Source organism: Canis lupus, chromosome 17 (assembly GCF_003254725.2).
Source record: "Canis lupus dingo isolate Sandy chromosome 17, ASM325472v2, whole genome shotgun sequence".
Taxonomy (NCBI): Eukaryota; Metazoa; Chordata; class Mammalia; order Carnivora; family Canidae; genus Canis; species Canis lupus.
The window spans coordinates 57,656,398-57,800,576 of NC_064259.1; the positions used below are offsets into that span (position 1 = coordinate 57,656,398).

The 144,179-nt window shown below is 38.3% G+C and overlaps 1 protein-coding gene and 1 pseudogene across 7 annotated transcripts; both read left to right on the top strand.

Annotated features, from left to right (window-relative positions):
• Positions 1-11,065: 11,065 nt before the first annotated feature.
• CHD1L (chromodomain helicase DNA binding protein 1 like) lies at positions 11,066-93,544 on the top strand. Of its 7 annotated transcripts, XM_049095504.1 has the most exons (23): positions 11,067-11,255; positions 32,665-32,777; positions 35,563-35,669; positions 36,212-36,326; positions 36,923-36,954; positions 47,817-47,898; positions 50,805-50,971; positions 52,511-52,662; positions 53,338-53,430; positions 54,955-55,051; positions 57,949-58,022; positions 66,232-66,342; positions 69,068-69,182; positions 69,703-69,856; positions 71,924-72,089; positions 75,867-76,015; positions 77,020-77,183; positions 77,735-77,940; positions 78,990-79,088; positions 89,177-89,247; positions 91,217-91,331; positions 92,234-92,342; positions 93,231-93,544. In XM_049095504.1, exons 1-23 carry the CDS (start codon positions 11,123-11,125, stop codon positions 93,304-93,306), a joined length of 2,700 nt encoding a protein of 899 aa, XP_048951461.1. In that variant the 5' UTR covers positions 11,067-11,122; the 3' UTR covers positions 93,307-93,544. The 7 variants fall into 7 exon arrangements, with proteins under 7 accessions (XP_048951465.1, XP_048951461.1, XP_048951462.1 ...); XM_049095505.1 differs by lacking the exon at positions 47,817-47,898 and having other exon boundaries at positions 50,882-50,971; XM_049095508.1 differs by lacking the exons at positions 92,234-92,342; positions 93,231-93,544 and having other exon boundaries at positions 11,066-11,255; positions 89,119-89,247.
• A 12,567-nt stretch (positions 93,545-106,111) lies between these two features.
• LOC125752750 (glyceraldehyde-3-phosphate dehydrogenase-like) lies at positions 106,112-112,434 on the top strand (annotated as a pseudogene).
• The last annotated feature ends 31,745 nt before the right edge of the window (positions 112,435-144,179 follow it).

Sequence of the window (144,179 nt, forward strand, 5' to 3'; positions counted from 1 at the left end):
CTCCCCTCAGATTCATTTCTGTGCACCTCCTACCTTGCAAAAAGCGGTTGCTCTTCTATTTGTAGAATTCCAGTAATTTTTTTTTTACACATCTCAGGTTGGATTCACAGGTGTTCAGAATTATTTGATAGATATCTAGCTAAAATTCAAGGGACCAAATGAAAGGAGATCCCCTACTCTTCTGCCGTCTTGACTTCCTCCTCAATTACTTATGTTAAGGTTTGTTTTTTTTTGTAGGTAGGATATTGTTCAGTCTTTTTTTTTAAATAATCTTACAATCTTTTCTTTTTTATTCTTTAAAGACTTATTTATTTTTTTATAAGTAAGCTGTAAACCCAATGTGGGCTTGAACTCATGACCCCACGATCAAGAGCTTTATACTTACCAACTAAGCCAGCCAGGCACCCCAAGGATCTTTTTCTTTAAAGAGTAATTAATCCTTTTGAATTTTTGTGATTACTGATATGGTTACTGAAAATTGATTTATTTTTAAAATAAAATTTAAAACACATAAAAGTGTTTTCTGTTGTTCCTGCTTTCCTTCAGCTTAATCAAGTTATATTCTAGTTCTTCATTTTTCCTTTATTATCTTTTTAGATCAATTTCTTATATTCTTAATGGTCATTCTAATCATTATAATATGCATTCTTATTTTATTACTATCTTGAATTATTTAACTGCTCCATAATGTAAGAGTCTAATGGTATACTTATATTTTTATCTCCCTTGGATTTTGTATTATTATCATATATTTTACTTTAACATGTTATGAACCCTAAATACATCAACAGTTTTGTTTTACATGGCAGATAGTCTTTTTAAAAGAGTTTGAAATGAAAATTTTAAAAATATCAGTAATATCACATCAAAATATCAAATTACTGAGGGTAAACCTAACAGAAGTGGGGAAAAGTGGGGAAAGAAAGAGAAAATGTGGGGAAAAATATAGGAAAAATTAAAGAAACCTAAATTAATGGAGTGAGATACCATGTTATGAGTTATAAGAGTAAATATTGTAATGATGTCAGTTCACTGCAATTTACTCTTCAAATTCAATGCAATGCCAATCAAAATCTCAATATGTAGGAGTGTGTGTGCATATGCATGTGAGGCTGGTTTCAAAATCTTGTCCAAGACACCTGAAGAAGAACAAGGCTCACCAAAGATGTGCAGATGGCAAAGAAACATTTGAAAATATTTTCCACATCATATGCCATCAGGTAAATTCAGATTAAACTGAAAGTGAGATCATACTAAATTTTATATATATATATATATGATTACCACATTTATTTAAAACATCTATGTTTTAATTATTAACTATAAGCTATGTCTTATAGTTACTGTGTATGTGTGTGTGTCTGTGTGTGTGGTGGGAATGCTTAAGATTTATTCCATTAGCAGATTTAATGTATATAACATAGTATTTTTAACTATAGTCACCACTCTGTACATTAGTTCCTTAGAACTTCCTCATCTTAAAACTAAAATTTCATATCCTTTGACCAATATCTCCTCAATTTTCTCCACCTGGTGGCCCTTGATAACCACTATTCTACCCTCTGTTTCTCTAAGTTCAACTCTTTTTTTCAAGATTCCACATATATGTGATACCATACAATTTTTGTCTTTCTCTACTAGGCTTATTTCACTTAGCATAATGCATTTAGGTTCACTGTGTTTTAAAGAATGACAGGGTTTCCTTTTCTTATGACTGAATAATATTCCGTGTGTATGAGTGATATATATATACACATATACATATATATACACACACATACACACACACACACACACATATATACACACACACACACACACACACACACATATATATCACAGTTTCTTTATCCATTCACCTGTTGATGGCTGATGGCTAACAACAACTAATGTTATTTCCCTATCTAATTATTGTGAATAAACATGGGAGTGAAGGTATTTCTTTGAGATACTGATTTTGCTTCCTTCGGATATATACCCAGAAGTGGGATTTTTGGATCATAATGTAGTTCTATTAATTTCTTGAGGAACATCCATGTTGTTTTCTATAATGGCTCTACCAATTTACATTCATTTTTTTTTTTAGAAAAAGATTTTATTTATTCATGAGAGATGGAGAGAGAGAGAGAGAGAGAGAGAGGCAGAGACACAGAGAGAGAAGAAGGCTCCCTGAAGGGAGCCCGATGTGGAACTCGATCCTGGGACTCCAGGATCACGCCCTGGGCTGAAGGCAGGCGCACCAAACCTCTAAGCCACCCAGGGATTCCCCCAATTTACATTCTTACCAACAGTGTCAAGAATTCCCTTTTTCTTATGTCCTAACGAACATTTTTTATCTCTTATCTTTTGATAATAGTCATTCTAACTGGTGTGAGATGATATGTCATTGTGGTTTTGATTTGCATTTCCCTGATGATTATTGATGCTGAGTACCTTTTCCATTTACCTGTTGTAGAGAATACATTTGTCCAGGTAGAATCTTCCAATGAATTCACACAAGAAGCTACTAGAACTAATATGTGATTTAACCAGGTCATAGTGTACAAGGTCAACATAAAAAAATCAGCTTGCATTCCTGTATATCTGCAGTAAAAAATTAGAATCCAAAAGTTAAGAACAGTTCCATTTATAATCGCTCTTCATAAATGAAATAATAGGTATCATTCTAATAGTATATGCAGGATTTGTGTTTTGGAAATTTAAAAATTCTGATGAAAGAAATTAGAGAAGACCTAAATAAATAGTGACATATCCTTTTCATGGATTGGAAAACTCAATATGGCTAAGATGTCACTTTCCCCTAAATTGGCATAAAGATTTAATGCAATCCCAGTTATCATCCTAGCAGAATTCTTTGCAGATATAGATAAGCTAATTCTAAAAGTCTTATGGAAATGCAAAGAAACAAAAGTAGCTAAAACAATTTTGTAAAACCAGAATAAAGTTGAAGGACTTATTACATGTTTTTTTTTTTCATTACATGTTTTTAAGACCTATCATCAAACTACAGTAAAGGAGACTACATTATTGGCAAAAGATCAAGTACATAGATCATGGAACAGAAAAGACTTCAGATATAGACCTTCATAAATTCAACTAATTTTTTAAAAATGAAGGTACAAAGGCAATTCAATAGAGAAAAGACAGTTTTTTCAACAAATGATCCTGGAAAATTAGACCTCTAGACACAAAAAATGAATATTGACCTATATCTGATGTCACATATAAAATTAATTAAAAATGGATAATAGGCCTAAGTGTGAAATGTGAAACTGTAAAACTCTGAGAAGAAAATGTAGAAAATCTTCATGATCTTGAGTAGGGCAAAGATTTCCTGGATATAAAACCAAAAATATTATCCATAAAAACATTGATAAATTAGACTTTGTTGAAAGTTAACACTTCTCAAAATACATTAAGAGAATTAATAGATAAGCCATATACTTGGGAAAAAGTTTACTGATTATATATCTGATAATGAACTTATATGTAGAATATAAGAATTGGGAAAAAAAAGCCCAATTCAAAAAAATTGGGCAAAAGATTTCAATAGGCACATCACCAAAGAAGTTATGTGGATGGCAAAAACTACTAATGAGCTTGTTAGTCATTAGGGAAATAAAAATTAAAACCAAATAGATCAAGTGATTGATTCTTGATCTCAGTTCAGGTCTTGATCAAGAGCCATGCTAGGCATGGGGCCTATTTAAAAACAAACAAACAAAAAAACAGGGGCACCTGGGTGGCTCAGTGGTTGAGTGTCTACCTTGGGCTCAGGTCATGATCCCAGGGTCCTGGGATCAAGTCCTGCATCGGGCTCCCCATAAGGAGCTTGCTTCTCCCTCTGCCTAAGTCTCTGCCTTTCTCTCATGAATAAATAAATAAAATCTTTTAAAAAACCCACAAAAACAAATAGGAAACTATTACACACCTATTAGAATAGCTAAAATGAAAAATACTGACAATACCCAGTGCTGGTAAGGATCTAGAGCAACAGGAATTCTCATACATTCCTGATGAGAATCCAAAATGGAATAGTCATTCTGAAAACCATTTGGTAGGTTTATATTATATAAAGTTAAACACTTACCATATGATCTGGCAATTCTACTTCTACATACTTAGTCTGGAAAAATGAAAACATGTCCACACAAAAATTTGTACATGAAGGTTTTAGCAGTATTATTCACAACTGTTCAAAACTAAAAATAACCAAAATATCCTTCCACATATGAATGGACAAGCAACATGGTGTATCTGTACAACTCAGCAATAAGAAGGAGTGAACTATTTATATACAAACAACATGGACAAATCTGAAATGCATTATGCTAAGGGAAAGAAGCTAGTTTCAAATGGTTACATTCAGTGTATTTCCATTTAGGTGACATTCTGGAAAAGATAAAATTATAGTGATGAACGGATCACTATAGGGGTTAGAGATGGACGGAGAGGGAGAGACTGATGAAGGAATGTTAGAATTGTTCTGTATCCTGTCTGTGGTGTTGATTATAAGAATCTATTCACTAAGACTCACGGAACAGTAAACAACAACAACAACAACAACAAAAACAAGAAACAAACAAACAAACAAAAAACCCAAAATGAATTTGCTATATATAAGTTTTAAAACCATAAATTATGGTTGAAATATATTAGAGGTTGGACTCATCATCTTGGGTCAAACTGAAAGTCCACACATTCCACAATACAATGGATAGCAGTGCCATAAAATAGGGTGGTTGCTATTTATCCTCTCTGGTCACATGTACACAAGAATTTTTTTAATGTTATCATGTGGTTCTATTTATCATGGAGTCCTTCTCACTCTGAAAACACATTTGTTTTACCTTTTAAACCACACATTAAACACATAATGTGTAGTAACATTTTTTTGTAAGTGGAAATTTTGAAAATCCAAAAGAATCAACTGAATAACTACTTGTACTAAAAAGAGTTCAGTAAAGAGGCAAAATTTAAGATCAACATAAAAAATCAATTTCTTTCCTATATGCCAATTAGAAAAAGCAATAGGATAAAGGAGCCCATTAGGAGTAGCATGAACAACTAAACATTTTCTAAATAAGAAAGTAACATGTGGGTACCTGGGTGGCTCAGTGGTTGAGCATCTGCCTTCAGCTCTGGTCATATCCTGAGGTCCTGGCATCCTGCATCGGGCTCCCCACAGGGAGCTTCTTCCTCTGCCTATGTCTCTACCTCTCTCTGCGTTTCTCATAAATAAATAAAATCTGTAAAAAAAAAAAAAAAAAAAAGGAAGAAAGAAAGTAATATGCAAGACCTATGTGAGGAAAACAATAAAACCTGACTGAAAGACACAAAATATGACTTGATAAATGTTCCCAGGCAGAGAATCTTAGTATTGCAAAGATTATTAAATTTCCCAGCCTCCCAACATTAACTGGTAATGTCATGGCAATCTAAATAATTCCAGTTGAATTGTTTATGGACTGTGATAAGTTGATTCTCAAATTTATTTTCAATACTGGAAAAGAAAATATACAAAAAATGAAAAAGAACACAAAAATTGAAAAGAAATATTTCAAAACAAACTGCAACATTATAATGATTGAAATAGTGTGGTATTGCTGTAGACAGAGATAGTCTCATGTATGCAAAGGAATTAGTTTGCAGTAAAGATGGTATTTCAAATTATTGGAGGAAAGTACGAATTATCATCTATTCAGGGAAAAAGTTAAAGTAAGGTCCTGATTTTCCAATGTATAAAAAATAAACTCCAGAGATAAATATAAAAACAAAGTTAGAGAAATACTAGGAGAAAATACAGGAAAATATTTTATAATCTGGGAGAAAAGGGAAGCTTTTCTTTAAGAACAGTGAAGGAAAAATTTTACATGTGGACATTCAAAACTTCTGTACACAAATAACACTGAACAAAGGATAAAGAAAAGCTATAAGCAGTAAAATATATTGCAACCTTTTAAACAAAAGATTAAAATTTAAAATGTGTGAAAAGCTTCCATACAACTATAAGGAAAAATAATACATTAAGGAAACAAGCAGAGGATATGAACAGTTCATTCAAGAGAAGAACTTAAAAATGGCCAGTTTCTAAAATAATCTTCAATCATGTGTAAACAAAGATTTAGACTGAGATAGCTGTTTTCCTCATTGCGCTGGAAAACAAAATAAAAAGACTGGTCATATTGAGTATGGGAAAAGTGATGGAAATGCCAACCATATTCATCCACCGTGAGTGGAAGATAAATTGATCAAGCTTTCATATAGAATAGTTTTATCAAAATTGTAAGTGCCCTCTACCCACTGATTCTCTTGCAGAATTTCCTCCAGAAATAGTTGCACATGTGTATAAACAAAAATGTTTATTGCAGCATTGTTTAGGGTATAGCTAAGGTGCTGGAAGCAGATTATATGTGAACTCCACCACTAACTCATTTTCAGACCTTAGGCAAGTTAACATGTTTGTATCTCTGTTTTCTCATTTGTAAAGTGAAGAATAGGCTATTACAAACCGCAGAAGTTTGCTCTGATGTATGAAGAAGATAACATATGTAAAGTGCTTAGCATATGGCTGGCACAGAGAGTTCAACAAATAGTAGGTGGCATGAATAGTGAAAAATTTGAAATAACTTATATATTAAATATTAAATATTTATATATTGGAACAATCTCAGCAAACACATTTAAAGCTTCAACTCATGTACCAGATTACCTCACATCCATTTGGCATTCCAGTGGCCAAAGCAAGTTACACAGAGTCCACCTATCAGAAGGCACTGAAGTCACATGGAAAAGGGCATAGATGTATAATCATTTTATAGGATATGAATAGCCACATGTGAATAGTTTGGAACAGTAATACAATCTACTAAAGCTGGCTATCCATAACCCCACCACTGAGTATAAAGCCACATTGTGTGTGTTTGTGTGCTCTATTTACCTTTAGAACTTGTATCGTGGACCACACTCATGAGAAAAACACCATGGACCACTTTCTGGTGGATTTGCCAAGCAAATGAGGTTACAATGGGACCTCAACAATGAGGGATGATTTCTAATTTCCTGAGTCTCCACCCCTGAGATGTAGATACTTGAGTGATCACCAGGCTCATTCCCAACTTAAGTTTTTTGGTCCTTCACAATGCCCTGGACATTTAAATTTGTGTTTAGTTCCTTATTAAAAATTATTCAATTTTAATTTCATTTTCAGAACATCACTATAGGGTAGCTGTTATTATCCTTATTATAAATCACATCCTCAGCCTTTCAGAAGCACTTTCTGATTGTTAAAACTCTGATTATGAAGATTAATTTTACAGGCCAATTTTGAGCAGTTTTAGGGGATGGAAGTATGACAACTCCCTTGCATCAATGTTACAACAGTGCATTTCTGAGAAATGCAGATATGTGTGCAATGGGTGTGCTCATTTTTGAAACCTAAGACTCAGGTTTTATGGGGTTAGGGCACAACATAGCTTTGGGCTCTTGTCAACAAGAGCAGGAGAGAATTTTTAGGATTGTATCTTTTGCAAGCAAGATCACACTGTTGAAAGATATTTTTATGTAGGCTGAGTCACGAGAAACATTTTGCTTCATGGTTGTTATAGAAATGTCCTGTTCCTTCTGTGGAAATATGTCACAGAAGTTAAATTCCAGAGTTGGCAAACTCAAAAGCTTTCTGTGGCCAGGGTACGTGGATTGCACAACGTTATATGTTGTGCTTGATGAAGAAAAGAGTGTGAAACTGCACGTGGTAAATTTAATGGCAAGGCATGAGAGCTGAAAGGCATTCAAATAAAAAGAAAAAAAAAAAACAAACCCCAGCTCTGTAATCCAAAACACCTGTGGGAAAATTTTGACCCATGGCTAGTTTATAATCTTTGTCCTCAGAGATTAATTTGATAATATTCCAGTATTATACCCTCACCTTTGGTATTAAAGAGTAGTGGCAACTTTCTAAGCTGACTGGGTAAAGTAAATAAATAAATCTGTAAACCAGATTTATTTTGTTGATATACTTAAATGTGTACTCTCTATATACATTCCCCTGGATTTCTAGCTTTTAAATTTATTATGTGATATTTGATCTGAAAGATGGATAATCATATCAAAAGTCAAGATGAAGTTGTTTTCTCTTTTCTTGGGAGAGAGAAAACTCTTCTATCCTCCCAGTAGAATGATCTTTCCACTTTAGGGCCCTGACCTCAGCCTGGCCTGAGCCCAAAGGTCTAAGTCTACGTACCTAAGAAGAGGTTTGTACAAATTTTCATCTGTGGTCAAAGCTTTTACTCAGGCTTTATTACTAATTCACTGGATGCTGCTAGCCAGTATCCTGCTGTTACCCAACAGGAACATAATGGTCAACAAATAGCTTGTTTGCTAACCTGTGTGTGATCACGCTTGTTTTCATAGGGTGGGCAGATGCTAAGACCCATCAAGCGCATAATCTAGTTACATTAATCTTACTGAATGGCTCTTGCCAGAGGATTTACCTTCTCTGTAGAGTACTAAAACAAATAATTACTATGGTTTCATATTAATTATTTCTTATCTGTTCCAAAAATTAATATGAAACCATACTAATTATTTGTTCATAACCTAAGCAATGAATTTTAAAAGGAGTTGGGGTTAGATTTTATTCTGGCTGTTAGCAATGACTTCTTAGAAACAATGTTGCCTAAGTTTGCCCATCTGGGAAATGTCTTCTCTTGTGCTTCAGGGTTATAATGATCATGGCTCCTGGACTTTAGAATTGTTCTCTAGGCACCTCATTCAAACATCCGGTAATTCTACTTATTGAGTGCATTTATATGCTGACCACTGTTCTATGTACAGATTCAACATATCCCTAAAGTGAAATCCTTATCTTCCTTTCCTCAAACCAGCTGTTATCTCATGTATTCTCTATCTCAGCACTGGTATCAATATCCACCTAGTAATCCAAGGCCGAAGCCCCCAGCATCAATATAATTTCTTTCTTCCTCAGCCCTATATCCAGTCAATGACAGAGTCTCCTGCTGTACCCTTAACAACCTAAAGAATCTTTGCTAACCTTGCCTCAGTGCCTTTGTCCTGTGGTCTATCTTGAACAGTCTTCTTCCTGACTTCACACCACAGGTTCTCATCATTCAGATCTTAGCTCAAATGTCATCTTCTTGATGATATGCTCTTCAATCCACCCTACCTGATTTTTATTTGCTTATTGCCTGTATCTTCCTTTTAAAATATACACTTAATTTAAAATGTAAGTCTAATATAAGTATGTTTTACTTAAATGTCTTGAAAATGAGACTAGTGGGATCCCTGAGTGGCTCAGCGGTTGAGCATCTGCCTTTGGCCTGGTGTGTGATCCTGGGGTCCTGGGATCGAGTCCCATGTCGGGCTCTCTGCATGGAGCCTGCTTCTCCTTCCGCCTTTGTCTCTGCCTCTAGCTCTTTCTGTCTCTCATGAATGAATAAATAAAATCTTAAAAAAAAGAAAGAAAATGAGACTAGTGGCCTCTGTTTCCAGTGCCAAGAGTGTTTGACACATGGTAGGTACTCAGTATTTACAGAATGACTCCACACAAGATTAGCTTCACAAAACAGTGCTTTGGGTTTTTATGAATAAATCAACCCGAAGTTGTCTTTTTTGTAGCTCAGAACTAATCTCTCCCTTTTATTTTAAGGGTAGATGAGAACTGGGAGGGGAGTGGTGGTGGGTGCAATTTTAATTTGAGTTTCCTCAAGATAGAAGCACCAAGGTTAACCTAAATGGGACTAGTATTCTGATGGCATTACCCGGAGAATAATATGGTTCCTATTCTAGCTTTCCTCATCTAATGTGGGGACAATTCTAGTACCTATTTATAGGGTTACTGAGAGGGTCAAATGAGAAAATAAATCCTTGTAAAACTCTTAAGGCAGCACCTCTAACTGCATCATTAACTGCAGTTGTTTGGTTATTATAATTTTATAACCGTACACTACTAATTATAAATTACTGCATCATTAATCCACTCAAAGCTGATGTTGTGATGGTGACCCCTAACCTAACACATTGCTTCAATTTGCTCCCCATAATTCACTTGAGAAATGTGGTGGTGATGACGGTTTTCATGATTTTAATCTCCTACCATTCAGAAGTTCCTAATAGTGGTCTATAGCCAACGGGTAAGAGGATTTCAGGGCCCAAACCAGTTTATCACCTGTGCAAACTGAACTGAGCACACCGTCCTTTACATTCTTGCTGTGACTCGCTCGCTGGAGGACTGGGTCCATGTCTTGCTCAATTCTCTAACCCCAGAGTATATATGCACCTGGAGCATAGTTAGTGTTGCTAGTAAGTGAATGGCGAGCATAGTCCGACCTCCCGACCGGCCGAATGTAGGCAGTGTTCAACCGCTACGACCGTGAAAATGAGAGCCTAAGGGTTAACTGGGAGCAAAGCCGGCGCGCAGAACTCTGCGCAGGATACCTCCTCCCGCGGCGGCGGCGGCGGCGGAGGCTGCGCGCTGGGGTCGACCGGGTGGCTCGGGAAGGGAGCGCGCGGGCGCCGCGGGGCGGAGCCTCTATGGGCTGGGCGGGGCGGGGCGCGCGGGGGCCACGGGGCGGAGCCTCTGCGGCCGGGATGGAGCGCGCGGGCGCCGCGGGGCGGAGCCTCTATGGTCTGGGCGGGGCGCGCGGGCGCTGGGGGGCGGAGCCTCTGCAGCTTGGATGGAGTGCGCGGGCGCCGCGGGGCGGAGCCTGTGCGCGCTGGGCGGAGCGCGCGGGTGCTGGGGGGCGGAGCCTCTGCTGCTTGGATGAGCACGCGGGCGCCGCGGGGCGGAGCCTGTGCGCGCTGGACGGAGCGCGCGGGCGCTGGGGGGCGGAGCCTTTATGGGCTGGGCGGGGCGGGGCGCGCGGGGGCCACAGGGCGGAGCCTCTGCGGCTTGGATGGAGCGCGCGGGCGCCGCGGGGCGGAGCCTGTGCGCGCTGGGCGGAGCGCGCGGGCGCTGGGGGGCGGAGCCTCTGCGGCCGGGATGGAGCGCGCGGGCGCCGCGGGGCGGAGCTTGTGCGCGCTGGGCGGAGCGCGCGGGCGCTGGGGGGCGGAGCCTCTGCGGCTTGGATGGAGCACGCGGGCGCCGCGAGACTCTGCGGCCGGTATGGAGCGCGCGGGCGCTGGGAGGAGCGGAGGCGACATGCCGGGCTTCCTACTTGCGGTTCAGAGCCGGAGCCGAGGCGAGGCGGCGCGGACACGGGTGGAGGAGCAGGACCTACAGCAGTGGGGCCTGACAGGTTAGTGGCCCGCGGCCAGCTTCCTCCGGAGCCTGCCAACTCGGTGGGACTCGCTTCTGCTGGGCCGGGGGACCCCGCGCCGGGAACGGGCCTTCGGCGCCTTAGGCGCGCCGTCCTGTGGGATTTTTCCCTGCGGACTCCGGGCAGGGCCGTTCTTCCCCCTCACTGCGGAGGTGCTGGGTAGCCCTTGCCCTCGCCTGCGCCGCGCGGGGTGGAGGAGATTCCGGGTCCGCGGCCCGGCACACCCGCGCCAGAGCCGAGGAACTCGGGAGGGGGAGACCCTCCCCCAAGGTGAAACCTTTGTTTCTGAGGATGCAGAGGACGTCCTGGAGCCCCAAGGATATGAGTTTAAAGTTTCTGTACCGGCAGATTTGGAGGCCTGGCCTGGGGGATTTCGTGAGTTGTCCTATAAGACTGTCAGAACTCGCCTACTTCAGCTTTCTTCTTCATTCACCGTGCACGTACAAGCTCTTACATCATTTCCCATTGATTCATTCTCCCCCAGGACTCTATTTTCCACTATGCAGCTGACAAACAGTTATTAGTCCTTATCGCAGATCGTGTTTTATTTATACCAGTTCTTCCCTTGAAACTTTGAAGCTGGAAAATTGTGCACAGACAGCGACGGTGACACCATTTCCTGTGGATGGAAAAAGTCAGGCCCTATTTTATTTCCTGGCTCGGCCTTCGCCCGACTCACCACCTAACCTCTCCAATCCTCGATTTTTTTGAATTACAAAGTGGGGAATGCAGTGCAGGCTTTAACTGTATTATAGAAACTTGGATCAATAATAATCAGTGGTGTAGTCGTTAAATTCATTATTTATTCACTGCTACTGAGAGCCACATACAGTGAGATGTTAGGTACCGAGATGAGCAAATCAAATCAACACCGGGCCCTGCCCTCCTGGAGTTTCTACATTGGGGACTGTGAGTGCTTCCAGAAGTATAAACTAGTATTTATTGAACTCTTGTTAGGTACTAAATGCCAAGGAAGTGTGAGGTTTTGTTCATTCTCAGAATGAAACAGAAGATGCATTTCTCTGTCCACCTTAGAAGAGGAATGAAGAAGAATGGGTAGGATACAGACAGGAAAGAGAAAGACCTCTCCTTTCCTGTGTCTCTGAGGCTTTGTGAATGATTGCATCTGTGTCTGTAAGGACTGTGTATCCAATCTAAATAGGAATTTATGGACTGGTGTTTGTGTGGGTATCTTAACATATTTGTGTCTGTTTCTTTGCATGTGTTTTTAGGTATGATGCTTTGAGAACATTTGTGGGGGAAGACTAAATGAAGTGTGCACGTTGATACAGACTGCAAATAATACATTCTTTGTAGTCAGATCTTTCAGCCTTTTTCTAAATGATTTTTGCCTTTAGTATTTTGCATTGGCGGGACTTTACTACTCTAAGCTTATTGTTGTTGGCTTAATTTTTTTCTTTTTTAAAAAATTTTCATTATTTAAGGATTTTATTTATGTATTTGACAGAGAGAGCGAGCAGGTGCAGAGGTAGGCAGAGCGGCAAGCAGAGGGAGAGGGAGAATTAGTCTCTGAGTAGAAAGCCCAATGCAAGGCTTGATCCCAAGACCCTGGGATCACAACCTGAGCAGAAGGCAAATGCTTAACTGACTGAGCCACCCAGGCACCCCTTAATATTTTTCTTCTAGTACAGTAATGATCGCTTTATATTTAAATTTTTATTTCCATGGAGATATATTAGGAAGAAATTTGACAGTCTTTTTTTCTCTCAAATATGTAATGATTTACCCATTTTTTGAAAAGTGCTAAAGCAAGTATTTTGTTCTGCAGTATCCTTTCTAGTTATTAAAAAACTTTTAGTTGATCTTCTTCCCCTGAAGAGTGTCACAGATACATTCCATACATTCTAGTGAACTTCAGAAACCCAAAATACATTGGATCATAAAGGTATGTTAGGACCGCTTTGTTTTTGGAATAAACAGACTTATTACTTCTTGGTGTTTTTGCCTGCTTTTCCATGAGAGGCATACCTCAGAAATACTGCAAGTTGGTTTGATTAAAGACTACTGCAATAAACTGAATATTGTCATAAAGCAAGTCAAGTGAATTTTTTTCCCAGTGCATATAAATGTTATGTTTATACTATATTATAAACATAACATAGTTTATACTTATACTGTATTAAGTGTGCAGTAGCAATGTCAGAAAAACCCAATGTGCATACTTTAATTTAAAAAATCTTTACTGCTGAAAAATGCTTACTCATCATCTAAGCTTTCAGTAGGTTGTAATCACTGATCACAGATCATCATAACCAATACAGCAATGAGAAAGTTTGAAATATTGTGAGAATTACCGAAATATGACACACAGACCCAAAGTGAGCAAATGCTATTGGAAAAATGACACAGACTTGCTTAACTCAGTATTACACACCTTTAATTTATAAAAACAAAACAAAAACGACACAGCATCTGTGAAGAGCAGTAAAGTGAAGCACAATAATATGAGGTATGCCTGTACTCATCCTCCTGAGAAGTGGGCAAGAGAATTCAAACAGCTCTGTGATAGATATAGCTGATGGGCACCCTCACATTTATTGTTTCCCCAAACCCTAAGCCTGCCTTACCACATCCTAGAGGCTATAAAACAAAAGACTACATTTCCCAGACTCCCTTGTAGTTCTGTTGTGCATGATGACTGTGGGAGATTTGGAAGGGGAAATGAAGGAAAAACCACAGTCTGGGAGGGATTTCGGTTTTCTACATTTCCCTTGGAGACTAGACCTAACTTCAGGGAGATTAGGTGGATACTGAACATCCATTTTACTGGCACAGATTGTGGATGAGGTGGGTACAGTCCTGGAGCTGACGGAGTAATGATCTTGTGACATAATGGAAAATACGTATTGGCTCTGCCTTCTGGTTCCCAGAATAGGATGCCCAAAATCCTTGTGATTTCCTGGGTGAGAGGAGTATTTTTTGTTCTGTTGAGGTGTTTGAGTATGTTCCTGGATGGCTTTTGGGTGGGGGCTAGTCACAATAAAGAACAAGCCGAAATTAGAAGCTTGGAATTTGCAGCTCTGTCCCCCATTCTCTTGAGATGGGAAAAGGGCTGAAAATGAAGTTAAATGATCGATGATGCCTACATAATAATGCTTCCATGATAAATCTGAAAAGGGTTGGGAGAGGATAAAATGGGATTGTTTTCTTAGTTTTAATGATAGTTTGTTATAAGTGTGTAGAAATGCAACAAATTTCTGTGCATTTTGCATCCTGCAAATTCACTGAATTAATTTGTTCTAATAGTTTTTTGGTGGCATATTTAAGGTTTTCTGTGTATAGTATCATGTCATCTGCAAATAATGACAATTTTACTTCTTCCTTTCTGATTTGGATTCCTTTTTTTCCCCCTTGCCTAATTGCTGTGGCTAGGACTTCCAATACTATGTTGAATAAAAGTGACAAAAATAGGCATCTTTGTCTTATTCCTGATCTTAGAAGAAAAGCTTTCAGTTTTTCATCATTGAATATTGATGTTTGCTGTGGGCTTATCATATATGGCCTCTATTATGGTTTTTTAAAAATTTTTATTTATTTATGATAGTCACACACACACAGAGAAAGAGAGAGAGAGAGAGAGAGAGAGAGGCAGAGACACAGGCAGAAGCAAGCTCCATGCACCGGGAGCCCGATGTGGGATTCGATCCTGGGTCTCCAGGATCGCGCCCTGGGCCAAAGGCAGGTGCTAAACCGCTGCGCCACCCAGGGATCCCGGCCTCTATTATGTTGAAGTCAATTCCTTCTATACCTACTTTGTATAGAATTTTTATCATAAATGTGTGTTGATTTTGTCAGATGCTTTTTCTGCATCTATGAGATGGTTGCATGATTTTTATCCTTCATTTTGTTAATATGGTATATCAAATTGGTGGATGCTTATCCTTATTCCTGGAGTAAATCTACTTGATCATGATGTGGGATACTTTTAATGTATTACTGAATTCAGTTTTCTTTCTTTCTTTTCTTTTTTTAAAGATTTTATTTATTTACTCGTGAGAGACAGAGAGAGAGAGAGGCAGAGACACAGGCAGAGGGAGAAGCAGGCATCATACAGAGAGCCTGATGTGGGACTCGATCCAGGGTCTCCAGGATCACGCCCTGGGCTGCAGGTGGCACTAAACCGCTGCGCCACCAGGGCTGCCCCTGAATTCAGTTTTCTAATACTTTGTTGAGGTTGTTGCATTCATGTTCTTCAGGTACATTGACCTATAATTTTCTTGTTTGGATTTGGTATCAGGGCAATATCAAACTTGTAAAAATAATTTGGAAGAGTTCCTCCCTCCTCTTTTTTTGGAAAATTTTGAAAAGAATTGGTATCAATTCTTCTTTGAGTGTTTAGTAGAATCTATCAGTGAAGCCATCTGGTCCTGGACTTTTGTTTTTCAGGAGGATTTTATTTTATTTTTATTTTAAAAAATATTTTATTTATTTATTTATTTATTCATTCATTCATTCATTCATTCATGAGAGACACAGAGAAAGTCCTGGGCGGGGGGAGGCAGAGACACAGACAAAGGGAGAAGCAGGCTCCATGTAGGGAGCCTGACGTGGGACTTGATCCTGGGTCTCCAGGATCAGGCCCTGGGCCAAAGGTGGCGCTAAACCTCTGAGCCACCTGGGCTGCCCTTCAGGAGGATTTTGATTACTGATTCAATCTCTTTACTAGTAATTGGTCAATTCAGATTTTCTGTTTTTTCAAGTCTTGGAAGGTTGTATGTTTTATTTATTTTTTTTAATTTGAGAGAGAACGAAGGGGAGGGACAGAGGGAGAATCAGACTCCCTGCTGAGCAGGGAGCCCAATGTGAGGATCCATCCAGGACCCCAGGATCATGACCTGAGCCAAAGGCAGATGCTTAACCAAGTGAGCCACCCAGGTGTCCCAGGTTGTATGTTTCTAAAAATGTATTTACTTAGGTTGTCCAGTTTATTACTGTGTAATTGTTCATTGTAGTTTCTTATGCTCATTCGTATTTCCGTGGTTTCAATTGTAATGTCTCCTTTCGTTTTTTTTATTTTTTTATTTTTAATTTGTTATAGAGAGAGAGCAAGTGACCTTGCACACAAGGGGAGGGGCAGAAGGAGAGGGAGAGCGTCTCAAGCAGTGTCCATACTGAGCATTGAGTCAATGTGGAGATTGATTTCATGACCCTGAAATCATGACCTGAGCCAAAATGGAGAGTTGGACACTTAACCAACTGAGCCACCCAGGTGCCCCTCCTCTTTCATGTCTGATTCTGTTTATTTGAATCCTTTTTTTTTTCTTGGTGGATCTAGCTAAAGGGTTGCCAGTACTGTTTATCTCTTCAAAGAACTAACTCTTGGTTTCAATGATCTTTTCTTTGTCTTTTTAGTCTCTTTTTCATTTATATCTGCTCTGATCTTTGTTATTTTGTTCTGTCTGCTAACTTAGGCTTTATTTGTTTTTCCTTTTTCTGGTTCCTTGTAGTGTAAAGTTAGGTTGTTAATATGAGATTTTTCTTGTTTCTTGAGGTAGGCATTTTTCTCTGTGAACTTCCATGTTAGAACTGCTCTTGCTGCATCCCATAAGTTTTGGTATGTTGTATTTACATTTTCATTTGTCTCAAGGTGTTTTTTAATTTTGCTTTTGATTTTTTTCATTGACCCATTATTTGTTCAGTAGCATGTTGTTTAATCATATTTGAGAATTTTCCAGTTTTCTTCTTGCAATTGATTTTAGTTTCACACCATTATCATCAGAAAAGATGCTTGATATTTCAGGCTTATTTTGTGGCTTAACATATGATCAATCCTGGGAAATGTTCCATGTGCACTTGAGAAGACTACATTCTGGTGATTTTGGGTGGAATGTTCTATATATATCTATTAAGTCCATTTAGTCTAAAGTGTCACTTAAGGCTGATGTTTTACTGATTTTTTGTCTGGGTGATCTAACCATTGTTGTAAATTGGGGTATTAGAATCTCTTACTATTCTTGTATTGCTGTGTCTTATTATTATTGTATTTCTTACTATTGTATTTTCCTTTTAGGACTGTTGACATTTGCTTTATATATTTAGATGTTCCTATTTTGGGGTGCATAAATATTTACAAATGATATATCATCTTGTTGAGTTGACCCCTTTATGATTATGAAATTCCCTTTTTTGTGTCTTATTACAGTTTTTGTTTCAAAGTCTATTTTGTCTGTTATAGGTATAGCTATCCCTATTTTTTTTTTGTTTCCATTTGCATGGTATATCTTTTTCCATTCTTTTACTTTCACTTTGTTTATATACTTATGTCTGATGTGAGTCTCTTGTAGGCAGCATATAGATGGGTCTTGTTTTTTTATCGAGTTAGCCACTCTGTGTCTTTTAACTGGAGAATTTAGTCCATTAATATCTAAAGTGATTATTAGAATGTGTATTTATTGCCACTTTGTTAATTGTTTTCTGGTGGTTTTGTAGTTCTTTTGTTCCTTTCTTTCTTCTTTTGTGGTTTGATGACTTTCTATAGCGAGTGTGCTTGGATGCTTTTCTTACTATTTTTGTGTATCTACTATAGGTTTTTGCTTTGTGGTTACCATGAAGTTTATGTATAAAACTTATAACTGTCTACTTTAATTGATGGTAACTTAGTTTTGAACTCATTGTAAAGCTCTACATTTTTACTCTTCCCTCACTAGCATATTTTGTGTACCTTATCTAATTATTGTAGTTATGTTTATTTTTACTACTTTTGTCTTTTAATTTTCATCCTATTTTTATAAGTGCTTAATCTACTCCCTTTACTTTTTCCAGTGAGATTTATATTTTTATATTTTTTGTTACTAATTCCTTTCTTTTCAGGCCAAAGAAATCCCTTTAACATTTTTATAAGGCTGGTTTGTGGGTGATGAAGCCCATTAAGTTTTGCATCTCTGGAAAACTCGTTTTTTTTTCTTCAATTTTGAATGGTAACATTGTTGGGTAGAATACTCTTATTTGGAAATTTTTTTCTTTCAGCATTTTGAAAATATTGTGCCACTGTTCTGGCCTGCAAAGTTTCTGCTGATAAATCTGCTGATTGTCTTAAAGGAGGTCCCATATACATATCAAGTTGTTTTTCTCTTGCTACCTTTAATATTTCCTCTCTGCCTTTGACTTTTGACATGTTAATTAGAATGTACTTGTGGGTCTCTTTGGATTTATCTTTTTTTGGAACTTGTTGGACTTCCTGGATGTGAATTTTTTTTCCCCCTTTCTTAGGTTAGGGAAGTTTGCTTGTTTTCTTTTTTTCTTTCTTTAAAAATTAATTTTTTAAAATTCAGTTAATCAGCATATAGTGGCATTAGTATTAGAGGTAGAGTTTAGCGATTTATCAGTTGTATGTAACACTGAGTACTTAGTATATATCACATGCACTCTCTAATGTTCATCACCCAGTTTCCACATCATCCCACACTTCTTCTAGTAACCCTCAGTTTGTATCCTATGGTTAAGACTCTCTTATGCATTGACTCCCTCTCAGGTTTCATCTTGTTTTATTTTTTCCTGTCTTCCCCAGTGGTCCTTTGTTTTGTTTCTTAAATCCCACATATGGGTGAGATCATATGAAAATTGTCTTTCTCTGATTGACTTATTTTGCTGAGCATGATGCCCTCTAGTTCATCCATGTCGTTGCAGATAGCAAGATTTCATTTCTTTTTTGATGGCCGAGTAGTATTTCATTGTGTATATATAGCACATGTATTTTATTTATCTATCAACAGACATCTGGGCTTTTTCCATAGTTTGTTGTGGACATTTTTGCTATAAACGTTGGGGTGCAGGTGCCCCTTTGGATCACTACATTTTTATTGTTGGGGTAAATACCTACTAGTACAATTGCTGGGTTGTAGAGTAGTTCTATTTTCAAATTTTGATGGACATCCATACTATTGTATAGAGTGGCTGTACCAGCTTGCATTCCCATTAACAGTGTAAGAGGGTTCCCCTTCCTCTGCATTCTTGCTAACATCTGTTGATTCCTGACTCGTTAATTTTAGTCATTCTGACTGGTGTGAGGTAGGATCTCATTGTGGTTTTGATTTGCATTTCCCTGATGCCAAGTGATGTGGAACATTTTTTTCATGTGTCTGTTGGCCATTTGTTTTCTTTGGAGAAATGTCTGTTCATGTCTTCTGCCCATTTCTTGACTGGATTATTTTTTTCTTTGGCTGTTGAGTTTAATAAGTTCTTTATAGCTTTTGGATACCAGCCCTTTATCTGGTAAGACATTTACAAGTGTCTTCTCCTGTTCTGTCAGTTGTCTTTTAGTTTTGCTGACTGTTTCCTTGCTGTGAAGAAGCTTTTTATCTTGATGAAGTCCCAGTAGTTCATTTTTGCCTGTTTACCTTGTTTTTGCAGATGTATCTACCAAGATGTCACTGTGGCCAAGGTCACAGAGATTGCTGCCTGTATTTTCTTCTAGGATTTTGATGGATTCTTGTCTCACATTTAGGTCTTCCAACCATTTTGAGTTTATCTTTGTGTATGTTATAAGAAAATGGTCCAGTCTCATTCCCACCAACAGCTCAAGAGGGTTTCCCTTTCTCCGTATCTTTTCCAACATTTGTTTCCTGTCTTGTTAATTTTCACCATTCTCACTGGTATGAGGTAGTATCTCATTGTGGTTTTGATTTGTATTTCCCTGATAGCAAATGATGTGGACCATTTCTTCATGTGTTTATTGGTTGGCCATGTATATGACTTTTTTGGAGAAATATCTGTTCTTCTGCCCATTTCATGATTGGATTTTTTGTTTTTTGGGTGTTGAGTCTAATAAGTTATTTATAGATCTTGGATACTAGCCCTTTATCTGATATATCATTTATAAATATCTTCTCCCATTCTGTAGGTTGTCTTTTAGTTTTGTTGACTGTTTCTTTTGCTGTGCAGAAGCTTTTTATCCTTTTTGTCCCAATAGTTCCTTTTTGCTTTTGTTTCCCTTGCCTTCATAGATCTATCTTGCAAGAAGTTCCTGTGGACAAGTTCAAAAAGGGTGTTGCCTGTGTTCTTCTCTAGGATTTTGATGGATTTTTCTCTCACACTTAGATCTTTCAGTCATTTTGAGTTTATCTTTGTGTATGATAAAGAGAAAGGTCCAGTTTCATTCTTCTGCATGTGGCTGTCCAATTTTCCCAACACCATTTATTGAAGAGATTGTTCTTTTCCCAGTGGATAGTCTTTCCTGCTTTGTTGAATATTAGTTCACCATAGAGTTGAGGGTCCATTTCTGGGTTCTCTATTCTGTTCCATTGATCTATGTGTCTGTTTTTGTGCTGGTACCATACTTTCTTGATAGTTACAGCTTTATAATAGACCTTAAAGTCTGGAATTGTGATGCCACCAGTTTTGGTTTTCTTTTCAACATTCCATTGGCTATTTTGGGTCTTTTTTTATTCATACAAATTTTAGGATTATTTGTTCCAGCTCTGTGAAATAAGTTGATAGCACTTTGATAGAGATTGCATTGAAAGTGTAGATTGCTTTGAAAGCATAGGCATTTTCACAATATTTGTTTTTCCAATCCATGAGCATGGGTTTTTCCATTTCTTTGTGTCTTCTTCAATTTCTTTCATGAGTGTTATATAATTTTCAAAGTACAGATCCTTTACCTCTTTGGTTAGATTAATTTGTAAATATCTTACGGGTTTTGGTGCAGTTGTAAATGGTATCGATTCCTTCATTTCTCTTTCTTCTATCTCATTATTAGTGTATAGAAAAGCAACTGATTTCTGTGCATTGATTTTAGATCCTGCCATGTTGCTGAATTGCTGTGTGAGTTCTAGCAATCTTAGGGTGGAGTCTTTTCAGTTTTCCACATAGAGTATCTTGTCATCTGCGAAGAGTGAGAATTTAATTTCTTTGCTGATTCGGATGCCTTTTATTTCTTTTTGTTCTCTGATCGCTGAGGCTAGAATTTCTAGTACTATATTGACAACATTGGTGAGATTGGGCATCCTTGTCATGTTCCTGACTTCAGGGGAAAAGCTCTGAACTTTTCTCTCATTGAGAATGATCTTTGCTGTGGGCTTTTCATAGATGGCTTTTTTTTCTTAAATAAATTTATTTTTTATTGGTGTTCAATTTGCCAACATATAGAATAACACCCAGTGCTCATCCCATCAAGTGCCACCCTCAGTGCCTGTCACCCAGTCACCCCCACCCCCCGCCCTCCTACCCGCCCACCACCCCTAGTTGGTTTCCCAGAGTAAGGAGTCTCTCATGTTCTGTCTCCCTTTCTGATATTTCCCACTCATTTTTTTCTCTTTTCCCCTTCATTCCCTTTCACTATTTTTTATATTCCCCAAATGAATGAGACCATATAATGTTTGTCCTTCTTCGATTGACTTATTTCACTCAGCATAATACCCTCCAGTTCTATCCACGTTGAAGCAAATGGTGGGTATTTGTTGTTTCTAATGGCTGAGTAATATTCCATTGTATACATAAACCACATTTTCTTTATCCATTCATCTTTCGATGGACACCGAGGCTCCTTCCACAGTTTGGCTATTGTGGACATTGCTGCTAGAAACATCGGGGTGCAGGTGTCCCGGCGTTTCATTGCATCTGTATCTTTGGGGTAAATCCCCAGCAGTGCAATTGCTGGGTCGTAGGGCATTTCTATTTTTAACTCTTTGAGGAACCTCCACACAGTTTCCAGAGTGGCTGCACCAGTTCACATTCCCACCAACAGTGCAGGAGGGTTCCCTTTCTCCACATCCTCTCCAACATTTGTGATTTCCTGCTTTGTTAATTTTCCCCATTGTTACTGGTGTGAGGTGGTATCTCATTGTAGTTTTGATTTGTATTTCTCTGATGGCAAGTGATGTGGAGCATTGTCTCATGTGCTTGTTGGCCATGTCTATGTCTTCCTCTGAAATTTCTGTTCATGTCTTTTGCCCATTTCATGATTGGATTGTTTGTTTCTTTGCTGTTGAGTTTAGTAAGTTCTTTACAGATTTTGGATACTAGGCCTTTATCTGATACGTCATTTGCAAATATCTTCTCCCATTTTGTAGGTTGTCTTTGAGTTTTGTTGACTATCTTTTGCTGTGCAAAAGCTTCTTATCTTGATGAAGTCCCAATAGTTCATTTTTGCTTTTGTTTCTCTTGCCTTCATGGATGTATCTTGCAAGAAGTTACTGTGGCTGAGTTCAAAAAGGGTATTGTCTGAGTTCTCCTCTAGGATTTTGATGGAATCTTGTCTCACATTTAGATCTTTCATCCATTTTGAGTTTATCTTTGTGTATGGTGTAAGAGAGTGGTCTAGTTTCATTCTTCTGCATGTGACTGTCCAATTTTCCCAACACCATTTATTGAAGAGATTGTTCTTTTCCCAGTGGATAGTCTTTCCTGCTTTGCCAAATATTAGTTGACCATAAAGTTGAGGGTCCACTTCTGGATTCTCTATTCTGTTCCATTGATCTATGTGTCTGCTTTTGGGCCAGTACCACACTGTCTTGATGACCACAGCTTTGTAGTACAATCTGAAATCTTACATTGTGATGCCCCCATCTATGGGGCATATTCCCCTGGCTATTTCAGGGTCTTTTCTGATTCCACACAAATCTTAAGATAATTTCTTCCAACTCTCTGATGAAAGTCCATGGTATTTTGATAGGGATTGCATTAAACGTGTAAATTGCCCTGGTAACATTGCCATTTTCACAATATTAATTCTTCCAATCCACGAGCATGGAATATTTTTCCATCTCTTTGTGTCTTCCTCAATTTCTTTCAGAAGTGTTCTGTAGTTTTTAGGGTATAGATATTTTACCTCTTTGGTTAGATTTATTCCTAGGTATCTTATGCTTTTGGGTGCAATTGTAAATGGGATTGACTCCTTACTTTCTCTTTCCTCAGTGTCATTGTTAGTGTATAGAAATTCCACTGACTTCTAGGCATAGATTTTGTATCCTGCCACACTGCCAAATTGCTGTATGAGTTCTAGCGATCTTGGGGTGGAGTCTTTGGGTTTTCTATTGAGATGATACCATGTCATCGGCGAAGAGGGAGAGTTTGATTTCTTTGCCAATTTGAAAACCTTTTATTTCTTTTTGTTGTCTGATTGCTGAGGCTAGGACTTCTAGTACTGATGAATAGCAGTGGTGAGAGTGGACATCCCTGTCTTGTTCCTGATCTTAGGGGAAAGGCTCTCAGTGCTTCCCCATTGAGAATAATATTTGCCCTGGGCTTTTCGTAGATGGCTTTTAAGATGTTGAGGAATGTTCTCTCTATCCCTGCACTCTGAAGAGTTTTGATGAGGAATGGATGCTGTATTTTATCAAATGCTTTCTCTGCATCTGTTGAGAGGATCATATGGTTCTTGCTTTTTCTCTTGCTGATATGATGAATCACATTGATTGTTTTACGAGTGTTGAACCAGCCTTGCATCCTGGGGATAAATCCTACTTGGTTATGGTGAATAATCTTCTTAATGTACTGTTGTATCCTATTGGCTAGTATCTTGTTGAGAATTTTTGCATCTGTGTTCATCAGGGATATTCTCTTTATTGGTGGGTCTTTGTCTGGTTTTGGAATTAAGGTGGTGCCGGCCTCATAGAATGAGATTGCAAGTATTCCATCTCTTTCTGTCTTCTATCTTTCCGAACAGCTTTAGTGTAATAGGTATGGTTTCTTCTTTAAACGTTTAATAGAATTCCCCACGGAAGCCATTCATAGATGGCTTTTATGATACTGAGGTATGTTCCGTTCAGCCCTATCCTGTGGAAAGTTTTAATCAAGAAAGGATGCTGTACTTTGTCAGAATCTTTTTCTGCATATATTGAGAAGATCATATGGTTCTTGTCCTTGCTTTTATTTATTGATTGTTTTAAAGATTTTATTTATTTATTCATGAGATAGGAAGAGACATAGGCAGAAGGAGAAGGAGGATCCCTGTGGGGATCCTGATGTGGGACTTGATCCCAGGACTCCAGGATCACGACCTGAGCCAAAGACAGATGCTCAGGTGCCTTTGTCCTTGCTTTTATTAATGTAGTGTCACATTGATTAATCCGTGGATGTTGAACCATCCTTGCAGTCCAGGAATAAATCGGACTTGGTTGTGGTGAATAATCCTTTTAATGTACTGTTGGATACTATTGCTAGCATCTTGGTGAGAATTTTGGCATCCAAGTTCATCAGGGATATTGGTGTATTATTTTCCTATTTGATGGGGGTATCAAGGTACGCTTGCCCCATAAAATGAGTTTGGAAATTTTCCTTCATTTCTATTTAAAACATCTTCAGAAGACTAGGTATAAATTTCTTTTAAATGTTTGTTAGAATTCCACTGGGAGGCCATCTGGGCCTTGACTCTGGTTTTTTGGGAGGTTTTTGATGACTACTTCAATTTCTTTGCTTGTTATGTGTTCAGGTTTTCTGTTTCTTCCTGTTTCAGTTTTGGCAGCTTCTAAGTTTCTCAGAATTCATCAGTTTCTTCCAGATTGCCTAATTTTTGGCATATAGTTGGTCTTAATGTGTTCTTATGATTGTATTTCTTTCGTGTTGGTTGTGATCTCTCCTCTTTCATTCATGATTTTATTTATTTGAGTTCTTTCTCTTTTCTTTTTTGATAAGTCTGACCAGGGGTTTATCGTTTTGGTTAATTCTTTGAAAGGACCAGCTCCTAGTTTTGTTGATTTTTTCCTAATGTTCTCTGGTTTCTTTTTCATTGATTCCTACTGTAATCTTTATTAATTCTCTTCTGTTGGGTGTAGGCTTTCTTTGCTTTTCTTTCTCCAGCTCTTTTAGGTGTAAGGTTAGGTTGTGTGTTTGAGACTTTTCTTGCTTCTTGACAAAGGCTTGTATTGCTATATCCTTCTGTCTTAGCACCACTTTTGCTGTATCCCAAAGGTTTGAACAGTTGTGTCTTCATTTTCATTGTTTCTATGAGTTTTAAAAATTCTTCTTTAATTTCCTGGTTGACCCATTCGTTCCCTAGTAGGATGCTTTTCAACCTCCAAGTGTCTGACTTCTTTCCCAGTTTTCTCTTGTGACTTAGTTTAAGTTTAAAAGCATTGTGGTCTGAAAATATGCAGGGAATAATCTGTCTTTTGATAACAGTTGAGACCTAATTTGTGATGCAGTATGTGATCTATTCTGGAGAATATTCTCTGTGCACTCAAGAAGGATGTGGATTCTGTTGCCGTAGGATGGAATGCTCTGAAAATCTATGAAGTCCATCTGGTTCAGTGTGTCAAAGTCCTTATTTTATTGTTGATCTTCTACTTAGATTATCTTTCCATTACTGTGAGTGGGGTTTTGAAGTCCTCTATTATGACTGTATTATTATGAATGTTTCTTTAATTTCGTTATTGTTTTCTATATTTGGCTGCTTCCAAGTTAGGAGCATGAATATTTATAATTGTTAGATCTTGTTGGATAGACCCTTCAGTTATGATATAGTGTCCCTCTTATCCCTATCACTACAGTCTTTGGTTTAAAATCTAATTGGTCTGATATGAGGATTGCTATCCCAGTTTTCTTTTGATGTCCATTGGCATGATAAATGGTTCTCCACTCCATCACTTTTATTTTTATTTATTTATTTATTTTTATTTTTTTATTTTTTTTTCCCACTCCATCACTTTTAATCTGGAGATGCCTTTGGGTCTAAAATGAGTCTCTTGTAGATGGCATATGGATAGGTCTTGCTTTTTTATCTAATTTAATACCCTGTGTCTTTTGATTGTAGCATTTCACCCACTTACATTCAGACTAACTATTGAAAGATATAAATTTAGTGCCCTTGTACTACCTGTAAAGTCCCTGTTTCTGTAGATTGTCTCTGTTTCTTTCTGGACTATGTTACTTTTGGACTCTCTCTTCACTTGCAGGATCCCCTTTAATATTTCTTTTAGGGCTGGTTTAGTGATCATAAAGTCTTTTAGTTTCTATTTGTCCTGGAAGCTCTTTTATCTCTTCTATTCTGAATGACAGCCTTGCTGGATAATGTATTCTTGGCTGCATATTTTTCCCATTTAGCACCCTGAATATATCACGCCAGCCCTTTCTGGCCTGCCAGGTCTCTGTGGATAGGTCTACTGTCAGCCTTATGTTTCTGCCATGGTATGTTAAAGATGTCTTGTCCCAAGCTGCTTTCAGGATTTTCTCTTTGTCTCTGAAATTTCTAAAGTTCACTATTATATGTCAAGGTGTTGAGTTGATTTTATTGGTTTTTAGAGAGGATTCTCTGTGCTTCCTAGACATGAATTCCTATCTCCTTCCCCAGATTAGGGAAGTTCTCAGCTATTATTTGGCCAAATATACCTTCTTTCCCTCTTTCTCTCTTTTTCTTTTTCCTTAGGACCCAATTATTTTAATGTTTTGCTTAATGGGTATCACTTACCTTGAATTCTCCACTTATGATCGAGTATTTCTTTATCTTTTTCTTAGTTTATTTTTCATTATTTTGTCTTGTATATCACTGATTCTTTCTGCTGCCTCTTTTAGCATTAGAGCCTCCATTTTTTACTGCATCTCAGTAATAGCCTTTTTTATTTCAACGTGATCAGATTTTAGTTCTTTTATTTCTCCAGAAAGAGATTCTCTAATGTCTTCTAACGCTTTTTACTGATTCAGCTAGTGTCTTACATTTGTTACTCTGAATTGTAGTTCTGACATCTTACTTATATTCATCTTAATTAAATTTCTGGAAGTTAGTACTGCCTCTTGTTTTGTTTTTTGGGGTGAGTTCTTCAGTCTTGTCATTCTGTCCAGAAGAAAATAGGGGAAGGAGATAACAAAATACAAAAATAGCAATGACCCCAGAAAGGTATACATGAAACAAATTGGAAGAGATCAGAAACCAGAAAAGAAAGAAGAAACAAGAGAATGTAATCCAACAGGTGAACAGAATAGAGTGATACACTAGATCATGGGTGTATTTTGGTCTGGTTTTTTTTTATTATTATTTATTTATGATAGGCACACAGTGAGAGAGAGAGGCAGAGACACAGGCAGAGAGAGAAGCAGGCTCCATGCACCGGGAGCCCGACGTGGGATTCGATCCTGGGTCTCCAGGATCGCGCCCTGGGCCAAAGGCAGGAGCTAAACCGCTGCGCCACCCAGAGATCCCTGGTCTGTTTGTTAGAAGAAAGTAGATCCCAAAATTGTAAAGAAAGAAAAAGGTATATATGTATATCTATCTCTCTCTATATATATACTCTTGTATATATCTATATACAAGATGTAAAATTGAATGAAATGAATGAATGAAAGTCAAAAATGAAAAACATATTTAAAAAGTAAATGTAAAAATGGAAATTAGGGATCCCTGGGTGGTGCAGCGGTTTAGTGCCTGCCTTTGGCCCAGGGCACGATCCTGGAGACCCAGGATCGAATCCCACGTTGGGCTCCCGGTGCATGGAGCCTGCTTCTCCCTCTGCCTGTGTCTCTGCCTCTCTCTCTCTCTGTGTGACTGTCAAAAATAAATAAAAATTAAAAAAAAAAAGGAAATTTAAAAGGACTTAAAAAAAGTTGATGAAGTAAGAAATTAGTTCAAAAGGAAAAAATAACTTAAAACTGAATGTCTAAAGAATCATGAGAAGGAAATCCATTAATTCCATATATTGTTTTCCCCTAGTGCTGGAGTTTTGCCGTTTTGTGATCGGCACAAAACTGTGATCAGTGTAGTTGGTATTAGCCAAATGTTTCTGCTGGTCTTCTCCAGGGTGGGGGTGGGGGGACAGGTGTTTTGTGCTGATTTTTAGGTGTCATTGCTCAGGTGGAATTGCATGCCCCTTACCAGGAGGCCAAGCTCAGTGTAAGAGGCTCCAGATTGCTCTATGTGGCTTTTGTTCCTTGAAGTCTTTGTGTACTACTTTCAGAGATAGAAATGAAAATGACAATGGTGTTGCCCTAATCTCTAGCCCTGGAGATGAAAGTTTGTACCCCCTACTCCTCAGTGAGCCCTCACAGAAAAGTAATCACTCTGGTCTCCCTGGTTTCCCTCCACACTCTGTGTTCACGTAGTCTGTACACCAAGCATTTTTATCTCAGGCAGGAGACCCCATTTTGAGTCTCCAAACTTTATAGACTCCTTTTTCACCTTCCAGGAGCCAGCTTATGGAGGCTCCCCTCCCTAGATTCTATCTTCCCATGTATCAATCACCTCAGACTCACTTCTCTGTACCTGCTACCTCTTAAAAAATGGTCACTTTTCTGTTTGTAGAATTGCAGCAATTCTTTCCTTAGATCTCTAGTTGAGTTCACAGGTGTTGAAAATGATTTGATACCTGTCTACCTGAATTCCTGGACCAGATGAAACTAGAGTTCCCTAGTCCTCCACCATCTTCCTTGAAAACTGACATTATTTCTTTAAATAAGTTTTCTCCCTCCTTTTCTCTCATTTCTCCTTCTGGGACTCCTATAATACATCTGTTAGTGTGTTTGATGTTGTCTCAAAGGTCCCTTTAAGGTATCTTCATTTAAAAATTTTTTTTTTTTTTTTGTTCTTTGTGCTGCTCTATTTAGGTGAATTCCTCTGCTTTGTCTTCAGGTTCACAGATATTTTCTTTTGCTTCCTCTAGTCTGCTATTGAACTCCTCTGTTGTTGGTTTTTTAAATACTTTTTTTTTTTTTTTTTTTTTTTTTGCTTTTCAGTTCAGTTAATGTGTTCTTTAGCTGTTTGAATTCTGTTTGGAACTCATATTTTTGGTCTCTGTGTTGAAGTTCTCATGTAGTTCATCTGTTTTTCTCCTGAATTAGATAAACATCTTTATGACCATTACTTTGAACTCTTTTATCAGGTAAATTATTTAACTCAGTTTCTTTGAAGTTTTTTCCCCAGGAGTTTATTTGTTCTTTCATTTGGAACATATTCCTATGTTCCCTCATTGTGCTTATCTCTCTGTATTGATTTCTATGCATAAAATGATAGTCCTGGAGTGCCTGGGTGGCTGAGTCAGTTAAGTGTCTGACTGTAGCTTAGGTTATGATCTCAGAGTCCTGAGATAGAGCCCCATGTCAGGCACCATATTCAGTGGGGAGTCTGCTTGTCCCTCTGCCCCTCCCCTCACCTGTGTGTGTTCTCTTCGAAATAAATAAAATCTTAAAAAAAAAAAAAAGAATGCAAATATATACAGTTCTGTTGGACTGCAAGCAGAAACCCCACTTCCCTGAGAGCCAGGCAATTTTAAGGTATTAGCTGGGCAGCAGTGACAAAATTCGGGTTTTAGACAAGTATGTAAGCACCTTTTTGGGAGATTTCAGTGAGCTATAGCCGGGAGGCAGAGAGTGCAAAGATGGTACCATCCAGGCTATGTTCCCTGAGAGCACCTTTGTAGCCTCTAGATCGAGCAAAGGTAAAGACCACCCCAAGGCTGTAGTTCCAGGACTAGTAAGAAGGTCTTTTCAGATGTTTCAGTCTCTTGTCTGTTCACTGCTCTGGGGGTGGCAGCATCCCATGTCATTGTTATAGACCTGTGGGACCCCAGAACATAAATCCCCCTAGCCATCAGGCCAGGCAGCCACAGGAAATCCCTTGGGTGGCAGTCACAAAAACCAGTGCACCAGACATGTATAAGAGCTCCCCTGTAGAGGTGTTGGCACTCTGGAGTCACAGAGCGAGAGTGTGAACATAGTGCCTGTCTTCCTAGGTCTCAGGAAAGCTTTATAGTTAGTCAGCCTTAGAGGTGTGTCTGATAAGCTATCCCTCAGGACATAGATATGATAAACTAATAGACCTCTTTCATAGAAAGATTGAGCCCTTGGGCTTGCTGCCTCTTGCCGTGCCCTGGGGGTGGTAGCTGTTTAAGAACTCTCTCTTCATTAGTTAGGAGTCCTCTAAATCCGTGGCTGTAAACCCTGCCAGTCACCAGAGCTAGACAATGTAGAGATGTATCCGGGTAATAGCTGCAAAAATCATGGCCTGCCGGAGAAGGATATGATCTTCTTTTTGGAAGGATTTGTGAATTGGATGAGACTAAGGAAAAGTGCAAAGATTGCATCTACCATATTCTGTTCCCTGAGATCAACTCTGTAGGCCCCTGTAAGTGTGCCAAACCAGAAGCCTGCCTCTCTGGCCAAGTTCATGGACAGGCAAAGAGGCTTTCTCAGAATGACTGGGGGCATGTTTCTGTCTGTTGGCTGTTCAGTGCCCTGAGGGTGGTAGTCTGGCAAGAACAGAATCTATTACTGTCCCATGGGACCCAGCAACACAAGCCCTCCTAGCCTCCAGAGCCAGTCACTCAAGGAGTATCCTCTGGGTAGCACTTGTAGAAACCAGGTCACCAGGAGTAAAAACTAGGGCATGAAATGTGTGTAGAAGCTCCCTTCTGGGAGATATTGGTGTTCTAGAGTATGCAAAGGGATAACGTGAAGATGACATCCACTGAAGAAAGAAAAAGAAGCTGGGGGAGAAAAAGAAAAAGAAAAAAAAACAACAACGAGATAATGCCTGCTTGTTTTAGCAAGGCAGAAAGAGTGCAAGAAGATGGTGCCCACCAGCCTTCATCCCTGGAGAGTACCCCAGCAGGCCCCTGCCCCTCACACAATACTCTACAGTTAAGAAGTGAGTCTTTTTCATAGAAAGGCTGAGCACTTTTCAGAGAGCTGCTGCTTTTCTGGGCCCTGGGGCCGGTGAGTCTGTATGCAGGTCCTTTTAGAGTCGTTCTTCAGTTTACCACAGCCTTATGGGTCTTGCAGATGCCATTGCCCATGGTCTTTAAAGCCAGGTGTTTGGGGGACTCCTCTCAGGTGCTGGTCTTTTTTTTTTTTAAGGTTTATTTATTTATTTGAGAGAGAGAGGAGAGCGTGAACGCTCATGTATGTGAGCAGAAGGTGTGAGAGAGGAGCAGACTTCCTGCTGAGCAGGTAGCCCAATTCAAGGCTGTATCTCATCGCCCTGAAATCACAACCTGAGCTGAAATTGGGAGTTGGCCACTCAACCAATTGAGACACTCAGGCACTCCACTCTCAGGTGCTGGTCTTAAGAGTTGGATGCCCAATGTGAGGTGTGAACCCTTCACTCCCTCCTGACTGTGGTTCAGATCACTGGGGGTGGGGTTTATTGTGAGATTGTGTCTCAGCCTTTCCTGCCTTCTGCAATGTGGCTTCCCTCTCTTTTGCCTATGGTGAAGAAGTCCTTCGGCCAGTTTTTAAGTTTTAGGTTTTTTTCCCTACCCTGCAACACAGTTTTTAAGTTCTTTTCAGAGGAAATTGTTCCATATGTAGCTGTAGATTGGTGTATCTTGGGAGGAAGTAAGTTTGGGATCTTCCTATGTTCCAGTATTTTTAAAACGTTATTTAATTCTTAATTACTTTTATTTGTTTACTTTTAATTAGAGTATAGTTGGACACACAATGTTACATTAGTTTCAGGTGTAGAATATAGTGATTCAACTCTATATGTTGTGCTCTCTATATGCTCATTACAAACGCAGCTGCCATCTGGCAGAAGCCTCTATCTCCCATTTCTCTTCACCCATTTTGCCCATCCCCTCAGCACCACCCCTACACTGCCATCTTGAACTGGAATCTCAGTTATCTGAATTTTCTTACCTAGGAATGGGGACAATACCTAGTACATGAGATTGTGATAAGTATCAAACGAGACAATTTTTGTAAAGTATTTGCTGTGCTCTTCCTTGATTTAGCAAGTGCTTAATAAAAATAACTTGTTCATTTTTTTAATGTTCTATACAGTTATATATACACACACACACACACACAGACGCATACATACACACTTACACACTGTCTGGTTTCTTTTTTAAAGGTCATGAGTTCATGAGTTTTTGTTAAAGTATGTTTGGGATCTTCCTTTTCCCCCAGAAAGGGTTGTTCTCGGAAATTGGGTTATTTTTTCCCAAAGGAGAGAAAAAAGAGCAGAAGCTCCATGTGGATTTTTCAGATATTTTCTGCTCTTATGCATTGTTAAATGTACTCTATGCAACATCATTTCAGTTCTTAGCGGGGCTGCTCCTCTATTGAAACAATTTAATCTAGTCCTCTCTTGATTTTTTTTCCTTTAGCACCCCTGGCACACTTAAATGGTTACAGTTAAGCAGCCAGGTGCATATAACCTCCAAGTGTTGCTGTTTGTGGTTATGTTGCATTAGTAATGCCTCTTTCCTAGAATGGAGGAGAGCCAGGCAATGTAGAGGCCAAATCCCAGGTTGACTTTCTTATCTGTCAAGTGGATCCTGTGACATGGAGAGGCTGTTTTAGAGCTTCAAATATAACGATGACTAAAGCTGTTCAAAAAGTCATTTTGGAAGGAAAAAAAAGTCATTTGGAAGTCAGCACATGTTTACATCTGGAAGTTCCTAGCAAAGGATACAGCTGTGTGTTCTTTAGTTGAAGTGTTAAAAGATAGGTTGTGTGTGCTGAGATGGCTGCTTTTCAGATTTGCCATATTTTTTGTTTCTAGGGATTCGTCTACGCTCTTATCAACTGGAGGGAGTCAACTGGCTCGCCCGGTGCTTCCATTGTCAGAATGGCTGTATCCTGGGGGATGAGATGGGCCTGGGTAAGACATGCCAGGTATGTTACTGTGGAGTGACCACTGTTCACGTCCATTGAAATACCTCTTCACAACTCATTACTATCTCCAGCTGCTAGCTACTAGTATGGGTTTTTATCCTAGGAGGTGAAATGCCTGAACCTTTGTTATAAGATCATGGCCTTGGAATTGACTTTTCTAGGTATTGGGATGGTTTTGAACTGTGTCACTTGACATAGGATTGCAATTAATGGGCAGGGTTTTTCTCTATGTAAATATACCTGTCCCCTGGGATCAAATGGACTCTGCCCTCCTTAGCAGTACTTCTGTTTAAATAACTGGATCACTTCTAATATTTATCTCCCTTCTTCAGTAGTTGGTAGGACTACTTCCCATTTCTCTGGCATGCTAGTAAATAAGTGCAGAGGAAGAATCCTGTCTTCTAAAATGCCTCGGCCATCTGGTGGGAGGACCCAGTCTAGAGACCTAGAGGATCAGATGTGGCTTCCTTGGGCATTGATAAGCAGGTGATGTGTTTAGATTGATTATTCTGGTAGGATGATCACCAACACAACCCTGTGTTGACAGATGTCAGTGGTAGGGTTGGATTAAAGTCTAGACACAGACATCTCTTGGGCTAGTCACACAAGGTTTACTCATTTATAGGATACTAAAGGAAGTCAGTACAGTCCAGATATACAGTAGAGGTCACTTGATCAGAAACCATGGACTTAAAAGTTTATACATACCAAAAAGGTTTTACCAGAAACACCTAGAATGAGTGAAGGTGTAATTGGTTCCTTTAGAAGGTCAACTGCCCCTTGTAAGTCTGACCTCACATACATAAAGATCTAGTTGGAGCAGTTCTGCACAAAGTTCTACACATTCTGTCTGACTACATGTTGGAGACTACTACTTTATCTAAACCAGATATAACTCATTGATCTTGGGGTTATTCAGAATACAAAATGACTTCTGAGTATGGTATCCTCAAGGGCCTCATTTGTCACCTTTAGGTTTCTCAGGCAAATAAATCTGGTTCTAGTACATTGCTAACATGAGAGCTATGGAGCTAGAACAAAGGTAAGGTTACTGGATGTCTCTGGGAGCCAAGCTATGAGACTACGTGGATCGTGTACATAGCCCTCCCTGCCGTCTCCTTTGCTTTGCACATGGGAATCCCTCGGACTTCGTTTGGAGCCAGCAAATTCCACTTGTCCTTTACCTTTCTCCAGAGTGTTCATATAGCTCTACTTTAAGTGTCCTCTAAAAATAATATACCACCAAATTCTTGTTACTAAAATTTTGTTTAGAATTTTTACATCTGTCTTCATGAAAAATATTTGTAGTTCCTTTTCTTAAAATGTCTTTGGTTTTGGTGTTGTGGTAAAGATAGACTCATAGAATGAATTGAGAAGTTTTGTCCTCTTGGTTTTCTAAAAGAATTTGTGTAGAATTGGCATTGTTTCTTCTATAAATGTTTAGTAGAATTCACTAGTGAATCCAAATTAATTTTGTAGATACATCTGGTTTATGGTTAACAAAAGATAAATTTTCTCCCAATAGTATCCTCAGCAAAAGCTAAACAGAATGATTTTATTCCAGGAAGTACTTATTGGGTGATTGCTCTGGTACAACCTGGGCTGAGAAGCAATGGATAGTTAAAAAAGGAGTTTTTTTTTTAAAAAGGAAATTATTTCCATTATAAAATAAATGTAATCTCAGTTAAAAAGTAACTGTCACCCTACAGCCACAACACTCTACCATTAAGTATGAATAGCAGTGTTTTAAAAGGTAGTTTGTATTTTTTAATCCCACATTGTCATTGTGATTATCTATTTTATATTCTTCAGTCATCTTCTGCTAATATTCCATTAAGAGAATTCATCATTAATTTAAATATTCTATAGAAGAAAAATGGCCGGTGTCCCCTCATTTTGTGCTATATTAACCTTGTGTGAACATCTTTGGATATATAGCTTTTTCAGGATTTTGGATTGTAGTTTTAGGATAGATTTTCTCAGAATGGTTCAGCATTTGGGGATGGGGGCTCCTCAAACATTTTTTTATAAAGTGCTATTTTTCTCTGTATATCACAGCAACCTCTTAAAAAAACTCCTAGTTGAAAATATGTATAGCCATGTCCTAAAATATGCCTGTTTGGCTTTATAAAGATTTTTGTTTTCTATGCCTACTTAAGTTTACGAGGTATTATTTATTGTTTGTTTTCCTCATAGAATGTGTGCTCCATGAGAGCTAGGAGTTTTGTCTGTTTTATTCACTGTTATATACTTGAACTTGGAATAGTGCTTAACAAATAGAAGGCGCTCTATAAATGCAGGCAGAAGGAAGGAAAACATTAGGGAAATGGGGGAGGAAGTTAGGAAGGAGAACATCTTCCCTCAGGAGAAAGTGGCAAGCAGCAGAGGCCACCACGTGGGAGTCACATCTTGGACATTCTTGCCTCATGTTTTCAGAGTATTCTTGATTTTGTGCATTATTTGCATTGTTTTTATTTATTTCTGTATCTTTCCTGATTTTTTCCTTTTGCATTACAGGGTTCAATTACATAAATACTGAGCACCACTGTTTGTTAACTATTGATGTAATTGAGTACCATAAATTCCTTTGGCAATTATATATTTAGGCTTATATGATTTCATGTTAGAAATGGAGGACTCTCTCTATGTGTGGAAGATTGTACATTATTTTTTTATACACTAAATCTTCTGTATGAGTTTGTGTTCCCTTCAAGGTCATGGGAACTTTGTGGTTGTTTCGCATGTTGAAATGTGATAAAAACTGCCTTCTTTTTGTGTGTTCCAGACTATTGCTCTCTTCATTTACTTGGCAGGAAGATTAAATGATGAAGGACCATTTCTGATTCTTTGCCCCTTGTCTGTTTTGAGCAATTGGACAGAAGAGATGGAGAGGTACAGAGCAAATGTTGCTGAAATTTTGTTTTTTACATTGATTAAGATTTTTTTTCTGGGTAGTATGTGAAATATACTACCAGCATATTGTCCCAACTAGTGATTTTATTTCTTCCAGAAAACTCAGACCTGAGACATTGTAGGTAGAGAAAAAAATCTGATGGTGGGGAGGGTTCAGTGGATGTTTTTGTTACTGTTTGGCAATTTGAAGATCAGTACTCAGTAAATTTTGCTGAACTAAAGGAGAAACCATCTTTTTCACAGTGACTTGGGAAATAACCAACATGGAAAAAATAATTTTCTCTTTAGAATTAGTACAGTGCCCTTATAGATACTCATCCAGCCCTTCACCTATTCACACAGGAACTTACCTATAGGTTTAATGTTACCCTAGATAAGATTCCAGATCCTAGTACTCTTTCTGCTTGTAGGACATCATGAAGACTTCATGTCCATAATCCTTGAAGGAAATGTAATTTTCCGGATATGTCCTCCCCTTTGGCCCTGCGTTGGTGTTCATCTACCTCTTTTCTTGGATTCAGATTTGCTCCAGGGCTTTCCTGTGTAATGTATGCAGGTGACAAGGAGGAAAGAGCCCGCCTACAGCAAGACCTAAAACAAGAGTCACGTTTTCATGTGCTGCTAACTACCTATGAGGTATCCATTTATTTCTCTATAGCAAGATCTCTTACCTTGGGACCACAGAAGTTGTAGAATCCACTGGAATTAAATTTCACTTTTTTTCGAGACCATACATTTTTCTGGGAGAAAAGTCTACTTCCATTAGATTCTTAGAGAGGGACCATGACCAAAGAAAGTGAAGGATGACCATTGTGTTCTGGATTAGTTGGCTATCTCTCCCTCTTTCCTTGTGCATCAAGGGTGGCACTTGGCCAGTGAATAGAAGGAGCAAGCAGGTGGGAGAAAGGGTTTTGTAGGCTGAGGCATTTCTGTTATTGCAGGATGGAAGTGGAGGACACTCCGTTCCAGTTTCATTTTAAGCTGCTATTCTCTAAGTGAAGACTGAGTCACCATAAGCAAGACCTTTCACTTATTTGTGCCCATATTTTGTTTTCCTTTGAGATAATGCTACTTAAAAATTATGCTCCGAACTTTTTTAACTCGGTGAATGAATCAGACTTAAAACTCTCTTAAACTGCAGGATTTAGCTAAAACAAAAAACAAAAAACAAAAACTAGTTTATAGTATCAGTTAATACTAGTTATACTGTGTCTTTTCTCTTAATTTTTCAGATTTGCTTGAAAGATTCATCATTTCTAAAATCGTGAGTATGTTGCAATGCCTCAGAAACTTAAATATATCATGAGAGTCATGTCTTTCCTTTACGTTTTAGTACTTTGTCTCTTTCATGGTATGTCTGGTATGTCTTCCTGGTTTGTCTTCCACAAGTTTTATTTGCAGGCAAATGACATAACAGGGATCCAGCTCTATAGCCCCTTGCTTATTAGCTGTGTGTCCTTGGGTTATTTAACCTTAGTGAACCTCAGCTTCTTCATCTGTGAAATGAGGATAATTAAATCTCACTTCAGATGGCTTTGTGAGGATTAAATAAGATGTACATGGTATGTGGTTAATAAATAGATTTTTTTTAATTTTTTAATTTATTTTTATTATTATTTTTAAAGATTTTATTTATTCATGAGAGACACAGAGAGAGAGAGAGAGAGAGAGGCAGAGACACAGGCAGAGGGAGAAGCAGACTCCATGTGGGGAGCCCGATGTGGGCCTTGATCCCAGGACCCAGGATCACGCCCTGGGCTGAAGGCGGTGCTAAACTGCTGAGCCACTTGGGCTGCCCAATACTAGATTCTTTACATTGCAAATCGCATATCTTCTGTGGACTGCTATTTGGAGATTTTACTATAATATAGGAAGTGAATTATTTGGAATGTCCAAATAATTCCTAAAAATTTTTCCTAGAAATGTCCTAAAGCAGTTTGTGCTATAAAATTCGATTTTAAGGAAGTTTTAAATATACTTTTAAGTGATTAGCTTTCAGGCTTTCATATCAGCTCATAAAGTATAGTAAACTTAGATTTAATTCTTCATACCATCTGATACTTGGGGCAATAATGTTGCAGTATAAAGTCAAGAGTACAGGTTCCAATGTAAATTTTAAACATTAGCCATACTTCAGGTGGATAAGAAAAGATTTATTGACAAGATTTCATTCTCTATTGCATGCGTAGTTATGATGTGGTTAGGTGGGGATTTGCATCTTTATTATTCAGAAACTTTTGTCTTTAAAGTGCTTTATCAGTATTTTAAATGTTAATTCTCATCCAAGTTCTTTGGAGTTGGATTTCTATTTTCATCTTATTTTGAGATACTAAAGGCCCAGTCGTAGATTTCATGATTTCCGCCCTGTATTTTGGTTCACTTAAGTTTTATTTAAGTAAGCACATTGTCTTACTTTTCTTAAGAAGAAAATAGGCTTTCCCTCTTTTTTTCCTTTTTTATTTTATTTTTTTATTTTTATTTTTCAAAATATTTTATTTATTTATTCATGATATACAGAGAGAGAAGAGAGAGAGGGAGATAGGCAGAGGCACAGGCAGAGGGAGAAGCAGGCTCCAGGCAGGGAGCCCTACGTGGGACCCGATCCCGGGTCTCCAGGATCATGCCGTGGGCTGAAGGCGACGCTAAACTGCTGAGCCACCCAGGCTGCCCTCCTTTTTTATTTTAATATCCAACTTAATACTTGTTGAAGATCTATTCTTTGGAAAGATGCTGTTTGGGAGTTGCCAGCAGTGCCAGGAAAGTAAATTATAGAGCTCCCTAACAGGACATGGATTCCACTAGAGGGAGAGGCAGTATTTGGATATCCATAATACAAGGCAAGATGTGGAAGTCTCAAAAGGCTAGAAGATGGGGACATAAATGTTTTGGGGTTCTTAAATTATCCTATATAATCTTCATGAAAACCCTAGTAGTTAGATATTATGTATTGTCCACATTATAGATGAAGAAAGTAAGAGATTAGGTCACCCAGCCAGGGCTACATTGCTAATAATGGCAAATTAGACATCCAAATGCAGCATGCAGTGCTAAGGAGACTTTTAAAGAGATCTTCTGAAAAAAAAAAAAATAAACATCTGATACTGATTCCAGAAAAAAACAAACAAAACCCCCAGGTACACCTTCTCAAATTATCTAGGTGCACTGGAGTTTCACGTTACTCATCAGAAATACAATCTTTTTATATTAGATCATCCATCTTAAATCCATTCCACATGAATTTAAGAACCTAAGTAATAAAGAGGCATTTATAATGTTGCTAACAGTATGAACCCCAGAGACACAGATTTATTCTTTTGATATACTTGACCAGGTTATTTTGTATATTACTATATCACACACTGAGAAGAGCCAGAAAGTGTAATGTAATATCTGCCCTAAAGAGATTTAATGAGGAATTAAGATTGTGCACATACCAATATGAAAAATATGAAATTTTTTGGATAATAGAACTATGAAATTCTCAGGTCAAGAAGATTAGAAATTCCCTCACCCCACTGTACATTCAGGGCTAGAATTCACTCCACCTCTTCCCCTTCAGGGAGTATCCTTTAGTGTACTTTGGTGTTCTTCCCTCCTTACTTTCACTGAACCCACATCCACCTTCCCTAGAGGCTATTTCATTGAATAAGCTTTTACTGCATGCTTACCAAGTATAAAATTTAAATACCCAATTCTTCACAAGGAAATAGGATCTAAATAGTTTTGAATGCTAATTCTAACAGGCCAGGTGCTTTATTATGGCCACTTTGCCACCTTATCTCATGACCACTGTCTATCCTTGGTTGGACACTTAACTCCTTGTAATTCTTCAGTGCCTCTCCTCCAAATGATACCCAGCAGGAATGATCCCAGCTCCTACTCTCTTTGGACCTCTCCCGCTGGCCCCCAAAATTCTCCCTCTCACTGTCCTTCTTAATAGATAGACTCAATAGGTTTCTGTTTCTATACCTGTTTTCTGGATTTTCTCTGTAACCTCAGAGGAAAAGGGTTTCTTCTTGTAAGGCCAACATCTACTCAAGATCTTTCTCTGATCTTTGATTTCTAGTTCCATAATTACTATCTTTCCAGTGGTCTTTCCAGTGTTCTGTCTTACTTGTATATACATTTAGTTTTTTAAGTCTAAGAACATTGTAATGAGGGGGTGCCTGGGTGGTTCAGTTGTTGAATGTCTGCCATCGGCTCAGGTCATGATCTCAGGGTCCTAGGGTCAAGCCCCTCATTGGGTTCTCTGCTCAGTAAGGAGTCTGCTTCTCCCTCTCCCCGTCTCTCTGCTAGTGCTCTTTCTCAAATAAATTCTTAAAAAAAAAAAAAGGAACAATGTAATGAGATTATAGAATGTTTACAAACAAAAAAAATTTTTAGATAAAGTAGATTTTATTTTTATTTTTTATTTTTTTGTATATTTTTTTTATTGGAGTTCAATTTGCCAACATATAGCATAACACCCAGTGCTCATCTAGTCAAGTGCCCCCCCTCCGTGCCCATCACCCGATCACCTCGTCCCCCTGCCCACCTCCACTTTCCATTGTTCGTTTCCCAGAGTTAGGAGTTTCTCATGTTCTGTCACCCTCACTGATATTTCCCACTGATTTTCTCTCCTTTCCCCTTTATTCCCTTTCACTATTTTTTATATTCCTTAAATAAATGAGACCATATAATGCTTATCCTTCTCCGACTGACTTACTTCACTCAGCATAATACCCTCCAGTTCCATCCATGTTGAAACAAATGGTGGGTATCTGTCGTTTCTAATGGCTGAGTAATATTCCATTGTATCACATACCACATCTTCTTTATCCATTCATCTTTTTTTTTTTTAAGATTTTATTCATTTATTCATTAGAGACAGAGACAGACACAGAGAGAGAGAGAGGTGGAGACACAGGCAGAGCGAGAAGCAGGCCCCACACAGGAGCACCATGTGGGACTCGATCCCGGTCTCAGGGATCACACCCTGGGCCAAAGGCAGGCGCTAAATTGCTGAGCCACCCAAGGGATCCCCCCTCCATTCATCTTTCGATGGACACCGAGGCTCCTTCCACAGTTTGGCTGTTGTGGACACTGCTGCTATAAACATTGGGGTGCAGGTGTCCCAGCATTTCACTGCATCTGTATCTTTGGGGTAAATCCCCAGCAGTGCAATTGCTGGGTCATAGGGTAGATCTATTTTTAACTCTTTGAGGAACCTCCACACAGTTTTCCAGAGTGGCTGCACCAGTTCACATTCCCAAAAACAGCTCAAGAGGGTTTCCCTGTCTCCACATCCTCTCTGTGTTGTTTCCTGTCTTGTTAATTTTCACCATTCTCACTGGTGTGAGGTGGTATCTCATTGTGGTTTTGATTTGTATTTCCCTGATGGCAAGTGATGTGGAGCATTTCCTCATGTGCTTTTTGGCCATGTCTATGTCTTCCTCTGTGAAATTTCTGTTCATGTCTTTTGCCCATTTCATGATTGGATTGTTTGTTTCTTTGCTGTTGAGTTTAATAAGTTCTTTATGGATCTTGGACACTAGCCCTTTATCTGATATGTCATTTGCAAATATCTTCTCCCGTTCTGTAGGTTGTCTTTGAGTTTTATTGACTGTTTCTTTTGCTGTGAAGAAGCTTCTTATCTTGATGAAGTCCCAATAGTTCATTTTTGCTCTTGTTTCTCTTGCCTTCATGGATTTATCTTGCAAGAAGTTACTGTGGCCAAGTTCAAAAAGGTGTTGCCTTTGCTCTCCTCTAGTATTTTGATGGAATCTTGTCTCACATTTAGATCTTTCATCCATTTTGAGTTTATCTTTGTGTATGGTGTAAGAGAGTGGTCTAGTTTCATTCTTCTGCACGTGGGTGTCCAATTTTCCCAGCACCATTTATTGAAGGGACTGTCCTTTTTCCAGTGGATAGTCATTCCTGCTTTGTCGAATATTAGTTGACAATAAAGTTGAAGGTCCATTTATGGATTCTCTATTCTGTTCCATTGATCTATGTGTCTGCTTTTGGGCCAGTACCACACTGTCTTGATGATAACAGCTTTATAGTACAGCTTGAAATCTGGCATTGTGATGCCCCGGCTCTGGTTTTTTTGTTGTTGTTGTTTTTTGTTTTCAATATTCCCTTGGCTCTTCAGGGTCTTTTCTGATTCCACACAAATCTTAGGATGATTTGTTCCAACTCTGAAGAAAGTCCATGGTATTTTGATAGGGATTGCATTAAATGTGTGCATTGCTCTGGATAGCACTGACATTTTCACAAATGTTAGTTCTTCCAAACCATGAGCATGGAATATTTTTCCATTTCTTTGTGTCTTCCTCAATTTCTTTCAGAAGTGTTCTGTAGTTTTTAGGGTATAGATCCTTTACCTCTTTGGTAAAGGATACAATTGTAAATGGGATTGACTCCTTAATTTCTCTTTCCTCAGTCTCATTGTTAGTGTATAGAAATGCCACTGACTTCTGGGCATTGATTTTATATCCTGCCACACTGCCGAATTGCTGTATGAGTTCTAGCAATCTTGGGGTGGAGTCTTTTGGGTTTTCTATGTAGAGTATCATGTCATCTGCGAAGAGGGAGAGTTTGACTTCTTCTTTGCCAATTTGAATGCCTTTAATGTCTTTTTGTTGTCTGATTGCTGAGGCTAAAACTTCTAGTACTATGTTGAATAGCAGTGGTGAGAGTGGACATCCCTGTTGTGTTCCTGATCTTAGGGGAAAGACTCCCACTGCTTCCCCATTGAGCATGATATTTGCAGTGGGCTTTTCATAGATGACTTTTAAGATGCTGAGGAATGTTCCCCTCTATCCCTACACTCTGAAGAGTTTTGATCAGGAATGGATGCTGTATTTTGTCAAATGCTTTCTCTGCATCTGTTGAGAGGATCATATGGTTCTTGCTTTTTCTCTTGCTGATATGATGAATCACATTGATTGTTTTACGAATGTTGAACCAGCCTTGTGTCTCGGGGATAAATCCTACTTGGTCATGGTGAATAATCTTCTTAATGTATTGTTGTATCCTATTGGCTAGTATCTTGTTGAGAATTTTTGCATCCATGTTCATCAGGGATATTGGTCTATAATTCTCCTTTTTGGTGGGGTCTTTGTCTCGTTTTGGAATTAAGATGATGCTGGCCTCATAGACCGAGTTTGGAAGTATTCCATCCCTTTCTATCTTTTGGAACAGCTTTAGTAGAATAGGTGTGGTTTCTTCTTTAAACGTTTTATAGAATTCCCCTGGGAAGCCATCTGGCCCTGGACTTTTGTCTTGGGAGGTTTTTGATGACTGCCTAATTTCCTCCCTCCCTGGTTATTGGCCTGTTCAGGTTTTCTATTTCTTCCTGTTCCAGTTCTGGTAGTTTGTGGTTTTCCAGAAATGGGTCCATTTCTTCTAGATTGCTTAGTTTATTGGCATATAGCTGCTTATAATATGTTTTTAAAATCGTTTGTATTTCCTTGCTATTGGTTGTGATGTCTCCTTTTCCATTCATGATTTTATTAACTTGAGTCTTTTCTCTTTTGTTTTTTTTTTTTGTTTTTTTTTTTTTCTCTTTTGTTTTTAATAAAGCTGACTAATGGTTTATCTTATTAATTCTTTCAAAGAACCAACTCCTGGTTTTGTTGATCTGTTCTACAGTTCTTCTGGTGTCTATTTCATTGAGTTCTCGAATCTTTATTAACTCTCTTCTTTTGCTCAATGTAGGTTTTATTTGCTGTCCTTTCTCCAGTTCCTTTAGGTGCAAGATTAGCTTGTGTATTTGAGTTTTTTCCAGTTTTTTGAGGGATGCTTGTATTGTGATGTATTTCCCTCCCAGGACTGCTTTTGCCGTATCCTAAAGATTTGGATCGGTTTTATCTTCATTCTCATTAGTTTCCATGAATCTTTTTAATTCTTCTCCTATTTCATCGTTGACCCTTCCATCTTTTAGCAGGATGGTCTTTAACCTCCATGTGTTTGTATTTCTTCCAAATTTCTTTTTGTGATTAAGTTCTAGTTTCAAAGCAGTGTGGTCTGAAAATATGCAGGGGACAATCCCATTCTTTTGGTATTGGTTGAGACCTGATTTGTGACCCAGTATGTGGTCTATTCTGGAGAAAGTTCCATGTGCACTTGAGAAGAATGTATATTCAGTTGCATTTGGATGTAAAGTTCTGTAAATATCTGTGAAATCCATCTGGTCCAGTGTATCATTTAAAGCTCTTGTTTCTTTGGTGATGTTGTGCTTATAATATGTGTCATTTGCAGAAAGTGCTGTATTTAAGTCTTCCAGTGTAAGTGTATTATTATTTAAGGATGTCTTTACTTTGGTTATTAATTGATTGATATACTTGGCAGCTCCCATATTAGGGGCATAAATATTCATGATTGTTAGGTCCTCTTGTTGGATAGATCCCTTAAGTATGATATAGTGTCTTGCTTCTTCTCCTACTAAGGTCCTTAGGAGAAACTTTAATTTATCTGATATGAGGATTGCTATCGCAGCTTTCTTTTGAGGACCATTTGAATGGTAAATGGTTCTCCAACCTTTCATTTTTCAGGCTATAGTTGTCCTTAGGTCTAAAATGAATCTCTTCTTAACAGCAAATAGATGGGTCTTGCTTTTTTTATCCAGTCTGAAACCCTTCGTCTTTTGATGGGATCATTAAGCCCATTCACGTTCAGAGTTACCAATGAAAGATATGAATTTAATGTCATCATAATACCTATTCAGTCTCTGTTTTTGTGGATTATTTCTTTGACATCCTCTTTCTTTTACAGAGTCCCCCTTAATAATTCTTGCAGAGCTGGTTTGGTGGTCACATATTCTTTCAGTTTCTGCCTATCTTGGAAGCTCTTTATCTTTCCTTCTATTCTGAATGAGAGCCTTGCTGGATAGAGTATTCTTGGCTGCATGTTCTTCTCATTTAATACCCTAAATATATCCTGCCAGCCCTTTCTGGCCTGCCAGGTCTCTGTGGAGAGGTCTGCTGTTATCTAATATTTCTCCCCATATAAGTTAGGGATCTCTTGTCTCCTGTTGCTTTAAGGATTTTCTCTTTATCTTTGGAATTTCAAGTTTCACGATTAAATGTCGAGGCTTTGAATGGTTTTTATTGATTTTAGGGCAGGACTCTATCTCCTGGATCTGAATGCCTGTTTCCCTCCCCACATTAGGGAAGTTCTCAGCCAAGGTTTGTTCAAATATGCTTTCTGGCTCTCTGTCCATCTCAGTGCCCTCGGGAACCCCAATTAAACGTAGATTTTTCCTTCTGAGGCTGTCATTTATTTCCCTTAACTTTTCCTTGTGGTCTTTTGTTTTTCTCTCTTTTCCTCAGCTTCCTTCCTTGCTGTCAACTTGTCTTCTATGTCACTCCCTCTTTCTTCTGCCTCATTAACTCTTGTTGTTAGGACCTCCAGTTTGGATTGCATCTCATTTAATTGATTTTTAATTTCGGCCTGATTAGATCTAAATTCTGCAGTCATGAAGTCTCTTGATTCCTTTATACTTTTTTCCAGAGCCACCAGTAGCTTTATAATTGTGCTCCTGAATTGGCTTTCTGACCTCGAATTGTAATCCAAATTCTGTAACTGAGTACTGTTTCTGATTGTTTCTTTTGTGGTGAGTTCTTTCTAGTCATTTTTCTCAGTCAGTGTGGCTAAAAATGAGTTTTAGTGGAAAAAGGAAGAAAAGAAAAGAAAAGAAAAAAGAAAAAAACAGAACAACAACAAAAAAAAAAACAAGGAGGGGTCTTCTCTGGTTCTATATACTGTAAATCCCTTGACTTCCCCTGGAGCTTTCCAGTGCTGCTGGGTCAAGAACTTGTTCCTTCCTCCTCTGTCTTTCCAGGTGGTCTTCTGTGGGAGGGGCCTGCTGTGCTGATTCTCAGGTGTTTGTACCTGGAGGCGCTGCCCCACCCCCTGGGAGGTGCATGGCTCAGGTGGAGCTGTTTACCTCGTGAGGACTCTGTTCCCTGGTGGCCCTGCTTCATCCCAGGCACTGGGTGACACCAGGAGGGGCAACACCACTGGCCGCAGCCAGCTCTCCAGCCCTGGAGTCAGTTCCTACAATAACTACCACAGTCTCCCAGTCTGCACTGGCCTGGATGCTCCCAGGCGCAGGGGGTGCTGACCTGCACAGCTTGGGGGTGCCTGGTGGCAGGAACATCCTTGCTGCCCTGTGCCCTCCCTGCCTCCGCCTGCCCTGGGGGTGGGGGAGTGCAGGATCCTGGGTTGTGTCTCCCCGCACCCTGGGAACTGGGGCCCCTGCTGCTGGAATTGCACACCTGGGCTGTATCTCCCAAAGGCAGCAGGGCACAGCCCCCTCTGCCTGGATCCTCTGCCTGAGCTTCTCCCAAGGCCCCACCGGGCGCACTCTCCAACCCTTTACCAGGATCAGCCTGTGGTCTGGGCATGCTCTCCCCCAGGCACACTTCCTCTGTTAGTGACCCCAGGAGACTGGAGGCTCCACTGCCCCTCCTGCGGTTCTGCCCGAGTTCCCTGCTAGGCGCCTTTCTGTCCAGGAAGAATCCAGTGTGGATTTTTAAAGTTCCTGCTTCTCTGGGACTGAACTTTCCTGTCCCAGGAGGCTTTTGCCTTAGCCCAGCTCCTCGAGGGGCCCCTCTCCCACTTGATTCTTTTTTATTTTATTTATTATTATTATTATTATTTATTTCTTTTTTATTTTATTTTATGTTTTTCCGTCTTCCTACCTTGTTAGAAGTGCAAACTCTTCTCTCTGTAATGTTCCAGTTGTTCTCTCTCTAAATCTCAGGTCGAATATGTAGGGTTTCAGGATGATTTGAAAGTTATCTAGGTAAGTTGGTGGGGACAGGTGACTTGGGGACCCTACTCCTCCGCCATCTTGACAAACTAGATTTTAAACCAAAGACTGTAACAAGAGATGAAGAAGGATACTATATCATAATAAAGGGGTCCAGTCAACAAGAATATCTAATAACTTTAAGTATTTATGTCCCCAACTTGGGAGTACCTAAATATATAAATCCGTTAATAAAAATAAAAACATAAACCTTATGAGGAGCTCCTGCATGGCTCGGTTGGTAAGCATCTGACTCTTCACAAAATAAAAATTTAAAAATCTTATAGCTGTCACTTATCTCTTGCATGGTTTCTCATTTGTGAAAAGGGATACATAATATGTATATATATTTTTTAGTTTATATAGGCCTTTTTATTGCAAGATAATCATAGTATTTAAAACACTAACTAATATTTTGTCACCTATAAGTGGGCTTATTTATTTCCAGCTTTTTGCTATTTTAAATATTGTGGCTTGGAACATATTCATACAAACATATTTTTCCGTATTTTGAATTTTTTTATGCTCTATAGATAGCCACCAGTGACTTCCATAATATATTCAATGGATGTATCTTCTCAAATGTCTGTCTGAAACATTTGATCTTACTCTCTGCTTTTCCATTTTTAAAACCCTTTTTTAGCTACTGTGACATCATTTTTCTTGATTTTTCTTCTGAATTTAAACCTCAGCTCTGCCTGATTTTAGCTTTAGGAGTTTGAGCCAGTTACCTAACCTCTCTGAGCTTTAGTCTCTTTGTTGGTAAAATGAGCAGAATGCCTACTCACCTTATTCTTTTGGAGTAGATAACAGACATAAAGTCCCAACCATGACACTGGGTCTCGCACATAGTAGGTGGTCATAAGAGTTTCCTTTGCTTTCTGTCTCTAGCTCCTTCTTTTCTGCCCCTATGCACAGATCTTTCCTGTCCTAGAAAACAAATTCCCTTAATTTTACTACCTTATGCAGATGTTTTATGTACGTGGCAGGCTTTAGATAAGGCAATTTGAGGAGCACCTGGGTTACATCCAGTTCTTGATTTCGGCTCAGGTCATGATCTTAGGGTCCTGAGATGGAGCTCTGTGTTGGGCTCCATGCACAGTGGGGAGTCTGCTTGAGATTCTTCCTCTCTGCTTCTCCCCTTAATCATGCACATATGCACTGTCTCAAATAAATAAATCTTAAAAAAAAAAAAGGCAGTTTGAATGTGTTTCTAATAGAGTGGGCTTAATACTAGTCTTCCCAATTAGTTACAGTTTTATGGCTTTTGGGTAGGAGATATATATTTGAGTTACACAAAACTGAAAGCTTGGATTTTTCTCTCACAGCTTCCCTTGGAGTGTTCTTGTTGTGGATGAAGCTCACAGGTTGAAAAACCAAAACTCCTTGCTGCATAAGACACTTTTGGAGGTAAACTCACAGGATAGTCTTAGTTTTTATTCAACTCCCTTTAAAGAAAATACTATCTTGGGCCTGTATAGAGTTAGGTAAGTTGAAAGATTTTTTTTAGTCCGATTTCGGTAGGGCTGTATAAACATTTTGTGAGTGACAGGTAGTACTTAATATGGCCTAACTTCTTGCTCTCATCTTTTATGTAAGAGATGACATTTACTGAAATCTGGGTATCAAATAATAAGATACTACCTCAGTAAAATAACGCTGTATTTTTTGAAATGTTTCAACTCTCTTTTGATCTTCTTCAGAGGGGTAATTCTTTAAAAATAATCCTATTATAACTCTTCTGTCTGCAAGAGCAGATAATGCTGACATATTTTGCCCCCCTCCCATTTACCTTTTTTAAGGATTTGACCATTCACATGGAGTAATGAAGAGACCCCAGTGCATGCCATTGACTATTAGCTCCAGTCTCTCTTGTCTTTGTCACACTTTTAAGTCTTGATACCCTTGATCTCATTCCCTTCCCCCGATCTTTGGCACCATTCTGGCCCGGTGAGAAATGAGAAATGTCAGTGTAGCCTTAGATTTGCCCTCTTTTCAGAGGAGCCCGTGGAACAGCTTGTAAGTAACAGGTACCCTTCTTGTTGACCTTATAAATGAGACCACATATGTGAATTCCTGTAACCATTACTGAAGTTTGGTCCCTGTCCTATAACATCATATCCTGTAACAAACAGTTAATAAATTTAAAGGTGATTTGGAGGAAAGTCTTAGGTCTGAATTCTCAATTCATGGTCTAAAAGTTGCAGTTTTTAGCATTTTAATGCAGGTACTGTCACTGTCTATTACTAGTCCACTCTCAGACGTTATTGCTGTTTCCCAGTGGGGCCCCCTCTGCTCTATGATGTCTTTGGCTTCTTTTAGGGACACTTAACAGTATCTTTTTCCCAAGAGGTTTTCATATAGTAGCTCCTAACCCTATAAGAGACTGCTTCATAAACTATCATGGCAGTTTACTAATGTGTAATGGGATAAGAGAAGAGAAGCCAGTATAAAGGAACCCTGGGTTTGGAGTGGGGAAACCAAGTTCTGTTGCATGTCCCAGAGCCTTTCCTTATTATTCATAGGGAAACTAAGTCTCAGAGGGATTATGTGAGGAATTTCTGAGTCATCTACGCATTCTTTTTTAGGTGAGCTTTGAATTGCAGACAACTGGTTGGTTGGAAAGAATTGCATTTATTGATAGGGGGGCTGACAGATGAGGAGAAGGGTAGTGCCCTTTTCCCCCCTTTATAATACTGTTTCCAGCTTGTTTGTAGAAGTTGGAAACACTTTGTAGTGGAATATAGGGAGTTGGTTATATAATTTATGCAGTGTGCCTCATTTACATTTATAAAGTACATTCACAAAGTAAGTACTGTACCTTGACAAAGTAAGGCTGCCATGAAAGATTATGTAGAAAAATATTTAACGACATGAGAATTGTCTGCAAAATACCTTACAAAAAAGCAGTTTTAAAAATACTGTATACAAAGAGATCATCTCTGGATTTTTTTCACCCAGTTAAAAGTTTTGATGCCAAATGGACACTACTGTGAATAAATATATTAACTCATATGACAGTATAAGTTGACTGTAGTGAACACTAACCCTGGTTATCTTTTTGACTTCATATTCTTTCGTCAACCCAGCTTTTTGCTTGGTGACCACATACCATAAAAAGATGAGTTGATTGTTGAAAGCATTTATTTCTGACCAGTTTCTGTACTTAAATTCTAAGAAAACATTGCCCTTACCAACAAAGCAGGCATGAGTGGGTAGACACTGATTAAACAGTTTTAAAAGAAAACAAAAAAAGGAGTTTGAAAAAAAAATAGTAATAACATTTTCAAATCACTTTTAATTGTGTCATTCTATCTGATCTGACATGTTTTCTTAATACAAAATCACTATCTTCTTATGACCCCCTCCCAAATCAAAATACAGAAACATAAGAATTAAAATAAAAACCAACAATAATTATCTTACTCCCTTGCATATGTTAACATTTGGTATATCTGTTGCCTTTACTGTGTGAAAACCCAATCACATAAATATGCATATATATTATTTTAAAAACCAAAACATACTGTATTTTTATATTTATAAGATATGTTTATCTACACATATGTGTATATATTACCTTACTGTATTCCAGTATTTAAAATAGCATAAACAGGATATGGCTTTCCATTTTTGCTGCATTATTTAACTCAAATGGCATAAGTTCTCACTAAATTCAGTTTAGAGGTTGTCCATTGCTTAACCTAATATCTGTTATTGTTTTTCCTAACCTTTTATTTCATTAGTCTCTTATTCTTCGTGTTCTTATCTGTTGCTCAAAATTTAAAGAATATCTTTCATTTTGGCTTATGTAAGGCCCTGGAACATCCAGAAGACTTGATGTTTTGGATGTGCTGTACTGTAAAGTTTTATAGAAGGATATTCTTTTCGTATAGATCTTGCTTGTCATGGTAGGCCTGATGCTATCTATAGCTTTTTCAAACTGCTTGAATATGTACCATGTTCCTCTGATGCCTCACTAGACTCAGCCATGTGAGTAATAAAATACAGCTTGAATCCTCACTAAGATTGAATAACAAGAGCCATATCAAATATTTTTGTAGTACTTCAGAGTTCACACAGCGATTTTACTTACCTTCTTATAACAGTATCTCCTTCACAGGATTATTGTCCCCTCCTTATTTCCTACATCAGATCTCTAGTATACCACTTGAATCTGAATCTTCTTATTTCGTGTCTTCACGGTCATCCCATTAAAATATACCTCTCTTTGTACAGGTGAAGGTTGTGATGGGGAACTCAGTCTTGCTTTTTAAGGTTATGGATTTTTTACTTTATTTATTTATGTATTTGAGTTCTCAGTAGTCTTCAGTCTCCTGTTGACCGGAACTCCCATCCAGAACAGCCTCCAAGAGCTCTACTCTCTCCTCAGTTTTGTGGAGCCTGATCTCTTTCCCAAGGAGCAGGTGGGAGATTTTGTTCAGCGTTACCAGGATATTGAGAAAGAGTCCGACTCAGGCAAGTTCCCTTCTTAGAAATCATGCCAAGAGGTCTGGGCCCAGAAACTGCCCTGATGCATTGTTCATACAGTGTCATAGGTAGAAAAGAAAGAGAATTGATAGCCAGAGGACACCTTCCAGGAAGATAAAGAGCCACACAAAATTCAGGATAAGAGTCCTGATAAGAATCATGTTATATGATTCTACAGTAGGGCTTAATGGATCATTTTTAGAAGAAATAGAAGGTATCTGCTTCCCCCCACCCCCCATATAACTTCTGTAATTTTGTAGTTTGTTAACTTTCTGTGCTCTTTCCTGAGGCAGAAGGGTATGTGGGTGCTGTAGTCCCAAACTACTCTTCAGCATTCCACAGCACTGCTGTTTCTGTTAACAGTGCACTAAAACCAAGTCTAGGATGAGTGGGTGGTGGAAGCAAAGGAGGGGAGCTGCCCTCGTTTATACAGCTGCCAGTTGCAGTCTTCTTCCTCTTGCACCTTTGCCCCTCTGTCTACCCCTGGACTTTTATCTCAGGATGATTGTTCAAAATAAATGCTAGGCATGCCTACTAGTGGGTATCTATGTACTAAATGAGTATGAGTTGGAAGGGCTTCTCATAGCTAAAATGCCCATACCACAAGCTGAAGATTACCTGGGAAACTTCCTCTGATTGCCCCTATGTTTAGAGTTGACAGATAAAATATATGACACCTAGTCAAATATTAGATGGGACGTACTCCTATTTGTTGTTTCTGTGGAATTTACATTTCACTGCATTCTTGTATTTTTATTTGCTCTATCTGGCAACCCAACATGCAGTGAAATTCTAGTTCAACCTAGTTTTTGAAGTTCATAACACCTAGGGAAGGAACAAGGGAGTTGAAGTGAATATAACTAAGTTTGAATAATAACATTAGCATCCAGCCATGTGACTTTGGATAAAGTGTACTTAACTTAGCTATAAAAATGGAAACAATATTACTTGGTCCTAACTTCTAAGCTGTTATGCTGGTAAATCAGATTAAGTGCAGAAGTATCCTAGAAACAGTAAAACTTCATGCAAGATCATTAATAAAAATCAAGTTCTTTATTTCTAGCTCTTGAGTTGAGAGCCAGTAACAATTTCAGGAGTTGGGAAAAAGAACCCAGTGAAGGAAGAAATACAGTTGACTATTCAATCAGAGGGGTTGACGGCCCCCACATGGTGGAAAATCTGTTATAACTTTTGACTTCCCAAACTTAACTATTAATAGCCTGCCGTTGACTGGATGCTTTACTGGTAATGGAAATAGTCAACACATATATTGTGTGTTATATGTGTTATACTGTATTCTTAACAATCAAGTGATCCAGAGAAAGGAAAGTGTTAAGAAAATCCTAAGGAAGAGAAAATACATTTTACAGTACTGTATTGTATTTACTGAAAAAAATCTGTGTTTAAGTCAACCTGAGCAGTTCAAACCATGTTCAAGATTCACCTGTACTATGAAAAATTACCATACTAGTCCAGCCTGAAAATTTCATCCTACTCTTGTGTTGTTGGTTGTTTTTCTTTGCACAGCAAGTGAACTACACAAACTCTTGCAGCCATTTCTATTGAGGCGGGTGAAAGCTGAGGTAGCTACAGAGCTTCCCAAGAAGACAGAGGTAGTGCTATACCACGGCATGTCAGCATTGCAGAAAAAATACTACAAGGCCATTTTGATGAAAGACCTAGGTAATCAGAGGGCATTTGATTTAGAAACTAAATGAAGTTGTAATGTTCATGCAGAGAAATATTTTATTATCACACTGACTTTGTATAGTAATATGGGATAGAATTTTGTATTCTGAATAATGTTCAGGTCAGCCACAGTGAAACCATTATCTTTACCATAATGCAGACTTTATTGGTTGTTGCACTTGTGAAATTTACCCCCCACCACCACTTGTCCTTATTGCTTAGAAGTTAGTTAAGCGAACACTTCTAGGTATGCCAGTCATGGCTTTCATCTTCCTAACCTGTCAGATATTTAACACATTGCAGAGCTTTTTTGTTGGATCAGATTTACTGAGAGGAGTTGGGAGTGGGAACAGAGAGAGAGAGAGAGAGTAAAACAGGCTGTCATTTTGTGAGTTTCTCCCTGAGTTTCACAACAGTAGTTAAGGGAATTTGTGCAAAAGTAACAAAGTACTCCCAAGTTCATTTTATAGTTAGGCTTCCTTAAAACAAAGTGATAGTTAAGTAAACTTCATGTGGATGTGTTGTTAATTCATGTAATTCAGTGAAATTTAGGAGGTTAATACAAGTTTGAGAGATATATTACTGAATAAATAAGGTTAACTTAGAGTTTTCATTTTGTTCTTTTGTTTTTATTCAGTAGTATCTTTCTTTCTGTCTCTCTGTTTTCAGATGCATTTGAAAGTGAGATGGCAAAGAAAGTCAAACTTCAAAATGTCTTATCCCAGCTTCGAAAGTGTGTGGATCACCCATACCTGTTTGAGGGTGAGACAGTGCCCTTTTTTCTCACATTGCTTTTCATGAACATTTTTGTGGCCAACATCATCGCACAGTTCTTCAAAGCAATTACCTGTATTTACCGTCTAGTTTCATCCCATTTTCTTGTTAATGTTTTATGTTGATGTAATCTAATATATTGCTCATATCCAACTTCCACTGTCCTGTTAGTGTCCCTATGGCTTTGATTCCTCTTTTTTTGAAACTCAAAATTGAGTCATAAATTGTGAATTATATTTGTCTGTCTCTTTATTGTCCTATAATCCAAACATTCCTCAGCTTTTTTTTTTTTTTCCTTTTTGATCTTGTCTGAAATAACAGTTTTGAAGAATCTCAAGGCCATCTTGCAGGTTGTCTCATAACCTGGATTTAGGGATCATTTCTTCATGATTAGATGTCCCATTGTCTTTTTTTTTTTTTTTTTTATGTTAGGCTCCACACCCAGCGTGGAACCCAATGCAAGGCTTGACCTCATGACCCTGAGATTAAAACCTGAGCTGAGTGAGATCAAGAGTCAGACGCTCAACCAACCAAGCCACCCAGGCACCCCTAGATGTCCCATTGTCTGAAACCCACTCCACTGTCAGACTTTCACCACCACCCTTGAACTTTGCAAGTTTACCAGTGATCTCCAGTGGTTGTCAGTTCACATTTTAATTAACCTAATCAAAACCTTTCACACGGTTGATCACTTCTTTCTTGAAACACTTTCTTCCTTTGGCTTCTGAAACAATGCCTTCTCTTCTCCATTTGCCTACCTCTGCTGCTTCTCAGCTTCCATTGCTGCTTCCCCTCCATCTTAGAGATGGTCTGCAAATTTCCTTCTAAGTGTTGCAAATTTTCTTCTAAGCTACTTACTGCACATTTGTAGTGTTTTCATTTTTATTCGAACTAGGGCTTTTTTGATTTACTCTGATGAGTAGCCTTTGGGACACTTCTAGGACCTCTGTGGACATGGGGGTGCTCGAACGGATAGGATCAATGTGGAGAGTTTGCTACAGTCATTTTAAGGGAGTATTTGCCAAGTAACACTAGGAATTGTTTTAAATGTCACAGAATCTTAATTAGGTACATTTCACAATTTTTTTTAAAGGCAGAGGTTATTGGGACATGTAGATTTTGAAAGAAGCCCTTTAGATTATTCTGACAGCCACCCTCCACCTTGAGAATTACTAGTTTATACATCTCAGCATTTGTTTTCTTGCGAGTCTCAGATTTTCAGTTCTCTGACCTTTAGCATATCCTTGTGCTTCCCTTTCCTAGAGTGGGCTTGTTCCTTGGATGGACATTTATTAGGCATATTGGGGTTGTTAGGCTCTATGATTGGTGTTAAGCAGCACCAAGATTGTCATGGAAACAATTTTAAAATGTCTCAAAGAGAGATGAGACTTAGGCCCATTATCAATTAGAAGGAACTTGTCCTCTTGCTATAGTCTCACCATCAGCTTCTCTATTTAAGAAGTCTGCCCGGACCAGGAACACATTATTGGGAGGAGGTTCCTTCTTTTATAGGTGTGGAACCAGAGCCTTTTGAAATTGGTGACCACTTGATTGAGGCCAGTGGGAAACTTCATCTACTGGATAAGCTTCTGGCATTCCTGTATTCTAGGTAGGTGGACTGTTCACATTTTCTGCTCTGAGCTGGTGATTTTTAAAACCAAATAATGATTCACTGATTTCTTTGTCTTTTTTCTTTTTTTCTTTTTTTAAATGATTTTATTTATTTATTTGAGAGAGAGAGAGTGAGAGAGAGCATGAGCAGGGGGCAGAGAGAGAGAGAAGCAGGCTCCTTGCTGAGCAAGGAGCCCGATGTGAGACTTGACCCCAGGACCATGACATGAGTCGAAGGCAGATGCTTAACCAACCAAGCCACCTAGGCACCCCAATTCACTGATTTCTTGAGACTGATTCCAATTTTCCTTTCTTTAAAACCCTGATTCTGATTCCTTCTCTGCAACCACACCCGCACCCTGTCCCATCCCACCTCATCCCCTCCATAATCATCCTTCCCTTTCCTGAATTCCTATAGCACCTAGGGTCCTAATTAATCTAGCACTTCACAATGCACTGCCTTAGTCTCCTGTTTGTTTTGTTTGTTTAATACTTTATTTAAATTCAATTTGCCAGCACATAGAATAACACCCATTGCTCATCCCATCTAGTGCCCTCCTTAGTTCCTGTCACCCACTCACCCCATACCCCTATCTTCCCTTCTGCAACCCTTTGTTTCCCAGAGTTAGGAGTCTCACATGGTTTGTCTTCCTCTCTCATTTTTCCCCACTCAGATTCACTCCTTTCCCTTGTAGTCCATTTTGCTATTTCTTATATTCCACATATGAGTGAAACCCTCTCCAATTGACTTATTTCACTCAGCATAATACCCTCTAGTTCCATCCACATTGAAGTAAATGGTGGGTATTCATCCTTTCTGATGGCTGAGTAATATTCCATTATATATATATATACACACACACATATATATATATATCACATTTTATATGTATATATATATATATACCACATCTTCTTTATCCATTCATCTGTGGAAGGACGTTGTGGCTCCTTCCACAGTTTGGCTATTGTGGACATTGTTGCTATGAACATTGGGGTGCAGGTGTCCTGGCCTGCATCTGTATCTTTGGGGTAAATACCCACTAGTACAATTGCTGGGTCATAGGGTAGATCTATTTTTAATTCTTTGAGGAACCTCCACACTGTTTTCCAGAGTGGCTGTACCAGTTTGCATTCCCATCAACAGTGCAAGAGGGTTCCCCTTTCTCCACATCCTCTCCAACATTTATTGTTTCCTGTCTTGTTAATTTTCCCCATTCTCACTGGTGTGAGGTGGTATCTCATTGTGGTTTTCATTTATATTTCCCTGATGGCAAGTGATGCAGAGCATATTTTCATGTGCTTGTTGGCCATTTGTATGTCTTCTTTGGTGAAATGTCTGTTCACGTCTTCTGCCCATTTCATGATTAGATTTTTTTGTTTCTTGGGTGTTCAGTTTGATAAGTTCTTTAGAGATCTTGAATACCAGTCCTTTATCTGATAAATCTGCTCTCTGTTTAATTGGCATGTTATAATCTTCTTGCTTCACCTGTATTGTTTAGTTCCACAAAGACAGAGATAGCATCAAGCATTTCTTTTTTAATTACCTGCTGGTATCTTGCATTGAATTGGCACCTAATGACGGCTTAGTAAATATACACCTTAGTTAACCTGTGGGGTTTGGTTCAGAGAGAACTTGGGGGACTCTTTCCCAGTGACATGAATTGGGTAGCAGAAGACCAAGTCACTTCTGGAGTCTTAAAAGGTCCAGCTATGTGTTCAGTGGCCTGGTATCCAGCCTCTACCTGGTCCTCCTGGTCCCCAGTGAGAAGACAAGTATAAAAAAGGTCCAGCTTCCTAAGAATTTCAAACTGTTCCAGGTGAGCCTGAACTAACCATTAAACCTCAGATATGGCAAAACTACGCAACATTAAGAAACGTGTAAACCAAATAATTGCATGCCGTGGTGTATTTTATTGGCTCTGATATATCTAGTACAAGTGTGTTACAAGTGAAGGAGGACCCGTAAATATCTTCTATCCAACCTTTTCATTTCACAGGTACAAAACAGACCCAGAGTGGTCATGTGACTTCTTTAAAGTCACACAGCCAGCAAATGACAGAGATGGAATTAGAATTGAGGTCCTCAAATTCAATACCTTTTCCACACATTTGAGGCTAGAGTCTTGAAGGGGTTTTTCATAATTGTTCCTGTACACACATTGCAAGCTCAGATTAAATTAGTTTTCCTAATGAGACTCCTCTATTTTGACAGTGTCCTATTTCTTTCTTTGTGAAGACTTAAAATGATACCTGGTAGCATGGGTGCTATAGGCTTATCTTTATTCTTGACCTAATTCATTTTGCCTCCTCCTTTCCCTGCCCCCCCATACATAATTTTTAACGTATCATATAGAATATGAGAAGCCACCTGCCCCTTGATTCTCTAAGGTGATACTTCTCAGACTTTTCAACCAATACAGCTGTAGATGAGAGGATAGTGATTTCACACCCCCAAGTAGAGAATGTCTGTAGGTGGATGACCACAAGTTCTTCAAGATTTAGAGTTGGGTTTTGTGCATTTGAATTTTGCATTTTATTATTTACATATTTATTTATTTCGCAGTTAAATAAAAGTGTGTATTTCTTTCCATTAGTAAATTGACATTCCAGAAAGAGGTGCCTTGGTTATCATAGGGCTTTCTAAACCCCCTGGTGCATTGACACATACTCCTGTGAATATATGTATCTGTGGTTTGAGAACTACTACTTTGCAGGATATGGCTACCTGTGGAGTTATTTATGAGGAAGTCTCTACAAATGATTACAGTATTTATATTTCCGCTTCAGTATTCCATTTATTTGTAAACTTGCATTCTTTGGTAAGATTCCCCTGAGGACAACTCCCCTTAAAAATTTAGAGTTGGCAGCTCTTTCTTTTCTCTTTCTTGCCAGGGGCCATCGAGTTTTACTTTTCTCCCAAATGACCCAGATGTTGGATATTCTCCAAGATTACATGGACTACAGAGGTGAATATTCCTTGGCTACTATGTTGGTTAAGCCTTTTTAATTTAATTTTTATTTTATTTTATTTTTTACATTTGTTTTTATTTAAATTCGATTTGCCAACATATAGTATAACACCCAGTGCTCATCCCATCAAGTGCCCTCCTTAGTGCCCGTCACCCATCATCCCAAACCCCACCCACCTCCCCTTCTGCAACCCTTTGTTTGTTTCCCAGAGTTAGGAATCTCTCATGATTTATCTCCCTCTCTAATTTTTCCCACTCAGTTTCCCTCCTTTCCCTCATAATCCCTTTCACTATTTCTTATTCATATATTCCACATATGAATGAAACCATATGATGATTGTCCTTCTCTGATTGACATATTTCAGTCCGCGGAATACCATCCAGTTCCATCCACATCAAAGCAAATGGTGGATATTCATCCTTTCTGATGGCTGAGTAATATTCCAGTGTATATATAGACTGCATCTTCTTTATCCATTTGTCTATTGAAGGAGATTGTGGCTCCTTCCACAGTTTGGCTATTATGGACATTGTTGCTATGAACATTGGGGGTGCAGGTGTCCTGGCATTTCACTACATCTGTATCTTTGGGGTAAATACCCACTAGTGCAATTGCTGGGTCATAGGGTAGATCTATTTTTAACTCTTTGAGGAACCTCCACGCTGTTTTCCAAAGTGGCTGCACCAGATTGCATTCCCATCAACAGTGCAAGAGGGTTCCCCTTTCTCCACATCCTGTTCAACATTTATTGTTTCCTGTCTTGTTAATTTTCCCCATTCTTACTGGTGTGAGGTGGTATCTCATTGTGGTTTTCATTTATATTTCCCTGATGGCAAGTGATGCAGAGCATATTTTCATGTGCTTGTTGGCCAAGTGTATGTCTTCTTTGGTGAAATGTCTGTTCACGTCTTCTGCCCAATCCAATCCATGATTGGATTTTTTTGTTTCTTGGGTGTTCAGTTTGATAAGTTCTTTATATATCTTGGATACTATCCCTTTACCTGATATGTCATTTGCAAATATCTTCTCCTATTCTGTAGGTTGTCTTTTAGTTTTGTTGACTGTTTCTTTTCTGGCGCAGAAACTTTTTATCCTGATTAAGTCCCAATAGTCATTTTTGCTTTTGTTTCCCTTGCCTTCATAGATGTATCTTGCAAGAAGTTGCTGTGGCCAAGTTCAAAAAAGGTGTTGCCTGTGTTCTCCTTTAGGATTTTGATGGATTCTTCTCTCACATTAGGTCTTTCAACCATTTTGAGTTTATCTTTGTGTATGGTGTAAGAGAATGGTCTCGTTTTATTCTTCTGCATGTGGCTGTCCAATTTTCCCAGCACCATTTATTGAAAAGACTGTCTTTTTTCCAGTGGATAGTCTTTCCTGCTTTGTCAAATATTAGTTGGCCATAGATTTGAGGACCCATTTCTGGGTTCTCTATTCTGTTTCATTGATCTATGTATCTGTTTTTATGCCAGTACCATATTGTCTTGATGATCACAACTTTGTAATACAGCTTGAAATCCTGCATTGTGATGCCCCCGGCTCTGGTTTTCTTCTTCAATATTCCCCTGGCTATTTAGGGTCTTTTCTGATTCCACACAAATCATAAGATGATTTATTCCAACTCTCTTAAGAAAGTCCATGGTATTTTGATAGGGATTGCATTGAATGTGTACGTTGCTCTGGGTAACATTCACATTTTCACAATGTTTATTCTTCCAATCCATGAGCATGGAATGTAGAAAGTTTTTCCATCTCTTTAGGTCTTCCTCAGTTTTTTTCATATGTATTCTGTAGTTTTTAAGAGTAGATATTTTACCTCTTTGGTTAGGTTGACCTAGGTATCTTATGGTTTTGGCTTCAATTGTATATGGCATTGATTCTTTAATTTCTCTTTCTTCAGTGTCATTGTCATTCTCAAAGGCACATGGAACTTTCTCCACAATAGACCACATACTGGGTCACAAATCAGGTCTCAACTGAATGCCACTGATGTCTGTGCATTGATTTTGTATCCTGCCACATTGCCGAATTGCTGTATGAGTTCTAGCAGTCTTGGGATGGAGTATTTTGGGTTTTCTATATAGAGTATCATATCATCTGTGAAGAGGGAGAGTTTGACTTCTTTGGCAATTCGAATGCCTTTTATTTCTTTTTGTTGTCTGACTGCTGAGGCTAGGACTTCTAGTCCTATGTTGAATAACAATGGTGAGAGTGATCATCCCTGTCATGTTCCTGATCTTAGGGGAAAGGCTCTGAGTTTTTTCCCCAATGAGAATGATATTCACTGTGGGCTTTTCATAAATGGCTTTTAAGATATTGAGGAATGTTCACTTTATCCCTACACTTTGAAGAGTTTTAATCAGGAATGGATGCTGTTATTTGTCAAATATTTTCTCTACATCTGTTGAGAGGATCATATGGTTCTTGTTTTTTCTCTTGTTGACATGATCTATCATGTTGATTGTTTTACGAGTGTTGAACCAATCTTGCATCCCGGGGGTAAATCCCACTTGGTCATGATGAATAATCTTCTTAATGTATTGTTGGTTCCTATTGGCTAATATCTGCGTGAGAATTTTTGCATTCATTTTCATCAGGGATATTGGTCTATAATTCTCCTTTTTGGTCTGATCTTTGTCTGGTTTTGGAATCAAGGTAATGTGGTCTCGTAAAACGAATTTGGAAGTACTCCCTCCCTTTCTATCCTTTGGAACAGCTTTAGTAGAATAGGTATTATCTCTACTTTAAACATTTGATAGAATTCCCCTGGGAAGCCATCTGGCCCTAGACTTTTGTGTCTTGAGAGTTTTTGATGACTACTTCAATTTCTTTGCTGGTGATTGCCTTGTTCAGGTTTCTATTTCTTCCTGTTCTAGTTTTGATAATTTGTAGTTTTCCAGAAAGGCATCCACTTCTTCTAGATTGCCTAATTTGTTGCCATAGAGCTGCTCATAATACATTTTTTTAAAGTGTTTGTATTTCCTTGGTATTGGTTGTGATCGCTCCTCTTTCATTCGTGATTTTATTAATTTGAGTCTTTTATCTTTTCTTTTTAATAAGGCTGGCTAGGGGTTTATCTGTCTTATTAATTCTTTCAAAGAACCAGCTCCTGATTTTGTTGATATGTTCTACAGTTCTTCTGGTCTCTATTTCCTTCAGTTCTGCTCAAATCTTTATTGTCTCTCTTCTGCTTGGTGTAGGCTTTACTTGCTGTTCTTTCTCCAATTCCTTTAAGTCTGAGGTTAGCTTAGTACATAAAGTATACTATATATACTCATATATAGTATATATGAGTTTTTTTCCAGTTTTTTGAGGGAGGCTTATATTGCAGTGTGTTTCCCTCTTAGGACTGCTTTTGCTGTATTCCAAAGATTTTGAATAGCTGTTATCTTCATTTTCATTAGTTTCCACGTATCTTTTAATTCTTCTCTAATTTCCTTGTTGACTCATTCATCTTTTAGTAGAATGCTCGTTAACCTCCATGTGTTTGAGTTTCTTCTAAACCTTCTCGTGATTGAGTTCTAGTTTGAAAGCATTGTGGTCTGAAAATATGCAGGGGACCATCCCAATCTTTTGGTCAGTTGAGACCTGATTTGTGACCCAGTATGTGGTCTATTGTGGAGAAAGTTCTGTGTGCCTTTGAGAAGAATGTGTATTCAGTTGCATTCCGATGGAAAGTTCTGTATATATGTGTGAAATCTCTTTGGTCCAGTGTATCATTTAAGGCTCTTGTTTCTTTGGTGATGTTGTGCTTATAAGATCTGTCATTTGCTGAAAGTGCTGTGTTGAAGTCTCCTATATTAGTGTATTATTATCTAAATATCTCTTCACTTTGGTTATTAATTGATATACCTGGTGGCTCCCACATTAAGGGCATAAATATTCATGATTGTTAGGTCTCCTTGTTGGATAGACCCTTAAAGTATGATATAGTGTCCCTCTTCAACTTACTACATTGGTGTAAACTCTAATTTATCTGTTATGAGGATTGCTACCCCAGCTTTCTTATGAGGACCATTTGAGTGGTAAATGGTTCTCCACATTTTCAGTCTGGAGGTATCCTTATGTCTAAAGTGAGTCTCTTGTTGGAGATAACATATAGATGGGTCTTGCTTTTTTATCCAGTCATAAACCCTGTGTCTTTTGATGGGATCATTTAACCCATTCACATTCAGAGTAACTATTGAAAAATATGAATTTGGTGTCATATTACCTATTCAGCCCCTGTTCTTGTGGATTGTTTCCTTGGACTTCCTCTTTTCTTTTACAGCCCCTTAATATTTCTTGCAGAGCCAGTTTGGTGATCACATATTCTTTCAGCTTCTGTCTATCCTGGAAGCTCTTTATCTCTCCTTCTATTCTGAATGACAGCCTTGCTGGATAAAGTATTTTTTGCTTCATGTTATTCTCATGAATATATCCTGCTAGCCCTTTCTGGACTGACAGGTCTTTTTGGAGAGGTCTGCTATTAATCTGGTATTTCTCCCCATATAAGTTAAAAGTCTCTTGTTTCGAGCTACTTTAAGAATTTTCTCTTTATCTTTGTAATTTGCAAGTTTCACTCTTAAATGTTGAGGTGTTGGAACAATTTTTATTGATTTTTTGGGATTGATAACAGATTTATTGATTTTATTAATAACAGATTTATTGATTTTTGGGGTCCTCTCTATCTCGTGGATCTGAATGCCTGTTTCCTTTCCCAGATTAGGGAAGTTCTCAGCTATGATTTCTTCAAGTATACTTTGTGGTCCTCTCTCTCTCTCAGCCTCTTCTGGAAACCCAGTTAGACATATATTCTTCTTTCTCAAGCTATCATTTATTTCCCTAAGCCTTTCCTCGTAGGCTCTTAATTGTTTTTCTCTTTTCTCGTCAGCTTCCTTCCTTCCCATTAACTTGTCTTCTATGTCACTCTTTCTCCCACCTCATTAACCCTAGCAGTTAGAACGTCTAGTTTGGTTTGCATCTCATATAATCTGATTTAATTTCGGCCTGATTAGATCTCAATTCTGCAGTAATGAGGTGTCTAGAGTCCTTTACACTTTTTTCCAGAGCCACCAGTATTTTTATAATTGTACTTCTGAATTGAATTTCTGGCATCATATTTAATTCCAAATCCTGTAACTCTATGGCAGAGAGTATTGTTTCCAGTTCTTTCTTTTGTGGTGAATTCTTCATTCTAGTCATTTTGTCCAGTGCAATGTGGCTGTATGAGTGGGCTGTCAAAAATATCAACCATGACCTAAGTAAAGTACACCATAGATGATTCTGAAGAGGTCAGAGACCAGAAAATAAAAGAAAAAGAAGAACAGAAGAAAATAAAACAAAAGGACCACTAAAGTGTAAAACAAATTTTAAAACAAAGTAGCAAAAATAAAAAGCCAAAAACCAAAAGCAAAGAAGAAAAAAGAAAAAGAAAGAAAAAAAAGTAAAGAGAAAAATAAGGGGGGTTCATGGTGGTGGTGAGGAAGTGTTAGTGGAGAGAATGTTGTCTACCTGAGGGGTCCTAGAGTGTAATCCTCTTGGTTCTGAGTCTATTTTCTGTATGTTAGAAGATGCACAATCCCAAATTTATATAAACCAGCAATACTTCTAAAAAGCCCCAACATCAACTATAAAAACATAAACAAGATAAAAGAGGGGGGCAGTGTGGGAAGGAAGAGAGAATATAATCTCACAGAGTGAACCAACATGGTGTTCCACTTTGTTCTGGGTGTATTTGGTCATGTTTTAGAAAACACTAACTTCCACCATTGTAAAACTAAATGAGGCAGCAAAAACAAAAAACAAATACCCATATCTTGTATATCTACCAAAATTAAATTTAATATGTTGAAGGGAATACAGAAGTGAAAAATATATCTAAGACATGTACTTGTAGGAATATGAAAGCCAGAAAGGAAAAAGCTTAAAAATGAAGAGTTAGGGCAACCCGGGTGGCTCAGCAGTTCAGCGCCGCCTTCAGCCCAGGGCGTGATCCTGGAGACCTGGGATCAAGTCCCACGTCATGCTCCCTGCATGGAGCCTGCTTCTCCCTCTGCCTGTGTCTCTGCCTCTCTCTCTCTCTGTGTCTCTCATGAATAAATAAATAAAATCTTTAAAAAAAAAATGAAGAGGTGGTAATATATTGTAGTGAAGGTGGTAAAAGAAAAAATATTGGACATTTTTAGTCGGATATAAAAACAAGTCATAATGGAAAAAAAATAAAAGGACCCTCTAGTTCTATATACTATTTTCTCTCAGTCCTGGAGCTTTCCAGCACCGCTTGTTCAGTAAACTTGCTCTTCCCTTGTTCTTCCAATAGTTCTTGGGGGAGGGGTCTGCTGTGCTGATTCTCAGGTGTCTGTGCCTTTGCAGAGATGCCCTGTCCCTGGACAGGTGCTGGACTCAGTATGAGCTGTTCATCCTGTGAGGCCTTTGTTCCCTGGTTGTCCTGCCTCTCCCAGGCACAAGGTGAAACAGAGGAAATTCGAAAATGGTGGGGACCAGATTTCCAGCTCTGGAATCGAGCTCCCCTGGAGTAACTAACCGTAGTCTCGCAGTCTGCATTGGTCTAGATGCTCCTGGGGGCAGGCATAGGTGCGCTGATCTGCTTGGGCTTTTCCCAAATGCCCCCGGAGGGCTACGACACTCCAGCCCTTTACCAATACTGGATCTGCAAAGCTCATGGTTTGCAGTGAGCTTTACTCCTCTTATAGTGACTCTGGAATCTTGGGGCTTCACTGCCCCTTCTGCAATTCTCCCGATTTCCCTGCTGAGTGCTTTTCCTTTAGGGAAAACTCCAGTGCAGGTTTTTAGAGTTACTGCTTTTCCAGGGCTGGGCTTTCCTGCCATGGAGGCTTTCCCCACTTGGCTTTAGCCCTGCTAGTCACAGTTCCTCTCCCCCACCTTATTCTTTTTTTTTTTTTCCTGCCTTCCTACCTTGTTAGAAGCTAAAACTTTTCTCTGTAGCATTCCAGCTGTTCTCTCTTTAAAATCTCAGTTTGAATTTGTAGGTGTTCAGGATGTTTTGAAAGTTATCTGGGTAAGTTTGTGGGACCAGATGAGTTGAGGACCCCTGCTCTTCCACCATCTTGCCCCTCCCTCTGCTTAAGCCTTTTTTAGACTTAACAGTCTAGTAGGTCTGTGAGGAGTAATCTGGGGTGGGGGGTATGTCACAAAGGAAAGAAGTGAAAGAACATTATTCTGAACCAAAGAAAGATTGAAAGTAAGGGGAGAGGTGTGTTACACAAGGATTGACAGCCAGGTAGAGACACATGGGCAGAAATAAACATGTTCCCACTGGTGAATGTGATTTAAAATTATGGGTAGTGGAAAAAATCTGAGTTACAGAAATGTTGAGTGTCTTTGAAAATGTTTGATTAAAAAAAAAAAGAGCTTTTGGTGTCTTGTGACATTTGACAGTTGAGCACTTTCTCAGGATCAGTAGAAAAAATGAAATTACAGAGATTGCACATATCAACTAAGGGTAAGTTTTTTCTATATAAACAATAGGGAATGTAAGTTATTATCTGGGGAATCTGTTTAATATATAACAAAATGTATGTGGAATGATGGGGTAAGGCCATAACACTGATTCACCTTGAGATCAGTGGTGAGGGAGTATCAGCTTCAGACCTTACTGTTTAAAAACATGAATTTGCAGTAGGGTTGTCAGAGCCACTTGATGCCCCAAGTACTACAGTATACCTGGTCCATTGGACACTTGCTGGAAATGCCATTGGTATGTTGAGATTCCCCAGATTCACAAACAGACTCCAACGGGTCTTGGTGATGGATGGAAAACCAGAAGCTTCATTGAAAGGCAGCTGCTGGGCCTTTGGGCAGGCTCACTTGCCAGCGCCCAAGTGCTTGTCTTACTGCTTGCATAAGTAAGAATTCTATCATGCAGAGTTGGAAACTACTACATAGCATGGTTCACATGTGCTTCAGGGTTGGGATAGTCAGAATTGACTATTAACTCCACAAATGCCAAGTACTTCAACTGCATGTACTTAAAATATCCAGAGAGATATATTATGTTGAGTTCTTTCATAAGACAATGAAATATCACCTAAATTTAGATTTTTCCCATGGGATTTGCTTAAAGTAGAGGCATACCTATATACAGAAAGGGACAAAATTAGCATTTGGCTTTGAGCTGACAATGTTTTATTCCCCAAAGAATACATGAAAAGAGTTTCTATTTCTGTTTTCTTTTTCTGTTTGAAGGGTACAGCTACGAGCGTGTGGATGGTTCTGTGAGAGGAGAAGAGAGACACCTGGCCATTAAGAACTTTGGACAGCAGCCTGTTTTTGTTTTTCTCCTGAGTACCAGGGCAGGTAGGCCACATATGTATTGACAAAAGCAGACAAATAGGGGAGACACAGTACTTTTCCATCCCGACAATTAGTATGTTTTCCCTTAATTCTCTGAAAGGTGAGGTTGTTGCCTAGGAACGTAAAAAAAGGGGAATTGAGGGAGTGGCTGTAAGTTAACCCCTAGCATGGAGTTCTTTCCTGTCTAAGTTATCTAAGCTGCCAGCTCAGAGAAGTACGGCTAAAATCAGGGGTTGTTGGAAAATAATTTTAATTTGCTTTGACCACTGACCTGGGGTTGTCCTATAAGATGTCTGTAATTTTGTGGAAAGTTTTATTCACATTCAGTAAAGAACACTTTCCTTGCCAGCTGTGAATTTGGGAAGTGAGATAACAACCTGTCTGCTAATTATCCCTCCTCCATAAGTAGTTCTGGAATAGTGCTGTAGAAGCTTAATTAAAATTTCTTTTTTAAAAGAAGTTGTGATTATAATGAAATTACTAGCTCTTTAGAATTATTTTTAACACTATCTTTATGAGCTAAGTCATAAATATTTTATGTGACATTTATAGTGCTTTACCTGTTAAAGACTGCTTTAAAAGATGCTTCATTCGTTTGAAATCAGTTCTTAGAGATGAAACTATTCTTATGTCATGGAGCAAGTCAACCTTAAATTAGTTTTGCATTTTTAGAATCTTAGTTTCATTATGTTATTTTTTATAGACCTAAATCTTGATGGAATAGATGCAGGAACACTAAAGGGATGTGTGTCCTCTATTAAAGGTAGATCAATATCTTTATAAAGAGAGAGTTCCATCTTACTTAGTATTTATTAAGTGTCTCGTACCGTAAGGGAGCATAAAAGATGTGTTAGGTAGAATCTTGACCATAAGGAGATTGTTTCACTTGTGTATGTCTCATCTCTGTATTACAAAGGTATAATCCCATGTATTTGGCTTCAGTTGCTTCCATTATAGACTGCACCCTGAATCAGCCGTTTATTCACGTTCTCTGTTGTCTCAGCGATGGTCTTAGGAGACACTGGAAGGATCAGGGCAAGTGTATCTTCAGTGTTGGAAAACAGGTCTATTTATGCGTTACTGATTTCATCATTTTCATATTCAGAGTATCATTATGTTTGAAAAGTCTAAAATTAGGACGAGTACTCAGAACCAATCAATACTGAGTAATCTTTTAAGAACTGAAATATTCCTGGACGTGAGCCTTTTTGAAGCACTAATGGTCATGTTTGCCATCACTGTTTAGCTGTAGATTAGCGTATTATTTATTTAACAGGTTTTCCTCAAACTTTCAAATATTTCTGTGATTGAAGCAAGCATATTGCCACCAGGTGGCAGTAATAGCTCACGATAAGTCCTAAACAAGCATGGAGACTGGCTTATTTGTAAAACCTTACATCTCCATGAGGCAGAGCTGAACTGAGATGACATTAACCCAAGAAGAAGATGAAAATTTTTATGTAGCACATGTTAATAAGTTCTTGAGAGATCATTAACGTGCAGTGGATAAAAGCTAAGGCCCTGAAGCCAGACAGACATTGTGGGACTGACTCCTGGCCCTTTCACTTTCTAGCTGTGCGATCTCTGCTAAGTCCCTTGGGTTCTCTGTTTTTATCTATAAAATGAGAATAATAATACACTACTCATAAGGTTGTTGTGAGGATTAAAGGAGTTGAAATATGTAAAATGCTTAGAACAGTGCCTGGCATGTAGTAAGCACAGCACAAGTGTAGCTGGCATTATTATAAGGTATAATTTAACATGTCTCAGTAATCAGTCTTTATTATCACTTTATTCCAAGTTTAATTTTATATAAAGTCTTTAATTAGAACGTTCCTGCCTGACTTGTCTTGAGAGCCAGCCTAGAGTCAGTAGCCCATCTTAAAAGTTAGTTCTTAATTCAGGCTCTTGGAACAAGCCCTTTCAGGCTCGCTTGTTTCAGCAATGAGCTGTAACGACCCCTGGCAAGAGGGAATCCCTTTTGTACTTGTTTCCACATTAATCAAAGACAAGGCTGTAATTTGCTTTCATGGTTCTCTTAATTAATTCTCATCATCCAAAGAGCCTCCTTAGCCATTTTCCTACAACGCTGAAGAAGGATCAGAAAGTTGTCCCATGGAGTGTTCTTGTCCTGTGGTTGGTTTTGTTACCTTCTCTTTAATTAATATGGAAACAGATACAGAAAAGACTTTCTAAAGTTTTTTCCTGTCAGAGGGAGGTAGTTTCCTGCTCTACTTAGGAGTGTAAAATAAATGTCATCCCCTGTTCTCATTAGCTTGTATCAGGGATCTTGCTACCTTAGTTGTAACCTGAGGTGGATATTAACTCCTCTCTTAATGGCGCCCACAGCAGAAGACCTCTTGCGTATTTAAAGCTGTTTTCTTTTGAAAGAGGATGCATCCTCTTACAAAGAGTATCCTAAAACCCATCAAGCCTTTTAAAATTGTTTCCTGGCACTAATTTAAGCATGCATGTTTGCTTCTTGCCCCTGCTCCTCTCATTCTGTTACTTTTGGTAGTTAAATTTTCCCAAGTCGGGCAATATGAGCCCAGGTAGCACTGTTAATCACACAAGGTCCTGGAGTTGGGGATGGGGTGTCAGTTTGCAGGGTGACGCCAATTGTCTTGACGGATCTTATTTTAGCAATCATACCACTGTAGCCTTGCGTCTTTATTATCTGGTTCTGGCCAGCATGCTGCTGATCACGTTCCTTTTGCATTGTTTTCAGGAGGAGTTGGCATGAACTTAACGGCTGCAGATACCGTTATTTTTGTCGACAGTGATTTCAATCCTCAGAATGACTTGCAGGCAGCAGCCAGGGCTCATCGGATTGGCCAGAACAAGTGAGAGATTGCAACACCAGCCTTATTCTACATCCTGGGCTCCTCAGCAGTTCTGGCGTGGGAAGGAAATGAAGAAGCTAGTCCTGTCACTACCAGACTTGGCTTCACTAAAAGCACAAACACTGAAAAGACTAGGAGGAACCCTTAGAAGTTATTTAATTCCTTTTTCTTGAGTTAAGATCTAATTTAGTTTAAAAATGAAGTTATAGAATTGTAGAGTTACGCTAAAAAGATGAATCTTACCCTTTGACCAGAGGACAATTGAGATCCACCAGAGGTTTTCTTCTTCTGTTCCCATCAGAAACCCATTTATGGTCCTCTCCTCATCCCTTCCTTGAATCCCTTGGAAAGCTTTTGTCAGGCCAGATCTCTCTAACAAATGCTCAGGCCCACATAGTACAGTCTCCCTTCAGTTGTACTCTGGATGTGGTATTTTGGGTTGTTTCCTTTTAGGGATATCAACCTTGTGCTCACCCGTGCAGACCCTCACAGCAGATTCCTCTCCTTTGACTCCATACAGGTCTGTTAAAGTTATTCGGCTGATAGGCCGAGACACTGTGGAGGAAATAGTCTATAGGAAAGCAGCCTCCAAACTGCAGCTTACCAATGCAATCATAGAGGGAGGCCATTTTACTCTGGGGGCCCAGAAACCTGCAGCCGATGCTGACCTCCAGGTATAATACATTGCGTTCCCCTTAAGAATGTGTCATGTTGTCAGTACTTTGTTGTCGGTGAGAAAGTAAACACAAAGAACTGGCATTAACAACCAACTCTCCCCAACCATACATTTGTTCCCTGGCCAAACATATCTGCCATGGTATCTACTGCATGCAGGCAAGGAGCTAAAAATGAACATGATATATTAAGCAGAATATGGAATAACAAGGATGGGCTTTAGATCCCCCTCACTTGGATTCAGATCCACACCTGGTCAATTAGTGGCTGTGTAGCTTTGAGCAGATACCTTAAAACCTCTCAGGTGTACTCTGCTTCTCAAAAAATGAGAATACTGGAAGTTACCTCAGAGGATTGTTTAAAAAAATTAGATAAACTAAAGAACTAAGCATAATAAATGATTATGGATCCCATACCTCATCTTTTTTTTTTTTTTTTTTTTTTAAGATTTTATTTATTTACTCATAGACACAGAGAGAGAGAGAGAGGCAGAGACACAGACAGGGAGAAGCAGGCTCCATGCAGGGAGCCTGATGCGGGACTCGATCCTGGGTCTCCAGGATCACACCCCAGGCTGTAGGCAGTGCCAAACCGCTGCGCCACCGGGGCCACCCCCATACCTCATCTTAACCCTAGACCGTTTGATCACTAATCTTCATAGTCAGAGGAGGGAAAATGAGAATTCAAAATTATGCTTTAGGAAAAATGGATGAACGAATAGAGGTAATTACTTGAAGAAGGGAATACTGGGTAGGAAACAAACAATGACTTGAAGATTTTCTCTTCTGGAAGAAGGCTTTGAGTTATTCTACAGTAACCCCTGCGTTAAAATTAGAACTCATAATATATCTTAAGTTCTTCCATTTTGTCCCGGGAATCATATTCACTAAAATAGTCAGAAGCACTTCAGACAATACTTAGTACACAATAAGCATTCAATAAGTGTTCACATCTGCCTTTCTCTAGGGTAATGAACCTGCTTCCTTCTTTCAGGACTTGAAAATCTTATACCTCTTAGATTTAAAGCCACAACCACACCTTTTATTATTGGATTATTTTAAAACAACAGACTGCTTTCATTTGAAACAAGGGCATTGGGTTGTCACCTTTGTTTTTGGCAACCAAAGAGATAACTAGTACAGTCTGGATGGAGAAGTGAGAAACAGACGTTAGAGCCAGAATGTAACCTTCTGGTATCCTTGAGCTGGGCAAGAAGTCTGACAGAACTCTCTTAAACAGCCGGTGTTGGGAACAGTTTATGTTCCCACCAGTGTTTGGCTCACAAATACTAGGCCATCTAGAGATAACTAACCCAGTCTAAAAGGATAAGATAGGAACTAGAAGCCAAGATATGAGTCTACCTTGATTTGGAATCTCAAAGAGTTAGTGCTTAAGAAGTTGCAAATCTGGAAGTAGGAAGCTAAAGCCAGGGAAATTATTTGAACTGTTTGAGTGGTTCCTATGTCCCCAGGTAGTAGGCTAAGGGTACATTTGAGATAAGGGAAGAGAAGCAGGATAGTACAGTGCCAGAGGAATATCCAAGAAGATTAGAATTGAGAAATGGCCTTCAGGTCTGGCTGTCAGTTGTTAACTTGCCTTTGTAAAGGTGTTTCCATAGAGCGCTGTGGTAGGAACCCAGGTTACCAAAGGAAATAAGTCAGTTAATAGTAGAGGGAAAGTACCAAGTATAGCCGTCTTCTTCCAAGTTTATCTGTGGGAGAGAAGCTAACTGAGTCTCTGATGCGGCTGCTAGAAGTGCCCATGAAAAAGATTCTGAGAAGTGCTATATTTAATGCAGGATGTTACTATTCTTTAGGAAAAAAATTGACTAATTTTTCTTGTTGTTATGGAGAATTGTCAAAGTCAGCATCACTGATTTATCACCTCTCTGCTTGGCCACCATCCACCTACTAAATAGCCTTGTCAGTATCATCATGGGGAGAGAAGAATGGCTGACCAACAGAGAAGGAATTTGCCTTGTGTCATTAAGCTACATAACAAATCACTGACATCCCAATATTTGGTTCATGAGAACTAACTGGACTTTTTCGTTTTCTCCATTCAAGTTGAGTGAGATACTTAAATTTGGTTTGGATAAACTGCTATCGTCTCAGGGGAGCACCATGGATGAAATAGACCTGGAGAGAATCCTGGGAGAAACAAAAAATGGCCAGTGGATCTCTGATGCCTTGGCAACAACAGAAGGAGGAGTCAGGGAGCAGGAGGAAGGCAGTAAGTTGGGGGTAAGGGTAGAGCGAATGGCACAGCCACCTGAGTTAGACTTGAGTGAGATTGGTCCCCATAGAAAGTCCTGGATAGTGCTTCCTGGGGCATCTTTTCCTACCCAGCCCTATTCTCATCTTAGGCACGCTGTTTTAAGATTCTTGGTCTAAGAATTCTTCCTAGACTGACTGGAAATTCTCAATTTGTAGCTGAACTTTGAACTCACTCAATGATATTAACACTTGTAGTAGTATCTCAAAGATTCTAATTTGTACTATTTCTGCCTTGGTTGCAAGTATCTTCTCCTTTATTCATAAATCCCACTGTCCTTAGTATGGCACCCTCCACATAGTGCTTGCTTTTCTGAACAGTAGAATGATTTGGTTTTTTTACATTGTTGTTAACACTGGTTGAACATTTATTCTGTTCTTGATCAGAAGTGTGTACTGCATCATGTGTTCTATATCTGTTTTTTCATTTTACCTTCACCATACCCCCATAAGGTGTAGGTGCCACTAATTTTTTTTTAAGTGATATAATACACTTAACCATGAAATGATTTTATCTTTTCTGAATTTGGTCAACATTTGTTCTTTTTTGTCCGTTTCAGCTCTGGGTACATGAATTTCTGACTTGAGGTGTTTTTTCACATAGTAGTTTTTGTAAGGATGTTCCTTGCTATCTTCTACTTATATTTGTCTTGCACCTGTGGCAGCAGTGATTCAGTGTGGACCGGGTGAGGTTTGAGAGTCTTATTCTAGACTTTTTAATTCAAGAGTATCTTATTCCACAGATACGCAGATATGTAGTTTCTTTACTAGATGATGCCTCCTTTTTTGGTAGGGGATGGGGTTGGCATGACTTCAGTTTTGTGATTCTCTTGTTTCTCTAGAATTCCCAATTTCCATCACTTGCTTACCTTTTTTGCCATAAAACTGCCAATTTCAATCACTTCCTTTTTTTTTTTTTGCCACAGAACTGCCAAGGGATGTCTCTTTCTCCTCCAGAAGCAGTGCCTTCCCAGATTGCTGGCTGCATGCACTTTCTGGTCCCTTCATTTCAATTCCTTAGTAGCCCATGTTCTGATCTACTGAGTCTGAGATGTTTTGCCCTTATCATTTTCCCATGTAGGGTGTGGCACTATTTTTGGGGTCTGCATCCAACACTGCTAGTCTCTGCCTCACTTTGTACTCTGGTGTGTGCTTAGGAGCTGGCTCTGTTGGCACTTGGATGTTTATTTCTCTATTTACCTCCAAATGGAAGTTTATAATGTTCTCTAACTCCTAGTTTTATAGTAGACATGGATTAGGGGTGGTTTCATAGGGTATATGGAGAGATTGGAATTTACTAGGCAGCTAGTATTATTCTATAGGACACAGATCTTGGACTCTTCTCATATTTTGCTTTTAAATTTCTTAATATTAGTATCCCATCTTTACTCTTTGAGTACTCTTTCTTAGTTTTAATCTCATCCCGTTTTCATAATGTCCTCTCTTGAGACATTTAATATAACTTTTATTTTTATTTTTTTTAAGATTTTATTTATTTGAGAGAGAGCAAAAGAGAGCGGAGCACAAGCGGGATAGGGAGCTGAGGGAGAAACAGACCCCCAGCTGAGCAGGGAGCCTGATGCTGGGTTCTGTCCCTGGATTTCAGGATCATGACCTGAGTCAAATACAGATGCTTAACTGACTGAATTGACTGAGCCACCCAGGCGCCCCACTTTTTTTTTTTTTTTATTAAATATTTTATTTACTTATTTGAGAGAGAGAGAAAGCAGCAGGTGCTTTTCAAAGCTCTAAAAGGGGCAGTTGGGTGGCTCAGTTGGTTAAAGCATTTGCCTTTGGCTCAGGTCATGATCCCGGGTCCTGGGATTGAGCCCCGCATTGGGCTCCCTACTCAGTGGGAAGTCTCCTCCTCCCTCTGCCAATCCCCTTGCTTGTGCTTTCTCATTGCTTCAGCCACTTTTTATATTTTCCAAGAGTTATTGAACTTTCCATCCACTATTGTCTCATATCTTTTCAAAATCCCTTTACTGCCATTTAGTGGTTTTAGGTCTCTAAATGGATCCATGTGACTGTGTTTTAAAGTTATACTTGGATTACATGAAATACTGAAGCTTGCACCTATTTCTGCACTCATCTGGATTAATTTCAGCTTATTTTCCTAATGTTACTAGGACAAAATAAAATTTTGCTGTTTTCCAGAAATATAATTTTATTCCTTAGTCAGTGCAGCTGCCAGAAAAGATTTCCTACTTGTATTAAAATTTGGAATCTTGTCTTTGATCAGTGAGTACATGTTCATTCTGTGGTAGATGGTTCTCCTAGCAGGACATAGATGAAGGTCTAGGCCTATGGTCTCCAGCCTCCTCTTGGCTGCAGAATGAGAACAGGGAGTATGATTAAAAATAATATAAATGAATATGAAAGACATTAGTTAAAGCAATTCCAATTAAAAACAAATAAAAAAATAGGGTTGCTTTATCTGGAATGGCAGGGTTTTTTTTAAAAAGCATGTTTATAAGTTGAGAATTGCATGCAATATGAAGCTACATATGTTGATCATATTTGACACTTCCCAGCTCTTTTTTTTTCCACTTGTTGATAGAGCACCTCATTGAAAGCCCCCTGCTGATTTAATTAGCAAATGCCAATTAGAATTACAGCTGGTTGGATTTGGGTATAAGTGTGAAGCAATTGATCTCTTGAGAATGAAATGTTTTGCTTTCATACTCTCCAAAGAAAACATACTTAAAGCTGATTTCATAATGCTGTGAAAATACATTCTTTGGTAATATGTGCTATTAAATATGCTTCACTTTAGAATCATTATCTCACCTCTCTGGTTGCTGATCTTGGCTTGTCATGACTTCTCCATATCAGTGATTCATGATCTTGGCACATCACCCAACCTTTTGGCCTCTGTGTCCTCATCTGTAAAATGGTGCTGTTAATGTAGCTTTACTCTTTTAAGTAGTTGAAAAATCAAATGTGATAATAGATGTGAAAGTGTTCTGATAGCATAAAATACTGTCAAGATTACACTATTTCATTATTGTTATTACTATAATTAGTATTTGCTGGCCTGTTCACTCTCCATTCTTCTATAAACAACAGTAATGCACTGAAAAGAGCATGCTGGCTTTTGAGTCAAAATCTTGCCTTCTTCATTTATTAGCACTAAGAACCAGGGAGTCCCTTAATCCTTGTCTGAGCCTCATTTCTCCCTTTCTTCAGCAGAGTTACTTATACCAGGATTGTGGGGAGGCTCATAAAGTTACTTCATGAAATCTGAAAAGAATAAAAGGGATTATTTTTGTGATTCTCTATTTTCTCACTGATTTCCCACTTGTTCCTTTTATATTATAGAAAAGAGGGGAAAGAGTTAAGTATTAAGTATGTGCAGAATAAAAAAATTATGTTCTTGGTTATCTTTTATTAAGTGATCTTATTATCAATGAGATCTATGCTGAAGAGTGGTGTGGAATTAGTGATGAGTGTGATCCCAGGATTCAACAGGGAGGAGGTATCCAGCAGAAACTTGCAGACCAACTAGAGATAGACCAGAGGGCATTAGCCATGTCCTCTCCTTTAAATAGTAAATGTGTGAGATCCCTACCTGTCACTGTTAGTGGGATCCAAAATCAGTACCTTCATCACAAGCTAGTCTTAGCCCATTTAGAATACAAGCTGTTCTCTTAGTTGCCCTGGTTATTGCTTTGAATAGAATTAATCAATTTTTCTCTAGTATCTGACATTTCTCTTTTGTGTTTTATGTTCTTAGAAAACCATATGTACTTATTTGAAGGTAAAGATTATTCCAAGGAGCCTAGTAAAGAAGACAGAGAATCATTTGAACAACTGGTGAACCTTCAAAAGACCTTTTTGGAGAAAACTACTCAAGAGGGCCGGTTACTCCGAAATAAAGGCAATGTAAGGACTACTCATGTAAAAGAATAAATTCTCCCAAATTCACACCCTTCGAGAATAAAAAAATGATGATGGGAGTAATTTATTGAGAAATAAGTATGTAAATATTTGTTGAAATATAATTTACTCTAGTATAGAACCTATGTAAAAGTTACCATAAATAACATTAACAAGAAGAGTGTATTTTACCATTTAATGCAGGTGAAAGCAGCCCTGTCCATCTTAGCCATCCCAGAAGAGATCACCAAAATGCTTCCAATAATTTATCCCTATGCCACTAAGAGAGGGTAACAGTCATGAACAATATATGTAATGTCCTTGGTATTTGGCACTTAGTATGTGCTCATTAAATGCTAGCTATTATTAAGATAAATCGTGATGTTGAAATACTGTTTGAGAAAGAATTATATAATACATTATAGGAGGATTTCCTTTAAAAATAGTTAAATCCGGGCACCTGTGTGGCTCAGTTGGTTAAGCATCTACCTTTGGCTCAGTTCATGGTCCCAGGATCCTGGGATCAAGCCCCGCATCTGGCTCCATGTTCAGCGGAGAGTCTGCTTCTTCCCCTCCTTCTGCCCCCTACCCCTACCCCCTGCTCATGCTCTGTCTCTTGCTCTCAAATAAATAAAATCTTATAAAAAAAAATAAAAATGATTAAACCTAAAATGGCCTCTTGTAGGGTATGCTTTTTATAAAAAAAGGTTACTTTTCTGAAGTACCTGATTGCTATTGAAATTAATCAAATGATGTACTGCTATAACAACCATGTGCTTTGGTTAAGTTTAGAGCACTATCCTGGTCACAGGGCCAATGAGATGTGTAATGTGAACAGTAAATCGAAGTGTCTTGCCACCACTTCCCACCATACAAAGGGGTATGGAGATGCAGTTTTGTGAAATATTAAGCGTGTTGCTGTCTACACAGAATGTGTTCTAGGAGATGAATGGAGCTCATGAAGGGATATGCAGCCTCCAACTTCCCAGTTATAGATCTTGTTCTTCCAGGTTCTCCTCCCAGGCCTTTCAGAGGAATCTACCAAAAGGAAGCGGATTTTGAGCCCAGAGGAACTGGAGGATAGAAGGAAGAAGAGACAAGAAGCAGCAGCTAAGAGAAAGAGACTAATGGAGGAGAAAAAGAGGAAAAAGGAAAAGGTGGAACACGAGAAAAAGTATGTATTATTCAATGATATTATAAAAAAGCTGGTGAGGGTCATGTTTTAAGGATACACTTAATCTGCAGTTGAACACTTTAAAATTGCAGTAAATTTTTATAAAACTGGTAGCTCCTTCTGATAATAGAATATTTTTTTTTAAAGATTGAACTTTAACCCTAACAATGTACTTTTGCAAAATGTCCTGAGTGCCTAAGGTAGAAAGACTTATTCAGTTGAAGTGAGAAGATGTTAAGATTTTATTGTAGCTGTCTGACAAAGAGTAGTTCACTTGAAAGTACCTTAATCTTGTTCTTAAAAACAGGGACATCCAAAAAAAAAAAGGGACATTTGGTGGCTGCTCTTTATTGAAGTATAGTCAGGAGGCAACTAGGCTAGTCAGTAAGACTTCTTGTTGATTTACAAATGAGCAGAATACTGCAATCAGGGTGACTATCTAATTGCATTTCCACTGGGCACTTGGTGTTTGTGAATAGCAGGATGGAGTATGCTCTGAGGGAAATTGTGATAGGCCAGGTTAATTTCCTTTTCTCTCTGGCCTGTTGAAGGATGGTGTGGTGGGAATCCAACAATTACCAGTCCTTCTGCCTGCCTTCCGAGGAGAGCGAACCAGAGGATCTAGAGGACCAGGAAGATGAGAGTTCTGCCCAGCTGGATTATGAAGATCCAGATTCAACTGCCATCAAGTATGTTAGAGGTGATGTCACCCACCCACAGGCTGGGGCAGAGGATGCTGTCATCGTGCACTGCGTAGGTAGGAGAAGTCGTACCGGCCCAGGATGGGTGCCTTGTTCTTTATGGTGCTAAGAACTGGGGAGGAGGAGGCAGAAGCCTGACCAAGGGGTGGTTATGGGGCCTGACCAAGGGGTGATTATGGGTCCAGTGCAGTCCTGCGGTCAAAAGGGGGCACGTTTTAGAATCCAGCAACATAGATTTGACTCTTGGTGCTCTCCTTTAACTGGTTGCATAGCCTAATCTCCTGGGCCTCAGGTTTCTTTATTGGTACAGTTGGATAATTTCCTGTTCTCTGCACAAGGTGTTTAAGAAGGGGGAAGAGACATCTTTTGAGAAAAAGTAAAACTCCAAGCATGTTCCCCCCACTTCTGTGATCTTTGCACTTTTTACTTCCTCTGCCTGGATCCTCTTTCCACAGAGAGCCACAATAAGTATTGTTTAAATGTCTGCATCTCCGATCTCCCCTAAGTGCCTCACATAAAACAGACCCCACCCCCATGCTTCTATTATTCTCTACCCTTTTTCCTACCTTATTTTACTTTATTACATGTATCACCACATACATATTATGTATGTGTTTGTTTCTATTATTGTCTCATTGCACTGGAAAATAAACTTGATGGGAGCAGGATTTTTTTTTAATCCACTGTTGTAACACTAGTTCCTAGAACAGTGTCTGACACATAATACATGCTAACAAATATTTGTAGGATGATTGAATGACTGTAAATAGAAGGTACTAACCAGCTATGTTAGTAGCAGCTCAAATAAGTCATTTAACATTTTTTCTTCCTTACCTGTAAAATGGGAGTTGTATGCTATTGTATTACCAATGCTTTAGTTGTTGTTATGTTACAACTGCTTTCCATCTTTCCTATTATGATAGCAAGGTGTATTCCATAAAACCTAAACATATTTGAGAAGTCTAACCCGTGGTATTCCTGGGAGGCCACATAGGTGTTTCTTCCCTTTGAAAAACCATTCTCCTACAAATCTAGTTGGCATACTTTTTGTGTTTTTGAATTGTGAACTGGAATTTGGATGTTTTTTGTTGTTGTTTTCTATCAGATGATTCTGGTCGCTGGGGCAGAGGTGGTTTATTCACAGCTTTGGAAACACGGTCTGCTGAGCCAAGAAGAATATATGAGCTAGCTGGGAAAATGAAAGGTAAGAATCAAAGCAGAGAAAAGGGGTAGGAATGGAATAAACGAAGAGAGAACACAGGATAGGTATCACATGGGTTATGAAACATTAAAGAGTTAAGAGAGCTAGTTTGGAGTCTCATTAGCTAGTTTTATCATCATTAAACTAGTTTTGTGACTTTGAGGCAGTCTCTTACTCTCCCTGTACCTGTTTCCTCATTTGTAATTTGTGAATAGTACTTGTTCTACCTACGTCATGGGACTATAATGAGGAGAGTGGATATACAGGTGTTTTGATAATGTCAATCCCTGTGTGCGTGTTCAAGTATTGGCATGAAGAGCATTTCATTGTTTACCTCCACTATGACCAACTCACCCCATCTACATAAGGGAATATTTCCAAAAAATGTCAGACCTGTAGGAGAGAAATCAGACCCACCATGAAAGTGCTAACAAGAGCTCAGGTTGAATGTTGAAGAGGAAGAGGTTGTCTTATGAGGTTAGTATACGCTGAGATACAGCACTTCTTAGAGACAGAAGTAAAGATGTTTGGGGCCAGAGGAACTTGGAAGTCTCCTTTGGCATGGAGAAGGAGAAAGGGTACCTTTTATGTGGAAAAATCACAAAGTAGCAAAAGGAGTAAAATTACTATTGTCATTATTTCCTGGGGACTTGAGAGGCCAAGGGAGTTTGTTCAATAGAGAAGAGCCCTTCAGATTCCTCAGATTGGTTTTCCCTAATTCTTCTGCCTAGTTCTCTAGGGTAGAAAGGGATATAAGGACCTAGAAGGAATACTCTTTCTACTAAAATAGCTCACTGACAGAAGATTTAATAGGTTAAAATAACTGAGATCTAGATATTGATTGGGCAGTGGGAAAGCAGAGAATTCAGGACAGATCAGAGCTAGACATCAAGACTGAGGAATGCTTGTTTGGATCCTTGTCTGAAACTGTGAAGGAAGCAGGATGGGAAAATGAGAGGCCAGAGAACAAAGCATGGAAAAAACCTCCACTTAAGAGAAGCAACAAGAAGAGGAGACAGAAGGAATTGTCAACTAAGAGAACCTTGAGAATGAAAGAGGAGAGGATGTCAGGAAGGTCTGCATTGTCAGGCACCAAGTGAGGGTGAGAACTGAGAAAAGGCCTTTGGATTTGCATGACCTTGGAGAGGAGACTGTGAAGATTAAACCTACATTGCAGAGTTAAGGTGTAAGTGTCAATGACAAAACAGGGTTGAGAGGGTACGTTCTTTTTCTGAAGAAGAACTGAATTAGGGTAGATGAAAATGTGGGCTAGAATTACCAGGGAGTGCTTTGTGGAGATAGTGAAAGTAATCTTGGGCCTGGAAAGATAGGTTGAATTTAAGTGGGTGGAGAGAAATGGAAAAAGACCCCTGACTATGTCTCATACTTTTTGATATTCCCGCAACTCCTGTCATTCCCAGTACAGGGTATTGAATGACCCAGGCAGTTACATGGTGAATGTGTTTAGGGAATGGTGTGTAGGCCAGGCAGGCCAGAGGAGGGGGTTGAGGCTGACAAAGAGAGGAGAATTTGATTTTTTTAAAAAGGTTTTATTTATATACTCATGAGAGATATAGGTGGAGGGAGAAGCAGGCTCCCTGTGGGGAACCCAACATGGGACTTGATCCCAGGACCCTTGGATCACAACCTGAGCCAAAGGCAGACACTCAACCACTGAGCCACCAAGCACCCTGAGAGTTTGATTTTAAAGAGAAGGATTTGGACCACATTATAGAAGGTTGCATATGGCTTTTTCAGGGAGATGCCATTCTAAGCAGGATCTTATCTAGTGGATAATGGTTAGTCATTTGGGAGATACTTGGCCTAACAGAGCCAGTAGACTCTTTAGAATGACTTAAAAGATTGGGGTTCAAACCGAAGTACATAAAGCCATAGAATTATTTTAGCACATTTTTCTAGAGCATTAATTTGATTTGATTTGGATGAGTTAGGAAAATGTACAGATAGATACAGATATAGTAGAGTACAATGTTTGAGTGCTTAAAAACAAAGCTAAGACTTCTGAAGAAATTTAAAGTTCATAATGCTCTTCCCTTCACATCCCCAGATGCCTCTAGTTTGCATTCACTCTCCAATGCCTGCAGGAGTACTCTGTAGGTAATATGTAGGGGACATTGAATTGGGAGATCATAAAAATTCAGAAATGAAGAAGATGACATAAGCAATGTTCCTCCTTTTATTCCCTCTTTTAATCAATAAATTAGACATCCATACACAAACAAAAGCATATTGGTAGGTCTTTGGGGACCTAGCACCTTACTCCAAAGGCGCTGCCACCCAGAAGAGACAGACAAACCTTCCTACAGGCTGTGGAAACAGCACAGTTGCCTAGACCCCTCCTGCCCATGTCAGGCAAAAATCAGATGAGTGCTGATGGGGCGGAGGTGGGGGGGAGGGGGTTACTCATGGAAGAGACAGAACTTGCAGAAATCCAGCCTTCCTGTAGGAAGATTCCAGCATACCACTGGAGAAGGAAAAAAACGAAAGAAAGATAGGAATTGGTTGCAGTGGAGGTGGTAAGAGAAACTCTCCTGGTGCCTTTCCCCCAAGGAAACACTGAATGGACTGATGTATTTAATGGAGGTGATCTCCCCTATGGAGGGAAAGGAAAGTGGTGTGAGCTCCTGCTGTCCCAGTTAGATGGAACACAGCTGAAGAAACCCATTTTTCTCTACAAGCACTCAGAGTACTAAGGTGGGAGCTCTGTGACTGGGAGGAGGCAGATCAGAATTTCGAATGGCATCAGAGGGATTGTGTACAACAGGAAGCTCACCCACAAGTCTCTGGGAATGCTACACTCAGGAATTTCCTTCCTGGGTCTACAGGCTCCCCCAAAACACCTAGGCTAAACCCACTCTTCCTGACTCTGCTGCCAGCTCTTTGTGCAGGCTCCCAAATGTGTCTGTGAGACAAGCTCTGGTGGACAGGGAGCACACCTAGAATAGGCCATGGTCATTGGTCAAAGAATAAAACCTCAAACCTTCTAGAATGCTTCTTCTAGAATGCTATTTCCAATAGCCAACCTGGTGAATTGTAACAAGAGCTGACACAAAGACTTAAAAATTTGGTCCCAAGAGAGCAAGAAGAGTGGAGCAGGTATACCTCATGCACAAGGAATAACTTAGATAGTAACAATACTACAGAAGATAAAACTACCTGCTGAAAGTAGTGAGCACAGAGTTAAGGAGGTATCTGCTACTTCAAATGCAAAAGCAGCAGTGCATAACACGAAAAATGTGAAAAATCAAGGAAATTTGGCATCACAGAAACAAAATGACAGTTCTCCAGCAACCAAGCTCAAAGGCACAGAATACTGCAGTCTAACTGATAAAGAATTCAGAAAAGCAGTTATGAATAAACTCAAAGACTTACAAGAAAACTCAAAGGCAATTCATTGAAATCAGAAATAAACCATATGAACAAAATGAGTTCTATTCCGAAGAGATTGAGACTGTAAAACAGAACCAGACAAATTCTGGAGCTGAAGAATTTGATGAATGGGATGAAGAATACAATAGAGAGCAGCTGTAGCAGGGTAGGCCAGATGGAAGAAAGAATACATGACTTATAGGATAGGAATTTTGAAATAACACAGAAGAGATGAAAGAATAGAGATTAAAAAAGAGCAAAGAAAGTACATGAGCTATGGGATTGGATCAAAAAGACAACTATCAGAGTAAGAGAAATATCAGAATAAGCAGTTTTCCATAAAGGGAAGAGAGGGACTTGGGGGCAGATTTAATTTTTTTGTTTGATTTTGTAGAGATTTTATTTACTTATTCATGAGAAACAGAGAGAGAGAGAGAGAGAGGCATAGACAGGCAGAGAGAAAAGCAGGTTCCCCATGGGGAGCCTGATGTAGAACTTGATCCCAGAATCCTGGGATCACTACCTGAGCCAAGGGCAGATGCTCAACCACTGAGCCACCCAGGGGCCCCTCAGGGGCAGAGTTTATTTAAAGAAATGATAGCCGAGAACTTACCAAAACTGAGGAAAGACTTGGACATATAAGTCCACAAAGCTGATAGGTCATCCCATTATCTCAATGCAGAAAGATCTTCTCCAAGACACATTATAATGAAACTGAAAAATCAATGATAGAGAATCTTAAATGAAGCTGGGAGGGTGAGTAGGGGGGAGAAGAACATAACCTACAAAGGACCCTCATTAGGCTATCAGCAGATTTCTCAGCAGAAACTACAGGCCAGAAGGGAGTGGAATGACATATTCAGTGCTAAAGATAAAGACCACCAACCAAGTATCTGGCCAAGTTATCTTGCAGATAAGATATCCCAGACAAACCTCAGGGAGTTCACCACCACTAGACTTGCCCTACAAGATGCTGAAAGGAGTTCTTCAAGCTGAAATGAAAAATACTAATCCATAGCATGAAAACATGGAAGTACACAACACATTAGTAAAAATGAAAAATAGATGGAATTAGGTAACTGTAACCTCTATTAGGATGATGCTTTAACCACTCATCTGTAGTATAAAGGTTAAAGGAAAAGAGCAGTAAAAAGAACCATAGGTACTATAAATTGTTAATATGCAACATAAAAAGAGGTAAAAAAGGATAAAAGGAGAGTCTTAATAGGCGATTGAATATAAGTTACTGTCAGATAAGATGGCCTGTTTTATCTGTAAGATGTTTTATGGTAACAACATAGCAAAAACCTAGAGCAGATCCATGAGACAAAGGGGAAATAGACTATACCACCACAGAAAATAACCAGTTTATGAAGGTAGGCAGAAACAGAGGGGAAAAAGAAAAAATGGGAATACAGAGCCACTAGAACACAGCGAATACTGTGGCATTAGTAAGGACTTCTGTAAATTAACTACTCTAAATGTGAGTAGATTAAATTCATCAAGCAAAAGGCACAGAGTGGCTGATGGAAAAAAGCTAACAAAAAACAGGACACAGCTATCTGCTGCCTACAAGAGATCAACTTGAGCCTTAAAAACACAAAGTGAAGGGATGGAGAAAGATAATTCCATGTGAGTAGGAACCAAAGAAAGTGGGAATAGCTATCCTTGTATCAGACAAAGTAGACTTTAAAACAAAATGGTAACAAGAGACAAGTAAGGTCATTACATGATGATGAAGGGATTAATCCATCAAGAAGGTGTAACAGTAGTATATATGCACCTAACATCAGAGCATCTAAATATATTAAATATTAACAACTATGAAGGAAGACAACTATGAAGGAAGAAACAGACAACAAACAATAGGACTTTTTTTTTTTTTAGATTTTATTTATTGATTCATGAGAGACACAGAAAGAGAGAGGCAGAGACATAAACAGAGGGAGAAGCAGGCTCCTTGCAGGGAGCTTGATGTTGGACTCAATCCTGGGACTCCAAGATCACACCCTGAGCCGAAGGCAGATGCTTAACTACTAAGCCACCCAGGCGTCCCAATAGGAGACTTTAATATATCACTTTCAGCAATGCACAGATTATCCAGAGTAAAGCATCAAGGAAATGATAGATTTGTACCAAATATTACATCAAACTGACTTAATAGACATTTATAGAAAATTTCATCCAATGGCAACAGAATACACATTTTTCTCAAGTATACATGGAACATTTTTTAAGAATGCATCATATGATAGAGCACAGAACAAATCATAGCAAAATAAGACTGAAATCATACCAAGTATCTTTTCCAACCACAATGGTATGAAACTAGAGATCTTTAATGAGGAAAGTTAGAATATCTACAAATATATGGAAACTAAATACCACACTCCTGAACAACCATTGAGTTGAAGAAATCAAAAGGCAAACCAAAGAATATCTCAAAGCAAATGGAAACACAGCATACCAAGCAGTGATGGATGCTTCAAAAGCACTTCTGGTAGGGAAGTTAATAGCAATATATGCATATTAAATGATATTTCAAATAACCCACGTTTATACCTCAAGAAACTAGAAAAAGAAGAACAAATTAAGTCCAAAGTTAGCAGAAGGAAGGAAATAAAGATCAGATCTGACATAAATAAAATTAGAGACCAGAAAATCAATAGAAAAGATCAGTGACTCTAAGAGCTTTTTTTGTTTTGTTTTGTTTTGTTTGTAGTTTTATGGTTTTATTAACACAAATTAGAAGATGAAATCGACAGACTTTTAGCAAGACCCATTAAAAAGAAAACTCAAAATCAGAAATGAAAGAGGAGAAATTATAGCTGACACTGCAGAAAAACGTTTAAAATCCTAAGTCACTATTATGAACAATTTTATACCTACAAATTAGATAATGTAGAAGAAATGGATAAATTTCATAGACACACAACCTACTAAGACTGAAGCAGAAAGAGATATAAAGTCTGAGCAGATTGATAATGAGTGAGGAGATTGACTCAGGTTTTAAAGTGCCAGATGCCTTCATGTATGAATTCTACCAAACATTTTAAGAAGAATTATTGCCAACCCTTCTCAAACTCTTCCCAAAAAATTGAAGAGGAGGGAACACTTCCAGACTATTCTGTGAGGCCAGTATTACCCTGATACCAAAGCCAAGTAAGAACAGTATAGGGAAAGAACACTATAGACCAATATCCTGAAGAATGTTGTTGCAAAAATTCTCAAAAAAAAAAAAAAAATACTAGCAAACCATATTTAAGAACTCATTAAAAGGATTTACACACCATGACTAAGTGGGATTTCTCACTGGGATGCAGGGATAGTTCATCATATGCAAATCAAATGTGATACAGTACATTAGTGGAATGAAAGGCAAAAATCACCGAACCTCTCAATAGATGCAGTAAAAGCATTTGACAAAGTACAACATCCTTTCATGATGGAAATCCTCAATAGAATAAAAGAAGAACATACATCAGCATAATAAAAGCCATATATGATATCCACAGTTAACATTGTATTCAACAGAGAAAAATCAAAAGCTTTTCCTCTAAAATCAGGAATAAGACAGAGGTGCCTGCCTCTTCTCTCCATTCTTATTTAACATAATACCAGCAGTCCTAGCTACAACAATCAAGCAAGACAACTTCTTAAAAAACATCCAAATCAGAAAAGAAAAATTAAAATTGTCATGGTTTGCAGATGATGTGATCTTATATATTAAAAGTCCCAAATTCCCAATATGTTGGATTTAATCAATTGGAAAAAGAACTAGTGGATGTAATCAGTCAATTCAGTAAAGTGGCAGGATTGAAAATCAACACACACAAAAGGAAGGAAGGAAGGAAGGAAGAAAGAGAAAGAAAGAAAGAAAGAGAAAGAAAGAAAGAAAGAAGAAAGAAAGAAAGAAAATCAACACACAGAAATCAGTTCCTTCTCTGTGTACTAACAATGAAACATCTGAAAAAGAAATAAGGAAAACTATCCACTCACAGTAACATCAGACACAATAAAATACCAAAGAATAAATTTAACCAAGGAAGTAAAGATCTAGATAATGAAAAATACAAGACTTTGTTTAAAGGATTTTAAGAAGATACAAACAATTGAAAGATATTTCACGATCAGAAGAGATAGTATCATTAAAATGCTCATTTTACCCAAAGTCATCTCTGGATTTAATACATTTCCTATCAAAATTCCAGTGGCATTTTTGACAGCAATAGAATAAATACTAAAATTTGAATGAAACCACAAAAGACCTTGAATAGCCAAAGCAGTCATTAGAAAGAACAAAGCAAGTGGCATCACACTTCCCAATTTCAAACTATACTACAAATATGGTACCAACATAAAAATGGACACATAGACCAACAGAACAGAATACAGACACCAGAGTTAAACCTCTACATACAGTGCCAGCTAATATTTGATAAAGGAGCCAAGAACATCCAATAGGGAAAATAGTCTTTTCAGCAAATGATGTTGAGAAACCTGGATTACCACCTGCAGGAAAATGAAATTGGACCCTTACCTTATTCCACTCACAAAAATTACCTCAAAATAGATCAGACACTTAAACATAAGAACTGATACCATGAAACTCCTAGAAGAAAACTTAGGGAAGAAGCTCTTTGAAATTGGCCCTGGCAGTAATTTTTGGGGGGGAAGACACCAAAAGAACAACAGCAACAACAAAAACCTAACAAAATGGAAAGGCAACCTACAGAAAGAGAATATTTGAAAACCACACATTGGGTAAAGGGTTACTATTCAAATTTTATAAAGAACTCCCGACAACTCAACAGAAAACAAAACAAAAAAACCAATCTGATTAAAAAGTGAACAGAGGAACTGAATAGATATTTTTCCAGAAAAAGTGCAGATGGCCAACTGGGACATGAAAAGATGTTCAACATCAGTAATCATCAGGGAAATGCAAATCAAAACTACAATGAAATATCATCTCACACCCGTCAATGTCTGTCATCAAGAAGACAAGAGATAATAAGTATTGATGAGATTATGGAGAAAAGGAAACCATCATTCAGGATCTGTGGGAATGCAAACTGGTGCATTGTGGAAAAACAATATAGAGATTCCTTTAAAAATTACAGTTAGAGCTATCCTATGATCCAATAATCTTACTTTTGAGTATTTATTCAAAGGAAGAGAAAAAACAGGTTATCTAAGAGATAACTGCACTCCAATGTTGATTTCTGCATTATTCACAATAGTCCAGGTATGGAAACAACTTGGGTGCCTGACAACAAAAATGGAAGAAGATATGGACACACACACACGTCCCTTACATGTGGAATCTAAAACAAAACAAAACAAACAACAAAAAAACAAACCAGAATGAAATGGTAGTTACCTGAGGCTGGGGTTGGTGGAAATGGTAGAGATGATGTTTAAGGGTACATTCTTGTACTTAGTAGATAAGTAAGTCCTAGCGTTCTAATACACAGTGCAGGGACTACAGACAGCAGAACTTTATTGCAAACCTTAAAATTGCTAAGAGACTAGGTCTTAATTGTTCCTACCACTAGGAGTGACAATTATCGGATGTGATTGAAATACTACCTAATGCTACAGTGGCAATTGTACTGCAGCATAAGTGCGTGAAATCAGTATGTTGTACACCTTAAACTTACACTATGTTATATGTCAGTTACAATGAAAAAAATACACAATAACAAGTATTATGGCAATTGTACTGCAGCATAGTAAAATCAGTATGTTGTACACCTTAAACTTACACAATGTTATATGTCAGTTACCTCTCAATTAAAAAAAAATACAGTAACAAGTATTATCAGGATGTGGAGAAATTAGAACACTTGCACTGATGGTAGGAATGTAAAATGATGCAACCGCTATAGAAAACAGTATGGTGTTTCCTGAAAAAAATCAAGAATAAAATTACCATATGATCCAGCAGTCCCTCTTATAAGAACTGCAGGCAGAGACTCAAACAGATATTTGTACACACATGTTGCATTATTACACACAACGGCCTAAAGGTGGAAGCAACCTAAGTGTCTAATGGATGAATAGATAAACAGTGCGGTATATATTCATACAGTGAGCTATTATTCAGCCTTGGAAACGAGGAAACTGACACATGCAACAACGTGGATGAATCCTGGGGACATTATGCCAAGTAAAATAAGCCAGTCACAAAAGAACAAGTATTATGTGATTTCACATAGATGAAGTAACTACAGTAGTCTGATTCAGAGGTAGAAAGAGTGGTGGTTGCAGGGGAGATGGGGAGATGATGTTTACTGAATATAGAGTGTCAGTTTGGCATGGTGAAGAGCACTGTGGAGATGGATAGCATAGCAGCATGAAGGTACTTGACACTATTGCACTGTGCGCTTAAAAATGGTTAAGATGGTAAATTTTATGTTAGGTGTATTTTACCAGAATAAAACATTAAAAAAAAATGTTTTTGAGCAAAAACAACCCTCAGGAATGGATCATATGATCCACTGTGATTATAAGGCAGTGACTGGAGTTAAGAGAATGAGAAAAGGTGAGATTGCAACCTGATTGGCTGGAAAAGGAAAGGAGTCAGGGGCATTCACCAGAGCCCCTTGTCAGGGGTTTCTTTTTTTTTTTTTTTTGTCAGGGGTTTCGTTCCGGAGCGAACCTCACATTCTGTCTGTTGCTCCTTTACTTTACCTCAGACTTGAATTTGGGAGGTGTCCTTTTATTTCCTGTTGATGATAAAGAGTCAAGGAACAAAGGACAAGATCTGGTAAGTAAAAAAAAGTCTCTTATCAAAACTAAATTTTGGCTTACATCATCTCCTTGAAACTTCTGTTCATGTGGGCCTGTCAGTGTAGTAGTCGCAGGGGCTACTCTAACAAAACACCCCAAGACTGTACTTTCAGGGATCATTTCTATAGTTTGTTATAAAACACTACCAACTAGGTGGCTTAGAAAACAAATTAATTTCTTTAGTTCTGGAGGCTACTGGTCCAAGATTAAGGTGCCAACAGGGCTAGTTTCCTCTATTGTCTCTCTCCTTGGCTTAGGGGTGGTCGCCTGCTGTCTGTGTCTTCACTTGGTCTTTCCTCTGTGTGTGCACATCCCTGGTGTCTCAATGTATATATCCTTGGTGTCTCAGTGTATATCCATATTTCTTTCTGTAAGCACAGCAGTTAGACTGGATTAGGCATCACCCTAGGGGCCTCATTTTAGCTTACTTGCTTTCTTTGAGGGCCCAATCTCCACATACAGTCACTTCTAAAGTAGTGAGGCTTAGGGCTTCAACATACGAATTTGAGAGGACACAATTCAACCCATAACAAGCAGGTTGGGCTTCACACTCCACCACACTCTCTCCATCCCCCTTGCTTTTGTCCATCATAGTTGCTTTAACATTGTCCCCTAACTTGGCTTGTTCCCTGCGTTGACCTAAGGCAGTCTCCTCCTGAAGAGTGTGGACTCATTTTGTCATTTTATCCTTAATACCTCACACAGTACCAGCTCATGGGAAATGCTCAGGAAACATTGAATAAGAAAACATGACTCAAAACTCCAAGCATTTCCTCATTTATTATGTGAAAAATTGTGTAAAAGATTGTTTAGTAGCTAGCCATAAGCAGAGGGGAGGAGCCGATCTGTATTTCCTCTACCTGTATTAAGATTCTCCTTTGAGGCACCTAGGTGACTCAGTTGGTTAAGCATTTAGCTTGATTTTGGCTCAAGTGATGATCTCAGGGTCCTGAGATTGAGCCCTACAACAGGACTCTGTGCTGAGCATGGAGCCTGCTTGAGATTCTTTTTCCCTCTCCCTCTGCCCCTCCCCCTGCTCACCCTTTTTTCTTCAAAAAAAAAAAAAAAAAAGTTTCACCTTTTCCATCTTAAGTGTCTCTTACTTTACCAGTCCTCTTATAATTCCTGTAAGATGTTTTACTAACCACACTTAACCTGGCTTTCTCAAGGGCTTGAATTCGTATTCAATTATTTTTTTTTCTTCGTATTCAATTTAAAGCCAAATCTTACTGAGAAAAGAAATTTAGAAACCAGGCTGAAAGGGACATATATATATCTTGAGTTTGGTGACTTGTGTGTTTGACCACAAAGTGGCTTCTGCCTATTCAGTCATTTTTTTCAGTCATTTCTAAAATGCTAAAAAAAAAAAAAAAGAAAAAAAAAAAAAAAAAGAACAACACAATGGTTATGGCATAAATGCTCAAGTGACTCAAAACTATTTACAACCGGTTGTGATAGGATGGTAGAGATGTCAGTCCCAGACATTCCCTTGACACTTTGTCCAGTCTCCCCCACTTAGGACAGGTGGGAATTACTTGAACAGAGATGGAATGAGGGTTGGGAGCTGACTTGAGCATCAGCCAGAGGGCTGTATACAGGAACCTGTAAAGTCCTTTCTGCTTCTAAGCCTGAAAAATTCTTTCTCTACTGTTGAGAGTACTTAGGAAAGACAGCATATTTTGAACACTGGTTTTAGCATATCTTAAAAAGAAGAAGAAATGCATGTGTATAAAGTTACTACAAAATAAAACAATGATGATGGAAAATTAAGTCATGAATCTGGTAGGACATGGTTGTTGAGGGCAGAGCATTCAAAGATGATGGAGACAAAAAAAAAAAAAAAAACAAAGACAATGGTGACAAAGCCCCCCTCTATGGGCAGGTCACTTTGTTAACAGTGCAGCCTTCTCATGTCATTGTCAACCATGTGTTGGTTGTCCTCCTAGTTGGCCTTGATTGTGGCTCAGCACCGTGATCGCTCCAATGTCCTGTCTGGCATTAAGATGGCAGCCCTAGAAGAGGGCCTGAAGAAGATCTATTTAGCAGCAAAGAAAAAGAAAGGTAAGCTTTTCATCTGTGCTCAGGAGTAGATGCGTTTCCGTTTCCAGGCATGTGATAGGATTTTTAAAGGGAGGTGAGAAATGTTAAAACCTCATTCTATATATATGATAAAGGTAAGCCCCCATATAAGAGACCACACAAGTAACCACCACATCATCTTAGCCTCTTTTCCTTCCCAGGTCACTTTTGTTTATCTCTGTGGACTATCTCCCTGCACTGGGGTAGTTGTATCATGATTTTAAAGATGAGGAAGCAGAAGACCAGAGATGTAGTAATCTGGTTAGATGTAATTGAGGAATGCTGTTTATCCTATCCCATCCCCTCTTGGATAGCCACACACTGTTCACATTACCAGATAGTTTTCTGCCAAAAGTCAGAGTGAAGTTTTATTTCCATTGTGTCTCAGAGTTTGTTGAACTGACTGACTTGTTAAAAAATCTGTTTATTATGGGGCACCTGCGTGGGTCAATCCATTAGTGTCCGACTCTTGATTTCAGCTCAGGTCATGATCTCAGGTTTATGAGATTGAGCCCTGAGTCCGGCTCCACACTGAGCGTGGATCCTGCTTAAGATTCTCCCTCTCCCCCTCCCCCTCTTAAAAATCTTTTTATCTCCAACATTGATCATATTCTATGTTCATTGTACCTTCTTACTTCCAGAGCCTGTAAGTCTTTTGTGTTTAATAGAATTACTTAATTTTTCATATTATGGTCCCACCCCAGAATATTTTTTTGATATTGTAATTGTATGCTTTGTGTGGGATGCATACCATGATTATATACATTTTGTCTGTTGGAAACCACAAAGTGACTGAAAGTATAGTTGTCTGTTATATATATTTATACTGAATCAAGTTTTTGACAAATGACAACATCATGATCTATTTTTTCCCTCTTTAATAGCAAGTGTTCATCTTCCACGCATTGGACATGCCACAAAAGCTTTTAACTGGTATGGTACTGAACGACTTATTCGGAAACACTTGGCTGCAAAAGGCATCCCAACTTACATGTATCCTTTTGTGATCTTATTAATGTTCTCTCTCAGCTCAGAGAAAATATCTTGCATTTTCTGGTATCACTAATCAAGGCCTGGGCTGCCTCTGCCACATTTTTTACTCTGTCCCCCACCAATGAAACAAAAACTTAAGAAGTACTTTGTAACTGGTACATATCCAGGGAGATAAATACACCCAAGCATTTCTGGGTGCCAGCAAGTAGATTAAAAGGTGTATGAAGGGAGGAGTTCACTGAATAATTGTCATTTGATAACATTGAATCTTTTCACATCAGGTCTCTAGAGATGCTTGAGGCCTGTAGCAAGGCCTAGTTCTAAGAATTTCACTCTGTTTAATTGAATGAACAATCAAACAAATGAGTAAACTATTTTACTTTTGAACCTATTCAGCTTATTCTTAGGATGCATTTTGAAATGCTTTTTGACCATTAGGATATAATTTAGTACTACCAGACTAGTATTTTCTTTGAATGTTCCCTTTGCTGTATCAGTTAGCATTATTTAAACTATTACTTTGAGTCTTAAAAAAAGATAATCACCAGAAGCTGAACTGACCCCCAAGAGTTATAATCATACAGAAACTTCATCTTTTTACTTATTAATTCAGTGTTGTTTTTCAGGACACTTAAATCACCATAAAAACAGAAAAGTCACATTTGATATGCTTGTACAATTCAAACACTATCAGAAAAGTTTTAATAATGAGATAACAGCAGTAATGAGTACTAACAGTATTGAAGAATTTATGAGATGGTGAAAGGGAATTAAGTCATGCTACTTCCAGAGTGATTATTTCTATGATTACTAAATTAGAGAACTAGCAGTTTTAGTAAAGTTGATTTTAAAGTCGTGAAATAGAACTTCCTTGACTCTCCTTATCAGATATTACTTTCCTAGAAGCAGGGTGGCTGTTCTTCATCCACAGTCCTCCTCTTCCCCAAGACAGCTGATGCCTTAGCAGTTAATATTTCCCCAGAGCTACTGAATTAGAGGGTTTCAAAAAGGAGTCCAGATCTGGTGGGCCTCTGAGATACTGTGTTTTCTGAATTCTCATTTTGTTCTCTAGGATGTGTTACTCTGATTCAGTATCAGTAATACAAGGATGCACACCTTAATTGGGAAAGTCCTCTGGCAGTTTGCCAGGGCTCCAGTTTTCATAGCTTATTTGCATAATAATAAATTTTCTTTCTCTAATAGTTTCATTGCTTGCTTTCTCCTCAATCCATTTTTCTTCTCCTCCATCAGACTAATTTCTTTACAGAGGGTTGGGTGTGTAGATTAAGGAGAAATGAAACAGGTTGCTCTGGAGAAGGAAGCACCTTCCTTTTATGCCTTGGGACAAACGACAGGACTCTGAGGGGCAGACCCTGACAAGTGAGATTCCTGATCTAGATGAGTGGAGCCTCTCCTGCCCTTCTTTTCACAGTGTTCAGCATCAAGATCTAGAAGACAAAACATTGGCCTAGAGGCCTGTCTAATGTGACAGGATCATCTTTCCCCCTTTCCACCAAATCAAGTTCAGCTTAAAGAAATAAGGGAATTGTGGAAATGGCACAAAACCAGCACAGAATGACTAGTAGTACTAGGGAGGGCAGGGGCTGAGAACCACAAGAGAATGAATCTTTCAGGGGAGACGCTATATAAACTGTGGCTTTTCATGCTTTTGTACAAAAACCCTCAGTCTTGGCTGACCTCAACCAGCCTAATTTCTGCTGATTTTAAGACCTCAGCACTTCTGCAGAGACCTCTTCAGAAGCCTCTGCCCTGGGCTCTTGATTTCAAGGTGCCTGGCTAGTGGGGCATTCAGAGCCAGGACCAGGACCTTTTAAGGAAGGTGATATCTATAGCACCTGGATTGTGCTGTTCTATTTAATTCCCTCCCTGGTACCTTCACCCTTCGACAATTTTAGCATCTGTGTTGAAAACCTATTAGACCCTAAATTCATGATTCCTTCATTTTTTTTTTCTCCTAAAACTTCTTTCCTTTTTTTAGAGAGAATCTCAAGCAGACTCCATGCCCAGCATGGAGCCCAACACAGGGCTCAGTCTCAACCCTGAGATCATGATCTGAGCCAAAATCAGGAGTCAGATGCTCAGCTGACTTAGCCACCCAGGTGTCCCAAAATTCTTTCATTTTTACTGCCTCTTAACTCGTACTCTTACTGCTAGGCCTTGACACACAGGTTATTATCATAACTTGAACCGTTTTTTTTTTTTAATTTTTTATTTATGATAGTCACAGAGAGAGAGAGGCAGAGACATAGGCAGAAGGAGAAGCAGGCTCCATGCACCCGGAGCCTGATGTGGGATTCGATCCCGGGTCTCCAGGATCACGCCCTGGGCCAAAGGCAGGCGCTAAACCGCTGCGCCACCCAGGGATCCCCATAACTTGAACCTTTTGACTGGCATCGTCTCTCCTATAACTAGACACAGAATTGGAACTCTTTAAAGGGAGAATAGTGAAACCTAACCTGATCCACAGGTAAGTGGTCATGCCTTTAGCAGCAGCTTTGGTACAAATAGATATTAGCAAATGCAAAGAAAACTTGATTTGCAGAAGCTGTATGCTCTCCTGGAAAGCTGCGTTCACTTCTGAAGGCACAGGGACAACTATGGATGTTTCTGAACATCTGAGGGAAGCATCAGAGCAGGGAACTCACTCTCAAAGAAAACATAGCTGACCTTTCAGGGGCACGGTTGTTTTGGGGGTAGAGGTGCATCATTATCACCCTGCACTATGTCCTCTATGCTCTAGCCATATGAGATTTTTCCTCTGGATGGAAGCCCTGGGCCATGAATCTTTATCTCATAAGTTGAGCAAAATAATACAGAGGATTAGGAAACTCAAAACACATTCTCCCTTAAATGGGGTCACTTAGTAGTGGCATCCCCCTGCTTTGCTTGTCTACCTCAGCATTTCAGAGTCATTAACACTGCCCTATGTCTTCAAAAGTCTTTCCTAACTTTTATAATACCTTCCCTTTTCCCAAAGAACTGTCATTCTCTGGGAAAGAGAAAAGCTACCTACTCTGTTCATCCCAAGGGTTTTGTTCCCTAACAGCATATTGTGGTGTCTCTCCTGTTTGGATGAGGGCCCCAAATGTGGGGTATTGACAGGTAGAAACCTGTGGGTGAAAAAATAATAATAAATAAAATTAAAAAAAAAAAAAAAAAGAAACCTGTGGGTGGCACAGGTCATGAAAAGAATCCACCTAAGGCAGAACAAAGGTGATAGAAGTTTATTCAATATACTACAAGGGAGCTGCAGGCAGGACAGCAGAGGAGAAACCATCTCTAAGGAAGAAGAGTGGGGGCTGTTTTTTGGTTGTTTTTAGAGGAGGAGGGAGAGGGAGGATCTTAAGCAGAGTCCATGCCCAGTGTGAGCCCAACATAGGGCTTGATCATGACCTGAGCTGAAATCAAGAGTCTGATGCCTAACAGACTGAGCCACCCAGGCACCCTGGTTTTTAAGGGGGGAATGTGAGGAGGTATGGCAATATGTTGAATCTTCCTTTTTTGATAACTGCCTGGTTGTAAGTAGCCCATTGATCAGTGAAGGCCTATGGATATTTTGAGGTGGGTTACCTGATGGGCCTGTCTGTGTTTAGCCAGAGGGTTGCAGTGGGCCCTTTCTATGTTATATCACTCAAGCCTATTTGCCTAAAAGTAGCCTCTACACTTATGCTTGATGCCTTCTAGCCTGCCCCTGTGAGGAAGCTAAGAAGACAGGGTTGTGAGGACAGTACAAGATTTTATTCACTGATGAGCTTCTGTGGAAAAGTTTGTACCTCTACATAAGTATGAAAGGATCCTCATTATCTTAATAAGCAGGGATAAGTCTGTTGAACTTTTTCCATATGTACAACATGAACATTTTCCTGATTTTTAATAAACTATCCTTTACCTTTTATAACAAGCCTATGACTTAATTTTTTGCCCCATCAATCTAAAGTGTATGTTAAGTTAATTAGCCTTCTTTAAGTATAGCTTCAAGGCATTTTATAGCCCCAAACTATCTAGGCCAGTGAGTTTTCTTTGCTATCTACTCAGTATGAACTTGAGCACTGCTTACCTTCCACCATAATCTAACCTTATTTCCCAAAGATGTGTTGCAGTTTCTCACTTGGGCTTTTGCTCATCATGCCAGTTCCTCTCCCTGACTTCCTTACTCCTCTAAACCCCTTCCCCTCTTTCCAGCTCTCCACTGTCCCCTGTCAGGTCTGTTTTTCTTTAAGAATCCAGAAAAAGGCATTTCCTATAATTGTACAAAAATTCAATCTCTGTGTTTGAACTGCTAATGATAATTATGTTTACAGCACATTCTTGCTTGTAGCTTACATTTATTGGTCTATTTACTTAACCCTTGCTGAAACACTAAGGTCTTTGAGAAAGATTTCTCGTATCACACACAGTGATTGGTAGGCACTCCAGTATATCTGTTGAATTGAAATGGTATTGAAATAACTGGCTAGCAATTTGGGAAAAGTATCAGACGTCCCCCATATATCATAAACTCCAGATGGCTTAAGTATTTAAATATAAAACTTGAGAAGACAGAAATTTGTCATTTTTATGGTGTCTGGCTAGCAGCTGCCCTTTGAAGCTTCTCAAAACTTCTCACTAAAATACCAATGGCATTAAGGTGAAGACTCACAACCACCCTGAAAAGAGACAACCAGCCAACCAAATGCCAGAATATGAGAGGAAATGACACTAGCCATAAGGCAAAGTTGAGCTGAGATTTCATTTTAGGAAGCAAAGATGGCTTAAAAACCAAGGACCTTCACCAGTCATTCCACAAGCAGTCATTCCTCTATCCCCTGAGTTACTCTGAAGGTGTCCACATCTGTTCCCAGCCTTTCTTTCTCTGTTTCATTTTTTTTTTTTAAAGATTTTGTTTATTTGTTCATGAGAGAGAGAGAGAGGCAGAGACACAGGCAGAGGGAGAAGCAGGCTTCATGCAGGAAGTCTTATGTGGGACTCGATTCCAGGACCCCAGGATCATGCCCTGGGCCAAGGCAGGTGCTAAACTGCTGAGCCACCCAGGGACCCCTCTTTCTCTGTTAATAAAGTGTCAACCCTCCCCCATCTCAGCTGTCCCCTCCACCCTTCAGAAGAATGCTATTCTACCAATTCCTTTGTGTGTACATTCAATTTCTGCTTTTAAACTGAAAACTTCCCAGAGAAAAAACAAGGCAAGTCTCTCCCATTTAAAAAGAACTCCATTCCTCATTCCTCCTTCCCCTATCACAAACCTCAAGAGTTATCCATAATCATCTGCCATTTCTTCACCTTCCCCTCCACTCTAACCCATACCTTTCTGCCTCTCTATACTTTACACCACCAAGAATCTGTGTTAAGAATACTGTCGAACTCCCAACTCACTAAATCCAGAGGACCATTTTTAGTTTTCATCTTGACCTGTCAGCCAGGCTTAACACTATTGACTGCTTCCCACTTCTTGAAACACTTGCCTTGGCTTCTGTGACAAAGTACTCCTCTGTGACAAAATAATCTCCAGGAATTATCTTCTATCACTTTGTACATTTTACCCCATAATCTTTTTTTAACCTACTGTATTATTTTGCTAGAGTTGCCATAACAAAACCACTCTCTGGGTAGCTGTTGAACAACAGAAAATAATTTTCTCTTAGTTCTTGTGGCTTTGAAGTACAAAATCAAGGTGTCAGCAGATTTAGTTTCTTCTGAGGCCTCTCTCCTTAGTTTGCAAATGGCTGCCTCCTTGTTATATCCTCATGTGATCTTACCTCTGTGTACACTCCCTCCTGTTGTTACTCTGTGTGTCCAAATTTCTTATAAGGACACTAGCCAGATTGGATTAGGCCCACTCTACAGGCCTTATTTTAACTTAATTGTCCTTTAAAGGCCCTATCTGCAAATACAGTCACAATCTGAGGTACTGGGGCTTAGGGCTTCAAATATAAATTTTGGAGGACAATTCTATAACACCCAGCCATTAAATGTTAGAGTTTCTGAAGTTTCCATTTCCAGGTCCCCTTCTTATGTTCTGAATTCTCAAGGTTATTTCATTCATTTATAAATATGTGAGTCCTCTAGCTAGCTCAGCTGTGTCCTCTGAACTCCAAGCCTATATACTCAGCTGCCTACTTGACATGTCTAATGAATATTTCAAAGAGATTATAAATTTACACACCCAAAATTGAGTTAACTCAATCCCTTCCAGTTCTCCCAAATACATCCGTTCAGTTATGAGTGATAACTTACACCATGGGCTTGCATATGTCTCTTGAATTCATCCACTTTTCTCCATCTCCACCATCACTTTAGTGTTGACTATCATTATTATCTCATAAGGACAACTGCAAGCCCTTCTAACTTTGACCTTATATTGACATATTGACTCTCACTTCCTTCTATTCTGATCGCCATATTGCAGCCAGAGTAGTCTTAAAGTCAAATCCTCTCATCAAGCATTTTAAAACCTTCAATGGAAAAAAAAAAAGAAAGAAAAAAAAAAAAAAAACCTTCAATGGCTTCTCATTCTTAGGGTAAAAACCAAAATTCTTAGTATGACTTATTTTCTGTATCCATCGACTACATATTCTAAACAATTTGGAAAGAGGACATTCTAGTACCTGACAAAAATGTCAATTTAACCTGGACTCTTTCCTCCAAAATCAACCCTGGAGGAACTAAAAATGGAAGCATAGAATTTAAGAAATACAAACATTAAAAATTCCAGGGTGGATGGAAAGTCTTGAACTGGTGTATAGAGATAGTGCCTTTGTGTGGCTCTGGGAGGCTGTTCAAGAAGAGCTATTCTGATCATGCCACCACCACCCCACCTCGACATTCCCTTGGATCCATTGTTGCGTTCCACCTCCTTACAGAAATTCAAGGCAAGAGCCCAGATAACTACAAGGGTAAAATCAGGGCAGGAAAAAAGACCTGTGGGGCCAATAGATTGAGAATGAGCAGCCTCAAGCACCTACTCCTCTACCCTTTCTCTTCAAATCCACAGAGCTGGAAAAAAAAATCTGTGGAGTGCCTCTCCCCCATATTGTTTCTGTTTGAGAGTTCAAAGGTGAAGCTCAGATCTAAGGAACTGCTGGATAGAGTAACTTAAAAAAAAGATGACAGTGGATCTGTGGCACCTGAGTCTCCCTGCCCTCAGGCTCATTCCCCTCTGTTCTAAAGCTACTAGGGCTGAGGATCTGAATGTCTGGACTGGATCTGGATATCTATCCTCCAATGCACATTAAAAGATAGTCAAACATTCCCAGGGTAATGTAACTATAATAAGACACCTGAGGATTAAAACTGTCTCAACAGAAAAGTTAACATTAAAATAATATTCAAACAGAAAAACTAAGAATTTACAATATGTAAAATAACTATATTGAAAGACCTAAAGGAAGATCCCAGCAATATGAAAATTATAAAAAAAGAATCAAATGGAAGTATGTGTGAAAAAACTCAAAAGATGGGATAACTAGTAGAATGAATATCTCAGAAGAATGATAGTTAAAAATTAATTAGGTGTAAGACCTTCCAAAAGGAAATGGAAGAATAAAGAAATAGAAAAAATACATTATATATATACATATATGTACATGTACTTATGTATATATACATAAGTATACATACTTATACATATACTTATGTATATATACATATATGCATATATATGTATGACAAGTTTCTCATATTTAAAGATTAACTACTTGAGATTGATAGTGTCCTTGGAAAACTAATAAAAGCAATAAAAAGAATACACACCTTAGAAGAGATAAGAACCCCCTACTGCTAGACATATTATGGTATAATCTCAAAAGCCTCAAAGTTCACCACACACACAAGAAAATTTAAAAACACTTGGCAGAATTATTCAAGTAGGAATAAAACCAGCAGAGGCTGCCTTGGACAACGTACTACATTGCTAAGATGCTTCCCTCATCCTACTTGAAGAACTTAATATATCTGAGGATCTTCTTACTATTCATACAGGTATGAATGACTTTTGGGCTAGATATGAAATCTGTTTGAAGGTTCTTTTAGTATTTTAAAAATAGTACCTCATTGTATTTTTGCATATGCTGTTGCAGGTGAGAATTGGAGGGTATGGTGGGGATTAAACCAAGAAGTGGTCTCTTTAGAGAGAAGCTATAAATATCAATTTAACAACTCCCTTCAAGACAAAACAAAAAAGAACTGGACACAGATTGACATAAAAAAAAAAGTAAACTGGTAGAAGCAAATCAGTATGTTGTTAATCAGTAAATGCAAATACAGTAATGTCCAATTAAAAGACTAAGCTCCTCTGTAACAACATCTTTCTAGATAGGTCTCCTGAGGCAAGGGAAACAAAAGCAAAAATAAACTATTGGAACTTCATCAAAATAAAAAGCTTCTACACAGTAAAGGAAATAAAGACAACCTACTGACTGGTAGAAAATATTTGCAAATGATATATCCAATAAAGGGTTAGTATCCAAAAGAAAGTATACAATTCAACACCCCCCAAAAAAATCCAATTAAAAAATGGACAGGAGATATGTACAGACATTTCTGCAAAGCAGATATACACACGAAAAGATGCTCATCATTCATCATCAGAGAAATGCAAATCAAAACTACAATGAGATATCACCTCACATCTGTCAGAATGGCTAAATAAAAAAACACAAGAAACAAATGTTGGTGAGATGTGGAGATAAAGGAATCCACATGCACTGTTGGTGAGAATGCAAGCTGGTACAGGCACTATGGAAGATGGTATGGAGGTTCCTCAAAAAGTTAAAAATGGGGTGCTTGGATGACTCAGTTTATTAATCATCCAACTCTTGATTTTGCCTCAGGTCAAGATCTCAGGATCATGGGATCAAGCCCCACCTCAGTTACCACACTGGGTGTGGAGCTTGCTTAAGAGTCTATCTCCCAAAAATAAATAAATAAAAATAAACAAATAAATAAAATTAAAAAAAAGATTCTCCCTCTCCCCCTACTCCTCATACTCTATTTCTGTCTCTAAGAGAAAAAAAAAAAATAGAACTGCCCTATGATCCAACAATTGCACTACTGAATCATGAAAAAGAAATTTTGAACAGACCAATTACTCGTAAGGAGATTAAATCAGTAATCAGAAACCTAATAAATACACATCCAGGACTTGATGGCCTCATTGGTAAATTCTACCACATATTTTTAAAAAATTAATACCAATCTGGGGCATTTGGGTGGCTCAGTCAGTTAAATCTACCTTCAGCTCAGGTCGTGACCTCAGGGTCCTGGGACCAAGCCCCACTCCCTGCTCAGTGGGGAATCTTTTCTCTCTCTCTCTCCCCCTTCCTCTGTTCATGCTCTCTCAAATAAATAAAATCTTTAAAAAAGAAAAAAAAATACCAGTCCTTCTCACACTCTTTGAAAAATAAAAGAAAAATGAAATACTTCCAAACTCATTTTTACAAGACAAGCATTACCCTGATACCAAAACCAGACAAGAACAAGAAAACTACAGGCCAATATCACTAGTGAGTGGAGATTAAAAAAAAAAAAAAATCCTCAGTAAGATATTACCAAACTGAATTCAAGAGCACATTAAAAGGATCATACACCATGATCAACTGGGATTTACTCTAGAGATAAAATGAACAAGAAAATGAGAAATGAATAAAAGTCATAATCATCTCAGATGCAGACAAAGCATTTAAGAAAATTCAACACCCATTTATGATAAAAACTCGATAAAGTGGGTATAGGGTAGATATACTTCAGCATAATAAAAGTCAAATATGAGAAACTCACAGTTAACATCCTCAACAGTGAAGAGCTGAAAACTTTCCCTCTATGACCAGGAACAAGACATGGATGGCTAGTCTCATTTATATTAGACATAGCATTGGATGTACTTGGCAGAACAGTTAGGCATACAAGTTGGAAAGGAATAAGTAAAACTATCACTATTTATAGGTGACTTAATATTAAACATAGAAAAACCTGAAGATTTCACCAAAAAGCTGTTAGAGTAAATAAATTTAGTAAAGTTGCAGGATATAAAATCAATATAAAAATCAGCTGTGTTTCTATACACTTATAAGGAGCTATCAGGAAGAGAAATAAAACAATCCCATTTAAAATTGCATTAAAAAATACCTAGAAGTTAAAACTAAAAACAAAATCTAGAAGTAAATTTAACCAAAAAGATGAAAGACCTGTACACTGAAAACTATAGGATAGTGATTAAATCAACAACAACAACAAAAAAAAACAAAACCCTGAAGATGACACAAATAAATGGAAAGAGGGCAGCCCCGGTGGCTTAGCGGTTTAGTGTGGCCTTCAGACCGGGGGGTGATCCTGGAGACCCGGAATTGAGTCCCACGTCGGACTTCCTGCATGGAGCCTGCTTCTCCCTCTGCCTGTGTCTCTGCCTCTCTCTCTCTGTCTCTGTGTCTCTCATGGATAAATAAATAAAATCTTTAAAAAAATAAAATAAATGGAAAGATACTCTGTGTTCATGGATTGAAAGAATGAATAATTTACAATGTCCATAATACCCAAAGCAATCTACAGATTCAATTCAATCACTATCAAAATTCCAGTGGCATTTTTCACAGAAACAGAACAAACCATCTTAAAATATGCATGAATAATTGGAAATATGCAATACAAGATATATTTTAATTATATCTTACCAAAATAAAAGTAGATGCTATTGTGCCTACTCTCCCCCATTTACAAAGCAAATTAGACAAGAGACAAAATTTATAGTGGCTTGAGGGATTTGTTTCTGACAAATCTGTATTCACTGCTACTGCACATTTGGTGTACCTGGTGCTTCCAGATTGATCTTTTATTAAAATAAAATTTTCAGGGGGATCTCTGGGTGGCTCAGTGGTTTAGCGCCTGCCTTTAGCCCAGGGCGTGATCCTGGAGTCCCGGGATCGAGTCCCGCGTCGGGCTCCTGGCATGGAGCCTGCTTCTCCCTCTGCCTGTGTCTCTGCCTCTCTCTCTCTCTCTCTCTCTCTCTCCATCTATCATAAATAAATAAATCTTTAAAAAAATAAATTTTTCAGAAGCATGAAAAAAAATTTGCATCAAACTACAAGAGATCCTAAATAGTCAAAACAATCTTGAGAAAGAAGAACAAAGCTACTGATGTGTGTTTCCTGATTTCAAACTATAATACAAAGCTATTAGTAACCAAACAGTATGATATTGGTATAAAAACAGAAATACGGATCAATGGAACTGAAGAGAGACCAGAAATAAACCCATTTAATTTACAACAAAGGAGTCAAGGATATAAAATGGTCAAAAGACATTTTCTTCAGTAAATGGTGTAGGGAAAACTGGATAGCCACATATAAAGAATGAAATTGAGCTCCTCCATTACTAAAATCAACTCAAATGGATTAAAGACTAAATGTGAAACCTGAAACGATAAAACTCCTAAAAGAAAACATAGTAGATAAGCTCATTGACATTAGTCGGAGCAATGATATTTTGGGTTTGACACTAAAAGTAAGAGCAACAAAAGCAAAAATAAGTAAGTGGGATTATATTAAATTAAGAAGCTTCTCCAGGGACGCCTCGTGGCTCAGTGGTTGAGCATCTGTTTGCCTTTGGTTCAGGGCAAACAAATCCCAGGGTCCTGGGTTCAAGTCCCACATCAGGTTCCCTGGAGGAAGCCTCTTCTCCCTCTGCCTGTGTCTCTGCCTGCCTCTCTGTGTCTCTCATGAATAAATACATAAAATCTTAAAAAAAAAAAAAGCTTCTCCACATCATAGACATCATCAAAATGAAAAAATGAACGAAAACTTATGGAGTAGGATGAACATTTTTGCAAATCACTTACCAATAAAGGGTTAATATATAAAAGTATTCAAAACTCATACAATTCAATTTAAAAAAAAACAATTTGATTTAAAAATGTGCAGATTATGAATAGGCATTTATTCCAAAGATGACATACAAATAGCCAACTGGCATGTAAAAAGATGTTCAACATCAATAATCTTCAGGGAAATGCAAATTAAAGCCATGAAGAGATATTATATCACCTATTAGAATGACTATCATTTTTTTTAAAAAGGTAAGTATTGGTGAGGGTGGAGAACCGGGAACCATTGTGCATCATTGGTGGGAATGTACATTGGTGTAGCTATTAAGAGAAACAATATGGAGGTTCCTCAAAAAATTTAAAAAAACTAACAAAATCCAGCAATCCCATTTCCTGGTATATATCCAGAGGAAATGAAACATAATATTAAAAAGATAGATGCATCCCCATGTACATTGCAACATTATGCACAGTAGCCAAGGTGGAAACAATCTAAGTGTCCATCAGTGTATGAATGGATAGAGTAGGCATGATACACACACACACACACACACACACACAGTGGAATATTACTCAACCATGAGAAAAAGGAAATCCTGCCATTTGCTAACAACATGGATAGACCTTGAGGACATTATGCTAAGTGAAATAAGCCCAACAGTGGAAGATTAATACTGCATGGTATCACTGGTATGTGGAATCCTAAAAGAAAAAAAGTTAAACTCAGAGAAGCAGAATAGAAAAGTGTTCCCCAGGTAGAAGAAATAAGGAGAATTTGGGTTACAAACTTTCAACTATAGAATGAATAAAGTCTGACCATCTAATGAACAATATGGTGGCTATAGTTGACAGCACTATTGTATTGAAATTTGGTAAGAGAGAACATCTGTCTTCAGCCAGGGCATGACCCAGGGTCCGGGATCGAGTCCCACATCAGGGTCCTTGCAGGGAGCCTGCTTCTCCCTTTGCCTGTGTCTCTGCCTCTCTCTGTATGTCTTCCATGAATAAATAAATAAAATCTTTAAAAAAAATAGGTGAGGTATCAGATGTGTCAACTAGATGTGGGGAATACTTTTACAATGTATACATATTACAAATCAAAATGTACACTATCATAGTCTTTTAAGTCAATTATATCTCCATAAGGCCATTATAAAGAAAAGAGGATAAACTTAAATAACTTGGGATAAGATTAAATAGATCAGCTATCCCAAGAGATGAGTGAGAGAGAGTTAAACAATATAAAATTTATTTTTGTAGTGGTATATGGAGATAAATGGATTTAACAACAACAACAAAAAATCCTTGAAAAAAAAACTATAGGTACAAGGTCAATGTAGAGGTTAAATTGTCATCAACTCTTAACACTTCTTGCATCCACATCTGTCTCTGGCCTCATCATCAGGATAGTATACATCAACACTCCTAGACTTTGGGTGGCTATGTGACCTGCTTTGATCAATGTAATGTGAGTAAAAGTGATACTCTGCAATTCTGACCTTCAGTCTTAAGGCCTCAGTTGTTTGTATTTGCTTTCTTTCCCTATGCTGTCACCATGTGATGTTCCACTGAGTAGCTGCTGTCCCAGTAGCCTATGCCTTAGAGCCACACATGTGAAATAGAGCTATCCCCAGCTGACCTACAGAACTGTAGTGAGAGGCAGGTCTCCCTCAGCCTAAAGCAGAGGGCTCGTAGAAGAAATAAATGCTTATTGCTGTATAGCACTTAGAGTTTGTGGTTGTTTGCTATGGAGTAAGAGCTTACTGATACAGATAACAAGAAAACAGCCATTTCATTTAACACTTATAGATACTAGGTATAATAAAAATGGAATTTCTGAACTTCCCATTAATTTGATCCCTGAAATATAATATAGTTTGCACATACTTGGGAAGAAGTCAACTAATATTTGGGTTGCCACTAAAGGATTGCACAATGTATGAGATGTGCTATTACTTCCTTTATTATAATAAAATAATGTAGAAAGTATATGCCAAGGAATACTAACAGCAAAAAATTGAGATTGACAAATGTTCATTTTAGTCCAAATATAATTCAAAACAAAGGACCAAAGAAAGATACCTTAAATGAATGAAATCTATAAGAGAAATATAACTATCATTAACTTTATACCTACAATATATCTTATGTGTGTGTGTGTGTGTGTGAGAGAGAGAGAGAGAGAGGAAAATTGAGGCAATATTCTCTAACATATCTAAGGGAAGAATTCTAAGATTATCACCACAGATGCTGAGAAAATCTTGGGCAAACTTCAGTAATCATCATAATTTTTTAAAATACTCAAATAGGAATTGATAGAAAAAGCCTAAACATGATGAAATATGAGAGCAGGGGAAGATGGTAGGCTAGGAAGATCTTGAATTCATCTCCCACAGAAACACCAAGGCAACAACTATATGTAACACAACTCACTTGAAAAACAACCTGTTGATTGGAAGAAGAGATCTTTCAGTGCTAGAGAGATAAAGAGAAGGCCACACAGAAGGATAGGAAAGGCAGAGACAGAAACCAAATTCCTAGAGCAATGACCCACAAATGGGAGGGGTATCACAGGAATGGAGGAGTGAGGGGATCAAATCCTATGCTGGGCATCCCCAGCCCTGGGGACCTTCATGGGGAAGACAAAGCACTGTAACATCTGGATTTGAAAAATCGGTGAGACTTGGCTCTGGGAGAGGTGTAGGGCTATAGGAAACGGAGTCTCCACTCTAAAAGGGCCAGGGCACTATAACACTCAGCATGAGACACAGCATAGAAGCATCACTTTAAAAAGTGCTTGGGGTATACATGAAAATTTATTGACTAATTTTAGGATGTGTACCTAAGAGGCAGGGACCTGCAGGAGCTTTCTCCAGAAATGGAAAGGCTGGTGGGCACCATTTTTTTTTCTTGCCTTCCTTCAGCCTAGTGGGATGGAAGAATGTGAGAGCCAATTCTGACACTGTCCCTCTACCTTGATGCACTGCTTGCCCTTCCTGGTGTTCTCGCTGCAGACCCTACCTACCTAACCCATCTATACTGGGTTTGCAGGTAACCCTCTATCCAAGTCTCATCCCACCACATCCAGTGGGCAGCCTCAGGAATGGCATTTGCCCAAAAAAGAACTGCTGTCCTGGGAGTAGGGCACTAGGTTCACCCACCAGTGTCCTGGCAGTAGCTACAGCAGAGTCTCTAACTTAGGTGTGTAACGAGCTATCCCACCTATCAGCATGCCAGAAGTTCTCATGGTCCAGCCAAAATAAAAGATTGCACAAGCTTACACAGGGATGTCCTTGGAGCACCTGGTTTTGATAACAAGCAATTTACACCTGATAAAGAGTTCAAAGTAATGGTCATAAAGATACTCACTAGAGTTTTAAAAAGAATCAATGAACCCAATGAAAACATCAAAAAAAAAAGACATAGAAAACATAAAAAAGAGTAACTTGGAACTGAAGAATAATGTAAATGAAAAAATATATACCCTATGGAATCAGCAGATCAGAGGATGCAAGAGAATAAATTAGCAGTCTGGAAGACAGAGTAGTGAAAAGCAACCAAGCTGAACAACAAAAACTTTAAATGAGACTAGGTTAAGAGAACTCTTGGAATGCCTGAGTGGCTCAGTGGTTGAGAGTCTGCCTTCAGCTCAGGGCATGATCCTGGGGTCTTGGGGTTGAGTCCCACATCGGGCTCCCTGCAGCCTGCTTGTCCCTCTGCCTATGTCTCTGCCGCTCTCTGTCTTATGAATAAATAAATAAGTAAAATCTTAGAGAGAGACCTGTTGATAACATTGAGTGTACTAACATTCACATTATAAACATTCCAAAGGAAGAAGATAGAAAGGGGCAGAAAATTCAGTAATAGCTGAAAATCTCCTTAACCTACCTGGAGAGGGAAACAAACATCTAGGTTCAGGAAGCACAGAGAGCTCCAAACAAGATCTATCCAAGGATGTCCAGACCAAGGAACATAATAAATAAAATGGCAAAAAGTACAGATAAAAGCATAATCTCAAAAGAGAAAAGTAAACCCCATTAGGCTATCAGGTAGTTTTTCAGCAGAAAATTTTGCAGGCCAGAAGAGAGTGGTAGAGCATACCTAGCGCCTAAAGGACAAAATCTACAAGCAAGAATACTTTACCTGGCAAGATTATCATTAAGAATTGGAGAAATAAAGTTTCCAAGACAAAAATTAAAGGTGTTCATCACCACTGAAATTGCCTTAGAAGAAAAGTGAAAGGGACTTCTTCAAGTGAAAAAGAAAAGGTCACAACTAGAAGAAAATTATGAAAGGAAAAAATGTCCCTGGTAAAAGCAAATGTACAATAAAAATAGGAGATGTCACTTATAAAGCTGGTATGGAGGTTAAAACACATAAGTAGTAAAATCAATTATACTAACAAAAGCAAGTTAAAGATATATAAAATAAAATGATGTAAAATACAATATCTTCTATGTAAAGCATAGAGAAGAAAAAAATGTAATGTTTTTAGTATGTGTGACCATGAACTTAATATAGAGTGCTATATTCATAGAATGTTATAGCTGAACCTCTTGGTAGACACAAACTAAAGATCTATAATAGATACACAAAAATAAAAGGAAAGGAATTGAGTATGACACTAAAGAAAGTCGTCAAATTCCAATGGAAGAAAGCAAGAGAAAAAGAAAGGAACATAACTACAATAATAACCAGAAAACAACTGGAAAAAATGCAAGTACATCCATATCAATAATCACTTTAAATATAAATAAACCAAATGCTTCAATCAGAAGATACAGGGTGACTGAGTAGATTAAAAAAAAAAAAAAGACCCATCTATATCTGCCTATAAGAGACTCATTTCAGAATAAAGTCTAAAGACTTAAAGTGAAGGGATGAAAACTGGTATTCCATACAAATGAAGTGAAAAGGCTGGGGTAGCAATACTTATATCAGACAAAATACATTTTAAACAAAGAGACAAAGAGGGCATTGTATAATGATAAAGGGGTCAATCCAACAAAAGAATATAAGAATTGTCAATAACTATTCATCCAGTTTAGGAGTAGCTAAATATACAAAGCGATTATTTATAGACATAAAGGGAGAAATTGACAATAAGACAATAAGGTAGGGAATTTTAATACACCACTTACATCATTAACAAATCATACAGACGAAAATCAGGAAACCGTGGCTTTGAGTGACATATTAAACCAAATATATACAGAAGAGTCCATTCAAAAACCACAGAATACATATACTTTTAAAGTGCACATGGAACAAATTCTCCAGGACAAATCACATGTTAGATCACGAAACTAATCTTGATAAATTTTAGAAGACTGAAGTCATATCAAACATCTTTTTCAGTGACAACAGTATGAAACCAAAAATCAATTACAAGAAGAAAAATTGGAAAAACACAAACCCAGAAGCTAAAAAAAACACATGCTACTAAACAACCAATGGGTCAACAACAATAAAAAAGAAAGAAAAATCAAAAGGTACCTGGAGACAAATGAAAATGGAAACATGGGTCAAAATATTTGAGACAAAGCAAAAGCAGTTTTAAGAGGAAAGTTTATAGTGATAGAGGTCTACCTTAAGAAAAAAGAACAACTTCAAACTAACTTTACACCTAAAGAAATTTTAAAAGGAAGAACAAAGCCAAAGAAGAAAAGGAAGGAAGAAAAGAAGGAGGAACAAGGAAGGAGGGGGAGGAGGAAGAAGAAAAAGAGGAGGAGGAGAAAGAAAGAAAAGAAGAATGAAAGAAAGAAAGAAAGAGGAAGGAAGGAAGGAAGGAAGGAAGGAAGGAAGGAAGGAAGGAAGGAAGGAAGGAAGAAAGGAGAAAAGAGAAAAGGAAGAGCAGCCACTAATGCCACTGCCCAAACATAGAAGAAAGGAAATAAAAATTAGTGTGGAAGTAAATGAAAAGAGACTAAAAATAAAAACTAAGAGCTAGTTCTTTGAAAAGATAAAGATGATTAACTTTTAGCAAATGCGTCAAGAGAAAAATAAATAAAATAAGAAATGGTGGGCTCTCTGCTCCTCCCCGTTGGACAGACAGCCGCATCTTCTGGTGCAGTGCCAGCCGCGTCCCTGAGACACGATGGTGAAGGTCGGAGTGTACGGATTTGGCCGTATTGGGCACCTGGTCACCAGGGCTGCTTTTAACTCTGGCAAAGTGGATATTGTTGCCATCAATGGCCCCTTCATTGATCTCAACTACATGGTATACATGTTCCAGTACGATTCTACCCACCGCAAATTCCACAGCACGGTCAAAGCTGAGAACGGGAAACTTGTCATCAACAGAAAGTCCATCTCCATCTTCCAGGAGTGAGATCCCGCCAACATCAACTGGGGTGATGCTGGTGCTGAGTACTTGTGGAGTCCACTGGGGTCTTCACCACCATGGACAAGGCTGGGCTCACTTGAAGGGCGGGGCCAAGAGGGTCATCATCTCTGCTCCTTCTGCTGATGCCCCCATATTTGTGATGGGCGTGAACCACGAGAAGTATAACAACTCCCTCAAGATTGTCAGCAATGCCTCCTGCACCACCAACTGCTTGGCTCCTCTAGCCAAAGTCATCTATGACCACTTCGGCATCGTGGAGGGCCTTATGACCACAATCCATGCCATCACTGCCACCCAGAAGACCGTGGATGGCCCCTCTGGGAAGCTGTGGCATGGCAGCTGAGGGGCTGCCCAGAACATCATCCCTGCTTCCACTGGCACCGCCAAGGCTGTGGGCAAGGTCATTCCTGAGCTGAGGAAGCTCACTGGCATGGCCTTCCATGTCCCCAACCCCAACGTGTCAGTTGTGGATCTGACTTGCCGCCTGGAGAAAGCTGCCAAATATGACGACATCAAGAAGGTAGTGAAGCAGGCCTCGGAGGGCCCCCTCAAGGGCATCCTGGGCTACACTGAGGACCAGGTTGTCTCTTGTGACTTCAACAGTGACACCTTTGATGCCGGGGCTGGCGTTGCCCTTAATGACCACTTCACCAAGCTCATTTCCTGGTATGACAATGAATTCAGCTACAGCAACCGGGTGGTGGACCTCATGGTCTACATGGCCTCCAAGAGTAAGAGCCTCCTGGACCACCAGCCCCAGCAAGAACAAGAGGAAGAGAGAGGCCCTCAGCTGCTGGGGAATCCGTGCCCCAACTTAATCCCCCAACACACTGAGAATCTCCTGACCTCCAATTTACATCCCAGACCCCGAGGAAGGGGAGGGGCTTGGAGAGCCCTATCTTGTAATGTACCATCAATAAAGTATACTGTACCCAGCCAAAAAACAAAAAACAAAAAACAAAAAAACAAAAAGACCCCACCAAAAATCTACTAGCTTAATAAATAAATTCAGTGAAGTTGCATAGAATACAAAATATATACCACTTCTATACACTGTTAACAAAGTGGCAGAAAAAGAAATTAAGAAAACATTTCCCTTTACAACTGTACCAAAAAATAATATCTAGGAATAAACTTAACCAATGAGGTAAAAAAAACCTGTACTCTGAAAACTATAAAACACTGATGAAAGAAATGTAAGGTGACACGAACAAATGGAAAGATATTCTGTGTTCATTGATTGGAAGAATTAATATTGTTAAAATGTCCATAGTACCCAAAGCAATCTACAGATTCAAATCCCCATCAAAATACCAATAGCATTTTTCACAGAACTAGAAAAAAATAATACTAAAGTTTGTATGGAACCATAAAGACCCAAAAATCCAAAGTAATCTGTAGAAAACTAAGCTGCGGGTGTCATAATTCCTGATTTCAAGATATACTACAAAGTTGTAATAATAATAAAAGTATGGTAGTGGCACAAAAATAGACACATAGATCAATGGAATAGGATAAAAAGCCCAGAAATAAGTTCACACTTATATGGCTAATTAATCTATGAGAAAGGGGTCAACTTATAGTTGAATGGATAAACAAGATGTGGTATTTATACACAATGGAATATACTGAGCTATAAAAAAAGAATGAAATCTTGCCATTTATGACAACATGGACGGACCTGGAAGGTATTTTGCTAAGTGAAATAAGTCAGAGAAAGAGAGCCTAGGATTTCACTTATATATGGAATCTAAAGAAATCAAACAAACAAAAGAAACAGACTCATAAATAAAGAGAACAACGTGGTGCTTGCCAGAAGGGAGAGAGATGGGGGCATTGGAGAACTAGGTAAAAGGGATTAAGAGGGACAAACTTCAGTTAAAAAATAACAAAGTTACAAGGATGTAAAGTACAGCATAGGGAATAAACTCAGTAAGATTGTAATAACTTTATATGATGATATGGCAAATACATTTGTGGTATTTTGTAATGTATATAATTTTCAAATCACTATATTGTACACCTAAAGCTAATATTACATGTCAACTACACTTCAATTGTGTGTGTGTGTGTGTGTGTGTGTACACCCTCATTCCTACAGCCAGTGTATTTAAAATGAGAAAACACTAAAGCCATTTCTATTAAGGTCAATAACAAAGAAAAAATACCTGTTACATTCTCTACTATTTAATATTACCCTGGAGGTTTTAGCCAATGCAAATAGAAAGACAAAACAATTAGACATTCTTATGTCTAACTGGAAAAGATGATGTAAAACTATCTATGTTTGTAGATAATATGACAGTATACCTAGAAAACCCTAGAGAATTGATGATAAAACAAACTCAAGCAATAAAAAGACCCCTCAGAGTATCAGGATGTAAAATTAAGTACATAAAAATCAAATGTTCATATATACCAACTATAACTTATTAGAATACAGGAAAGGAAAAGAGCATATCTAAAATAGCAACAAAGGAAGATAAAATACTCAAGAATAAAATCAACATGGGAAGAACTAAGATGGTTACATAGTAGGAGGACCCAAGACTTGCCTTGTCTCTTAAACACAGCTAGATAAATATCAAACTATTCTGACTACTCAAGAAATCAATCAGAGGATTGAAAGGGCAAAAGGTACAACTAAAGGGAGAGAAGAAGCCACTTTGAGGAAGATAGGAACTGTGGAGATATGGTATGGAGGAGAAATGGGTCATGGGTACTACAGAGGGGAGGGAGCCCTGGTCGTGGAGAAAGGCGAGAGTGGAGCTCACAGGTATATGCACAAGAACACTTCCCCAAAGATATTGATGAGGGAAAATAAGACCGAGTGAATTTCATGAGTTTTTGCAATTAGTGGGTCTCTAAGATTAGAGTTTTAGAGGCTCCTGGGGTTGGCTGGTAGATCCCTGAGAGCACTGCTCTACTCCTAGAGAGGACACAGGGAAACAGCCGTGGGGCAGACTGCACTATCTGAGGATCACTTAAGGAATCCAGGGAGAGACTGTTTGTACTTTTTGGAGCGCATCTGTGAGAAGTGGCATTGTCTCTCTGGGGACAAAAGAACCAGCAGACACCATTTCCTTTCTGTGCCCCTCAGCATTTGTGCAGAGACACCTGCTGAGGGCAGCTAAGCAGGATACTGGTTGTTTAGCTGCTTGCTCCAAATCCCACACCCCTGCACTCTGGTGTGACAGACCTCTAGGGCCAAACCTGCATTAGTCCCAATGCAGTGAAACCCTTTCCCAGAGGATCAGTGCAGGTCCCAACCAGGCCCCTGAAATTTGGAATTTTAAAAATCAGCAGGTCTGGCTAGGGTAGAGCCCAAGGTACATTGAGCTGCTGCAGGCAGGCAAGGGACTCAGAGACAGGCAGTGTGAAATTAGCGATCTAAAAAAATGCCTGTTCTGCATGAGGGTAAAATTTTTGCTCCTCTGAAAGTGCTTCCCTTAGGGCAGCAGGCATGGGCTCCCTTCTCCAGGGACAAAGGAGTAGGCTAGTACCATTTCCCTCGCCTGCTCCTCAGCATAAACACAGAGCCACCTGAAGGAAACAGCACAGCACCTACACTGGCTGCCTAACATTTACACAAGGTCCCACACCCCTGCACTCTGCTGTTATTGCCCTTCTTGGTCAAGTTTGTCTCACAGCACAGTAGGCCTCTTTCCCAGAAGACCAACAAAAGCCATTGCCCACATCATGTCTCCTGACCAGAGAGTTCTACAAGACTTAAGTTCTTTAAAAGATTTATTTATTTGTTCATAAGAGACACACAAGAGAGGCAGAGACATAGCAGAGGGAAAAGCAGGGAGCCTGATGTGGGACTTGATCCAGGACCCCAGGATCATGCCCTAAGCCAAAGGCAAAAGCTCAACCACTGAGCTACCTAGGAATCCCTGCAAGACTTCAGTTCTAAAGGAAATAGTATTGCTAATAGTACCTTTAGCAAGCAGACGAGGGTACACTTAGTTAAAAATCACCACACTCTGGCCAATGTCCTAACACTCCCTACTGTAGGTAAGGAAAAACTCTGCAGAGAACTGACTTAAGGGATAGAGCAACCAAAATGGAGCACAGAGGGCACGCACCACAAACCAGAGACACTTCCTGAAGCACTGGGCCCTGAACATCATAGAAACTCTTCTTCATAAAGCTATTACTCTCAGGAGCAGGAAAAATAATGGGCTTTCCCAACACACAGGAAGACAGACACCTGGACAAAATATCAAGATGGAGGAATTTATCCCAAAAGAATGAACAAGAAAAGGTCATAACCAGGGATCTAATATAATCAAAACATATAAATAATATTCCTGACCCAGAATTTAAAACAGCAATCATAAGGGTACTAGCTGGGCCTGAGAAAAGCATGGATGACATCAGGGGCACCCTTATCACAAAGATAAGGGACAAAAAAAAAAAAAACCAATCAGGCTGAAATGAAAAATACAATAACCAAGATGTGAAACTCACTGGATGCAATGACCACAAGGATGGAAAAAGCAAAAGAATGTATAAGTGATATAGAAGAGAGAATTATGGAAAGTAATGAAGCTGAACAAAAGAGAAAAAAATTTAAATCACCAAAGTAGACTTAGGTAACTTAGTGACTTCATCAAATGTAATACCATATGTATAATAGGAGTCCCAGAAGAAGAGAGAGAAAAGGAGGCAGAATGTTTGAGGAACTTATAACTAAGAACTTTCCTCATCTGGGGAAGAAAACAGACATCCAAATATAGAAGCAACAGAGATCTCCCATCAAAATCAACAAAAGCAAATGAACACCAAGACATATTGTAGTTAAATTTGCAAAATATAGAGATGAAAAAAATCCTAAAAGCAGCAAGACAAAGGAAGTAGCTAAATTTTAAGGGAAGATCCAAGGAGTTAGCAGCAGATCTCTCCACAGAAACTTGGCAAGACAGAGAGAGTGGCATGATATACTCAAAATACTGGATGGGAAAAATGTTCAGCCAATAATATTCTATCCAGCAAGGCTATCATTCAGAATAGAAAGAAAGAGAAAGAGTTTCCCAGAAAAACAAAAACCAAAGGAGTATGTGATCACTAAGACAACTTTGCAAAAAATATTAAAGGGGACCCTTTGAGTCAGAAGGGAAGACCAAAAGAGATGAAGGCTAGAAAGGAATGAGAAAATCTCCAGAAAATGACAAAAGAAGTAATAGAATGGCACTACATATCTGTTTATAAATTACTCTGAAGGCACCTGAGTGGCTCAGTAATTTAACTGTCTAACTCTTGATCTCAGCTCAGATCTTGATATCAGGTCATGAGTTCAAGCCCCACGTTGGGCTCCAAGCTGGGCATGAAGTGTACCTAACAAACAAAAGATATTTTTTTAATTTAAAAAATTATTCTGAATGTAAATGGAATAAATGCTCCAATCAAAAGACATAGTGTCAGAATAGATTTAAAAAAAGAACACCCATCTATATGCCACCTACAAGAGATTCATTTTAGACCTAAAGATACCTGCAGATTGAAATCAAGGGGATGGAGAAACATATATCATGCAAATGGATGTCAAAAGATAGATGGAGTAGCCATACTTATATCAGACAAACTAGATTTTATTTTTTTATTTATATTCTTTTTATTTGTTTTTTGACAGTTCTTTTTTTTATTTTTACTAAATCAAAGTTTTGATTGTATTAAATTTTATTAACACACAAATATATCAATATGTTGACAAAATATTTGCAAGAACAATAAATATGTGATGCTAAAAAAACTAAAATCAAATGATTAGGGGGACTTTTGTTTTCCAGTTCAATATGTAAGGATCTTGGAAGCAGAAAAACTAGATTTTAAACTAACTTATTATAAAGACTATAATAAGAGATGAAGAAGGACACTATATTATAATAAAGGGATCTATTTAACAAGAAGATCTCAAACTTGTAAACATTTGTGCCCCAATTTTGGGGCACCCAAATATATAAAACAATTAATAACTAACACAAATGAACTTATTGATAATACTACAATAATAGTAGGGGACTTTAATACCCCATTTACAACAATGGACAGATTAAACAGAAAATCAGCAAGGCAACAGTGGCTTTAAATGACACACTGGACCAGATGGACTTAACAGATATATACAGCACATTTTATCCTAAATGCATTCTTTTCAAGTGCACATGAGACACTTGAGTAGATCACATATGGGGTCACAAATCAGACCTTAACCAGTACAAAAGGATTGAGATCATACCATGCATATTTTGACCACAATGTTATGAAACTTGAAGTCAACCACATGAAAAACTTTGGAAAGACCACAAATACATGGAGGTTAAAGAACATGTTACTAAAAACCGAATGGGCCAACCAAGAAATTAAAAAAGGAAAAAATACATAGAAATGAATTAAAATGAAAACATGAACATCCAAAACCTTTAGGATGTAGCAAAAGGGATCATAAGAGGAAAGTATATAGCAATACATGCCTACCTAAAGGAGCAAGAAATATCTCGAATAAATGACCTAAGTTACATATAAAGGTGCTAGAAAAAGAACAACAAATGAAGCCAAAAGCTAGGAGAAGAAGGGGAAATAATAAAGATTAGAGCAGAAAGAAATGATATAGAAAGAAAGAAACACACACAAAAACCTATAGTAGAACATATCAATGAAACCAGGAGCTGGTTCTTTGAAAAAAATTAATAAAATTGATAAACTTCTAGCTAGACTTATCAAAAGGAAAGGGGAAAGGACTCAAGTAAATAAAATCACAAATGAGAGAGGAGAAATAACAACCAACACCACAAAAATACAAACAATTAGGGATCCCTGGGTGGCGCAGCGGTTCGGCGCCTGCCTTTGGCCCAGGGCGCGATCCTGGAGACCCGGGATCGAATCCCACGTCAGGCTCCCGGTGCATAGAGCCTGCTTCTCCCTCTGCCTGTATCTCTGCCTCTCTCTCTCTCTCTCTCTGATGACTATCATAAATAAATAAAAATTAAAAAAAATAAAAAAATAAAAAAATACAAACACATAAGAATATTGTGAAAAATCATATGCCACCAAATCAGACAATCTAGAAGAAATGGATAAATTCCTAGAAAAATATAAACTACCAAAACTGAAACAGAAATAGAAAACTTGAACAGACCAACAACCAGCAAAGAAACTGAATCAGTCATCAAAAATCTCCCAACAAAATTCCGAGGCTAGATGAGTTCCCAGGGGAATTCCACCACACACATTTAAAGATGAACTAATACCTACTCTTCTCAAACTAAAAAATAGAAACAAAAAGAAAACTTCCAAACTCATTCTACGAGGCCAGCATTACCTTGATTTCAAAGTCAGACGAAGACTCCACTAAAAAAGAGAACTATAGGCTAATATCCCTGATAAACATGGATGCAAAAATTCTCAACAAAATCCTAGCAAATTGAATCTAACAGTACGTTAGAAGAATCATTCACCACAATCAACTGGAATTTATTCCTGGGCTGCCAGTGTGGTTCAATATTTGCAAATCCATCAGTGTGATACACCACATTAAAAAAAGAAGGATAAGAGCCATCCGATCCTCTCAATAGAAGCAGAAAAAGCATTTGACAAGGTACAACATTCATTGATGATAAAAAAAAGCCTTAACAAAGGAGAAATAGAAGGAACATATCTCAACATCATAAAGGCCATATATGAAAAACCCACAGCTAATAACCTCAATGGGCAAAAACTGAGAGCTTTCCTCTATGTCTAGGAACAAGACAGGGATATCTTCTGTTACTACTGTTATTTAATATAGTACTAGAATTCCTAACCTCAGCAATCAAACAACAAGAAAGAGATAAAAGGCATCCAAATCAACAAAGAAGAAGTCAAACTTTCACTATTTGCAGATGACATGATACCCTATATAGAAAAACTAAGAGACCCCACAAAAAATTACTAGAATTGATACACAAATTCAGTAAATTCACAGGATACAAAAATTGATGTACATAAATCTGTTGCATTTCTATATACCAATAATGAAGCAGCAGAAAGAGAAATCAAGGAATTGATCTCCTTTACAACTAACTGCATAACAAAAACCATAAGATACTTGGAATAATCCTAGCCAAAGAAGTAAAAGTTCTGTACTCTGAAAAATGTAAGACACTCATAAAAGAAATTGAAAATGACACCAAAAAAATGGAAAAACAGGGATCCCTGGGTGGCGCAGCAGTTTGGCGCCTGCCTTTGGCCCGCGCGATCCTGGAGACCTGGGATCGAATCCCACGTCGGGCTCCCGGTGCATGGAGCCTGCTTCTCCCTCTGCCTGTGTCTCTGCCTCTCTCTCTCTCTCTGTATGACTATCATAAATAAATAAATAAATAAATAAATAAATAAATAAATAAATAAATAAATTTTAAAAAATGGAAAAACATTTCATGGATTGGAAGAATAAATACTATTAAAATGTCTACACTACCTACCCAAAGCAACCTACACATTTTATGCAATTCCTATCAAAATATCAATAGCATTTTTCACAGAGCTAAAACAAACAATCCTAAAATTTGTATGGAACCACAAAAGACCCTGAATAGACAAAGGAATGTTGAAAAAGGAAACCAAACCTGGAGGCATCCCAATTCCCAGACCTCAAGCTATATTACAAAGCTGATCATCAAGACAGTATGGGACTGGCACAAAAACAGACACATAGATCAATGGAACAGAATAGAGAACCCAGAATTGGACCCACAACCATATAATCAACTAATCTTCCACAAAGCAGGAAAGAATATCCTATGGAAAAAAGGACAATCTCTTTAATAAATGGTGTTGGGAAAACTGAACAGCAACATGCAAAAGAATGAAACTGGACCACTTTCTCACATTTTAAAGAAAAATAAATTAAAAATAGGTGAAAGACCTAAATGTAAGATAGGAAACCATCCAAATCCTAGAGGATAACAGGCAGTAACCTCTTTGACATTAGCCATAACTTCTCCTAGATAGGTCTCTTGAGGCAAGGGAAACAAATGCAAAAAATAAACTATTGGGATTTCATCAAAATAAAAAGTTTCTGCAAGCAAAGGAAACAACATAAATAGACATTTTTCCAAAAAAAGACATATAGATGGCTAATAGACACATTAAAAGATGCTGAACATCACTCATCATCAGGGGAACCCTATTACACTGTTGGTGGGAATGTAAACTGGTACACTCATTCTGAACAACAGTATGGACTTCCTCAAAAAGTTGAAATTAGAACTATCCTATGATCCAGCAATTGCACTGCTATGTATTTATCCAAAGGACACAAAGATACTGATTCAAAGGGATACATGGACCCCAAGGTTTATAACAGCACTAACAATAATAGCCAAATTATAGAAAGAGCCCAAATATCCATTGACTGATGAATGGATCAAGAGGATGTGGTGTATATATATCTTCAAGAGGATGTGGTATGTATGTGTGTGTATATATATGTATACACACACACACACACACACACACACACTAGAATGCTAGCCATAAAAAACAATGAAATCTTGCCATTTGCAATTATGTGGATGGAGCTTGAAAGTATTAGTCTAAGTGAAATAAGTCAGAGAAAGAAATACCATATGATTTCACTTACATGTGGAATTTAAGAAACAAAACAGACAAACATGGGGAGGGGGAAAGAGGCAAACTAGAAAACAGACTCTTGACTAGAGAACAAAGTGAGGGTTACTGGAGGGGAGGTAGGTGGGGGTACAGGTTAAATGGGTGATAGACATTAAGGAGGGCACTTGTGATGAGCACTGGGTGTTATAAGTGATGAATCACTACATTCTACACCAGAAACTAATGTTACACTCTATGTTAACTAACTGGAATTTAAATAAAAACTTGGGGGAAAAAAAAGAATAAAATCAATACGAAATAAGAAAGCCTATATACAAGGAGAAGTGTAAAATAATCCTGCAAGACAGAAAAGTATATTTGAACCAATGAAAACACATTCCTTGTAATTGAATAGGACAAGTCAGTATTAAATGATACTAGTATTCCATAAATTAATATAGAAATTCAATGCAATCCAAGTAGGAATATGAACAAGTGTTTTTTTTCCCCTTGAGCTTTATAGTAAAGTTCATGATATTTAGTATTTAGTGAAGAAAAGCTGAAATGAGACTAAAACATGATAGTCTCTATAAGTGAAAGGATCATGTTACAGTATTTGACAGAGACTTGGAATAGAATGGAAACTCCAGAAACAAATGTAATGAAAATTAGTATATAATTGGAATTCTCAACTTACTGGAAATAGACTTTAAAATAAATAGTGTTGTGATTGGATAACCATTTGGAAAGAGATAAGATTGGAACCATACCTCATACCATACACAAAAATAAATGACAAATGAATCAGATCTACGTGTAAAAAAGGAAAATATATAAATGCTAGAAAAATATAGGAGAATTCTTCTACAAGCTGCGTTTTGATAAAGGCTTTGTAACTATAACTCAAAAATTAAAATACAGTACAAAACAGTTAATAAATTCAAATACTTAAAATAGAAAACCTCATAACAAAAAGCACCATAAGCAAACTCAAAAGACAAGTGATAAAGTAGCAGAAAAATATTTATAACTATCAATGGAGAACTGATGTTATTAATATACAAAAGAACTCTTAAATTGGGATAAAAATGATTTTAAAAATCAGAAAAATGGACAAAAAGATGAGCAGTCAATTCACCAAAATTTTATGAAAATGGTCCTAAAAGATATTTAACCTCACACATGATTAGTGAAACTCAAAACTACCCTTTAAAGCAATTTCTCAGTTATCAGATTGTCATTCAAAAGTCAGACAAACTTTTTTAGAGATATAAGTTAATAGGTATTCATTATATTGCTGGTTAGAATACAAATTCCCCTATAGGGGAATATTTAACAGAACTGCAATCTCACTTCTAGATATTTACCCTGAAGATACATTTCTAATAAGAAATACAAATACATAAGTTTATTTATTTTAGCATTATATTTAGTTGCAAAAATATTGAAGCTGCCTAAATACCCATACATATAATATTGGTTGAAAAACATGGCACAATCATGCATTAGAGTACTCTGTAAACCAAAAAAAGGGAGGGGGCAGATACGTATCTCTAGATCAATATGGAGTGGTTTCTGGCATATATTAAGTGAAAAAATGCAAAAATGTGTATGTATGATTTGCTACCTCTTATGTGAAAAAAGATAGAAGATACACATTTACTAACTTATTTTGCATTAAGAAATCCAGGGAAAAATAAACTTAAAATTGATTACATGAAATGGTTGAAAACGGCAAAGGAATTAGAGATAGTGACATTTCTCCAAGTATATCTTTTAATAGTGATTTTATTTTACCATGTTAATGTTTTATATATTCCAAAAAAAAATGGGATAGGAGAAAAAAAATCCTCAAGTTCAGCACAGACAGAAACAAATTAATCTAAGTGTAATTAAAATAAGTTACAATCATTCTGAAGGAAGGAAATAATTATTTTAAGTAACTTTTGACAATAGTCCTTAGTCTAAAATTAAAATAAGTAAATTAATATTGAACTGTATTTGGTAGGCTTGTTTTTAATAGTGCTAAAAGTGCAGTGATTCCAAAACATCTTTGCATGTGTTGTAGAGTTGAACAAATAAGAAATATTTGATATTATTGGGAAGTAGGACTCCCAGACGGAGAATGAAATTACAAGTATGAATAGGGGGAAGGCAAGAAAGAATCCTGCAGCAGTGGACTGGAATTAGAGCTATCAAATACTCAACAATTTAAAATATATAATTTTTATACATTCTATATGAATATATATGATCTTAAATCATATATATAAGAAATTTAATCTTTTATATATTAGAAATGCAAACTTGCAATTTTTTTTTTCAGCTCTGTCTATTGAAAGGGCCTAGAAGTAATGATACTCAGGTAGCAAGGGACAAACATAAAGCTCAGTCCTTGGCTTCTAAATATCTTTTCCTAGTAAAAGGAACCAAGGCTTCTTGAAGAAATGGCAGATTCCAGGGATGGTGCAAGAAAATAGGAAATAAACAGCATTTTGCTAAAAGGACATAGAAGCCAACTTGAAACAGGTCACACAGGCCAAATCTGGGACAATATGAGCATCAACATATATAATGGTACTCACAGATATAAGGAACATATTGATGGTTGCCAGAGGTGGGGGATGCGGTAGGTAATATGAGTAGAGGGGGTCAAAAGGTACCAACTTCCAGTTGTAAAATAAGTAAGTCCTGGGGATATAATGTACAGCATGGTGACTATAGTTAATATTATGAATTTTATATTTGAATTTTATATTTGAAAGTTGATAAGGAAGTAAATCGTAAAAGTTCTCATTACCAGGCAGAGGGTGGTCCAAGACGGCAGCATAAAAATACTCTGAACTCACCTCCTCCCATGGACACACTGAATTTACACCTACATATAGATCGATTCTTCCTGAAGTAGAACTGAGGGCTAAATAGATTCTGCACAACAAATGATAGAGGAACCACACAGAGAGTGGTGGGAGAGACAGAGACAATAGTAATAATGGGAACCCCCCACCCTGATGCAGTGGCTTGCTGTAGGGAGGGATATCATTAAGGACCCACACACAAACTCATCCAGGCTGAGGTACAGTGAAAAAACAGTGGTTGAAAAGGTAACTGGCCTATAAATGAAGTAAATCTATTTACCAACCCTAGAGTGGTCACCAAACAAGCAGGGAACTGCTGTAACTCAGACTGAAGCACCATTATGTCCCCTTTTAACCGTAATAGTACAGGTGGAAATAAGGTCCAGTCACCCTAGCAAGCCTTCTAGGACCCCCCCAAGCATTCCCCTGGCCTTTGGTGAACACCAGCTCAAGTCAACCCCCAAGGTGACCCTGGCATGGTATGCACAGAACCCTCACCCATGCCTGCCCCAGCTCTAGCCATCTTGCCAAGGCAGCTGTGGAATGGCTACTCCACTCCCACGAGCCTGGTGACCCAGGTGCCTGCCAAGGTGGCCCTGGTATGGCACACCCTGGTATCCCCTCCTGACAGTGTCTGCTCCAGTTCCAGCTGTACTGTCAAAGCTTCCAGGCAATGCAGTCTACATAAGGGGTGCTCCTATAAAGCCACTACTTCAGGTGGGAGGGTAGCTGTTCCACCTAATTCATAGTCAAACAAAAAGAGGAGAAATATCAACACATTACAAATGAAATGAAAGAATAAGAAAAAAAAAAAACCCTGATGGAATGGAGATGAGTAATTTACCTGAGAAAGAACTCAGAGTAATGGTCATAAAAATGCTCAACAAAGTCAGAAAAAGAATGAACAAGCACAGTGAAAACTTCAAGAACAAGTTAGGAAATATAAGAAAGAACCAATCAGGGTTGAAAAACACAATAACAGAAATGAAAAATATACTAGAGGGAATCAATCAGCAGATTAAATGATAAAGAAGAAAAGACCAGCAATCTGGACAGGAAAATCACCTAGTGGAAATCACCTAATCAGAACTTAAAAAAAAAAGAAGAAGAAGAAAAAAGGAAAGAATTTTTTAAAAATTAGGATATTTTGGGGTACCTGGGTGATTCATTCAGCTAAGTGTCTGCCTTCAGCTTGAGTCATGATCCCAAGGTCCTGGGATCAAACCCCATGTTGGACTCCCTGCTCAGTGGGGAGTCTGCTTCCCCCTCTGCCCCTGCCCCCACTTGTGCTTGTTCTCTCTCATACACTCTCTCTCTCGATTGGTCTCTCTTTCAAACAGATAAATAAAATAATTTTTTAAAATGAGGACAGTTTAAGGGACCACTGGGACAACATTAAATGTACTGACATTTGCTTTCTAGGGGTCTCAGAAAGAGATGAGAGAGAGTAAGAGGAAACAACCTTATCTGAATAATTCCTCAAAACTGCTCTAACCTGGGGAATGAAACAGACAACCACATCCAAGAAGCTCAGAGTCCCAAACAAAATTAACCATTTGAACTTTAGCAGCCAACAGTTTAAAATAGACTGCTATATATATTAGTCAATGTCTACGAACCTCATGGTAACCATAAACCAAAAACCTACAATAGATACATAACACATAAAGAGAAAGTAACCCCAACAAAACACTAAAGAGAACCATCAGGAGAAGAAACCAAGAGAAGAAAGGAACAGAAAAGAACTACAAGAACAACCAGAAAACAATTAACAAAGTGGCAATAAGTACGTACTTATCAATAATAACTTTAAATGTAAATGGACTAAATGCACTAATCAAAAGACATAAGATGGCTAAATGGATTTAAAAACAAAAACAAACAAACAAAAAAACAAGACCCATAATATGCAACCTACAAGAGACTTACTTCAGATCTAAAAATACATGAAGGCTGAAAGTGAAGGAATGGAAAATTATAGTCCATATAAAAGGAAATCCAAAGAATCTGGAGTAGCAATATTCATATTGGACAAATTAGACTTTAAAAAAAAAGACTGCAAAAAATGCAAAGGAAGGTATTACATAACGATAAAGGAGTCAATCCAAGGGGAGTATATAACACTTGTAAATATTTGTTTACCCAACATAGGAGTACAAAAATATATAAAGCAAATATTAGCAGGGGACTTTAACATCCCACTTACATCAATACATAGAAAATGCAGACAGAAAAATCAAAGAAACATCGGCCTTAAATGACACACTAGACCAGATGGAATTAATAGCTATATATATATTACATTTCATCCAGAAACTGCAGAATACACTTTCAAGTGCAAATGGATCATTCTCGAGGATAGGTCACATGTTAGGTCACAAAAGAAGTCTCAATAAATTTAAGAAAATTGAAATCATATCAAGCATCTTTTCTGACTACAGTGCTATGAAACCAAAAGTCAATTACAAGAAAAATAATGGAAAAAACACAGATACATGGAGGATAAACAACATGCTATTTAAGAGCCAATGAGTCAATGAAGAAATCAAAGAAGAAGAAAAAATACATGTCAAAAAAAAAAAAAAGAAAGAAAAAAAAATACCTGGAGACAAATGAAAATGGAAACAAAATAGTTGAAAATTTGGGGAACATAGTAATGGTAGTTCTATAGGGGAAGTTTACAACAATACAGGCTTACCTCAAGAAACAAAAACCTTATCTAATTTTACAACTAAAGGCACTAGAAAAAGAAAAAATGAAGTCCAAGTTAGTAGAGGGAAAGAAATAATAAAAGATCAGAGTGAACGGGAATGAAATGGAGACCAAGAAAAAAAAATTAGAAAAGATCAATGAGATCTTTGATTTTTTTGAACTTTTTATGTAAATACTACTTAGTTAACATTACAGTGTAGTAATATTAGTGTCAAGTGTACAATATAGTGATTCAACACTTCCATACAGCACCCAGTGCTCATCACAAGTACACTCCTTAAAAAATAATAATAATAAAAGCTGGTTCTTTAAAAAGAAACAAAAATGGATAAACCTCTGGCCAGCTGCATCAAGAAAATTTGAGAGGGCCCAAAAAAATAAAACCAGTAATGAAAGAGAAGTTATAACCAACACCACAGAATACAAAGGATCATAGAAGACTATCACAATTATATGCCAACAAGTTGGAAAATCTAGAAAAACTGGATAACTTACTTGAAATGTACAAGCTTTTAAGACTGAATCATGAAGAAATAGAAAATTTAGATAGATTATAAGTAATTAATTGAATCAGTAGTTTTAAAACTCCCCCCAAAAAGTCCATGGCCAGAAGGCTTCATCGGAGAATTCTACCAAACATTTAAAGAAGAGGTCTTTAAATTATTGCTCTTCTCAAATTATTTAAAAAATTAAAGAGGAAAAACATCTTCAATGAAGCTAGCATGACCCCAAACCAGACAGGGACCACTGTTCTAAAGAAAAGATTCACAACAGCTCTGTTTTCTGTTTCAAAGTGGAAAAAAACACCTTATCTATATTATAAAGTAGAAAAAAAACAGGTAAAAACAGAAGAAAAGGTAAATCTACACATAAATTAGGGCAATACAAGCAAAAAAGGAGAATAAGAGAGTAACATCAAATAGGGCACTTACAACATTCAACCTCATTACCTGGGGAAGCCCCATGGAGATAGCCAGCCTGGAGTCTCAATTGAGAGGCCTGAGTAGTGTCCTTCCCCTCAGGTGAGACTTCCAACTAACCATCTCCATAAGGACCTGTTTATAGGACAAATGATAGAGTCTGAAGTTAAACATTTGTTTGCCTACATGCAGTTTGGAGTGAGCTGCATTTTTATATTATCATGTCTACATATTCAAGGAGCCTAGGCTAGGTATGCTTGCCTTCTCTCCTGGATTCCATTCTATGGGGCGAGGCCAGCATGGAGCCAGAGGAGATGTAAGGCAAAATTTATAGCTCTTGATGTTCAGACCAAAAGGGCCAGTTCTGACCTGGAGGCCAGCTAATGTCAACTAATCAGGTTCCCAAGGTCACTCATGCAGCACAAGTCTCAAAAACAACATGCTTTAGCCTGCCAACATACATACAATTCTGGGTGGTCAGTTATTACAGGATGAATCACAGAAACCTCCATCCATACAATACAACCACATACAAACACAGGCACATACATTACATATATGATGAACATACATGTAAAAGTCCTCAGGAAAATATTAGCAAACTAAATTCAACAGCATATTAAAAGCCTTTTAACCCATGATCAGATGGAGGGATTTATTTAAAGGATGGGTCAACATCAATACATCAATGTGATATACCATAAAAAGGGATAAAAGTCATATGATCATCTTAATAGATGCATAAATAGCATTTGACAAAATTGAAATTCAAAATCCATTTCTATACCTATTTTATTGAGAAGTTTTGTCTTAAGTCATGTACCTCAATATAACAAAAGCTATATATGACAAACCCACAGCTAACATCATACTCAATGGTGAAAAGCTGAAAGCTTTTACTCTAAGATGAGGAACAAGACAAGGAAGCCCCTTTTCACTTCTATTCAATACATTATTGGAAGTTTTAGTCACAGCAATCCGGCAAGATATAGATAAAAAAAAAATCCAAACTGTAATTTAAAGTAAAACAGTCACTATTTGCAAGTGATATGAAACTATATAGAGAAAACCCTAAAGACTCCACTAAAAAACTGTTAAAGCCTAATAAATGAATTCAGTAAAGTTGAGGGATACAAAATTAATATATAGAAATTGGTAATATTTCTATACACTAATAATGAGTTATCAGAAAGAAAAATTAGGGGGGAAATCCCATTTACAATTTTGTGAAAAAAGAATAAAATACTTAGGAATAAACTTAACAAAGGAGGTTAAGGACTGTTACTTGGAAAATTAGGACATTGATGAAAGAAATTGAAGATGACACAAATAAATGGAAAGATATACCATGGCCTTGAACTGGAAGAATTAATATTTTTTAAATGTCCATACTACTCAATGCAATCTGCAGATTTAATACAATCTCCACCAAAGCACCAATGGCATTTTTCACAGACATTGGGCAAAAAATTCTAAACTTTTCATGGAACTATAAAAGACATCAAATAGCCAAAGCAATCTTGAAAAAGAAGAATGAAGTTGGAGGTCTCCAACTCCCCGATTTTACTTTATTTTTTTAAAAGATTTTTTTATTTATTCATGAGAGACACGCACAGAGAGAGAGTGAGAGAGAGAGAGAGAGAGAGGCAGAGACACAGGCAGAGGGAGAAGCAGGCTCCATGCAGAGAGCTTGATGCGGGACTCAATCCCAGAATTCCAGGATCATGCCCTGGGCTGAAGGCAGGTGCTAAACCGCTGAGCCACCCAGGGATCCTGCAGACTCCCCAATTTTAAACTATATTACAAAGCCATCATAATGAAAACAATATGGTATGGACATAAAAATAGACACATAAATCAATGGAATGGAAAAGAGAGCTCAGAATTATGTCCCTGCATATTGATCATTTAATCTATGACAAAAGAGGCAAGAATATATAATAGGGAGAAGACAGTCTCCTTAATAAATGATGTTTGGAAAAGTGGACAGCAAAGCCAGGGCAAGATGGTGGAAGAGTAGGGTCCCCAAGTCATCGTCCCCACCAACTTACCTAGATAACTTTCAAATCATCCTGAAAACTTACGAATTTGGCCTGAGATTTAAAGAGAGAACAGCTGGAATGCTACAGAGGGAAGAGTTCGTGCTTCTATCAAGGTAGGAAGATGGAAAAAAAGTAAATAAATAAAAAAGCATCCAGCGGGGAGGAGCCCCGAGAGGAGCTGGCTAAGGTCCCACAGCAAGAGCCCCCAGGACAGGAAAGCCCCGGCTGGAGAAGCAGGAGCTTCACCAATCTTCCCGGATGGAAAGGCGCTCGCAGGGAGCTGGGGCAGGATCCCAGGAGGGGCGGGGATGCCCTCAGGCTCCCAGGGGCACTAACAGAGGACCTGCGCCCCAGGGGGGAACACGCCACACCACCGGCACCAGAAAGGGCTGCAGCATGAGACCGGCAGGGCCCCGGGAGGAACCCAAGCGTTAGTCCTGGCAGCGGATCCGGGCGGAGGGGGCTGTGTGGCCTGGGAGCAGCTCAGGCAGCGGCTCAGGTGGTGCCTCCACGTGGAGGGGGCTGCGCAGCCCCTGGAGCGCGATTCCAGCGGTGCAGGCCCCGGAGCCCAGGGCGCCGGGGTACACAGCCCAGGATCCTGCACACACACACACTCCCCCACCACAGACAGAGGCCGGGCGGACACAGGGCAGTAAGGATGCTCCTGCCACCGGGCGGCCCTGAGCTGTGCAGATATGCACCCCCCGCCCCCAGGCCCCTGTGGATTGGGAGCATCCAGGCCCCTGTGGACTGGGAGACTGCAGTAGTTATTGCAGAAGCTGACTCCAGGGCTGGAGAGCTGGCTGCCACCACTGTTGTTGCTGGTGTCACCTTATACCTGGGACTGAGCAGAGGCCTCACAGGATAAACAGCGCCCACTGAGCCGTGCACCTGGCAGGGGGCTGGGCAGCTCCCCCAGGTGCACACACCTGAGAATCAGCACAGCAGGCCCCTCCTCCAGAAGACCAGCTGGAAAGACAAGAGAAGAGCAAGTTCTTGACCACGCAGCACTGGAAAGTTCCAGGGGGAAGTCCAGGGATTTACAGTATATAGAATACTTGTTTTGTTTTCTATTCCCCCCCCCCATTTTTTTTCTTTTTTCTCTTTTTCTTCTTTTTCCAGTACAACTTGTTTTTAGCTACTCTGCACTGAGTAAAATGACTAGAAGGAAAAACTCACCACAAAAGAATCAGAAACGGTACTCTCTCCCACAGAATTACAAAATTTGGATTACAATTCGATGTCAGAAAGCCAATTCAGAAGCACAATTATAAAGCTACTGGTGGCTCTAGAAAAAAAGCATAAAGGATTCAAGAGACTTCATGACTGCAGAATTTAGATCTAATTAGGCTAAAGTTAAAAATCAATTATATGAGATGCAATCCAAACTGGAGGTCCTAACGACGAGGGTTAATGAGGTAGAAGAAGGAGTGAGTGACATAGAAGGAAAGTTGATGGCAAGGAAGGGGGCTGAGGAAAAAAGAGACAAACAATTAAAAGATCATGAGGATAGGTTAAGGGAAATAAATGACAGCCTCAGAAAGAAAAATTTACGTTTAATTGGGGTTCCTGAGGGCGCTGAAAGGGACAGAGGACCAGAAAGTGTATTTGAACAAATTATAGCAGAGAACTTCCCTAACTTGGAAAGGGAAACAGGCATTCAGATCCAGGAGATAGAGAGATCCCCCCCTAAAATCAATAAAAATCGTTCAACACCTAGACATTTAATAGTGAAACTTGCAAATTTCAAAGATAAAGAGAAGATCCTTAAAGCAGCAAGAGACAAGGGATCCCTAATCTTTATGGGGAGAAGTATTAGGTTAACAGCAGACCTCTCCACAGAGACCTGGCAGGCCAGAAAGGGCTGGCAGGATATAGTCAGTGTCCTAAATGAGAAGAATCTGCAGCCAAGAATACTTTATCTAGCAAGGCTCTCATTCAGAATAGAAGGAAAGATAAAGAGCTTCCAAGATAGGCAGAAACTAAAAGAATATGTGACCACAAAACCAGCTCTGCAAGAAATATTAAGGGGGACTCTGTAAAAGAAAGAGGAAGTCCAAGGAAACAATCCACAAAAACAGGGACTAAATAGGTATCATGATGACACTAAATGTATATCTTTCAATAGTAACTCTGAACATGAATGGGCTTAATGACCCAATCAAAAGGCGCAGGGTTTCAGACTGGATAAAAAAGCAAGACCCTTCTATTTGCTGTCTACAAGAGACTCATTTTAGATGTAAGGACACCTACAGCCTGAAAATAAAGGGTTGGAGAACCATTTACCATTAAAATGGTCCTCAAAAGAAAGCAGGGGTAGCCATCCTTATATCAGATAAATTAAAGTTTATCCCAAAGACTGTAGTAAGAGATGAAGAGGGACACTATATCATACTTAAATGATCTATCCAAAAAGAGGATCTAACATTCATGAGCATTTATGCCCAGAATGTGGGAGCTGCCAAGTATATCAATCAATTAATAACCAAAGTAAAGACATACTTAGATAATAATACACTTATTCTTGGTGACTTGAACACAGTGCTTTCTACACTCGACAGATCTTCTAAGCACAACATCTCCAAAGAAACAAGAGCTTCAAATGATACACTGGACCAGATGGATTTCACAGATATTTACAGAACTTTCCATCCAAACGCAACTGAATACACATTCTTCTCAAGTGCACATGGAACTTTCTCCAGAATAGACCACATACTGGGTCACAAATCAGGTCTTAACCGATACCAAAAGATTGGGATTGTACCCTGCATATTTTCAGACCATAATGCTTTGAAACTAGAACTAAATCACAAGAAGAACTTTGGAAGGATTTCAAACACGTGAAGGTTAAAGATCATCTTGCTAAAAGATGAAAGGGTCAACTAGGAAATTAGAGAAGAATTAAAAAGATTCATGGAAACTAATGAGAATGAAGATACAACCGTTCAAAATTATTGGGACACAGCAAAAGCAGTCCTGAGGGGGAAATACATTGCACAAGAAGCATCCCTCCAAAAACTGGAAAGAACTCAAATACAAAAGCTAACCTTGCGCCTAAAGGAGCTGGAGAAAAAACAGGAAATAGATCCTACACCCAGCAGAAGAAGAGAATTAATAAAGATTTGAGCAGAACTCAATGAAATAGAGACCAGAAGAACTGTAGAACATATCAACAAAACCAGGAGTTGGTTCTTTGAAAGAATTAATAAGATAGAGAACCCATTAGTCAGCCTTATTAAAAAGAAGAGAGAAAATACTCAAATTATAAAATCATGAATGAGAAAGGAGAGATCACCACCAATACCAAGGAAATAAAACAATTTAAAAAACTTATTATAAGCAGCTACACGCCAATAAACTAGGCAATCTAGAAGAACTGGATGCATTTCTGGAAAACCACAAACTACCAAAACTGGAACAGGAAGAGATAGAAAACCTGAACAGGTCAATAACCAGGGAGGAAGTTGAAGCAGTCATCAATAACCTCCCAAGACACAAAAGTCCAGGGCCAGATGGCTTCCCAGGGGAATTCTATCAAACGTTTAAAGAAGAAACCATACCTATTCTACCAAAGCTGTTCGGAAAGATAGAAAGAGATGGAGTACTTCTGAACACATTCTATGAGGCCATCATCACCTTAATTCCAAAACTAGACAAAGACTCCACCAAAAAGGAGAATTATAGACCAATATCCCTGATGAACACAGATGCAAAAATTCTCAAGAAGATACTAGCCAATAGGATCCAACAACACATTAAGAAAATTATTCAACATGACCAAGTGGGATTTATCTCTGGGATGCAAGGCTGGTTCAACACTCGTAAAGCAATCAATGTGATTGATCATATCAGCAAGAGAAAAAACAGGAACCATATGATCCTCTCAATAGATCCAGAGAAAACATGTGACAAAATACAGCATCTATTTCTGATCAAAACTCTTCAGAGTGTAGGAATAGAGGGAACATTCCTCAACATCTTAAAAGCCATCTAAGAAAAGCCCAAAGCAAATATCATTCTCAATGGGGAAACACTGGGAGACTTTCCCCTAAGATCAGGAACAAGACAGGGATGTCCACTCTCACCACTGCTATTCAACATAGTATTAGAAGTCCTAGCTTCAGCAATCAGGCAACAAAGAGAAATAAAAGGCATTCAAATTGGCAAAGAAGAAGTCAAACTCTCCCTCTTTGCAGCTGACATGATACTGTACATAAAAAACCCAAAAGACTCCACCCCAAGGTTGCTAGAACTCATACAGCAATTCAGCAGTGTGGCAGGATACAAAATTAATGGCCAGAAATCAGTGGCATTTCTATACACTAACAATGAGGCTGACGAAAGAGAAATTAGGGAGTCAATCCCATTTACAATTGCACCCAAAAGCATAAGATACCTAGGAATCAACCTAACCAAAGAGATAAAGGACCCATACCCTAAAAACTACAGAACACTTCTGAAAGAAATTGAGGAAGACACAAAGAGATGGAAAAATATTCCATGCTCATGGAGTGGAATAATTAATACTGTGAAAATGTCAATGTTACCCAGGGCAATTTACACATTTAATGCAATCCCTATGAAAATACCATGGACTTTCTTCAGAGAGTTAGAACAAATCATTTTAAGATTTGTGTGGAATCAGAAAAGACACCGAATAGCCATGGGAATATTAAAAAAGAAAACCAAAAAAATAAAAATAAAAAAATAAAAAAGAAAACCATAGCTGGGGGCATCACAATGCTAGATTTCAGGTTGGTCAAGCTGTGGTCACCAAGACAGTGTGGTACTGACACAAAAACAGACACATAGATCAATGGAACAGAATAGAGAATCCATAAGTGGACCCTCAACAATATTGTCAACTAATATTCAACAAAGCAGGAAAGACTATCCACTGGAAAAAAAGACAGTCCCTTCAATAAATGGTGCTGGGAAAATTGGACATCCACATGCAGAAGAATGAAACTAGACCACTCTCTTGCACCATACACAAAGATAAACTCAAAATGGATGAAATATCTAAATGTGAGACAAGATTCCATCAAAATCCTAGAGGAGAACACAGGCAATACCCTTTATGAACTTGGCCACAGCAACTTCTTGCAAGATATATCCATGAAGGCAAGAGAAACAAAAGCAAAAATGAATTATTGGGACTTCATCAAGATCAAAAGATTCTGTACAGCAAAAGAAACAGTCAACAAAACTAAAAGAACCTACAGAATGGGAGAAGATATTTGAAAATGACCTATCAGATAAAGGGCTAGTATCCAAGATCTTTATAAGAACTTATTAAACTCTGCAGCAAAGAAACAAGCAATCCAATCATGAAATGGGCAAAAGACATGAACAGAAATCTCACAGAGGAAGACATAGACATGGCCAACAAGCACATGAGAAAATGCTCTGCATCACTTGCCATCAGGGAAATACAAATCAAAACCACAATGAGATACCACCTCGCACCAGTGAGAATGGTGAAAATTAACAAGACAGGAAACAAAAAATGTTGGAGAGGATGTGGAGAAAAGGGAACCCTCTTGCACTGTTCGTGGCAATGTGAACTGGTGCAGCCACTCTGGAAAACTCTATGGAGGTTCCTCAAAGAGTTAAAAATAGATCTGCCCTACAACCCAGCAATTGCACTGCTGGAGATTTACCTCAAAGATACAGATGCAGTGAAATCCGGGACACGTGCACCCCGATTTTTATAGCAGCAATGTCCACAATAGCCAAACTGTGGAAGGAGCCTCAGTGTCCATCGAAAGATGAATGGATAAAGAAGATGTGGTCTATGTATACAATGGAATATTACTCAGCCATTAGAAACGACAAATACCCACCTTTTTCTTCGACGTGGAGGGACCTGGAGGGTATTATGCTGAGTGAAATAAGCCAATTGGAAAAGGACAAACATTATATGGTCTCATTCATTTGGGGAATATAAAAATTAGTGAAAGGGATTAAAGGGGAAATGAGAGAAAATGAGTGAAAATATCAGTGCGGGTGACAGAACATGAGAGATTCCTAACTCTGGGAAATGAACAAAGGATAATGATAGGGGCGGTGGGTGGGCGTTTGGGTGACTGGGTGATGGGCACTGAGGGGGGCACTTGGCGGGATGAGGACTGGTGTTATGCTATATGTTGGCAAATTGAACTCCAATAAAAAAAATAAATAAACCAAAAAAAAAGTGGACAGCTACATGGAAAAGAATGAAAGTGGACCACTATCTTACACTATATACAAAAATAAATTCAAAATGGTCAAAGACTTGAATTTAAGACCTAAAACCATTCAAGTTCTAGAAAAAAAGCTAGACAATAAGCTCTTTGACATCAGTCTTAGCAATATTTTGGGGGGCCAGTCTCCTTAGGCAAGAACAACAAGAGCTGAAATAAACAAGTAGGATTACATTGAACCAAAGATTTTGCATAATGAAGGAAACCATCAACAAAACAAAAAGCAACTTACTAAATGGAAGAAAATATTTGTCAATTCATACATTTGATACAAGGTTAATATTAAAAATATATAAAAAGTCACACAACTTAATGTCAAAAAGCCAAATAACTCAATTAAAAATTGGACAGAAAACTTGAATAGACATTTTTTCCAAAGAAGACACACAGATGGTAAACAGACACATGAAAAGGTGCTCAACATCACTATTCATCATGGAAATGCAAATCAGATATCACTGTACACCTATCAGATTGGCTATTATCAAAAAGAGAAAACAAAACAACAACTCAAGTGTTGGCAAGGATGTGGAGAAAGGAACTCTTTCTTGTACACTGTTGTTGGGAATGTAAATTGGTGCAGTCACTATGGAAAACAGTTGAAATATTCCTCAAAATATTGCAAAGAGAACTACCAAATGATCCAGCAATTTCACTTCTGGGCATTTATCTGAAGAAGAAAAAACAACAATTTGAAGAGATATAAGCACCCCTATGTTCATTGCAGCATATTTACAATAGCCAAGATACGGAAGCAACCGAAGTATCCACCAGTAGATGAGTGGATAAAGATGTAGGGTGGTATGTGTGCGTGTGTGCAATGGAATATTACTCAGCCATAAACAGGATGAAATGTTGCCATTTACAGCAGTGTGGATCAATCTAGTGGGTATTATGTTAAGTGAAATAAGTAAGACAAAAAAATACCATATTATTTCACTTCTATGTGAAGCCTAAAAAACAGAAACAAAGAACAAGGGTGCCTGGCTGGTTCAGTCTCTAGAGCATATGACTCTTGATCTTGGGTTTGTAAATTCAAACCTCACATTGAGTGTACAGATTACTTAAAAATGAAATCTTTTTTTTTTAAAGTAACAAAACACAGTAGTGCCTGGGTGGCTCAGCCACTTGAGTGGCCAACTCTTGATTTTGGCTCAGATTGTGATCTCAGGATTGTGGGATCAAGCCCAGTGTCAGGCTCTGTGCTCAGCACAGAAGTCTGCTTGTCCCTATCCCTCCCTTTCTTCCCCTACTACTCTCACTCATACACTCTCTCTATATATAAGTACATAAATAGAATCTTTAAAATAAAAAAAAACACAAAAAAAACACAAAGAAACTCAGACAAGGAAATAAACTATTGGCTACTAAACTGTTTAGGGCAAGTGAAATAGAGGAAGGGGATCAAGAGGTACAAAGTTCCAATTATAGAATAAATATATCATGAAGATATAATGTACAGCAGAGGGAATAGAGTCAATAATATGGTAATAAATTTTGTATGATGATAGATGGTAACTAGACTAATTATGAGGATCATTTTGTAATGTATACAAATACCAAATCACTATGATATATACCCCAAACTAATAGGATATGATATGTCATTTATGCTTCAATTTAAAAGTTATCCTCAAAAGAAAACAATTGTAACTATATTTGGTGATGGATGGTAACTAAATCTGGTAATCACTTCACAATATATACATACATGAAAACAATATGTTGTACATCTAAAATGAATATATTATATTTCAATTTAAAAATAAAGAGCATATAAATAAGTAAATAAATAAATATGGTAATGAATTAAAACCCATTAAGTAAAATAGGAAATTTGAAGTTCATACTAATGGTAATAAACAAACAAATTTCCAGTAAAATGTAAAAGGAATAATAGAGATAAAAAAAAGAAAATAACCATTTTGTAAAAATCATAGAATTGAATCAAAAGAAAATCATCAATGGATGCTAGAACTAGTTGCTGGAATTTCAAAAAGGAACATAGTCACTAAGTATCTCTCCACAAATTACTTACTAATAATAAATCAGGAAATGATAAATTTATGGTGGTGGAATCTGACAGACACAACCAGTATCAGTCAGGGTTCAATCAGACAGGCAGAGGGAGCTGAATTTCTGAACTGGAGGATTGAGTTCTCTCCACACCCAAGACTGGAAAAGCTTCAGGAAAATAAGAAAAGAGGCTTCTTCATAGTACCTTGACTGGAGCCAGACATTAACCTGCCTCACTGACTCACAGGAGCAGAGACTCTAATGCCTTATATTACTTGTGAATCTTCCACCACGTAAGGCAGATAAATATAAGCCAATTTAAGGAGACAAGAGACAGAACAGCACACCTATGAGGGACTAGCATCTAGCAAGAAGGAAGAATACAATCTTTATTAATTACAACAGCTAGAAGACATTAACAACAGTTTGAACAAAAAAAATAGTTAGAACATTCCCAAAACATTTCCTGGAACTAACAATATGGTTTATTGAACTAAAAATTCACAATAAATGAATTTTAGGGTAGGATAAGACTATAGAATAGGATGGTCTGGAAGATTAAGTAAAAGAAATACCCCCAAACTTAGAAGTATATTATATTAAAAGATGGCATACCGGGATCCCTGGGTGGCGCAGCGGTTTGGCGCCTGCCTTTGGCCCAGGGCGCGATCCCGGAGACCCGGGATTGAATCCCACATCGGGCTCCCAGTGCATGGAGCCTGCTTCTCCCTCTGCCTGTGTCTCTGCCTCTCTGTCTCTCTCTGTGACTATCATAAATAAAATAAAAATGAAAAAAATAAAATAATTTAAAAGATGGCATACCTGCTAGTAAAATTATTGGACTCCAGGAACAAAGATAAGTCTTATAAACTCCCAAAGAGAAAGATCAAGTTTTTCTCAAAGGGAAAATAATGAGATTTGTTTTTGTTTTGTTTTTTTTTTTAAATAATGAGATTTGCATCAGACTTCTCACCTGTAACACTGGAAGCTAGAGTGTAGTGTAATAGCATTAACAGCATTAACAGCCAACCACGAGGACTATGACCTAAGAAACTTAAACCCAGCCAATATAATCATTTGCTTGTCAGAGTGAAAGAACGATATTTACAAATACTAAGGATTTCAAAGATCATATCATCAGCATAATAGATTTAAGGGTAAGACTTGAGGAAAGGCTCTAAACCAAAGAACAAATGAATCAGAGATTTCACAGTAGAATGTGATGAAGATACAGCAGAAAGAAAAAACGATACAACAAATTTTGATCTCTCTCTTTCCTCCTCCTTGACAATACCCACCATACATGTATATTTAAATCTAAATGAATTGTGATCATTTTTAAGAATGACCAAATGATCATTTGAATGATATTGGCAGTGACATAGAGACAGGCTACTCTTGTACATTTTTCATGGAAATAGGAGGTATTGCAGGCTTTTTTGAATGCCATCTGACAATATCTGTTAAAATTTAAAATACACATACCCTTCTACTGCACATTTCCAATCTTTAGAATCTAGTACAAATATGTAAGGCTATGTTTACACATATGCATGCACAGCTGGTTTTCATCACTGAACACTGAAATGACTATGCCATTTGTATACAGGTGGCATCTGTTCTGTTTGAGCTAGTGAAACTTATGGCTGGTTGGGTTCCATGTCATATCGATTACTATTATTTCTAATATCTAGTTAGGACAAAGTTAAGGTAACAATATTATTTCTTATTCTAAATATTTCCAGAAATCAGAGTGATAATGTCTATTGCTAGCACACTGCTAATAATCACTTTAATTTCTGCCAATGCCCACCCACACACATACACATACATACATATACATATGTACATATACACATGTGTCTATTATATACTAGTGATATTAGAAACATCAGGCGATATTAGGACAAAAACATACAGTAGTTTAACTACTGTAGTTTAACTACAGTAAACTATAACACCTTTTCATATATTTACTAACCATTTGGACTTGTTCTGTTTTCTATTTGCTTTTTTCTCCTATTAATCTATTTTTATTTTAGCTTTCTACTTCTTTTTTTAGGTCAAGTTTTTGGTAATTATTATTTCCATAACAATAATCTATTTCCTTTGTTGTTATACGGTTGGGCATTAATGACATAAATATAAGGGGGGATGTATGTATATAGTGTGGTAGTAGCAAAAAAAAACCACCAAAACCTGCAGGTAAACTGAATGTCCATTAATAGAGGATGAACGGTCAAATAAATGATACATCCATATTGCAAAACATTTTGTAGCCATTTAAGAGTTTTATACTATTTATAAAAACAAGATAAGTAGCTGTAGCAGAAACTGCTAGTAGGCAACTCAATATGTCCATTCTTCCTTCTTCCACTTCCACTTCCTTTCTTCTACAGAATGCTTTATACCTGGGATGTGTCTGAGAGTGAGTGTGAGGGCGAGCATGTCTGAGAGGGCATACGTGTCTGAAAGGGCATATGAGAGTACAAAATGTATCCACTTAAACAATTACAATTACAGCTGCCTTGAGTTAAAAGTGGTGATGCCACTAGGTTCTGACTGATAATATTGTAGGAAGAAGTTGTTGGGTAGACTTCTAAGTAATTGAGTCTAAACTTATGCTCCCATCATAGACAATTAGACAACTGGACAAAATGTTATGGTTTTTTTTTAAGTTTTTAAATTGGATAATAGGAAGATAATATTGGATATTAGGATAATAGGAAGCTCAGAACTATGATCATTGAGAGAAAAGAAATAAATGAAGTGAATCCTACCACACCTAAACTTTCTTCTTGGACTATGGCACAGGAAGAAAACCTGAACAAAGCATGGAAAATTCTAACAATAGTAACAAATTCAGAAATGAAAGAAATGATAGAATTAGCAGGCAAAGATGTTAAAAGAGATTATAAATATGTTCATATGTTCAAAAAATGTAAAAGAAACATGATCATAATAAAGAGAAAAGTTGGAGATTTAAGAATGAACTCCTAGAGATGACAAACAAAATAGCATAAATGGAAATTTTACTGGATATGGTTAATAGCAGTTCAGAGACTACAGAAGAAAATATTGTTAAACTTGAGGACATAAAAATAGAATTTCTTTTCTTTTTTTATTTATGATAGTCACACAGAGAGAGAGAGAGAGAGGCAGAGACACAGGCAGAGGGAGAAGCAGGCTCCATGCACCGGGAGCCCGACGTGGGATTCAATCCCGGGTCTCCAGGATCGCGCCCTGGGCCAAAGGCAGGCGCCAAACCGCTGCGCCACCCAGGGATCCCTAAAAATAGAATTTATCCAAAATGAATCAAAGAGAAAAAAAAAAAGACACCCCCCTAAAAAGTTTTCAGTGATCTGTGGAAAAATGTTGAAGTTACAGTATATCCAAAATTTTTGTCTTTCTTATTTGAGAGAATGAGGCAGAAAAATATTTGAAGAAATAATGGCTTAACAGTTTCTTTCTGGAAATCTATAATCACACAGAATGAAGACTATCAATGAATTCTAAGACACATACACCAAATAACCCCAAGGCCTAACACAATCAAATTACTGAAACCAGAAAACTGACCAACTAGGAAAAGACACAACACATACATAGGAGCAACTAGAAAAAGGCATTGTACATATCAGATAAGAAGTTTTACAGGTTTATCATTAGAAATGCTCTAAGTTACAAAAAAAAAAAAAAAGGAACAACTTCAAGTCCTGAAAGAATAAAAAACCCTTTCTACATAGAATTTTCTACCCAGTAAATTCATCCTTCAAAAATGAAGACTAAATAAAAACTTTCTTTCCCAAATAAACAAAAGCTGAGAGAATTTAGCAGTGGTAGCTTTGTGTGACAAGAAATATTGAAGGAAGTTCTCCAGACAAAAGGAAAATGATGTTACTTGTAAATCTGTATCTACACAGAGAATTGAAGAATGCTGGAAATAGTATATATATATGGATATATTTTAAAAGTCCAAGTAGTATATATATGGACTTTCCCCCTAATTTTTAATGCTTTAAAAAATTGTATTTATTTATTTGAGAGAGAGTGGGAGGGAGGGACAGAGGGAGAGGAAGAGGGAAAAGCAGACTCCCTACTGAGTAGGGGAGCCCGATAGGAGCTCATTCCTAGGATCCTGGGATCATGACCTGGGCCAAAGGCAGATCTTAACCAACTGAGCCATGCAGGAGCCCCCATTTTTAATGTTTTTAATAGATAATTGATGACTAAGAGCAAAACAACTTAGTGTGGTTCATAATATACAGAAATAAAAATATATGAAAGTAAGTAATACACAGGACAGGAGAGGAAAAAATATATATGCTACTGTAAGTTTTTTCAAATTATATGTGCAGTGTTCTATCATTTAAAGGTAGACTGTGATAAGTAAAAGATGTGTATTTTAAACTATAGAGCAGTGTTGGCAAATGAAGGTTTGTGTGAGCCACACATATAAATTGAAATTTTCTTTCAGCTACACTAAAGATGTAAAAAGAAACAAAATTAGTTTCAATGATATATTTAATTTAAACCAATGTAGAAATGAGCAATGGAAGAAATGCCCTGAGGAATCTTCATTCTTTGACCTGGAAGATTTGAGAGTCCCCAGTTCTTGAGGGGGGAAATGATAGAGTAGGCAGGTAGCTACACATGAACTAGAGGCAAGGACAGTGATAAATATGTTGCATATTAGAAGTCCAGGGACACAACATCCTGACCTTGTGGCTTCTAAGACCCTGAGACTAACAGACCAAGAGCTACAAGAGCAGAGTATGCACTCTCCTCTTCCACATCTACTCCACAGTAACCCATGGACTTATTATAATGCATTTGCATTGTGGGTATAGCCCCCCAATGGGGAAAGGCTACCATGACTGTTCTGGTACAAACTTTGTAAGGTCAACCCCCCGCTCCAATCTGTGGAAGCAATCCCCCAAATGATTAAAAGCAGCGTCCATTAGAGACCACCCTGTCCCTGATGCATGACCCTGCTCACATAAAAGGAGAGGAACCCTCCAACCTCAGGGCTGTTGCCATCTCTGGGCTTACCAACTCTCCCACTTTGAGAGTGGGAGACTCAGACACTGATTTCTGCTTTCACTTTGGTCACCATCTCTAATTTTTATGACCTCTGTTCTAAGAGCCAAGACACATGCTTTTCATACTGACAATTTCAATATGTAATCCATACAAGAGATTATTAACAGGATATTTCACATTTTTACATATTAAGACTTTGAAATCTGGTTGAATACTCTACTATACATCTCAATTCAAATGATAAATCTCCATTTGGAAACACATGATCTGTATTTGGATTTAATAAAATATACAGTTGAAAAACAGATTCCCATGCCTAAATTTTTTTGAAACATGCTTAAAATTTTCCAATAACTGAATCAACTATCAGTTTTTAAACAACTAAAATGAGATACATTGGATTTGCAGTTTCAGACCCCAAAAAAGAAAAAAATAAAAGATTCAGAGCTTAGAAATAGTCACTCTCATTCTTATCATAAAGTAAAAGCTAATCAAATCAGTGAAATTCAGTCACTTATCTTGGACCCATTAGAGAAATGAAGTTTCAGGGCAAACTTGCCACATTGAAATCTGGAGAGATACAAGTACAGAGAATCACAGCCAAGATCTGCTTACCTGCTTACCTTACAAACTACTTTTAGACAATAGGCTTGAGCAATGGAAACTTGAGCAAGGCAAAAGGATACACAGTGACCCCCTGGCTGATTACAGACAGGCCCATCAGGTAACCCACCTCAAAATATTCATAGACCCCAACTGACCAAAAGGCTATTTACAACCAGGCACAGTTATCAAAAAGGGAATATGCCATAGTTGCCATATCTCCTCATCTGCCCTCTTTAAAAACAGTTCCCACTCACTGCCTTGTGGGAGACAGCCTCTCCTCCACTGTCCTGCCTGCAGCTCCCTTGCAGTGTATTCAATAAATTTCTATTGCCTTTGTTCTGCCTCAGGCGAATCCTTTCACTGTGTATACCACTGGCTTCCACCCAATTGTTAGCCCACATTTGGGGGTTCCCATCCAATTGAACAGACACCACACTAAATGGTAATTTTGATGAATTGGTGGAGGTTGGGTGTGACCTAGTATGAGAAAGAGAAACTCCTGTGGTTATAGTCTTAAAGGTGTCTCTCCTTCTCTGTAGGTTGCATCCCCCAAAACTCCACCAGGCTTTCATAGTGAAGAGCCAAGAAAAAAATTTCCTCAAAGCTCTGGCAGGGGGGAGGGGAAAAGTAACCATTTTGGAATATGCCCTGGGCATTCACCATAATAAAGACCTACTCTTCCAGGACAAAGCTTTATCAGAGGTTTATCCCATCTAGAGAATAAAAACAATTACCCAACTCCAGACATGCCTGGGAAATTCTTTATCACTCCTTCTATTCTGAATGACAGCCTTGCTGGATAAAGTATTCTTGGCTGCATATTTTTCTCATTCAACATGTTGAATACATCATGCCACTGTCTTCTGGCCTGCCACATTTCTATGGACAGATCTGCTGCACACTTAATCTGTCTTCCCTTGTAGGTTAAGGACTTTTTCCTCCCTGCTGCTTTCAGGATTCTTTCCTTTTCTGTGTATTTTGTGAATTTGACTATGATATGCCTCAGTGATGGTTGGTTTTTGTTGAATTTAATGGGAGTTCTCTTTCTTCGATTTCGATGCCTATATCCTTCCCTAGATTAGGAAAGTTTTCTGCTATAATTTGCTCAAATAAACTTTCTGCTCCCTTTTCTTGCTCTTCTTCTGGGACTCTATGATATGAATGTTATTATGCTTTAAGGAGTTGCCAAGTTCCCTAAGTCTATATCTTTCTTTCTAACTTTTCAGCTTCATTATTTTCCATAATTTTATCTTCTATATAACTGAATCATTCCTTTGCTTCATCTATCCATCTATCCTCGTCATGGCATCCATTCAGTTTTGCATCTCAGCTACAGCATTTTTAATTATGGCCCAACTAGATTTTAGTTATTTTGCTGTTCTTTCTCCAGTTCCTTTAGGTGCAACGTTAGCTGGTGTATTTGAGTTTTTTCCAATTTTTTGAGGGAGGCCTGTATTATGATGTATTTCCCTCTTAGGACTGCTTTTGCTGGATCCCAAAGATTTTTTACAGTTGTATTTTCATTAGTTTCCATGCATCTTTTTAATTTTTCTCTAATTTCCTGGTTAACCCATTCATCTTTTAGTAGAATGCTCTTTAACCTCCATGTCTTTGAGTTTCTTCCA

What these genes read in the sequence shown, in the direction of transcription:
- CHD1L (XM_049095504.1), top strand. Translation starts at nt 11,123, where the DNA reads ATGGAGCGCGCGGGCGCTGGGAGGAGCGGAGGCGACATGCCGGGCTTC. An exon ending in ACAGCAGTGGGGCCTGACAG is followed by an intron (nt 11,256 to 32,664) that starts GTTAGTGGCCCG and finishes TTTTGTTTCTAG; the next exon opens with GGATTCGTCTACGCTCTTAT. An exon ending in TGGACAGAAGAGATGGAGAG is followed by an intron (nt 35,670 to 36,211) that starts GTACAGAGCAAA and finishes TCTTGGATTCAG; the next exon opens with ATTTGCTCCAGGGCTTTCCT.